Genomic DNA, 141565 nt, shown 5'->3' on the forward strand with positions numbered 1-141565 from the left:
TGCTAAATGTTTCAAGTGGGGGATGAGTAGCTGAGGGTGTGCTTTAGATTTGTGGTGTGGAGCTGTGGACAACAGCCGAGATTTGTGTAGACGCTCTGCCGTCTGACAGGCTTTTCATCAGCAACATCGAAACAGTGGACTAATGCCAGAGTTTCGAGTGTACAGACTCCATCAGTCACAGACGCACACACTCCCATCATCCTGGAGCGATGAGGCGAAGCATTCTGCTCACAGATCATGTACGCCCAAGAGAAGTTTAGGACTGGGGTGAAGGAGATGACATCTGACAGAGGTCCTATTGGCTGAATACATCCACAGCCAAGACACCAGGACATCTATCTCTTGATTCAATCGAGACACAAGGAAATTGCCTTCAAACTCGATGCATGTCAGTGTATCTGTGACAGAAGTGGCATCAATCACACGGCTCGTTTTCCAAGCCATAAATCCAGAACTTCCTCAAAAGTGTCTTCAAGATACTTCACACAAAAAGTTGGATTTTAGAAGTGCTATTTGATGAACTTGATGTCTTCCTGCATCTTCCTGCAATCTTAGCTGGAGTTGTGGATGTACAAGTATCTTGTATGTCATCCACAGACAGTATAAAACACGGACGCAGCTTCCAAATTAGCAAAATGAAGCCGACACAGAAGTGCCGTAAACCTGCATTCTATCTGAAGGCCACCAGATGGCGATAGCTGTGGTTGCAAGAAGACTTCTAGTCCTAAAGAAGTTTGTAAGAAAACAGCTTTCTGTTCTGACCAACACTTTCCTGCTGACTTGGGCTTAAACACACACTTTGGGTCACATTGAATGAAAAATTAAGTCTGTTTTGTAAATCCTGGTCATAACCAATGATGTAACCTCACATGCACCTCTCAAGAAATGTAACTACACGTTGGGTCGACGCAGCCCGCAAGGATTGTGATTACCATGCAGGGTTCAGAGGGGATTTCCAGTTATGTATGTAGGCCCCGCAAAGACCCGACACAGAAGCATAATTCAGGCCTGAGGCATAACCAGACGTGCACCTCCCTAGAACTTTAACTACATGTCATGTTGATGCAGCATGCTACTAATGTGGTTGGCCTGTTCATTACCGTCGAGTCCTCCTGTGGATTTCCAGCTACTTTTTCTGCCAGTTATCATCTCAATTTAAGGAAAAATAAACATTGTATCAATATAAGGACGTGGAAAAACTTGAGGGATAAATATGTTTGCTGATCACAACAAAAAGTGAAGACACAGGAGGGGAAAACGTGCCAGCATTTGATTTGTTTTGGAATATAAATCAATGGGACACGACCACAAAGTAATTATTATATCATGCACCAGCACAAGCAGAAATGCCGGTATCGATGTCGGCCACTTATGTAGGCTCTACAAACATTCACTGTAGAAAACAACCATTCACGCCATGACCAATTTATAGTCACTATTTAACCTGCCTGTTTTTGGACCGTGGAATGAAGCTGGAGTACCCACACAGTCACAAGGGGAACATAGAAACATACACTCCACACATTTCATTTTATGCTCCTGAAAATGGTTAATTTCTTTAAACAAAACATGAAAGTTAGGTTGCACCCAGCCATATTGTAACAAGAAAGACTGGATTTCATTTGTTAGTGAGCTCATTCTGAAGCTTGAAACTATTTATCCTGAGGCAGCAGTGTGAGTGGGAGTCAGTGTAAGTATTTTTTCCCCTCAAGAGAAATCTTTCTCCACACACTGAGACTCTGATATTGTTAGCTCACTGCTAGCGGCTGTTGGTAGCTAGTATATTGAATCAGACAGTTGTGTATTTACTGTAGTCATATATGAACGCCTGAAATCTCTTTAGGTTTAGATTTGGGTGGGAACAACTTTGACAAGAGTGTTAGAGTTCTTAATGTTGCTCTATTATTTCCCCCACCTGCAGACACTGCTAGATGTCTGCATCTACGCAGTAAAAGTTTTATATCATGGCTGCAGTATGCTAATAAAATTAAACAGGTTCTCTGCAATGCAGTCATTTTTGAGCATAAAGCACAAATAAGAGTCAGCATGATTTCTTTTAAATGACATGGTTTGTTTGTGTGTGCAGCCTGAAGCCTGAGGCAGCTGCATGTCTACACAGTCACAAACTGTAATTCTCAATGAACATGCTCCTAAGGAATGTTTTTGTTTGTTTGTTAAATTTTTGTTTGTTTGTTTGTAGAAAATCCATTACAAATAAAATATTACTAAATGCAGTTATTTTTTATGTTTTATAACTGATGTCCTTAGGGGATCTTTAAAAGAAAAAGTGCTTTAAAACGCCTCCATTTGCGGCGAGTCGCCGCCATGTTGAGTAACAGATGGAATGTGACTTAAAGTTCAATGAGCAAATCTTCTTTTGAAGTTCCTTCCAGTTCTGATGAACTTACAACTCTGTCCTAAAGGCCATCGCCACTCGAAAAGGCAAGAAGAAAGAAGCTCGTGCTAAAGAGCAAGGAAGGATCCACAGACTTCATTCTCCCACTAAAAAATTCACTTTCTGTACTGGTCCCCTGCTTCATCAAAGGCTGCTGTCACTTTCATTTCTGTCACCCCCTCATTCCCACATGTCCTTACTTCTTCTTATACCCCAGATAAAACTGCCAAAATAAACTAAAAGTTTAAGTTTGGTGCCTTTTCAGCCCACTTTAGCTTAAAGTTGGCACTATCAAAAAATAATGGCCGCACACTACAAAGTGCCAAAAGTATTTGCTCGTTTGCTTTCACACACAGATAAACTTGAGTGACATCCCATTCTTAATCCGTAGGGTTTAATATAATGTGGGCCCACCCTTTGCAGCTATAACAGAAGCACATTTGTGAGGTCAGACACTGATGCTGGATAAGAAGGCCTCGCTCCCAGTCTCCACTCTAGTTCATCCCAGTGGTGTTCTGTCAGCTTGAGGTCAGGACACTGTGCAAGCCAGTTAAATTCTTCCACACCAAACTCACTCATCCAGGTCTTTATGGACCTTGCTTTGTGCACTGGTGCACAGTCATGTTGGAACAGGAAGGGGCCATCCCCAAACTGTTCACACGAGCATGAAATTGTCCAAAATGTCTTGGTATGCTGAAGCATTAAGAGTTCCTTTCACTGGAACTAAGGGGCTGAGGCCAAGTCTACAAACACTGTCCAACTACTCTCTGAGCTGTAGTGCAACACAAATCAGAAACAGAGACCATTCGCCTTCAAAGTAAAAGTTGCATCTTTTGAAACTTGCTTGCCAAGCTTGCCAGTTGCTGCAGTGCTCTTAGGTTTGAAAGTCACCTCCTTTACTCCTCCAAACATACCTCTTGTCATTTTGGCCAAATAGTTCAATTTTTGTCTCGTCTGAGCATAAAGCTTTTCTTCAGGAGGCATTTGGCTCGTCCATGGGCACCTTTCTTCTTGATCAGCAAACTCTGTCTCACCTTCACTGTGGACAGTGACGCTGGTGTTCCAGTAGTTTCCAGTTCATGGCAGGCTTGAGCCTTAGTGGTTCCTGGGTTGTTCCTGAACATCCTAACCAAATTCCTCTCATCTGAGGGTGATAGCTTGGGTCTTCTTCCGAACCTTGGTTCAGACAACATACAGTTGTCTGAACTGATGATAATGGAATCTGCAGTTGTGTTACTTATTAAAAGAAAGTGAGTGTATGTATATATTCAAGCCTGTATGTATACTTATGATCCTGTGTGGATGAGAGAAAATCCCCCCAAAATTTCAACTTGTGTACCAATTCTTGTTTTTAAAGTCATTAAATATGCATGCTGTACAATCATTCCACCCTTGAAAAAGAACAGTTCAAAGAAATCATTAAAAGCCCCAAAATACCATCACATTCATGCCCACGATGAGTGTATGTAAACTGCTGACCACAACTGTACTTCCCCATTGGCTTCATTTTTCACCCCCCGTGGGCTGCTACTTGGCTGAAACCTATGCTACACGAGCTAGAGAAATCACAAAACACATTCCCAGCAATCAAAAGTTAAACACAACATAACTGCAATAACGTCCACAACACTACAAAATTAACAATTTAAAACATCAACATTAAAATGTGCAGTGACTGCAGTGCACCCAGTAAAATCATGAAAATTACTATGCAGGCAGAAAATACAGAAAAGCGAATAAGCAAGTAAAACTACTTGTACTGTAGATAAATTCATGATTCGGTTTAAGTAAGGACAGTGTTTGCATTCACAGTATATGCCCTAAGACTTAAGTACTGAAAGCAAAGTGAGGCTACTTTTAAAAATAATTAAATTAATAGTTTTATTTACCACAGATTTCTATTTAAGTGCAGAAAAGGGCAAAAAAAAATTAAAAATCAAATTAATATGTAGCGTCCTCACTTGCACATAGTTTTTCATTGTAGTTAGCAGGTAGAAAAAATTTAGGCTGTCTCAGTATTTTCTGTTTTTTTGTGTAATCTCAGTGTTTTTTTTAAGTGTCAAACCATCTGTTCTGGGACTCCTCCTGTTGCTTTTGCCATTGAAGGTTTTAAAAAAAATAAAATATCACTGCTTGTGTGGTGCTGTTTCTGCAGAGTAAATTCAGGGGGTGTCTGACAGGTATTTGATGTTGGATAGGAATCTAAAACACCCAAAGTGCCTACATTTTATTTCTCCACAGTCCTGAATGGGTTGCTTGCTGTGGAAATCCATGTAATAGCTGCGTATGACGGCAGGGTAATCACATCAATTCGCTCTTTCTACATAACCTAGGAGAAACAGCTGGAATCAAATAGTTTTTGGTTTGAAGGTGCATTTTAAATGAATCCATCATCCCTCATTATGTAACAGGGGCTCAATTTAATGCATATCTAGAAATACTGTCTCCCTGGAGAAAAACACTTCAAGTACACCACTTTAGGCAAGCTCCTGCTCTGTAAAAGGGGAACTGTTCTATGAGGGGCAATAAGCAACAGGTAACTTTAAGCTTGAATATTTACCTTCATTCACACTTACTTCCTTCATGCATCACTTCTTCCATCCAGTGCTGCAAATAGAAATTATGCACAATGAGACATTTCTTCCCCCCATTTTCACACACAAACAAATTATGCTCATCAGTAAAGGTCAGATCCTGCATGGCCTTATCATCCTATTCCCTCCTACTAAACCTTTCCTTCAGCTCCTGTGACCTGCTTTAATGAAACACAAAAACTACAGAATCACTGCCCACCCTCCTGGAGCACTCAGTGTTTAGTTAAATAAACATGAAGAGCAGAAACTGTGCATGCAGAAGGTCTGAGCTCTGATCAAATAGATCCCCAGAACAACTGCTACATCAATAATACTGACATGTCATTACTCCAACAAATTTAAGCTGACAAGGAATAAAAAATGTCTTTCACCCTCCTGTTCTAGGTGTATTGTTTGAGGTTTGATTCATATACATGTCATAAAAAAAAAAACACTTTTTAATATTGTCTAAAAATTCCACCCATTTTTCTTACTGTGAATTTCTTTTATGCTGACTCAGAGAAAAAAAAAAAAAAACTGTTCCAGTGAAATATTATTTTGTGTGACCCGGCAAACCTCACCAGTCAATAATGTGATGACTGTATATTCCACACTACCAGTGTGTGTGTGTGTGTGTTTGTGTGTGTGCACGTGCACAGGCAAACTAAAGGATTGACAACCAAATTAAATGTGTATGTTGGGGGAAAACACATTAATTGTTCCATTTATCTTCCTAAATTATTTTATTTTCACTAGATTTGCATTAAATTTGTGTGCTCTATTTCCACCTGCATGCCCCCCCCTGTTGGTCAGGATAATCCAGTAACATGCTGCATGTTTGGTTAATAGGCAATTCTAAATTGGCTGTTAGAAATGGTTGTCTGGGACTCCGTGTTAGTGCTGTGACTGACTGCTAACCTGCTTAGAGTGTAGCATATTTCTCACCCAGTGTCAGCTGGGATCGGCTCCAGTCCACACAGCAAATAATAATTATCACATTTATTTTTCTTCATATACTTATATACTTGTTCTGTTTTTATCTTTTGCTAGTCTGTGGTGTGTTCTGTCCCAATTATGCTTAATTTTAAGATTAGACTGTGTCACTTGAACTTGGACACCCATGCAATTTTTCATGTGGTTGAAACTCCCTTAAATACACCAGGAGTGTGCAACAATATGGATGCTTTTAGCTGCACCGAGTGCTGGTGCTAGGAATGAAAATAGTGTCAAAACAATTCAGGTTCACTAACAAGAAAATACAGATTTTTACAGTGTAAAAATCCCAGTAATGAAGCATGACATGCAGTCAGGCCTGCAAAGTGTTGCTATATCACCCAAATATTATGATGCTGTATGTGTGGTAACAAGCTGGGCATAAACCATTTTCAGACTCGCGCAGGCAGAAAACAGATTTATATAATGCTTCTACAAAAAGAGAATTATTCCACCTTCGTATCACATCCCATTAAACTTATACAAGACATCAGGACAGTCGGTCATGATGTGTCTTAACCAGAAAGTCTGGAGCAATAATGTGTTATGACCTTCTTTTTTATGTTGCAGCCTAACACTTTAACCTATATTTCACATTACGATGTGCAGAGTTGCAGCCCTGATAGAATATTCACCCGGAGCATCCGACAGCAGGGGAAGGTCCCAGTTAATTTAGAACATTGTCACCTGATGATTTATGTGCATTAATGAATCCTGAAATATATATCAGGGAACAGGTAAAATATGTGGCCTCCTGTTCGGTGAGCAGCCCCTTATAACAACACAGGGTGGAGAAGCACGGCTGCTCCTTGCTCCTGGTCAAGGGTTACCATGGGGATGGAGAGGAGTATCGGGAGCGGTGAGGAAGGCGTCTGTTTCGGTTCACGGTGTACTGATTGTTTTTGATTGAGTGAAATGAAAGAAAACCCAGAAGATTAGCTGGCACCATGGTGAGACTGTGTCTGTATCAAAATAAATAAATAAAAGTTCAAAACAACACTGAATTCATCATAATAAATATTCCCTGTATGGCCAAGCTCAAATTTAACCCATAAAGCTCCACTGCTGCTCCACTGCTCCCTAACTGCACTGCATTCAAAAAAAGAGCTCCTCAGTGTAATAATGCCAATAATGTTTATCATAGTAGAGTGTGTAAAGCACACTGCTTTTCCAGCTTCTTTTATTACATATCACATCCTAATGACTCGGGGTCCTGGACTATAGATGGAAGACTGAAGAAGCCACTGTAACATCGCCTGCTGGTTAGTGAGGATCCTTTGTGAAGCTTCAAGCTCAGCGTTTACCAGCTTTTTGAAACCAAACACTGCATGTTCACATCCTAATGACAGTCTCAATCACAACCCCAGCGACACAAACAGGTTGTAACTTACAAAATGAACTTCATTTCATATACGTTACCAAGCGCTAAAATAATGGAAATCTACTCACTAAAAAAAATTGAGCTCAGACTTTTTTTGGATGAGCTGTTAATATATGTGTTGGTGTCATTACAGTGTTACTTAATTACTCCTCGGAGAAGTTACATTACTTTTACGTAACAGGACCTGAAATGCACTGCAGCAGCATTACCAGGTAATAATATAAACTCGAGGCTACAATCCTACACACAGATACAAATCAGTGTCCTAATAAGGATGCACGTATGATCTAGTTAGAATGCAAAACTGAGAAAACAGAGCAAAACTGAAAATCAGCCAATAGAGACTTCAGTGATCACTGCTGTCATTCTACTGTAAATATTATTGCCTCAAAAATTTCAAAACTTTGAGTCATTTCAAAATTACGACTTACTCAAACTTCTGAGAAAATAGCTAGCTGCTTTGATAAGATCAGTCTCTGGCTGCTGGTCTGGGGTCAGCATACACTTACTCCAGCTTCCTTGCTTTGTGTTAGCATGCTGTCTGATGCACACGAACTGAAATCAGCTTATTTCAGCACATGTGCAGCAAGGCCAGCCACCTGTCTCAGGAGCTAGCTGTCAGAGACCTGCCTAATAATGCATAACTTTAAGCTTGAATACAGTTTAAATGAATGTTATTTCAACAATCATTCATCATGAAGGATAAAATTAGATACAGAGGTTAAAACCATTTTTTGTAAAATTATGTCTGCTGTAAAAATGGAGATTTTAACATGAGAGTGGATGGGGAATGACTCACTTTTGAAGCCACCCTCTAGAGGCCATTCAAGCAGCAGTTTTCAACTCTTCTGCACTGGTTTCATTTAACAGCCCCAGAGGCTGTCACTTGATGTCTCTCTCTTGACTTTGAACAATAAGCATTAATCAACAATCAATCAGGAAGAACCTGCTAGATGTGGAATCAGAGAATAGTATTTTTAAGCATGTTCAGAAGAGAAAACAGTGTCTAACACTGTTACCATGCTGACTAAAATAAAGCCTATGGAGCTGTTTACTGTAACTATCTTGCCTGCATTTTCTGTAACAGAAATTCATACCACCCACTGCATCACTGTGGCTCAGTAATATGTTTAAACAGAGATTACTGGAGCTCTTTGGCAAAGATGAGTAAGCTGCATCAGGTTTTGGACAGTCAGACAATACGGGCTTGTTGTTTTAAGTATTAATAATGAAAATAGAGAAAGTCACCAGCCTTGTACTTTAAGAACAAGCTGGAGCTCTGAACAAATCGAGATAACAGGCTCCCGGGCACAGAAATGTAGGCCACCCACCGCTCTTTACACAGAAGCCAAGCAGACTAAAAAAAAAAAATTTTTTTTTTTAAAAAAGTCTTTTTGTAATAATTTTGAATACCCTTATGCCTATTTTGCATCTCTTTGTAGTCATTTTTTGTCTCTTTGTAGCCATGTTGTGCGTGTTTTTTTGTGGACATTTTGCATCTCTTTGAAAGTTGTTTGACTTTCCTACAGGAAATATTCAGAGCTTTTTTTTTTTTTTTTTTTTAAAAACGCTTCATGTTGCTGTTGGGCATGTGCCCAGTAGGCTTGTTCAGCAATCCACTCATGGCTCAGACAAGATTTAAGCTCCCATTTCACTGCGGACACTGGTTTCTATAAGTGAAAAATACAGGCACTGTCTTCCTTCTGAAAAGACTCTAGCAACACAATCCCTCACCAATAAATCCCTCTGCTGGCCATCATTTCTACCACAATAACACCCACTGCACCTCGGCCCACTGGCTTTATGAGACTTTGTCATAAAACCGTGTTGTTTCACAAGAGCAGCTGAGCTCACTTCTTTTTTTTTTCCCCTGTACATTGTGCTACCATGACAGCAGATAACAATCCAGCTGCCGTGTGAAGTGTGAGATAAATGCTCAGCTCACGCTGCAGACTTGTCCAGAAGAGCGGAGAGGAAGAAAGATACTTGTAGTGATCCAGCCTGAATGGTTCTCTCCATCTGTGTAATTGGTTGAAATGAGCTATGAGGACCACCTGCTGACTCTGTCATTCAGAGCTCTTTTACTTGGAAACTGTGGCCAATGTCAGTGAAAGAGGCACACAGTGAATGAGCATAAGCGCTACCATCAGCCCCACTCTGTAAAACTCCTAAGAAGAAATTAACTCTTATGCAGCATGAGATAGATTATATTGTGGTCGCATTATCTTGGCTCTTACTTTATGTAACTAAACATCCACAGAAAAAATGTTTAAACTGCGTTCGACAGCGATAACAGCCATTTAGATAAATGCAAACTTCAAATTAAAGCCATTGTTAAGCAGCTTCTTTGTAGCACTGCCAGTTTAAAGCAGCACCAGTTAACATTTAATATGAGATGCAATAAATCTACAGTGCAAATGAATCAGCAGCCGCATTGTTTTAATATGCAGTCATGTGAAAAACTAAGCACACCCTTACTCCTTCCACAGGAAGTAGCAGCCAAGTGCATAATCATCAGCAAGTGTGAGCACCTCTATAAAAGGAGAGGTTTGGGCAGTTTGCTGGTCTGGAGCATTCAGCTGTGTGTTGGCACTTTGCCACAATATTCCCAGGACTGGACATCCCAGAAAGTTCACCCAAAGGTCAAACTGAGCAATACACAGAAAGATTCAAGAGTTACATCTCAGACTCTGCAGGCCTCAGTTAGCATATTAACTGTTGAAAATCAACAAGTATGGCTTGTTTGGAAAGACTGCCAGGAGAAAGCCTCTTCTCTCTAAAACGAGCATGGCAGCTGGCTTCGATTCACAAAGCTGCATCTGTGCAAACCACAAGACTTCTGGAACAATGTCCTTTGGACAGAGGAGAACAAAGTGGAGATGTTTGGCCATAATACACAAAACTACAGTTGGGAAAAAAAACAAACACATGCCAGCTGTCAAGCTCCATGGTGGAGAGGTGATGATATGGCCTTGTTTTGCAGCCACAGGGCCTGCACACCTTGCAGTCACTGAGGCAACCATGAACTCATCTGTAAACCAAAGTATTCTAGAGTCAAACATGAGGCCATCTGTGTGACAGCTAAAGCTTGGCCCAAACTGGGTCATGTAACAGGACAATGATCCCAAGTCTACAACAGAATGACTGAAAAACAAATGTGCTGCAGTGGTCCAGACCTCAACCTGATTGAACCACTGTGGCGGGACCTTGAAAGAGCTGTGCACAAACAAATGCCTGCAAACCTCCATGAACTGAAGCAATGTTATAAAGAAGAGTGGCCAAAATTCCTCCACAACAATGTGAGAGACTGATAAAGTCATACAGAAAACAATTCCTTGCTGTTAAATTACTGAATCATGGGGTGCACTTAGATTTTCACAGGACTGCACAGAGCCCTGTGAAAACCTTGTTTTTCACATTACTATATTACACATTTCTTATGTGCATTTTGGAGGAGAGTGTGCAGCCTTGTGCAGATCTGTTAATGTAAGTTGTATTCTCCAAATTCACAAACTGTTCCCATTTTTACACCTTCATTTTTTTTCCTTTTAACACATTGGAGCATTAAACCGAGCTGTTATGTTTAAACACATTCTCATCTGCTACGTTCCTATTTATAATCCTATTTACTGTGCCGCATCTTATCATTATTGCAATCACTTATGTTCCACTTTTGGAGGTCACAAGCTTAATAAATAAACCAGTGCAAGAAAATGAATAATCGGCTAGGGTCTAGACTCATTAAAGGAAAATTCACTCAACAATCAACGGTAACAGCTTCAATAGGGCCTAATTAGTGCAATAATGAGATGAAATCTTGGGTCTGTAATTAGTGCATATTTACCAAGGGTAGATTTCTTGTGCAGGAGGAAAAAAAAAGATACAAATTACACAATAAAACTGCTGTTTTGTTAGCTGCCTTCTACGTCTACTAAGATTGTATTAATACAAGATATCTATATCTATACAGCAGTTTTCTAGGGAAATGAGGGCAACAGCCATTTACTTTCTTTCTTATTTTTACCAGCTAACCAGGGGAATTGACTTTGCAACCTTCTCCTCAATAGTTTGTCTGTTGCCATCCCATTAAGCCTCAAAATAAACACAGGCTGAAGGTCACTGCTTGTTTTAGCTTTCACCCATCTTTTCATCTTTTCCAGCCCTTTTTTACGTCTTTGGTCCTTCAGCATTTATGCCCACCAACTGATGACAGCAAATCCTCCAGCCTACATGTTCGTAACGCTGGATGCAGTTAAGGAAACTCGCAATGTAAATAAAATCCTCATTACTGTTATATAAATCTGTCACAGTCTCCTCTCTGTAAGTCTGCTCCCTGTCCCCCACAGACATCTGCATGGTCTGGCAGTCAATTACATCTCCTCACCTTGAAAAAAAAGCCCCCTCCATCATGGCAGGGGAGGAAGCAGAGCCCCATATCTTTATCTGATCTTTATCCTTTCTCAGCGGCACGAAGGAGGGAGCTGTCAGTCTAAAACTCCAGAGCTCACTGGAGTTCTCTTTAATGCACAGCCCATTCTCAACATAGACGCTGGTTAGGCAGTGAAGTTGAAAAATACATGAAGTCAATCTACATACGTGTGAGAGTAGGTATCCAACTGAAACATTATAAATATTCATGAAGCACATAAACAAAAGGCAAATGTTTGATTAGCAATGAGCAGTAAAGTATGAAATGACAAAAACAAAGACTGGAATTGTATTTTACGCATGACCTGTTCACATGTAACAGGAAAAACAGTGGCATTTATTTATGCCCCCCCCCGATACAACTGATCACACTCGTTGGGTCTCCCTCTGCTCTGTGCTGTAATGTCAGTGATTTCAGGAGACATTAGTCATCTGCTGACCTGCAATCAGGCCACATAAAGGTTTCAGTGGTCATCAATAGTCCACCGCCATCCATCCTCGCTCTATGTTTTATGCAGAGTCCTCTAGACCTCTTATCAAGTCCCCCACCCCCCACCCCAGCCAATGAACCCTGAATTGGTCTCCTGGCTGTCCACTCCGATCAATAGATAGGCTTAAGCAAGTGGTCCTCCAGATGTGAAACCGGGACACAAACCCAAGGCACAAACATCAAAAAGTTGCCTGTATGTGCTCCATTCTCCTTTTATCTTCTTCTTGAAAGAGATTGCTCTAGCAACATATGTTGTGTGTCATTCTCAAGGACTCTGCAGCATCACAGTTCATCCTGTGACTGGACTTGGCAGAACAAGATAGTACTTATGACTGCCTCTGGCCATGTCACTCCAGTCAAGAAGAACTCTCTCCCGTAGTCCCTCAGCTCATTCCCTCTCGCATCTATTGGCTTATCCATCTTACTCCTTTCTTTCTGTCTGCCGGCTTCCATCCCCAAGTACTCGTTTCTTGAGGAGATCCAGTTTATCGTTGGCCAAAGCTTCTCTTAAGGCCCCGAAGAAGCCGTAATAGTGGGCTGTGTTGTGGATCATGAGCAGAACCCCAGCCAGCAGCTCATTGGTCACCAACAGGTGGTGCAGGTACGCCCTCTGGTGGTTCTTACAGCAGTAGCAGCCACACCCCTCCACCAGGGGCCTAAAGTCGTCCTGGTACCTTGGCAGAAGTTCAAACAAAGTTTGAGTTTAAGCAGAATTCATGAACAAGCATTGTAAATGTAAATTAGGTCTTCAGCAAACACATGAAAGAAAAGAACTTGCAAACACTGCTGCTTATAAAACCCACTGGGGTCTTACAATAGCTGCCACGAACCTTTTCTCTTTGAGGTTCATCTCAAAGGGTGTCATCTGTGTTTGATCATGACGATTAAGATCGCCATTCTGTTGGGTCTCCCCTCCTGTCTCCTTCTCTTCATTCAACTCCAGCACTGCAAAACATACATGCATCTTATAAATCCCAGCAGAGATCCCTGGGCAGACAGCATGTTCCATTGCAACTGACAGTAATAATCAAACACATACTTCTGGGACACTGAAGAATCAGCTAACACCTCTGCATCCTACTTTCTTCCTGCTATTCTACTAGAACGCCTACAGTGCCAGTTGAAAACATGCCTGCTTGGATGGGGTTTTACTGTATTGAAGTCACTAGTGCAAAAAGGGGAGGGGCTAAATACAAAGCTGATTTAGATGAAATATTTTTACAAGACTGGTCTTGAAAGATGATGGTCTTGAGACGCAATCCAGATGCATAACATGATCTATACTGATGTTATCGACAAGAGCAAAGTGAGCCAGAGAAGCAGAACTCTACTAAACAACAAACACCCAAGAGAAGCCTGAGTAGGCGAGCTAATTACCAATTACAGCATTACAAAAACATCAAGCAAAAACTTTTATCAGTCATTTGCATGATCTACAGTACTGAAAAAGGAGCCAAGGAACTTCTTGTATTTTTTAAGTGGTCTTGAGCAATAATTCTCCAGGCTTTCTGAAGGTTTTTCTTTGGACATTGGAATAAATTGTATTTTTCCACCAACAAAATGATTCTCAATGAGCCATTGGCACACAGCATAGAGCATATCTCATATTATGGTGTAGAGCATGTCCTTACAAAAAAAAAAAGAAAAAAGAAAAAAAACAAGAGGTTGGCGTAAAAAAAAAAAAAAAAAATAGACTGGACTGAAAAATCAATGACAGCAGCAAGTCTTAAGGAGTGATGAATCAAAATTGAAATTTTTGGTTCAAATTATTTTCAGTGTGTATGGAGTTGGTCAGGAGAGAGGTACAACAGTGCGTGTCTACAGCTGTAAAACACAGTGAAGGTTCTTTCGTGGTTTGGGGCTGCATTTTAGCCAGTGATGCTGGGGATCTTGTCAAAACTGATGGAAATATGAACACAGAAAAGTACCAACAGATTTCCATCCACCACACAATAACTTCTGGAAAGTATGGATAGAAAGAAAAAATGGAACACTATCCGTCATGGATTGGCCTCCCCAGAGACCAAACCTCAACATTACTGAAGCAGTGTGGGATCATCTTGATAGAGAATGAAACAAAAAGGCAGAAACATCCAAAGAAGAGCTTTGAATGTCCTTAAAGAAATTACAAGAAAGTTGCCTAAGAGAGTTCAGGCTGTGCTGAAGAATAAAGGTGATCATATCAAATATTAACTTTCAAGCTCATTAGAATTGTACAAACTCTGTTTTTGCCTTATATACTGTATTACTATTTATTTCACATTTTAATAAATCACTGCACCTATTTCACAGTTTCCTAGCAAAATATCACATCGCTAAGAGGGTTGTTGTTTCAAGGACCAAATTTCTGTCCAGTAACAGACAAAAGATATGAGGAAGACTGGAGGCTTTGCCGGAGAAGTAGAAAAAGGAAAAAAGTAATCCGCAGCAATGTCTATTATTAAAGATAGAGATTAAACGGTAAGAGAAGAGCATAATGGGTTTAGAGGAAATCGAAAGAGGTGATGCAGAGAGCAACAAAGTGCATAAACAAAGCATAAAACGGAAATTATCATGGTGTCTGTATGGAGCTTAAAAGGGGAGGTGATAAGCCTCAGAATAAAACTGGGTGGAATGAGGCTTGACCAAAGCTAATATAACATAAAGAAGTGAAAAGTAACTTTCACTGAAGATTAAATTTTGCATTACAAAGGCAAAGAGCAGCAACAACAGAAGCGGGATCTAAGAAGAAAGAGACTGGGGTTTGAAGGCTATCATTGTGACAGGCTATTCAAGAAAACCGTAAGAGAGAAAACTCCAAACTGCAAACTTAATGTTCAGCAATCTAAAGTCTGCATGTAAAACACATCTACAAACAAAATGTGTTCTCATCTATTTGAATTAATGAGCCAGGCCAATAAGTTCATCTTTACAGACATTTAAAATATGATTTGAAGATAGTTTCAGCACCCCAAGTCAGCGGCAGCAGAAACATCATTACCGCCACTCTGATAAGCTACGTTAGTTAGCATTTAGAAGGAACAGCTTAGAGCCAAACCAATTTAGCTGCAATTAGCAGACACTCTGTTTTCTACTTGTTAATGTGCATGCTGTTTTCACTCCAAATTCCACTTTTCTATGGCATAATCATTTTTATATGCTAAAACCCCCTTAGCCTTATGTCAGGTAAGCAGTTACCCTGCTTAATGTGTCAGAAATAGCAGTGAGAGGACAAAAAAAAAAAAGATTGGAGGGAGTTCTAAAAATAGAGAAAGAAACCGTCTGACAGATGAATACTTAAAGAGGGTGAGAAGGGAGGAAAGGGTGAATTAGCATATGCACTGACCTGTCTAAAAGAACCTTAACTGGGAAGTGGGGGTGTTGACATACATCCCACAGGGCTTTTTAATTGGCTGAATGGTGAATATGAATTTCTCTAAGGTTCTGACACCATCACAGTGCTCACCTCCACTGAACTCCATTTTGCTCCATGTGCAGAATCGATTAATGCTGTCTGACATTACACATCACCAGGTACCAAATGTCCCTCTGTGAGACGACATTAATATAACTTCTTAATTAGGTACAAGCAGGCCAAGGCTTCTGCAGCTTTTCACTGGGGATAACAATAAAGATTTCTGTAACTCTGTCATGACTTTGATATTATTTGACCCACACTGAACTGCAATTTCTATTTTTAACTAATCTTGTGCTTGTACAATATAGACCAGCCACTACAAACACAAACAAAAGCACAAGTTACAACCCGTCATATACAGATCAGATGTTAATGATCACCATACCCACACATAACAAGTTATTTTCTATTCGTTATGTGAAAACTGTCCCCAGCAGCTTTCATCCTGAGTTCCCACCAAATTAAAACTAGATCAAGGCAAAACACTCTGCGAGGTCTTTACAATGAAACCATTAAAGTCTGATTAATATTGGTCTGATTCTCTGTGCATCGCTGTGAGATGAAAGCCCTTCTTATACTTGTATAAGAACCAGGAACATTAACTCTGTGCGCAATTTAAACTCATCATCAAAGGCTCCTCCTATGGAAATTAACAAATCTGCTAGGGCAAATTTAATCATCACTTCTGTTTTATCAGTTAACTCAGACTCTGCCATTTAAAACATCAAAGTAGCACCAGTGCCCCTTTCTAAAACATTAACACTGATGCTTCTTCATACATGAAATCTCACTGTATTTATATCTTTTTATCTTTTCACATTGCTCTGGTCATACCTCTTTAATCCACTATTCTGGTTATCATTCACATGTAGTCAGGGTTCATTTTAATTTGAATATCCATAGAAATTACACAGTTACAGGTCAGTTTCCTTGAGGTACACACAGCGCAAGCTCTGAAAGGGAATCTGTGTTTTCCATCTTTTGGGGTAATTTCTTTCATCACACTTTGAGCAGAACAGCTGTACCTGAAAGGTCATTTGCTTTTTACCAGAGCAGATCTGTAAAAAGGAACGCAACCGAATTCAAAAATGTCTCATTTAAAAGCTTTTTCTCCTCATTTCCTTCCTGCCCTTTGAATACGAAACTAAATCTGCTACATGTCTGAAAACAGAATGACTCTTGCGTGTTGCTGCCTAATAAGTACCAGAAAGATGCTTTCTAGGAAATGTGTAGGTGCTGTAGAGTATAAAAAAAAAAGCATTTAAAATAAAGTTTAAAGTCCAGTAATTAGGAATGCTAAAGCAGCAGGAAATTAACAAGCTTCATTGATACTTCCTGACATGTTACAGCATAAAAAGTAACGCTGGAATACAAGTGAACGGGAAAACTGCTGAATTATTACCAATACAATAACAATACAATGTTTTATTCATGGAGTTTGGTGCTGAGGGGCTATATGCATGAGTTATAAACAGATTATAGATTGATATGGGTGCACCAAAACTGCCAGTGAAGTGAAATTTTCTCTCACTTCAGTTTAGTTCTGTTGGCAATAATAATGCTACTTCAGCTGATGACTGCGACGAGGTACAAAAGTGTTAACTGTGCTTTAGCACAGCTCTTCACCACACCTGCAAGGGGCGCTCTACCTGCGCGTTCTGGGTCCGGGGATATGTCAAAGCTGAAGCAGAGAGCACAGCTTCGCTCCGTCACCAGGAAGGGGAAAAAACTCTCAAACAGGTCCACACCGGCCTCGACGCACGCCAGCACCTCATCAGGTCGTCCCACACCCTGCAGGAGTCTGAGAGTCACACACACACACACACAAAAAAAAAAAAAAAAAAAAAAAAAAAAAAATCAATGAATAAATGCTGTATGAATAAAACATTGATGTAACATGTCAACAACATATTGCTGGCAGATAAAAACAGAAACACCAGCAGCATGCCTCTTCTCTACAACAGCATGTACACCCTGGAGTGTTGGTTGGCTGGTTGGTACTCTCCCTTTTCCCGGGCTCCTTCTGACTCTCTGCCTGAAGGCATCAAGGTCAAGGCAAATTTAGCATTCGATAATGACTCCTCTCTACTTTCTGGTAGGAAGCTGCATCCCTAACAGCCAGAACAACCAGCAGGGATGCTGCCCAATGATATTCCAGATGAGCCTGTTAACAAGCTAACTTAGCATAGCTCACAGGAAGCTCCTGATCACAGACCACTCAGTTCTGATTACATTATCACTCCATGCAGATCCACTCTTAAAGCCACCACCAGAGCTCCCCCGTCGTCCAATGAGGTCATATGAGAATCTTGAAAGGAAAAATCCACATCTACATGTGGATTTTTCAACCTAAAATATTATTTAGCACGTTTTTGTCTTTGAATTTGTACATTGCATATTTTTTCTTATAAAAGTGGCAAAATGTAAGTAAAGAAACAGGCTCAGCAAAACATCAGAGAAACGTAATAAAGAGTGGTGCAATGAATGAAAATTAAATGACACCAGTACTTTAAGGTCGAACTGAGATAATGAGTGCTTAAAGATTGTGGAAGGGATGGGGACGAGGGATAGCTGCTGGGTTTTCACTTATAATTAATCACGCAGGACAATTAATTAATTTAGCAGAATACATCAAATGTGCCTGCTCAGAGTCTCTGAATTATGGCATCTTTAAATAATAAATTGCTACATTTATTAGAAATGAATGAGTAATTCATTCATCTGTCAGTTAAATATGACTTAATGTGTTCCACTGTGACAAAAATGTGGTTTGCCTCTTTAAGATGTTCACAAATAATGTAAATAAATAATGGGTCAATTAATTGATGAAATGACTGAGGGGGGAAAAAATGAATGAAAATGAGAAAATGAACAGAAAGTCTAAAAATCTTGTTGCTGTAACATCTAAATTTATCCTCTTGAACTCTAACAGCTGTAAAAAGACACTTAACATTTTTATTTTCTGATGTTTTAACCAAATAATTGAGTAATCTGTGCATTAAACTGTTAGTGGCAGTCTTGAATTAAATACATGGCTATTCAGTAATGTGCATGTTTAAGTCATTAGCAGAATGCATTTTTCAGTGGTAATAAAAACAATTAATGATGCTAAAAATAATGATTAGTTGTTATCCTGCAGTGAGCTTCTGTGTAGACACAGAGCTTCAAAAGCCAAAACTCCAGCTGGCAGATAAATGCACAGCATGACTTAAATTGTCCCGTGGCACAAAATGAAAAACAGCAGCATAGAGGGTATGGTTTGTTTGTCCTGGTTGACTGTGTTCAGTCAATGCTTTTCAATTAAATGCTGGAAAAAATTGTATAAGCAGTAGGAAAAACATTTAAAAAATTCACTTAGGTCACATAGCCATGAGTAGGCAAACCTGGGTTTGTCCTCAGGCAGCTCCTTGATCATAGCAGTGATGAGCTGGGTCCTCAGGGTTTGGTCCATGGAGCCTGTCTGGAGGCCGTCCAGGCAGAATCCTGCCACGGGCCTCTTGGCAGTCTCTCTGGCAGAGCGTACCCTCTCTTCCAGGATGTCTCCTCCCTCCACCACACCAAACACCTCCACTCCCTCCAACTCCTAGAAATGACACCATGGTGATTAAAAAAAATGGTCAAAACACTGCAAAATAATAAAAGAGTAAGCAAGAGGAAAGAAAGAGGATTAACAGATACAAGTCTAGATTTTCATGAGCACACACTGTCCTTGACAAGATTTGCAGCTGCTTAAATAAATAAATTAAAAGGTTTTAATCTTGCCAGAACCTGTCTGTATTTTGAAGATTTAACACATGAATCTGACTCCATGTCACGAGGAAGTAAGATACGGTGGGGACTTGGGGAGTGTGGCAGCAATCAAGCCCATGTCATGAATTACCTGCAGTATGCTGTCAGTTCTCTTTGCTAAACATGACTCCTCACTCTCTGGTTTTGGCCTCAAGGAACATTTGGTTTGCATTCAGGTGAGGAAACAGCTCGTAAATTTACGAGAATTTAGAAAAGACAGAGGCAAGAGCAAACATAAGCTTATAAAACACTGGGATCCACAGTTGGAAACAAACAACAACAACAACAAAAAATGGAATAACCTATTTCCTACAAGGGAAGCTGTAGATGTCCTAAGGCTAAAGCGGTATGGTTTAAAAAAAAAATCTATTATCTACTGAGGCGTAACTGAGCAAAGATGTCATATGCACCAGTCATGACAGTTCCCCCGCACCTCTTCATATTAATCCTTTTTTACTCAGTTCACCCTCTCATCAAATGAGCGACAATTTGACTGCAGTTTTTAAAAAAAAAAAAAACAAAGAAGCAAAACAGAGTATTTCATTAGTCATGCTTGATGTTACACCACCACACACCTGCTGATAATGTATTCAACCTAATCTCAGAGTTCCCAGCTATAGTTCAGATTCACAGCAGCCCCTGTAACACCTACACTAACATCAATCCTTGTTTTGTGTGTTCGTGCTCTGCATGACTCACTTGCAAATGCAAGCGTGTTCAGTGGCTGCTGAACTTTGTGTGTACCTTTGAATTTTGGTGCACCAGCAAACACTCATCCAAATGAGCCAGAGTCCGATCGACCGACTTTCTGACTCTTTTGCGAGAGGTGTTGTTCTGCCAGGTCTCTCCATCTGCCATGCTCTGGTACCAGTCTGGCTGTACGGCCTTCTGAAGAGCCATGAACTTGGCCGCTGTTAGTTCTATCCTCCCACCGCTGCCCCACACTGACAACGTCTAAAAACAACACAAAGCTATGTGAGAAGCTTGTTTCACCTCTGATCACACCCAATCATCATTAACCAGAGGCAGCAGTGAAGTCACCGGGGCCTTTACTTTATTGCATCATGAGTGATCTCACCTTGTTGGTGGTATACCCTGTCGGGCAAGGGGTGGCAGGGTCGTGAAGGGAGCAGTACAACACAGTATCATGAAGACCTAAAACCAAACATAACTGCATCACTCACAAAAAAAACCCAGCAACAATGGGTTAAGGAGGTCGAGCACGAAGCCAGGTGACGGAGCGAGGCGCTTCATCGCTGCATGTTAATGTGGCGACAGAGAGAAATGAGCAGTATCCTTATCAGCAAACCCAGCCGCTGCAGAGGACCAGAAAGTGAGAAAACAAAACTGTCTAATAGCAGCAAAGGCTATTCAATCACTGCTTCTCCCTTCAGGTGCTTCAGAGGCAGCATTGTAGTAATCAGTGCTAGTTTATTCCAAGTGATGATACCCGGGGTTACATTTCTAATTTTCTTAAAAGTGGCTGCCTGAGGCTGGGTATAGCCTAGGCCATGTCCACACAACACGTGTTTGTTTTAAAACACACAGCTTTGGCTACATTTATACCTGGTCGCCATATCCCTGTGACATTTTAGGATCTCTACTAGGTACACCTTGCTAGTGCCTGTTTGGACCCCATTTAGATTTCAGAACTGCCTAAACTCATCATGGTGCAGATTAAACAAGATGCTAAAAACTTTATTTGGAAATTTTGGTCCATGCTGACATGATACCATCACACAGTGTAGATGTAGATTTTTCAGCTGCACATTCATGATGAGAATATCCTTTCCCACAACATCCTAAAGATGCTCTATTGGATTGAGATCTGTGACTGTGGAGGCCATTTAAGTACAGTGAACTCATTGTCATGTTCAAGAAACCAGTTTGAGGTGATATGAGCTTTGTGACATGGAGCATTATCCTGCTGGAAGCACCCAATTAAAGGTGGCTGCACAGCAATCAAAAAGGCATGACCATGGTCAACAACAATACTCAGGCAGTAATTTTATCCCCTTTCACCCAGGAACTCTCTCTAACAGTAGAATCTAGTCATATCTGTTATAAAAATGCAACAGTTGCCATTTTATAAAAGTGAAACACTGCACAGGCTTGTTTTGATTTCTGTTTAATTTGGTGGCGTTGTAGTTATGAACAGATGAGTTCAGAATGCCTTTACCTACAGGTTAGAGCCAAAAATTTAGAAAAGCACAAGAAAATTCTTAGAAATTCTGTATATATTTAAAGAGCAAATGTTTCTTCGAAACATGCCACTTTCATCTGAGAATATTTATTTTAATGTAAATTGACAACTTTAATTGCAGAGGTTTTTCTCTGGATATGACCCTCCACCCTTTGCTGAATACAGATTTTGTTCTTTTTTAACCTATAACAACATAATATGCCATGCCAGGCCTGCTCCGACCATAAACACACTACCCAACACCCACCTGTGGCACAGCAGTCTTGTGTGTCATTGCTTGTGTAACCAATCAGATATCCTAAATTAATTTATCCTTTCAAAAAATAATGATAATGCCAGGGGAGCACAGCAAGAATATGGCTGCCTGTCTCTCCGTGTTAGCCCTGCAACAGACTGGTGGCCTGTCCAGGGTGAACCCTGCCTCTTGCCCCCCCCACCCCGACTCTAAATTGGATAAGCAGAAGAAATTGGATGGATGGATGTATGGATGGATGGATGGATGGATGATAATGCCTGGAAAATAAATGGAAAAATTCTGAGTATTAGCTTGAATAATCAGACTGACTGATAATCAGTCAACCCTTTTGCAACACTTCATGATTACAACTCTGGTGAAAATCTGATGACAGACTAACTATTATTCAATAACAAATACATTTGAATACATTGGATAAGCTCTGGGTGTCGTCATAATTTATGACTAATCAATCCTGTCTTGCTTGAATTCCTTTCCTCCTCTTCTTCTGCTCTCATTACTTTCTGTGAGAATAACGTACTGAAAGGAAAGACAAGAGGGTAGATTTGTACCTGCAAACTTTCTGAACCCATCCTTAAACTCCTCCAGCACCTCCTGGTGCTCAGCTCTAGGAGAATGATGGAGATGTAGGTTAGATTGAAAAAGATAAAATAAAAAAAATCAGTGTGGATGCTGTGAAGTGTGTATGATGGTACAGCTTACATGTGCGACAGCGTGACCTGAGTGACAGAGGGGAGGTTGCTCAGCGTGTGAAGTGTATCCTGGGTGAGGTGGGGGACTGTGCCTAAGCGCGTGTACAGCAGACACCCCGGGACCTCCAGTGAGTGCTGTCCCGTCCTACCCAGTCCCTTCAGGACACCCAGCCGACTTCTCCCCTGAACCACACGGGACAGCTCCAGCTGCATCCTGCTCCCAGCCATAGTAGTAACTCCAGTCGAAGGACTCCCTCCAACATCTAATCCAATACGAGCGTGAATCGCTTTGGTTAGCCACGTAGCTAGCTAGCGAGCCTCCCCACTCACGTGTTATAAATTCAATCAATTTTTCGCTAATTTGAAATGGTTAACGCTCTGAGTGCAACGCTTTGAGAAAATCCACACTGTCACAGCGCTGTTTGTTTACGCGAGAAACACTTAAATTAAAAGCTCTCACCAACAAAACCGCATGCAGTGACAGGAACTACAAGTCGTAGATATATGTCGTCATCAACAGCGACGGCACCGCTTAAAAAGAAAAGTTCCGCAAGCCCCAAGAGTCTCAAAACATACATTTGACATATTATAGCTATATCAAAATTATAAATAAATCAAATTAAACTCAACCACTTAGTTTTAAGAACATTATATTAAATAATACTTTTTTCCTTTTTTAATAGAACGCTTGCTCATTGAAGAAGCGTAACAAAGTTGCTATGGTTACCCAAGACGCCAAACCCCTGTTACAGTCTTGTGGGAAACGTAGTCCTAGAAATTTTCATTCGTGTGAGAGTTAGCCAAAAAAAATTAAGCTAATTTACTCCATTACCCAGAATCCATTATAACCCAACTCGACGATAGTTTTGTGTACGCCTCTTGGGTTTTGAGAGCGCTTTTTGTAGTAACTTCTAAGCGCATTTTGACGAGAGAAATAAAAAAATTATATTGATTATTGTACTTCGCGCACACTTTTAGTAAAGAAGAGATACTAAAGTGATAGTTGGGACTGTATCATAGTAGCGTGCAGTGTTGTATTAACTAGTGATGATGGCATTTCCAGGTCACAACCCTGACCTGTTTAGGTGGAGAAGAGTCGGCTCTGCAAACAAGGTAAGCTTTTTCTTTGAATTCGTGTTAAGCCACAGACTATCTGTGTTAGACTGAGAGCTCTGCTGCATCTGTCACGACTGGTTGGATTACATGACTGAAAAAAGAGGAATAAAACTGTGGCTTCCCTTTTTGCAGAAAATAAATCCAAGGTGCTCATTTCAGCCCTTTCTCTTATCTAAATGGGAAACATAAGGTATTCTTCAGTCTATTTTCACCTTTCAGACCTTTACCCCAGTAATATCAAAAAAACCCTCAGAGAGGGGAAGAATATTTGGCTAAATGCCCTATGAATGAAGAAGAAGAAGCATCACATCTGTGTTATTACTGTGTATAAACTTGTGGCTGATGTCGGGACCATTTAGAAATGTCACCCAGGCATATCTCTGATACTCACATGCCTGCAGCCAACTAGCAAGGCACAGACGTCTGGACGTGTGGGAAATGATTTTGAACTAATCTGCTGATTTGAGGCAGTGGCTAAGCTTTTCTGTGAAATAATCCGCAGACTTTAGGCCCTTGGCTCAGCCTTCAATTTGCAGACTGCCACCGCAGCTCAAGGTGTCTCTGAGCTTGTCTGGGCATTTTTAAGCACTAAAAGGTGGCCATGAAACCAGCGATTTTTGTGTGTGTGTGTGTGTGTGTGTGAGCCCTTTGGTGTTTCTTTCAGGCTGTAGCTTATTTTAATCTTTCTTTCAGATTCACACAAAGAAAGAAGATATTGATAAATGGAAGAAGGTAAGAATTTTTGTGTGTTCAGTTGTCCCCCTCTCTCTATAATTTTTTTATTTTATTTATTATTGAATTGAATGCCTTTGGGGTTTGGGACTTTGAGAGTTTGAGGCAAAATTGTTAAGTTTCAGATCTGCATCTGTGTGTCCTTTCCTTGTCCTCAGCAAGTGGAGATGGCCTCAGAATTTGCTGTGTCTGAAGTCTTCCCCTACAAAAAACCTAAACTGGGAATCAGCAGCTTAGCTGTACCATTGCAAAGCACTGAACAGCTGAGAGATCATGATGAGGCTTACAGTGAAGGCAGGTTCCCCTTTAAAAAAAAAAATAGATTTTTCTCTGTAGAGATGCTGCCTATATAACAACAGAGAGTACAGCAAGAGTGCTGATGATATATGACCTGTTGTTTCTTGCAGCTCAAGACCTTGTAGGTGACTGGCTGAGTAATAAGCTGAGGCTGGAGCTGGAGTTGGAGGATGAAGATGACCTGATGTGCTCTGCTGAGAGGATGGGCACGGCTGCACAAGCTAGTGCTCTGCCTACTGCTCTAGACCACAACACCTTTGATGGTATAAAATACTGCCTGCTGAGATAACCAAAGATTCATTATTTATTAGCAATTAAGACCTTCTCCAATAGTCCTGTGGGACTGATGGAGAAGGCTGTACAGAAGACTTGCACATCATTATGACACCCTCTCTCAAAATTCAATGCAGGTTTTATATTGCTTCACGTGACCTTTGACTGCAAGGCTTTATGAGAGTACTCAAAACAATCAATATACAGTACTGTGCGTCTTGAGCCTCCCCTCATTACTTTGTGTTTTGCTTCCAAGGAAACAGACTTTCTTGTAATTTAAAAAAAAAAAATGACCTTGAGCAGTAGTTCTCTGGGCTTTCTGAAGGTCTTTCAAAGTTTTTCTTTGGACACTGACTCCTTTTTCAGTCACATTTAGTCGAGTCCTTGTATCTGACTATTTTCAGAGGAATGTTTGGTTTGTTAAGCTGCCTAACACTGACCTGATTCAAGCTTCAAAAAGTCATCTAACTCAAGGGACGAACCAGTGCTCTGTCAACACATAACAAACACCTTTCTAAAACAATACTCAACCTCCTGAGACATGAACTCCTGTTTACGATGCATTTGTAATTTCTGCTAGATATTTGTGATTAGATGGACCTGATACTTATATAAACTAAGCTTCCTCTTTGAAAAGGAAGCTGTATTTTGTTACATGGTTGTTACATACTTTTGTGAAAAAAAAAATGTCCTCAGATGTGGACAGTGGGATTATTTTATAGCATAACACAAGAAAAACAACATGACTTAACAAAGTATAAAACACTATTGAGCAGAATGAAGTATAAGGTGCAGCAAAGCCAAAATGTAATGTCCCCATATGTGGACACAGGGTCTCAGGAAGCTAAAGAACCAATTTTAAATTGTTTCTTTAGGCACTTTGTTGCTAGCAGTCTATCACAAAACACGTGTTATATTCCCTTTTCTTGAGCTGATTCTATGAAAAATGCCAAAATATCACAGTTTGACAGGCATAAAATAGTATTTTTACATTAAGGTGATCCTCAAAGAGGAGAAAACTTGGCATATCTCAGCATGGTGTGCAGTATGTCCATAAAAAAAATTGAGGAAACTGAAGAACCCATAATATTGAAAAATGTTCTGCAAAAATGTAGAGTTCTTTACAAATACTTCAGGTGTGATGAGATACTTCTTTTCCAAAAATACTTAGAACTCTATAACTGCCTCGCTGAGGGAGAAGAGCAGTCAGCGGTCAACAGCTTCCTACAAGACCTCATGGAGCAGGAGCTGTTGGACTCTAGGATGATGGAGGAAATGGCGCTTGACGTTCAACAAACAAGGAAAAAGTTTAGAGACCCGATCGTTACCATGGAGGCCCGACACCAACAGGTAGCTGGCGTCAAGAAATGTGAAAGCTGTAGGTTTGGTTGTTGTCACAATGCATGCCGCTGAGCAAATCATATGGAATGATGGGTGTTCGTGCTGTGTTTTCAGTTACATTAATTACTGCTGAATTCCAATGCAGGTGAAAGATAACAGGGCCCGACGGGAGGCTGAAAGACAGAGAGAGCAGAGAGAGAGGGAGGCCCAGCGAGCCGCCAGAGAGGAGGCAAAGAAGAGGGAGCGAGAGGAGGAGATGAGGAAAAGGCAGGAGAAACATAGGCAAGAGGAGATGGTGCAGCAGGAGATGGTGAGGCTGAGACGGCAGATGGAAGAGAGGAGAGGCCTGGAACAGACGGTTCGACGGAGGTAAGAAAAGGTTACAACAATTCGATTTGTCGCCTATCAGATTGCATTGTTTGCAATCTGGTCTGCTCCTGCTGCTGTGTTGTAAATCATGCTCACACTGAGTGTAAGGCCTTCCTTTACCACAGGGGAGTGTGTCATAAGATAACATTCTTTGTGGAAAGCAGTCAGCAGTTGTCACAACATGGAAATAAATAAAAATCTTTAGAGCTTTAACTTTGTCCCCAAATCATATAATACTATTTTTTTTTTTTTTTTGCTTAGCGTTAACAGAAGCTTCTTAGGGAAATAATAAGAGCACTACAGCTTGAAAACTAAGGATTATGGGAGGTGGAGTTTTAGAGAGAGACTACACATTCTTCATAAACTACAAACTGACACAAATATGTGATACTAAGAAAAAGTACCACCAAAGAAAAGAAAGATTCCAGCCCAGTTAGTGTGGGGTCATTCACAGGCAAGACTGACCTTTTAGCTAGAACATCAGTATGTTAAAAAGATGGACATTGCTGGCGTTGCTGACATGCAAATATTTGACAACTAGTACGAAACATGGAGAATGGAAATGGGAATGTCAGTGTTACAGATATTTGTACATAAACCAAAAGTATGTTAGTGGTTAGATGGAGCTTCACTTTGTATTTTTAGAGGTATTGAACGGATTGTTATTGATTCATTTTCAGGATTTGTTTAGTTCAAAATGGGTCTTTGGGACTATGCAGGCATGTGCAGGCAATAAGTCTGCTATCTTCTTAGACCGATCCCAATACAATTTCCAGTTATTTCTGACCATTTCATGAGCTATAATGTGTTATCCATCCATCCATCCATCTTCTTCCACTTATCCAATTCAGAGTCATGGGGGGCTGGAGCCTATCCCGGCTGCCATAGGGTACACTCTGGACAGGTCTCCAGTCTATCACAGGGCTACACTGTATTATGTTTAATTGAAATATAAACAAACACAAAAGTGGGTAAAAAGATTTTATCACAGGGCTTCTCACTTTCCCTTGTCTCTAGATAAAAATTGTTTGGATCAGCATCACAGTGATGTATCTGAGGGCATTAAATTTAATATTACTTGAAAAGTATGCAGATGTTATAGGTAGAAATGCTCATTCCAGAGGGTACATTTTGAGAACATGGTAAATCGCTATTATTTCGAGTATTTAAGTTGTTTTGTGTGCGTTTAATTGTTGACTATTCAGAAAGTGAACTTAGACCTGATACATTTTCAGTGTAAACTTTGGAAACATGTCTAATTGTACTTGTGATTTATACGTTTAATGTACAGGGAAAGGGAAAATCTCATGAAACAGCAGCATGAGGACACTAAGCGACTGTATCAAGAACAGATGATTGAAAGAAAGGTTCACATGAACAACCTCAAGGTTGGTATCTGCAGGGTACAGTTATCAGAAGTTTACATACACTCATCATGTATGAGACGTTTAACCAAATAGTAATGGGGGTGAATGTATATATTTGAGCCTATATTTTGACCCTGTCTGGATTACAGAAAATCCAAAATAAATTCAAGCTTGTGTACCCAATTCTGTTTTTTTTTTAAGTAATTAAAGATGATGAGTGTATGTAAACCTCTGACCACATCTGTAGGTTGGTATTTCATATGTGAATTTATGTTTTGCATGCATTTGTGTTCATGATTTAGTGCCTGCAAAGGCATTTCTCTGGATGGTATTCAGTGGTGCTGGACGTAAGGCTACGTACGGGTAAGGCCATGGCTCTCTGTGACTGGAAGAGAAAGCTAAAAGCATGGCGGGCATGGCGAGCAGTGGTGTGGGCAGAACAAAAGCAGCGCGAAGTGACAAGAACAGAGGAAGCACTGCGACTCGAAAACAGGCAAGAACCAGAAAGAGTAAATGTTACACTATCATTGTATCATTCCTGCCATCTCCTACTACCAATATCTAAAGTCAGACTAGTAATTTAGAGTATCTCAGTAGGCCACTCACTGATTGAGAAATTTATATCCACGGTACAGTGACCAAGCAGTAATTGAGGGTGTGATCACATCTCTTACCTCCTCCAGACAATGCCAGCTGGCTGCTGAAAATGACCGAAGACGGTTGCTACGGCGGTGCCTGAATGAGTGGCAGCTATGGTGTCGGATGAAGAAGGAACAACGTGAGCTTTTGGCCCGGCAGCAGGAAATCAAACAAAAGATGGCTGCCCTAATCAGTGCTGCATCAGCAGGCAAACTCAGGGCCACAGAAAGTCCAGCTTATCAGCCAATAACAGCCCCACCGGAGGCACCGAACCAGACCACAGAGAAGGTGAGACTCGCAAATCCTCATGTCATCAGCAACAGTACGCTCTCTTCATTAATGATTCCCACTGAACACAATCTCACAAATCACATTTTTTCTAATATTACACAGGGAGCAAAATCATGACTAAAACATCAGCTTTGATAGGCGGTGCTGAAAGCCTAATTACAGAGGCAATTACTGTGCTTCGGAGCTTAGCTAAATGAAAAATTTCCTTTTTATCGTTCCTCCTTCCATGAGATAACCTGACCTTTGCTCAGCCCTTCAGCCAAGAAGGTTTTCCTGCTGAAATATTTACAACTCTTTAGAGAGTGGGGATGATGAACAGAAGTGTGCAGATCAGATAGACGAAATGTTGGAGAAAGAAATGAGACATGATGGCCGGTTTAACTCTTACAGCAGTGTTGTTTTCCTGCTCTTTGTCCTCATGTTTACCATCTCTCTCCTACCAATTTTTCAGCATTTTTGCTGAAAAATTGGTGTAGGAGGCACTTGAGAGGCTAAAGAAATGGAGCAGGGGAAGCTGGAGTTAGAGGAGTTCTTGCTGTAAGACCTTTTCTGTTCATGTGTCAGAATTCCAGCAGGAGAAAGTTTAAGTTGCCCTGAGATGCCAAGAGAAACTTTTACTGCATGTGAGTTGTCGCCTTAAGTTCTGTATAAACTTGCTATTTTGATCCTCCTGTGTATAATCCCACATTCTCTTTTCTGTTGTATTCTCCTCAGGAAGATCACCACAGGTCTGACACACCTGATGCCTCTGCACTGCTTCAGGACAAGGCTCCCGTGATTACTGCGGCCCAGCCCTCTCAGCCATGGCAGGTGACCCGGCGGCATGCAGCGCCTACTGCTGCTGAGCTCCGCAAGGCACGGCAGAGAGAAGAGGAGGGTGGCGGCTGCGCCCGTTCGGTATCAGTATCACCAGGCAGCAGGTTTGAAAACAGACATGTTGCCCAGAAGCAGATCATCGCGCAACAGAGGGAGCGGCTGAAAGAGCAGCAAGAGCAAATTGACCGGCTGAAGCAGGAGCAGAAAATGAGGGTCTTGAAGCTGGAAATGGAGAGAGCTGCACAGGTTACCCAGTCAACAATGCTCAGAGGCTTGAGACCAAAGAGTCGCAATATTGACACCAGGGAGCAGAGGTATGTTCACTGCATATCACATAAACCAGAAGCGACCTTCAGTAAGCTCCAAATGAGTGTGGGTCATGTTCTAAGTAATATATATTTAAACTGAGTGATTTTGCACTCCACACAACCAACCCTGTGTCATAAGCAATTTTCATGGTTCCACTTTGCCATCAGGCACCTTTTATGAAGGATTTAAAAGTTGCAATTAATGGCTTTTTCACTGGATAATAAATAACTAATGCTTTGCAGACCACTTGTAAGCCAAAGAGCAACTTTTGGGGCTGCCAGTTTGTGCTGTTAAGTTATCAATAATTAAGTCATTAAAAGAATGCCTTTAGTTTCTCGCTTTTTATTAGTCGGTTAAGTCTCCTGATGTAAAATGTTTACATTTATAAAGAATAGTACAGTATAATTCCTCCAAAATCTAAGGATTATGAGTAAGCTTAGCATCCATCCATCCATTACTTCCTCTCATTAGATGTTCTAGATGTCCTTTTCCCCTGCAGTGATTTCCACTCTTCTTTGTGTAGCCTGAAGCACTCTCAGGCCAGCTAAGAGAGATAATTTCTGCAGTGAGTTTGGTCGTGCCCAGAAATGCTCCAAGAGGAGTTGTGCCAGAGGCAATCCTGATCAGTACCCAAACCTCACTTGCGCCTTTTGACACAAAGGAGTGTTTCTTTGCCTTCGTGATCCAGCACACTGTGTTGTCTAAGGGCTATAACTTCTGATTAGGAGCCCAAGGTAAAGTGGAAAAAACCCCAGATGAGTTGGATGTATATGAGCTGTAGTACCTCACCAAGAAGAGGGAAACCAGTGCTCCCACCTGGAGCCACAATCGGTAAGGGGACTCTCCAGTGAGCATCCTGTGCACGAAGAGCACGAAGTACCAACATGGCTCTGCCACCCTATGGACACCCTACAGGGAAAAGCATTTGTTTCAGGTGGAGTGTAAGCTGGGTGGTGGGCAAAGGCAAGATCTGGGCAATGTGGTCCTCATCATCACAGTCTGCTTCTTATTAATAAACAATTAATTATGAGCAAGTACTAAAATCTGTTAGGTCTACCATTGAAAATGTGATTATGGACTGGTATTTACATAGTATTTTATTGATTGTACTGTATATTATACTACAAACCATGTTTACCTTTTTACATACATTGCTGTGAAAAAGTATGTTTCTGGTCATGAAACTAATTTTAACATAGATAACCTGTGTAAATACAAAAAGCAATTTTTTAAAATGATGAATTATTGAGGGGAAAAACTATCCAAACCTATCAGGCTCTGTGTGAAAAAGTAATGGACCCCCTTGTTAAATCATGAATTAACACTGATTCACCAAATTTTTTTGGAAAGCTGAGTTCAGTTGAATCAAGAAATCACATAAATAGAACAAGTCTGACAAAATGAAGCAGGCTAAAAGATCTCAAAAAGCAACACATCATGCCATGGAGTAAAGAAAGTCAGAAACAGGTGAGAAACATCTTTCAGTCTGGAAAGCGTTACAGAGTCATTTCTACAGCTTTGGGACTTTAGTGAACCACGATGAGAGACATTATCCACAAATGGAGAAAACCTGGAACAGTAGTGAACTTTCCCACTACCAAAATTACTCCAAGAGCACATCAATGACTCATCCAGGAGGTTAGAAAAGAATCCAGAACATCTAAAGAAGTGCAGGCCTGCCCTGCCTCAGTTAAGGTCAGAGTTCTTTTGGAACAATATTCTGTGGACTGACAAGACAAAAGTTGAGAACTCCACACAGAAAGGCCCAAGCTGAGCAGGAAGCTCAAAGCCTGAAACTTCTTGCTGAGGTGGCAGTGCTAACCACTGCACCGAAATGCCCTCCCAGAGCTAGTAAATGTGTGTCCAGATGTACTGCAGCACTTTCCCATGAGGCCAAATGATCCGTACGCTAGGTCTGCATGGTGAAGTAGAACCCACTGAGAGAGAGATTCATCACAACCTGCCAGTACACTTTGGATGAGGCCTGAGGAGGGATGACAAACTTGGAAATGTTCATGTTACAGATGTTGAAATTAAACCATGTAATGGTTTCTCAGACTTAGAGGTTTAGAGCCTGTACTGATTATTGTGTCTACTAAATTCTTGCACATACTATTTTTAACTTGGCCTCACTCTCAGCCTTAAGTAAGACTAACTCCACATGCTATAAATTTGTTAATAGCTTTAAAACCTCTCAAGATGAGTAATCACAGTTCGCTCACTTCTCTTACCTCTGTAGAGACTAATGGCAGAACAAGTGGAAAGGTTTGTGTGTGTGGACACCTCATTAGGTAAATGTGTGTTGAACCAATATTATATGTTTAGTATGGTACAGATACTCACTGTTTTCATAATATAGATGAAGATGAACTGTGATAGAAGCAATTACCCGATAAAGAAGAAAGTTCTTCACACTGAAATTCATTTACAGACAATCTGATACATGTCTGGCAAGTTTGCCTTTGGTCATCACCTTTCTGAGTAAGACTTGCCAGGAACAGAATCAGACAGAGTTCTGACAGGCCTTTGTTTCTGTTGCAGGGCACCGAGAGGAACTGGAGAACCTGACAATCAGAGCACGACCTCGAGGAAAGCTGTCACGCCGCAGACATGCCCCCATCCACTCATCACAGGTCAGTCTGAAAGATGGCTCACTGTGCAAGGGATCATTCACACATGCATACATAAAAGCAAGCACTGAAAGTTCATTTCCATCTCCAAAAGATGTGGTGACGCACTGCTGTAGCGCTTTTATTCAGGAAGTTAAGTGACTCAGAGTCACACATACAGTATGAACAGATTACATTTGTGGGCATAAAGGCCTATGTGTTCGCATTCAGAATAAAAAAGCATAAGACGTGGATAAACATGCACATCCACTCATGGGATTGCTACAGAAGAAACCTTGTCCTCCACTCACTTTCCCTCACTCTTTCTGAAGCCATGGAGGCCCGAGCACATCAGCGCGCAGAGCGAAGGAAGGAAATTGAGGAATTCAAGAGGAAGAAAGAAGAGGAAAAGCTGGTAAGCTATATTTTTGCAGCAGCTGTGGTTCAGGTGGTAGATCCGATTTTTCACAGATTGACAGTTTGATTCCCTGCCCCCTGTTGTGTGGAGTTGTTTATGGACAAGACGTTAAGTCCGTTTGTTTGTGAGAATGGGTGAATGAGAAACACGTGCAGTAGAACCTAGCTAAGGTTAAAATGCACTTCATAAGTGCAGACCTCTTACAATTTTTATTTTGGGACCTCCCAAACAACTGTTAAAAAACACATACAAATTTAATGGAAAACACAACTTTCAGGCTCAGATGAAAGCCGCTGAGGAGCTCAGGCAGAAGGAGGAGGAGGAGGAGAAACGCAAAGCAGCAGAAAGGCGAAGGGAGGAAAAACGGCTGGAAAGAGAGGTGAGGTATATTTCATATTTAATGGATGTTCACACAGAAGCTGAACTACAAGGGTCTGAGTACAAGAAGCAGTTCTTTCATGTGACTCCCTGCAGAATAATAAAAATAATGTCACTTTGTTTCTGCGCAGAGGGAAGAGGAGAAACAGAGACAACTGAAAAGGCAAAAGGAGCTGATGACACTGGCCGGCCAACACTACCGCAGAACGTCATTGCTGCGACGAGGCCTGGCGCCATGGAAACGCCTCATTCAGCTCAGACAAGACAGCGTGGAGGTAAATCACCTGTCCTGTCCATTTCAGCTGTCAGCTTGCAGCGACACAGGGAGCAAGCCAGTGCTATTGAATTTCTGGCTGTGAAGAGTAAACTAAAAACATTATTTGAGGAGAAAACTCTGCAAGGAGCTCCAACCTCTCCATTATCGCAGAATTACAAAGACTAGAAGGGAGACATTTTGACCTTGGAAAGCAAGTGTCGCTCAAAAGCCTCAAGTCCAAGCAAGGATTTGCATAATAAAAGGCCCACCTGGCCGGACACAAACTGAAGAAGAGCGCAAGCAGTATGTGCATCGGCTGTCTAGAAAGCAGTAATGCAAAGGCAACTGCAGTCTGCTGAACCTTTTGAATTTTCTGTGAATGCATTTATGCATTTGCTCTATATTTATTCTCCTTGGTGATTAAATTTTTCTTTGTGCATCGATCCATTTAATAATATATATTTGCACTGGCATTATATTTTCCCTGGCTGTAAAGCACTTTTGAGTTAATCATTAATAATAAATGTGCATCCACAGCCAACCCACTTTAACACCTTTACTGTGTTAAAGTGGCAATTGTGAGCAATGCACACAATAACTGATAATTGTGAGCAATGCACAAACTGTTCTGGGTTATAAAGGAAAAAAAAAAAAATCTCACTCTGCACAAACATGAAAGGCACGAGCCAAAGGCAAAGCTACGACACACTCGGGACGTGATGCCCAGAAACTCTCAGACAGTGCAGAGGGAAAGCATCCAAACAAAAGCGCGTGGCTCAACTTTCTAGCTGCACTCCCTCGACGCTATCATTATTTCATCCTCCAAATGTTTCTGCCTGAGTACAGCTTCGCAAATGAACACAGAAAATCTTTTGTATTCATGTTTCATAGCTTGATATAAAACCTCTCTGTTGGATACGAGTACACGGCTTTTCTACCTGGCACATACGAGTGAGTTTAGATACATTCATGAGTGCACATTGGTGCCTTTTTTCTCTCTCTCTCTCTCTTTTATTCCCTGCCAGCTGGCTGAGCGTCATCACAATTTCGTCCTCCTGAGGCGGTGCACATTAGGCTGGCAGCAATCAGCAAGAGAGTCTCTGTCTAACAAAGAAGCTTGTGCTGACCAACTGCACCAGCACCTTTTGCTTCGGAGGAGCTTAAACTGCTGGAAAAGAGTACGCATACACCTGCACACATGCACACCTCATCAAGGCTGACTTAAAGAAACCTTTTCCTAATCTCCTCTTCTACCTACTCAGTTATATTTTCATTTGTCAAGTCTTTATGAGTGACAAGTTAAGGAAAGAACCTGACCCCGTGGCTCCATTATGCTGTGGGGGGTATTCAATTGGTATTACTTGCATTCTTTTAAGAAGGATCAATGCAAGTCAATACAAAGTTGTTTCCTGTCATGAACCGTTTCTATGCGCCTGTGATTTTTCTCTCCCAGGATGACAATAAATCATCCACAGGGCGATATGGGTCACTGAACAATTTTATGAGTATGAAAATAATGTAAATCATCTGCTGCGCCCTTCTCAGTCACCAGATCCCAGTCATCACTCGCACTATCAGCAAAACAATCAATACCAAGATGTACTGATTTTCCTTTATTTTGTCACATATTTTATATAGTGCTGTGAAATCGTATTTGCCCCCCTTCCTGATCTCTTAGTTTTTTAATCACACGTTTCTGGTCATCAGACTAATTTTAATATTAGACTAAGATAACCTAAGTAAATACAAAAAACAGTTTTTAAATGATAAGTTCGTTTATGGGAAAAAAATCTATCCAAGCCTACCTGGACCTGTGAGAAATAGTAATTGCCCCCCTTATGAAATCATGAATTAAGTGTGACTGACCACATTTTTGGAAAGCCAAGTTCAATTTCACTAGCCACAAACTAATTTCTGATTACTCCCAAACCTGTTCAATCAAGAATTCGCGTAAACAGAACCTGTCTGACAAAGTGAAGCAGGCTAAAAGATCTCAAATCATGCTACAATCAAAAGAAACTCAAGAACAGCTGAGAAGCAAAGTCAATGACATCTCAGTCTGGAAAGGGTTACAAATCCACTTCTAAAGCTTTGGGACTCCAGTGAACCACGGTGAAAGAGATTATCCACAAATGGACTGAACCTGGAGGTGAACCTTCCCAGGAGTGGCCGGCCTACCAAAATTACTCCATGAGCACATTGACAAACTCTTGCAATAACTGCCAAGGGTGGCACAACCAGTTATTAGGTTTAGGGAGCATTTACTTTTTCACACAGGGCCAGGTAGGTTTGGATAACTTTTCCCTCAATAAATGAAATCATCATTTAAAAACTGCATTTTGTATTTACTCAGGTTATCTTTGTCTAAAAAAAACTGGTTTGATTTGAAACATGTCACATATGCAAAAAAAATAAGAAATCAGGGGGGTACTTTTTTCATGGCACTGTACATCTCATATTTTGGATTTTCACAACATTCTTATTTTTAAGCAAGTGTTGTTTATTCCAGCTGAGAGATGTGCAGATAATTCAGGAAGAGCGAGCTGAGCGCTTCTATCGCACACGCACTCTGAGGAGGTTTCTGCTGGCGCTGTTGGACCACGTGACTCAGGCGAGGCTGATGGAGTGGGACCATCAGGAGCTGGCTCAGGAGCATAATAACAGGTCTGCTACCCCCTGACTCTGCCATATGTTCACAGTAATATAACCAACCAAGAGGGTGTTATTGTATTTAACAGCTTGAAAGAATTTTAATTACAAGTTAAAATGCTGAATCAGAACAGTTTCATTCATTTGACCTCTAAGGCATATTCAATAACAGACTCCTAACACCTCCAATAGCCCTGAAAAAATAGATTTACTGGTAAATTGTGCAGATGATGACTCAGTAATACACACTGCAGAAGCCGTTTCTGGATATTTACCAATATGAAATATGAGGTGCATTTTTTTTTTTGCGTTTTCCTCCACAACTTCCTGTGCATTATATGGAAGAATTATACCACCATCTCCTTGACTCCAGTGCACCTCATATCTGCTGTTAGCTGCAACTGTCTTTTCATATGATGATTAATGGAGTCCATTGGGATGTTTTTGTAGCTCACTGTGTAGCGTTTTAAAACAGTCCACGTTTCTGCAATAATAGCTTTTTCAGATATCCAACAGTCAATAAATCTGGGGGATAATTGTGATATACAGGTCGTATATAAAACTGTAATAATACTCTCCCTAAATGCTAAAGTCAGCATGATAACATGCTGCTTTGCTTAGAATATCTGCCATGCCATAAATTTGTTAAAGTAAAAAGTTAGACATGAGACTGTTAAGATTTTTTTTGGTTATTTTAATTATGATTTACTGACTCTAGTAGAGCTCACAGAGCTCTGCTACCAAGCAGAAAGAGACCAGCAGGGTACAAATCTGGGTGGCATCTAGTTGAGGTGACGCAACTAGTAAAGCAACCATAAGCTCCAAGCTAATGTTTCTGATTATAAAAGTGCTCAATGCTGATTTGCTGAGATTTGACCTTAGCTTAGTTTACAGCATGCCCACCAACACTAAGTACAATGTATCCCAGCCAGCCACAGCATTAAAAATGACACTTTTGACTAAATAACATTAATAATTTTGTTACAATACAATGATCTGCAGAGAAATCTGTGTCCAGATATTCATTTAGATATTACATGTATGTGTTCCACCAACCTAAACAGCGTTACAGACCAAGCACACACATACAGACACACGAAAAAGCACTCTCCAACAGCAGTGGTCTCCTCCAGCACTTAATTCCCAGTCCAAATGAGCATCACCAGGATGCTCCAGAACAAACTAATTTTACTGAGACTTGTACCCCACCATCAGTGGATCAGTGGACACCACAAGACATTTGTAGAGGGCCTGTGTCCATGGCCCGGTGCATCTGAGTGTTGTGTCTGATTGGTATATTGCTCAAAATGATAACCGTACCATTCATCTTTAAACTTTTATTATTGAACTGACTTATTTTACTTGTTATCCATCAGATGAAAGTCAGAAGTCATGAAATTAATTTCTCTCAAAACCAAAAATGTAAAGAAAGGGTCAGACGTTTTCCATAGTTCACAAAAATCAACCCTTGGATTACACGAATACCCGTACAAAACTTCCAAAAATTCCAGAAGCTCTAGAGTCAGTCTGATTTTTAAATTACAGCGAAATTAGTCTGCAGTGTTTGTTTTCACATCTATGCCTAAACTAATATTGCAAAGCCTTCCATTTTGATCAAAATATGAGATTTTTTTTTTAAGCAGCACTTGAATGACCTGTCATTGCCACGAGTTGGGAATGTTTATAAATTCCAGCTTGTTAGCTGAAGTCCGTTTAATAGCCACAGGCTGCTAGTGAATTCCCACCAGCTGCCTTGCTGCCATTATCAACAAGCCCCTCAGTTACATGTGAAAACTTATTAGGTGTTGTCAACCTGGAGGTCCCTTTAATCCAGTTTGTTATTGCTCGCTTGCCCTGTTTCCGTCTGTCCCTCCATCTGCCTGCATTTTAGACGAGTGCTGCGGCAATGTTTCCTGGCCTGGAGGCAGCTTCCATGTTTGCTGCGCAAGGAAAGAGAGAGAGATGTACGGAGGGAGAAGCTGTGCCGTAAAGTGACTGAGGTTCTCCCGGATTTCTGCTCCCATCCACTGTAAAGCCTCTGGGAAGACCAACAGTCTAGGCAACATAATGCTTGCTGATACAGTTGGCATGAAAACATTAGAGCATCACTCTGGAAGATGAAAACACTGCACATTTCTCACATTTATATTATAAAAATAAATACAATTATTTTCATAAAAACACAATTGTGCAATTACTAGAGTACCAAAAAAAAAAACAGCTTTAATGCCTGTGAGAACCAAAAGCAGGGAAAAGCACATTTTTCTCACTGAAGCCAACACGTATTGACACATTTGCTTTTTCCATTTATCAGTTTTGAAAATAGATTAAAAGAGTCAAAGTAACCACATGGTAATAACCATGCAATCCACTGCTGTGGAGCTTCAAATTAGCTGGCCTATCTGGCCTGTGCCAAAATGTTTCAATTAGTTGTGATAAATATCCATGAATTCATTTCACAAGGCCAAGTAAGGTCAAGTGCAGTCTGTCTATGAATGATGAAAAGGTTATAGTGAGCCAAAAGAGCCTCTTTGAACATCCTATCTGCACACTCAGAGGCAACATCTTGTGCTGTGCACAGACAAATTGTCCCCACCAGCATCAACAGATTGGTGTTATTGTCTTGCACCAAGGCACTACAAGGGAGGGGAGATAAAGTATAAGGTCAGCCTTCAAGTCCAAGGAAGGCATCCAGCATGAAGGAATAGTAATATTTGTTTGGCAGGGGTGAAGTGAGGCAACAGTGATGAATATGAGCGGCTGCATAGAGGAGATGCCACATGTCCTTCACATTAATGGCAATATGTGCATCTTATGGGGATGAGCAGTTATTATTGCTGAGTGTCAAAGTCAGTGTAACACCACGTTACATATTAAAGCACAGCAGCTCTAGCTCAAAAGGAGCCATGCTGCCCTCCAGTGGACACATACACAGCAGCAGCCACAATTCCCAAACTTTAAACAGGGTCGCTTAACAGCCTCTTACACCAAGTCTGTGAGAGAGGGGGGAATCACTTTGTCTCCCATGTTCATGAACTCAGACCAGTTGCTGCGGAAACCTCGGGAATAGACGCCAGTGTCCACGATGAGTCCCCAGTAGGCACTGCGAGCAGTTTTCTCTCGCAGGGCAATGCGGGCCTCACGCTCAGTCACATTGTAGCTGACGTTGATGATCTGCACCATCAGCAGGTGAAGCAGCCCGCCGGTCACGATACTGCTGTACCACGCACAGGTGAAACAAAGAGCAGTGCTGGAACACAGACAAAAAGAAAGGTAGTAAATTTTACCAGTGGAAGAGTTTTCTCATGCCCAGCTAATACTTCAGTTTAAATAGAAATAGTTTTTTTTGTGTTTTTTGTTTTATAAATATTTGGTGTAACCAGTTAAGAGTGTAAATGGACAGATCACAGTTTAAAGAACCAGTATTTTTACATGTTGATATAAAGATATTCATTCACAGTTCGCCTATTCTAAGTATCTGATTGCAGTAGCAGTGCCAGTACCAATCATTTAAACTACTTCACATCCATGCTCACTGGTCTCGGAAAAAACTGAACTTTCTCCAATAGCTTGATGGGCTCCAAAGTACTCATGAAAGTGATTCAGTACAGCAGATGCTCATGGAAAGACTTCACTTCTGGTAGTTGTGGGAAAAATATTAAATAGCCGCACGTTGGGTCAATGAGGATGTTGACTGCTGCAAAAAAGGCTGCCAACCCCAGTTTCTGTAGACGCAGACTCAGCTGTCAGTGTAATGTGTATGTGTAATGTGTTAAGATTACCATTTGTGGTTTTACAGGTGTTTATGTTGGCCCTGCACCACTCTTATTTTTCCAAAAGATACCTTCATTTTTTTTTTGCATACAGCATTAAAGAACATTTGTAATTTTTGTCCTGCATCAACCATCATATCATTTATTCTTTTTTAACCAAAAAAAAAAAAATCTGTATATTTTCTGAATTTCTGCAACTTAGAGATGCTGAAAATGAACTAAAAGAAAAACAAAGACTAAATCAAGGCTTTCTTATTTATTTATTTTTAAACAGCAATCTGAGATCTTTTAATTAGACTAGAACTTTACTGCAAGACTGAAGATAAAGAAAGAAATATGATGTTAATGTTACACCACAGTGGTGGAGGGATATGGATTTGTGCTTATTTTGCAGCCACAGACCTGAGTATCTTGCAGTCATTGAGTCGACCATGAATTCCTGTGTGTACCAAAGTATCCTAGAGTCAAATTTCTGCCTGACAGCTAAAGATTGGCTCAAACTGGGTCATGCAACAGGACCATGATTTCAAGCACAGCAGCAAATCTACAACAGAATGGCTGAAAAGGAAAAGAGTCAATGTGTTACAATGACGCAAAGTCCAAACCTCACCCCGATTAAAATGCTGTGGTGGGACCCTAAGAAATCTGTGCATAAACTAATGCCTACAAAAATCAATGAACTGAAGCAACACTGTGAGAGACTGAGTTGGCTCTACATGCTACTGAATCATGGTGTATTTAGGTTTTCACAGGACTGTATGTCCGTTTCCAGTACCTGTATTGGTTGTAGACTCCCGGGCAGTAGAGTAAGGCAATGAGGAGATTTTGTCGCGGACACACACTCTGCAGGACCAGGCTGATTCCGTACAGGGACGTCAACAGGAAGAGGACGAGCGTGAGCAGAAAGCTGCGGTGATTGGCCTGCCCCACACAGCTGTTTATCCTGCCTCGACACAGACAGAAGGGGACGCACAAACACACGAGCACACACACACAAGCAGACAAAACATTGTACTGAGACTCCAGGTTTACACTACACTACACACAAACATGCAGGAACACACTGGTGTGAGTGGACGGCAGCAAGGAAATCATGATGTTAACACAACATACAAAAAAATATGGTAAACTGGACAAAAACATTCATTTTGTCTGAGCTCATTACCTGAAACGACAGACAGCAACTTAACTCTTATAAATTAAACTTGTTATTTTAGACTTGTATAGTGTTTGTGTAGAAAAGACAAGCAGGTGACAAACAAGACAACATCAGTGTTTGAATGAGAAGGAAACAGTGATGACAGGCAGGCCGAGCTGAGAGGCATTTTAATGGAACCCACCAGACACAGTGGTGGTCGAGACGCAGCACGCAGACACCACAGATGCGACAGTGTCCCGCCCTGGGGGGCCGCACCAATCTGCACACCTGACACCAGTTCTTTCGTTTACTTTCCTTCAGTTCCTCTTCCACTTGCTCTGACAACCCAGTCCGGTTGGCTATAGTCATCGTCACATCCTGTCTCCCCCCATTGAGGGAAGGGTTTCTGTCTGCCGGGGGGCTGTAATACGTCACCTTGCTGTGAACGGACTCTTCGTTTGGTCGCAGGATGCCAGGATCTCTCTTGGTATGGAAGAGAGCTAGCAGGGTGAGGACGACCCCCACGCTTACCACCGCTAGCTGAAGCTGGCCAACATCCCCACGCGGAAACACCTCTGTGATGAATAAGTAGTACATGTACCCCAAGGAGAAGAGGGCCAGGCTGAGGAAGAAGAGCGTTCGTCCTTTCTTACGGTGGGTGAAATAGTAGTACCACAGCACCAAGCCCGGCAGAGCAGTCAGAACCACCACACCGATCAGGAAGTGGAGAGCAGCGAGGTGCAGCAGGGCAGGAAGGAGAATAAGAGGAGGGATGATGGACAGGTCCACCTTTCGAGCTCCACCCCACAGCCAGGGCACACGAATCCGATCTGCGACGACTGCAGTCACCTGTGACAGGGATTCGGGCTTCTGAGGTTCCCTCTTCAGAAACCTGATGAAGTAAAGGAAAAGGTGTAATATTTTTCCAATTAAAGCCACCATGTGGGCAAACCTTCAACCAGTTAACATGTTTTAAGCACCCATATATAAAGACAGACTTCAAATACAAGTTATTCACTTATATTTATTCATAATAAATAGCAGGTTGCAATTACAGTGTCATTTCTGCATCTTACTGTGAGAAACATGCAATTGATGAAACAAATTAAAAATTTCTGGGTCTGGGGCTGTTGTTGGATAAAATAAGCAATCTACAAATGCCATTTTAGCCACCTCAAAATTAGGATTCAGATTTTCTCCCAACAACACAATGGGTACTTTTGGCCGTTCTGTTATTGCCCAAACAATAGGGGATGAATCCACATTTTGATTTGGCACAGTTTTTACACCAGATGGCCTCTGTGACACAACCCTCCCATTTATCCAGGCTTAGGAATAGGAGTACACTAGTTCGCGACCCCTTGAGACTAGGTTTGGGTATCCTCACGGTCTGGAACCGGAAATTTTTCCACATGTAATTAAAGTGCGTTAACCCCTAAAACATGGAGCCACTGAGCCCAACAATGCCATATTTGAAGCTTATCTCTAAAAATAACAAATCTCTTTGGATTTTGCACTGTTGGTCAGACAAATGCAGGAATTTTAGACAATTTGTGTGGGCTTTTTCTGTTTATTGTCCAGGGTTTCTGCTGGGATGAGAACCCTTTAAATGTAGCTTGTTCTTACACATAGAAGCAAGTTTTTAGTTTAACCACAATCGTAATGGTTGTTGTAGTTATGCAACTGTGTTTCAGAAAAGAATCACCTAAAGCCTGAACCAACAACATTTCAGCTGTGATGTTAAATTGTTACTATATTTGAAAAATTTTAATAAATGTGATCTTTTTTCTTTTTTTTTTTTAAACCCTATTCTCCCAGGTTAAAGTCCTTAACTTAACCCACATCAGCAGTGCTTCTTACACTTGAGATTTTTCACTCTTCTACAAATTTATATTGCCCAGCTGATCTGCTTTGAGAAGACCTGTGATTGGCCAAAGTCTCCAATCACATGCTTTCTAAAGCCCCAAAACAGAGCCCAAGGAATTGCTCCCTTTCAGAGCAATCAAATTACAATCTGCTGAAAGGTTATTGTGTACTTTTGTTCAGTTACACCAAAAACAAGTTGCCTATCCTGGCTTCAAGTGGGGTAAAAAATTCAGTTTGACATTTCCCACCTGTCACAGGCTTCATCCATGTCCTCACAGTCACAGCAGCAGGCTGCTACATGGCTGCGCTGTCCGTGTCTGTTCACGTATTCGCAGCAGCACAAGGTCTCCTCCTCCTCCTCCAGCAACTTCTTGGCTCGCCTCTTCATTGCAGACAGCTCTGCAGCCTGTCAGATGTTTTAAAATAATGACATGGACAGTTCAGGGAAAGAGAAAAGTTGCAAATGAAACACATTAACTGAAAATACCTTTAAAAGCCTACTTTGCTGAAATGACCTCAAACAGAAGCTTACCAGCCATTTGCATGCATTTTAGATAGTGGAGTGCTTCTGAACAGATTTCCACCATGCAGTGCTGCAAAGTAGACCCTATTTATTTGACCCCATCCACTTCACCTCCTGCCCTCACATCTGTCACACATCTGCCACGCTTTAATGATTTACAGCAAGTGATCGGTCTACCCACTACAGCATGCTGGCTCATTTATGTGGCACAGATGGATATGGATTTAGATTGAGGTGGTGTCAGCATTTATAGCAGTGACAGGTCTTCAGTGGCCTCTCAATCACAGCCTGACAAAGTGGGTTTAATCCTTCAGCTGATTTGCCCTGTGGGGCTTGGGTTGGGATATGAATGAGCCTCTGATTAGCAATAAATCAAAGCATGAAATGGTGTGTTATTATTACAAGTCAGCCAGTAATCACACTAACATGTAAAAAAGGACATCAGGGTCAGAAAAGGTCACAGGCATCTAATTGGTGAGTCCTTCCAAACAGCCTTGGATCTGTAAGAGCCTAAAGAGGGAACAGATTGGGTTACATGTGCTGATTAATGGGTGTGTGGTAGCACCAAACGGCACATCTGCTCCATGACAAATAAAGAAAAATACTGCTGCAAGGGCTCACAGTGTGACTGTTGCACTCAGCAGTTTTACAGCTGTGGTGTTTAATACTCTGGACTTGCAATTGCTGCAGGACATTTAAAGCAAAGAACATCATTTTGCACATCAGGATGGCTGTCTTTCTTTGAGCACCAAGTTGATTTAAGGATGGGAGACATTGTTTTTTTTTTATAGCTCTAATGGTTAGTTGAAAGCAAATCAGCAAAATTTTAATAGTTACTACTTCCAGCTTATAAATCTTTAAGATGTCCTGCTTTTCTTTTTTTATTTTGTAATACACACCCTCCTAGATCAAACACTTAATTTGATTAAGAAAATTGTCACCATATAGTTGTGGCAGATGACTGCCCCTCCCTGAGCCTGGTTCTGCTGGAGGTTTCTTCCTGTTAAAAGGAAGTTTTTCCTTCCCACTCTCACCAAGTGCTGCTCATAGGGGGTCATTTTTATTGTTGGGTTTTCTCTGTAATAATTGTATGATCTTTACCTTACAATATAAAACGCCTTGAGGCAACTATTTGTTGTGATTTGGCACTAGATAAATAAAATTGAATAAAAATTTGATTATAATATTTAGTTGTATTCCCATTGGAACGACGAAAACTCCAACAAGGTCTCAAGACACTGGATGGAAATGATGTGGCTGTTGTTGACAAAGAAATAGAGCCAGACCGATATACGATTTCTAAGAACAAAATTTGGCATATTCTGATACATCGGCTGAGTTTTTACTTGTTTACACTCTAGCCAACTCTGCTCAAATCAGTTGGTTTTTATGTTTGTGATATTTTAAACACGTTGCAAGCAGGGAAGCTGCAGAGTGCCCTCTGGTAGACAAACTATGCAACATCAACACTCAAAACACAGTTGAAGGGTGTTTCTCCAGTCCCATTTTTTAAATTTACATTTATCAGTTGTTATAAATGCTGAAACTCATCAGCAAATGGCTAATATTGAATATGTCTATAAGGAAATAGTCGCACCGCATTCTGTACCAAACCAATCGAGACAGTGGCTTCATAGGGTAGTGGTTTATGCATTCGCCTAAAGGGTGATGTTATCCCAGGTTCAAGCGTGGGAGGAGACATAAATCCTTTTGAGGGTGTGTCAGGAAGAGCATCTGGAGTTTACAAAAAATAAATAGATTTGCCAAATAAGGGAGAACCTGAAAGTAGCTTCTTCTACCAAAATTATGGAGACAGACAAGGTAAAGGCATCTCACATAAGCTGTCAAACATGGTGGAGGCAGTGTTATGGCCTGGACATGTATGGATGTTAATGTAACTGCGTCACTTATTTTTTTTTTTTTTTTTTTTATTGGTGATGGGCACCAAAATGAACTCCTATGGTATTGAGCTTCTTTCTGCATAATTTCAGTCAAATGCTAAAAACTGGCTGCAGAACAGTGTACAGATGGATAATGAGCAGAAATATTCTATCAATGCAACGCAAGACCTTTTAAATGCACAGAAATGAACTGCTGAAAATGGCCAAGTCAGTCACGTGACTCATAAAAACGCACCAACAAGCTCCAACTGCACCCTGGTGAGGTACATGGGTATATTAAAGGTCAGAGCTGCACACTAAATTCCAGAAGCCTGTAAAATACGAGTGGTCATGGAAACATCTCCTTTGGAAGTCTGCCTCCTAAATCTGACTACAACCTTTTTTTGGCCATGCCAAACCTCTCAGGCAGAGAATCTAACTGTGACTGGCTGTAGCTTCATACATGCCATGCAGGTAGGATGGATCACCAGGTGTCCCACTTTATTACCACCACCACCCAAATCCTGCATATTGAGGGAATGTCCCACATTTTGATGTCTCACAAGAAACATGTGGCTGTAAAAGAGACACCGAAAAATGATGACCACACATAACAGCAGCTACGAGCATAAAACCATATGCCATTTATACTTATTGTGCATACTTTGCATCCAAATAAATTACAGTATACATTTAGATCAGTGACGTGCGGTGAGGGTCGTGACTGGTGAGGCACTGACGTCATCACATCAGATTTACAAACATATAGCTTATTCACCATTTGATTGGCAACAGTTGTTTTGTTTAACATTAACATAGTCTGAAGCAAACCTTTTAGCTCCGGTGTTGGTCTTCCTTTAATTATTATCTTCTGCTTCGATTGAAAGTCCAGTTTAGAAAATTCTTTCAGTTGAGTTATGTAATCTTCCATGTTGAACATAAGGCCAAGCAACAGGAAAAACTAACTGGCCTTGCTAACTGTTTATGGTAGCTTGCCGCCGAGGAGTCGTAGAGTCCCTGGGATCACCAGCGCCCCCTACCATGAGGCACGAGAACTGCGTGCCTCACCTAGTGTCTCTTCGCAGCAGTTTCATGATCGCTCAACACAAGAATGCATTACACACATACAGTTGTTAATGAAAAAAACAACAAAAAAAACTGTGCATTATATACACCAGCTAAAATATAGAAATTTAGTTCATATAGTAAAAGTGTTAGAACATTTTAATAGCCACATGCAAAGGGAAAGTAATCCGGTCTCACTGCATAGCATGCCAGCACAGTTAGTAGTCATTGGCAATGACTATACTGAGCCGCACCACGGATTGCGCAATCCGTGGTGCGGCTCGCCGGGCTGGTGCCTCACCGTTCGTCTCTTAGTATTTGACCGGCAAATGCAAAAATTCAGCGATTTTGAAAAAACTAATCTAAAAATGGTGTAGTTAAATGGAAAAGAACTTTAAAATACAAATCACTGAATGAATATAACCATTTAATTTATTTTTTAATTTTATATTTCCACGATGACAGGTGAGGCCGTGCCTCACCTGCCTCCCCTGACTGCACGTCACTGATTTAGATACAGTACAAGTGCCCAAACCTTTGACTGGTACTGTATATCAAGATTTCAGAGTAGCTTTCAGTTTTTGTAACTGTTTGTCTTCAAACTCATGACCCTAAATTTATTGTGCTGAGATCTCGTCGGCCTGCATACAGACTAAGTGCTATAAACAAGCAAGTTCCTTAGAAAAATATGATGACAAGTATTAACTGTTCCCAAAACCGTTCTGTTTTAAATTTGCTTTTTTTTTTTTTTTGAAGGTGGGGGACCAAGGTGTTAACAGAATAAATAAGTACACCCACTGTCATTAATTAATTAATTAATTAATTACAACTGTGGCAGCCAAAACGCCTCCCATCAGATATTTCGGTCTGCAGCAATCCTGCTTCAAAATTATAACTTATGTAATAAACTTCTCTCACAGTAACAGGATGCTCTGCAGAATCAACAGGAAAATCAGTTTTTGTTGGAGACGCTGTGACTTTAAACTTGTTTGAACGTACAATATTATGACACAGCCGTGTTTCCTGGCATTTTGGTGTTGCAGCCTGTTTTAATTGCCTACTGCAGGTCGCAGTTAACCCACGTTCACTTATATTACCTGTCAACAACCCGCCGTCTCACCGGAGTGGCACACTGCGTCAAACCCGGTTTAATGACTCCTAAGACGCAACAAATGACGTTAAACATACCTGAACACAAGGCTGCTACGGCATGCCAGTGTTTCCCAGCCACCAGAAATATCGACTGAAACGATTTTCCCCGGACTTCTTAACGGAAGTCTCGGTCCCGGCAGCGGAGGCTGTATCCGGTGTTTCTTGCCGCTACAAGACGCTCGGAAAGCCGCGGAAGTCACCGGAACTGCGGCGGCTGCTGAGGGCGAAAGCGGGGTTCGAGTGTTCGGCTCGGCCGGTGCTTTCAGCTGAACGGGGGTCTCCTGCTTTCCGGTTCAGGTTTCAGTATGGAGGGAAGTCCTGTTCCCGCATCTCCAAACTGACTCAACTGTTTCTCTATTGACGTCAAATGAAGCGGCCTCTCCCCGCCCAGGACTTCTTCAGGCTACTCCCACACGATGCTGTTGCATGTGTAGCTGTGCTCAGGTGAAGTGCGTTCAAATCTGGGAAAAGGTAAACTAGGTAATCTGTACACCAGCATTGAATCAAAAGCAAAAAGTGACCAGGAGCTTCATTCCATTATGAATTAATTATAAGTAGCCTGTCTTACTGCTGCAGATTCAAAGCTCTGCTAATTTTAGATTTGGGACAACTTTTTAAAGATTTTAAACATTAAAAATGTATTAATAGCAAAAGCAACATTTTGGTTATGTAACAGTAATGAAACATGTCAAATTACTTGGCTTTTTATAACTTATACTGGCTACTGAACTTGAACAAATATGACTGGGGAGATGGCAGTTTAGGCTACTTGTCCTAAAAAATAAATAAATAAGAGATTATTGTATAAAAATAAAATAAAAAATCGGATGCATATAACAGTTTTCAAAGGTAGAGGGGGGTTAATGGTGTAAGACAAACTTTTAGAAATAAACAATAACTTATTTTTATACAAAATACACTCAGTTCTGTCATGGGAACTCAAATAGCTCCAAATACAAGGAATGACTCACCTATTTTGGCTGTTAACGGTCCGTGTACTTATAGCACTGCATCGTTTGTTGTCTTTTTGTAAAAGACATCACAATCGCAGACATTAAAAACATTGACAAGAAAGTGCTGCAGTAAAAAATCACCAAAAATCAAACACAACTATGTGCAAGTGACACTCATGTCACATATCACCTGTCACCATGTCACAGAGTTTTGTAAGAAGGTATAAAGGACCTCTGGGTACCAGATGTTTGCAAAGGTGGTACCTGTACCTCTGTCCCAGTAATTTGTAATGTACCTGTAATAACTATGGTTAAAAGTGAGATGTTTATTAAGATATGTCAGGCTGTCCATTGTCTGCTTTCTAAATAGATCACTCATTAAATGAGAAAAATAATTTAACAGGAAGTAATGCTTTAATTTATTTGTTGGATTTTTAGATTCATTTGTGCTTATGGTTTTGGTTTTATGTTATCTTGAAATGGTTTTACTTATTAGACTGGCTTTATGTGGCCCATGAACTACATTCATTTGAGTTTGACACCCCTGCTCTAAAATGTACTAAAATTGTCTCCACAGTGTAGTGCCTTATACCTTCACCTACCAAGGGAAAGCTCCCTGGTTAAGTCTAGGAGGAGACACAAATCCTTTTGGGGTTGTGTCAGGAAGGGCAAAATCTGCCAAATCAAACATGCAGCGCTACCGACTGCGGTGGCCCCTTGTGAATAAGGGAGCACCTAGAATTAGTATGTACACTAAAATGTACAAAGAGTACTATAAACTGAAAATATTCAAGTGGTACCTCCATAACTTCTTCTACCACTTTACCACATAAGAAAAATATTCAAGTTTATATGAGGATAACTGCGTTCCTATCATATGCAGTATAAATAAGTCCTATTGCATTATCACAGTGTACTGTAAGTGAATACTACAGAGGAAATAGAATATTTCCTCTGAGAATGAATTGGGACAGGCATGTGGTCAATAATTAAAGACCGTCTCAATCGTGTTATGTTTCACCCGTGACAAAAGAACAAAGACACATTTGGCTTTAGTCCCATTTAATCGTTCAGCAGAACATCTATGCAGCTCCTTCCAGCACCATCCATTTAAAAAACATTAAAAAAAAAAAAGTAAAGAAAGCTTATGTTAACAGTCCAAAAGGCAAGTCTGTGTTTAGTTAAGTCAGATTCTTCCAGAGACAAATTTCACTTTGTGTCAAGATGGATCAGCTTTACAGTTACCAGGGTTCTAAATCATTGGTGAATCCAGACATTTACAATCATTTAAAAAAAAAAAAAAAAAAGTTTCATATCTCTGACATCAGCCTGTGCAGCTCAAATGGTTTGCTGCACTGGTAAAACAGTTTTACATAGAGGAGAATAAGAAAAGCATGATGCTCGTTAGACAATATTTAGAAAAATAAGAATTGAAAGATGATCATTAAGAGACAAAGTATAAATATAATAAAAAAAATTTATATATTTTTAAAGGTTTGCAGAAAAGGTTAAGACATCTGGCAAAAGTAATATTTATTAAAAATAGTGCATGACAATAGGTACCAAACATAGTCAAGTTCACAAAATTGGTTTTCTATGTTTGGGGAAAATGAGGGAAAGACAGCAAAACAAAATTGTGCATTTTGCCTTCAAGTTCAAGAAAAAAAAAAAAAAAAAATAATATAGGAAAAAATTTGTAAATAGAGAAAAAAAAAAACTTGCCTCCAGTGTTGACAGAGTGAGTTCACAGTACTGAGATAGTCTGCCCCTTTACCTTCACTGAAATATCACCCACAGCAAAAGCATTTTAAAACTATACCATGTTTCTCTGAATTTGGCTCAGTGCAGTTAAAAAAAAAAAAAAAAAAAAAAAAGAAGGGGGGGGGGGGGTACCCACGAACAGGTGAGGATTACTTCTGGCCTCCTTCATTTAAAACTCCACGATGGAACCAGAATCCAATCACTGAAATATCAGTAGCCCAGGTAAACTAAAGTATACACATACAAAGTGATTCATGGCCACAAGAGTACACAAATCTTCAAGTTTGAGTCGCTGATTAGCAAGATTTATTAGAGAAAGAAGAAAAAAAAAAAATCTTAGAACACAGCCTTATTCACAAGACTCGTGCAAAAATGGAAATCTGTGCAAAATGTTTAAATATTGATTTACATCCCAAAAATAAAACAAAACTAAAAATATTTACAGCAGTTCATGTGCCACAAGGCTCATTAAAATAAGAGTGAAACGATGGCAGCTGTGGGAGTTCACAGTAGCACGCTACAGAAATCCCTGCTCCACATGTGACCGACTCTGGTGTAATGTCGTCCTCCCAGCAGTCTGTCTCCAGCTTTTTAAAAAAAAAAAAAAATAAATCCTGGCACCTGATGCTTCACCACAGGCTTTGGGATACAGAACCACTGGCAAAACACTGCATGTATCTGGGGATGTCCACATGGCAACATCTGTTGATAGTGGAGGTTTCCTCAGAGGCAGTACAGTGCTTCAGTCCCATTTAGTCCACAGGGACAGGTGCTCTGTTGTCACCAGGTGTGGTTGAGTCACTGTTGCGCTGCAGTGCGATTGGGCGTTGCAAAGTTCTGTTGCAGCATCACCAGAGAGGTACGAAGCTGCAAGGAGAACAACAACAAAACTCAGCAGCTTAACACCTGCCTTTTAAAAAGTGCAGGTATGCACTTAAATGACAGATTACTGCTGGCTGCAAAGACTAAGAGCTCTGCCTTTTTCCAATCTTACTAAAAGCAGCTACGCTCATATTTCTTACAACTTTAGGTTTATGCACCACTTTCTATAAAGCTGGGATGTTGTGTAAAATGCAAGAAGAATCCAATGATTTTAAGATAATTTAAAGCCTATATTTATTGCAAAACGTACAACTATAGCATTTATTGAGTAATTTATTGGTTGCTACAACATAACCAAGAATTTGGGAGCAGAGGAGACCAGTTACTATTTGCAATTTAAAACACTGAACTCATCAAATCAGAAGCTCATTACACTATATAAATGTCAGCTGTTAAATGTGCAGTTCTGTATCTTGTCAGTTCGGTTTTTGAGTATGTCACTGAGAGACAAACACCCTATAGTCAGCCTGAGTTGGTGTTTTCATTCATTTTGATTCAGTTTTATTTATGTAGTGCCAAATAACAGTTGCCTCCATGTGCTTTAAATCATTTTTGTATTTGTGAAATAAATTGCCAAGGCTCATGTCTGTGACAGCATGATGGGATGTTAGCTAGCTGCACACTTCCTTATGCACACCGATACAGCTAGTAGGTATAGTTTGGAGCTTTCATCATCACGAGGGAAAGGAAGACATTTCTAAAGGCAACATCTACAAAGGAGCACTTAGGGACATACTAAGGGAAAATAAAATCTTATGTTGCATTTTTAGGAAAAAGTCAAAATGTCAAGTGGAAATGAGTAATATTAGTTCCCCTCAGATGACTCGAATTTTGAAACATCAAGTTTATTCAGCATTTGGAGGCAAAGTTAGAGAGGCAAGGCTGAGCTGGACGTGCAGCTGTGGAATAGTCAGGAGGAAAAGAGGAAGAGTGCAGAGAGGACTCATGGATGCAGTGAAGGAGGACATGGAGAGGGTTGGTGTGACTGAAGACGATGCTAGGGATAGAGTGCGATAGGCAGATGATCCACTGGCAACCCCTAAAGGGAGCTGCCAAAAGAAGAATTCTTGACATTTTGAAATTATTCTCAAAATACAAAATGTGGCCTTAGTAATCTGCAAAACCAAGCAACTCAAACCAAAATACAATATATATTGCCAAAAGTAGTCACTCATCTGCCTTCACACACACACACACACACACACACATATATATATATATATGAACTTCAGTGACTTCCTATTCTTAATCTATAAAAATAGAGTTTAAAATGATGTCGGCGCACCTTTTGCAGCTATAACAGCTTCAATTCTTCTAGGAAGAATTTCCACAGGTTTAGGAGTCTTCCAGAAGCACATTTGTGCGGTCAGACACTGATGTTGGATGAGAAGGCCTCGCTCAGTCTATGCCTTAATTCATCTCTTGCTTTCACCAAGCGCAATGCCTGGTGATGTAAGGCTTGGATGCAGCTGCTTGGCCATGGAAACCAATTCCATGACACTCTCTACACACTGTTCTTGAGCTAATCTGAGGGCCACATGAAGTTTGGAGGTCTGTAGCAATTTACTCTGCAGAAAGTTGTTGACCTCTGTGCACTATGCGCCTCAGCTGACCCCACTCTGTGAGCTTACATGGCCTTCCACTTCATGGCTGACTTGTTGTCATTTCCAGTCACTTCCACTTTGTTATAATACCACTAACAGTTGACTGTGGAATATTTTGTAGTGAGGAAATTTCACAACTGGACTTGTTGCACAGGCGGCATCCTATCACTGTACCACGCTGGAATTCACTGAACTCCTGAGAGCGACCCATTCTTTCACAAATGTTTGTAGAAGCAGTCTGCATGCCTAGGTGATTGGTTTCATACACCCGTGGCCATGGATGTGATTGGAATTCCTGAATTCATTGATTTGGATGGGTGAGTGAATACTTTTGGCAATATAGTGCATCTAACAGATGAACTACCAGCCAGAGGAAAAATATGTATTTGATTTTGTGGTGAGCTGGCCTTTTAAACAACCTACCTGTTCTAAAAGGTTAATGGAGTCCTGCAGTACATTTTTTAGTAAGCGCAGCTCCTCTGGGGTCCTGAACACTGGTCCTAGTTTGGGTCCATACTCAGGAGATAAGTTGCTAAATAACAGAGAAACAAGGCAATCAATCCTATGTGCACAATGAGATATTTACTTTTGCTACAGAAGACAGAAACAGAGATGAAAAAGTGAACAAAGTGAAAGAAGGCCACTGATGCAAGATGTCACTTACATAACCATAAATTCACCGAGGCAGATAAGCAGACAGTTTCAACACTGAGTCATTAAGACAAGAGCTCTCTTGTATGTGGGCTGCTTAAACAGCCACAGACAAAATTGTGGAGGAAGATGAACCCCTTCCTCCTGTCCACCCACAACAAGACTTCTGCTTTCTGAGAGCTCATGGCAACTGCTGTTACAATGACTCTCTCTGAACAGTCCTCAGTAATACACAGGTCACAAAAAAAAGCAGTAGGAAGTCAACTGACCTGGCTTCGCTCCTCTCCCTCAGGCGATGCTTTGTAGTCAGATACATGCGCTGGGCCACATCCTCCATGGCCCACAGCTTAAAAAACAAGCCTAAATTCAGCACCGTCAGAATCAGCAAACTGAAAAAGGCAGAAAACATCGAGTAAATTGACCAATGGAGTGAGCAGGCGCAAAGGGAAGTGGCTAAAACTTCTGTAAAGTCAAGGCATTATCTTGAAAATACAAGGAAATGTAAATGACACAAGACAAACCACTATAATTCATGGATGTGTTTCAGGGTTGGCAACTTACATCACACTCATCCCAGCCACTATTGTTGAGACATTCCATCGGTATGGGCCTTCCATGTCTACAGGGCCTGAAATACAGCAGCACACATCAACACGAAATTGCTGATTACTAAACATTTCTTCTCAATGACATGACATGCAGTTTTTTTTTGCAACAGCCTGAGGTATAAATGTTGTAGTTTTCTGGGCATGTCAAAGACATGTAACCCAGTAATACTGTACCATAACACCCCTTAAGATGAAACAGTTATGACAGCTTAGAGAATTTCTACTCCAAGTGTACAATAACCGTAATAAGGACAGGACAAGTTAGTTTATAACCTCTTTTTTAAGCGCCTAAACCAACATGACAGATTACTTGAACCCAACCCAATTTAGGCCATTTGTTTTAGATAATAATAATAATAATAATAATCTCCTGCTTTGCCATAAAAAAATTATAATGTAAATATCAACTTCAAGTGCTCAAGTCTTAAACTTTAAGCTGTTCCTTTAAAGCAATTATTAAAGCCATCAGTACCCATGTTGCCATCTCTGTCTTGCTCAGCGTCTTGCCCATACTGCTTGTTGGGCTTCACATGCTCTGCCAGAGTTCGGCTGTAAGTCCGCCTCCTCCTGCGGAGACCACCCATCTTCCCCACCTCTCCACCTCCTTGGTTCAGCTCTGCTTCCTCCTCCAGCAGTTCTGCTTCTGTGTGGTGTAATTGCAGGGTCAAAAATATAGGGCAGAAACAGAAACAAGTGTGTTAACTCAGCAGAAGAACAATGTTTTGGGTGTTATATTTTTTTAAAAGTCTGCTACAGTAGACCTATAACACTAACTGCAAAACAAACTAAAATTCTGCAATAACCTGGCTGCATAAATATGCACACCCTTAAAGTTTGCTGAAACACCTTTTGATTTCAGTGAGCAGTCAGTCTTTTTGGGTAGGAGCTCATCAGCATTGCACACCTTGACTTGCGAATATCTGCCCACCATTTCTTGCAGCTTCCAAATCTGTCTGTTTGCGATGGACTCTCACATGCACAGCCCTCTTTAAGTCACCGTGGATTTGGGTTTAGGTCTGGGCCACTCCAAAACTAATATTCACTCTTTTCTTCACTGGGACGTGTGGTTGTTTTGCTGAAAAGGTGAAATTCCCCCTCATCTTCAGCTTTGCAGCAGACACCTGAAGGTTTTGTGCCAAAAATCGACTGGCATTTGGGACTGTTCATAATTCCCTCCACCTTGCCTAAAGCCCGAAACATGACGTTGACAGTGTAGTTTAGTAAACATACCTCGTCCCAGACCATAACTTATTCCCACATGATATCAGCCATGCTTGAAATTTGTTTCCTCAGTGAGAAAAGGCTTCCATCTGCCCTACCCTACCCTATAAACCAGATACACTGAAGAATTCAGATTGGTGTCACATGCAATACACAACTAGAACTTTCCAGAAATTTCTGTTACTCCTTTAATTTTGCTGTAGGCTTCTCGGTAGCCTCCCTGTCCAGTTGTCTTTTTTCTTTGGTTTTAGGAGGATCTTCACTGCGTCATCTTCACCATGTTCCATGGTACATGCCTTGGAAATTCTTTTGTACCCTTCTCCTGACTGATACCTTCCAACAATTAGATCTCTTTGATGCTTTGTAAGCTCTTCACAGACCATTGCCTACAAAATAATTCCCATATCCCCAGTTATAAGACACGCACTCTTACAGTGCCCTGAAAAATTGGCCCCTTTTTTGTTGTTGGGGGGGGGGTTAAGAAAGCATACAGTGAAGAGAGACAGGAAAGCGGAGAGAGTGATGGGGAAGACAAACAGCAAAGGGCCACAGGTCAGACGTGAACCCGGGCCAGCTACACCAAAGCCATGCGACATACATGGTGGCCTGCTCACCCACTGAGCCAGTTCGAGCATGAACAGCCCTGCTCAAGGTCATGCCACAACATCTCACTCCAAAACCTTCACTTTGGCTTTAAAAAATAAATAAATAAATAAATAAATAAAACATTCAGAGGTGGACTTGCTGGTGCATTTCAGATCATCGTCCTGTTGCGTAACCCAAGTGTGAACTTGGGTTCTTGAGCTTCAGGGCATGAACTGATGGGCGAACATTCTCCTTCAGGATTTTCTGGTAGAGAACAGAATTCATGGTTCCATCAGTTGCAGCAAGTCATCCAGGTCCTGAAGCAGGAAAGCAGCCCCAGACCATCACACCACCACGTTTGACTGGTTTAATGATGTTCTTTTTATGAAATGCTGTGTTAGTTTTATACCAGATGTAACGGGACTCAAACCTTCTGAAAAGCTCAACTTTTGTCTCATCAGTCCGCAGAATATTTTCCCAAAATTCTTGGGATCCTCAAGATGTTTGACACACATGAGACGAGCCTCTTTTCTTTTTGGTCAGTGGTTTTTACCCAAATCATGAAATCTGACCTTAACTGAGTCAAGTGAGGCCTGCTGCAGTTTTTTTAGATGTTGTTCTGGGTTCTTTTGTGACATCCTGGATGAGTCACTGATGTGCTCTTGGAGTAATTTTGGGAATTCAGCCACTCCTGGAAAGGGTCACCACTGTTCCAAGTTCTCTATTTTGTGGATAATGGCTCTCACCGTGGTTTGCTGGAGTCCCAAAGCTTTAGAAATAGCTTTATAATCCTTTCCAGACTGATAGATGTCAGTGACTTTGTTTCTCAGCTGTTCTTGAGTTTCTTTAGATCGTGGCATGATGTATTGCTTTTACCTTTTCTCACTTTGTCACACAGTTTCTATTTAAGGTCTGGCAGAAATCAGGCCTGGGTATGGCTAGTGAAATTTAACTCAGCTTTCCCAAAAAAAAAAAAAAAAGTTAAATCATGAATTAACCATGATTAACTATTTATTGTACAATAACAAAAAAACCAAACAAAAACACCTTTAAAAATCTTTTGAATGTACACAACAGATGAAGATTTCATGCTCAAGCTGTAATGCACTTAAAACAGCTGATAACAGCAACTTCAGTCTGGCCATATGGTCTTTTGCCCCCCTTATCCTCTTGCAGATGCAGCAGTAATATGATTCACTGCTGCAGAGCCTGGTCTGTGTTGGAGGAGACTGTTCACATCAGATCAGATAAAGATAAAAGAAAATCACAGGCTGAGGAAAGGAGGAAGGAAAGTGCCCTCTTCTGCCTCCACAGCGTGGAGATGAGGCTTTCTACTCACCCAGATGCCGGAAATTCTCTTCTATGGCACTCCAGGAGTTTTTGGTAATAAAGGACTTCACAAGGCCCCATGGCTGCTTCTTGTATTTCACATCGGTATACACCCTGACAAAAAAAATAAATTAATTAAAAAAAAATTTTAAAAAACATAAAATGGTCCGTTAAATTTTATTTTTTTTTTTTGCTACACTACTGAAGATGTAATGAGCTATATTTTGTATAACTACGAGTTATACAAACTAGGAGTAATATGCTTTTCAAAGGGTGTGAGCATTGAAAAGATCTAAATTACAGACCAATTATAAAGTACATATAATGCTCCATTTATACTAAAAAAAATAAAATTACTATAACAGATCATATTGGGCTTTAACATTAAATAGTGAGACAAAACACTGACCTGAGAAGACAATAAATACGTCGCCTGATCCTTTATTTTTCAGATTATCGTGTTATTTTTTGCCTATTAGAATCCTGTGAAGAATCCAATTTGAGTCCTATGTATTTTTGTAGGCTGTACTTCCTTGAGGCTTCAGGTTAAAACATACTAGGATACCATTTGACCCCAATAGACAAGCACTAGGCTGGGGAAGGTACCGGGGAAATAAAAATGGACCTTTACTACCCATCATCAGATGCTCATTACACAAATTTTCTTTAGATAAGAATAGAATGCAATGCCTTTATTGTCATTATACAGGATGTACAATAAGATTGGATTACAGCAGAACACTACTGTAAAACAGTAAAATCCATCTGTTTACCACCAGGTCCCTGTACTATCATGCACTACTTTGATTAATAAATAAATGATTGCATGTGTAAAGTACCATTTATGTGGTTAATATCTGTAGTAACACAGAGTCACCCATAGATAAAAATATTCCTCACTGCATTTGGCCTTCACCCCAGATGTTTAATTAATGGGAAAGTCTCAACAAGACCTGTTGGCACTGGTTCAGTCCAGTTCTTGTGTAATCTGGCATTCCTCAGCCTTTTCTCACAGTTTCCCTTCCTTATGAAGGGCTTCTTCACAGCCACCCTTCCACAGAGCTTTTCTGATGAGCCTTTAGTGAACAATGGCTGGATGAACTTAAATGCCAGTTGCATCTCAGGCCCAGTGTCAGAGCTGACACCCCCCCCCCCTTAAGCACATGACTTTCAGATATTGAAAGTTTATTTTAGGCCTACCACTTATTTTCTCCTTCATTTGTCCAATTTCCTCAAACTTTTTAAGAACACGCTGCACACCATGCTGAGCTGTTTTCAGCCAATAACTTAATGTGTAGACAAAACATTCCTCTAATAAAAAGGTCAAGTACAAGAGCTGGACTGAAAACGAGTGAAAAAGCAGTCAAAAAAAGTTTGAAAGGCCTCCAGAAAGCCTGGAAAACCACTTAATGACAGAAAAGGCTGGCTCCTTGGAAGCAAAAGATGAACAGTACAGTATCTAATTAAGACACAACTGTTTGTTTACCCTGTAATAAATATTAGATACCATTGCTAGTTTTGTCTAATTGAATATAAAGTACAGCTAGCTTTATCTCAGTGTACTGCCAAATAAAGTGCAATCAATAAAAATTACACTTTACCTTAGTCGACATTTCCTTTTAGAGTTCCTCATGATGTAGTAGCGGGTTTGAGTGTAGAAGTAATCATGATAGGGAACGTCGTGGGCGTACACCTCCGAGTTTACGAGGTAATACTGACCATCCCTGGATTCTTTGAACAGCGTCTAACAGATAATAAAAAAGTACAAATAAACAGTCAGCCATAATTCACATCATCAACATATAAATTAATCAATTTAAGTTTGAACACATCCACAGAGATGTAGACACACCTGGTACTCTGTAGTAGTGGAGAACTTCCCAATCAGAGGGTTGTTGATGGTTACTGTGTAGTCCAGACGCCGCTTCATGTTACCAGAAGCATCTTTTTGCCAAGCAGTAGAGGTGATATCTGATAACACAAAAGGCAACCCTGAATACTATGCACACAATAGCTTTCTTTTTTTTTTTTTTTTTTTTAATATATATAAAAAAATAAAGACTTACTGGTTATCTTGCGGGCATCCATAAACCTGCGCATAAAGCTGGAATTAGTGAAGAGCATCTCAAACATATGTTTTGCACTGAAGTGGAAAACCCTGTTCAAATATTGTCGACCGGACACCTGAGACAGACCAACCCGGTCCTCTACTGAGAAGAGGAGCAGAGCAAAAGAAAACTATTAAACCACAAGAACACAAAACACACACATGCCTTAAGCACGCAGTGGGACCTGAGCTGCATCGGTTACCTTCCTCAAAGCTTTCTGAGCCGCTTTGCTCAGACACACCGTTCTCATTGCCATTGAGGTCAAGAGAAAGCGAGGAGCACTTGGAGGCTCGCTCCGGGCCGATGCGGTCCTGTGGAGGAGCAGGACTTCGCCGCTGGGATGGGGTGTTCCGAGGTTCATCCTACAAGAAGAAGATTAAAGAAAAAAAAAATGGATATTGCATTGTATTATTTTTGGAATTGATGAGCTTTGTGTGAGAATTTGAACTTTTTTTTTTTTGGAGGTGTGGTATCATTTGTTGAATTTAAGGTCCAGTTTTTGACTGTTTTGTCATTTTTAAAAAAATAAATAATGAATATAGCCAGTTCCACAATGATAGAAATATGATCATTTTAATACCAAGTTGAGCAAGTTATGTGAGCCTATAGGGGAAGGCAGTTCTTCCCCTTGAGGAGTGGAAGTCTCCAAGGGTCCATTTTCCACCTCGCCAATGCGGAGGAAAGGGGGCCGCTCTGGTCTCACTGGACCGTCATCTCCACCAGGCCTCGCCGTCAGGCTACAGACAAACAAACAGGTGATCTCAAATTCACATCATACCAGGCATGAAGACTGAAGTGCAGGTGTGAGTGAGTTTACCTGGTCTGCATGTTTGATTCCGCTATTATCTGTGAGCTATCCATCTCTTCATAGCTTAAATCAAGACCATAGCCGTAATGCTGTTTAACCATCTGCCATAACTCCTGGCTGGTCAGAGACTGGAAAAGAGGGAAAAGACAAGTCAACTGTGAAGTTTTGCTTGAAATGAGCAATAGTTGAGGACTCCACCTCTGCGTAACAAATAATCAAGCCCCAAAACACACAAACGTACTTAACTCCTAAACTGATGAAGCAAACATGGAAACATTGCAGTAATATCTCCATGGGTGACAAACGTGCCGACCTAATTATTATCTCCCTGACCTGCACAGATACTCATCTTACACTTCTGTGTTAACCCTTGGCGCACAAGTAGGGTTCAAAAGTAGACCAGAGAAACAAGCTTCCAAACAAGGAAATAAGCGGGACCGTCAGTTTTTATACGCAACAGTATTACACAAACAAGATGTTCTCTTCAAAGTGGATGAAAGATAGGACATTATTGCAGGCCTGTTTATCCCAGCAGAAAATTTACGCGTTTTTTGCCGCATGCGAACGAGCTATTGTTTCATGTAAAACCCACAGAAAATTTTACGATCCAGTCACGCAGGCTTTACTTACGTGTCAACAATCCCGCAGCTGTGAGTTTTCACTGGCTGTCACACAGTGATCAGCGACCTGGACGAACCGCGCACTCACATTCAGGAAGTAGACAACTTGAGCGAGTCCAAGACGCACCGCCCAGATTTACTCTAGTAAAAAAAGGTAAATAAAAGCTGCTTCTTTTTTTACCCCCCCCCCCCCCCCCCCCCCTCCCCTCTCTCTCTTTTTTAAAAACAAAAAAAAAAACTCTCGAGCTCACCTGTACGTGAAACAGCCAAAGAAGCTGCTGTATTTTGGAGTAAACGGTGCGACAGTTCCAGGTACTAGACTAGCGGAGCGATAAGTGCGCACTGTGCCTTTAGAGGCCGGTCGTCAATGCAAATCAGCCCTCATGGCCACACCTGCAGAGGTCAATGAACTTTTATATTCAGGTGTTTGTGCTCCAGATCCCAGGAGACCCACACCCATGTGAAGAGGCTGCCATAGTGACCTAATAGACTATAGAGTGAGATCGCATGACAGGATAGAAGTCCAAGGTTCAGCGATTATCAAATTAATCACTGCTGACAGAAAAGGAAAGCACCTCGAATGGTTCTCATCTTAAACCGTATTTAGTGTTTAAAGCTACTGCTTCAACTTCGGTGAAAGTTTCCACTTTCACTTCACACTTCAATTCATTTTAGTACTTTCACGCTAAAAAAAAAAAAAAGTATAATCATAAGTCAGATGGAAAACATTTGGAACTGACTTAAAAATGGTTTTGATAGCACTCAGAATGTGAAAGGTTGTCATCCTTTAGTGAATAATAATAATATAGCACCTCCTTTTACAGTTTAACAGTAATTGACTTGCAAATGCATTTAAGGGGTTACACTTTAGTAAACATTGAGTTTTCATCTCTTGCACAACCCCCCCCCCCCCAAACTGTTAAACCTTTGAAGCAGCTGATATATATACAGTATACACACACACACACACACACACACGCAACATTTTACCCATTTACAAACTTTACCTGTGCAGTTTTACAAGTAAAATCTTACATTTTACTCTGAAAAATTAAGATTTACTTGCTTATTCTTATCTGTTTACTTTTACTACACAGGAAGTAGGTAAAAGGTGAAAGTTGACTTCCAGTGGGTTTATTTTTATTTTAGGTAGATTTTTCCAAATGTAGTAACTTCATATGTTGAACAGTAAACAAACAAAAACCTTGTGTCTGCTAGACTCAAGAGCAAACACTGCTGCTGTGTACAGATCACTAACCTTACATGCAATAACTAAACAGGACTGTCTGTGGCTGGGACTGATTTTATAAATGCTCCATAAAGTCACAGACCCACTGGTGTTTTGGAGGATTTACGCACAGCAGTGCTGATGTGTTGTGAACGTGATAAAAGTGACATTTGAATATAAAATGAGTATAAATGAGTATAAAACATTAACTAAAATTGAACCTATAGTTGGACATGGACATGAACACCATACTGAAAAATGTCTGACACTGGGAAAATGTGCCATTGCAGGTAGCAGCAGGTGGGTGGAGCAGGGCCTTACCTTGTCCAGCAGCGCGTTTTGCCACATGCGAAAAACTTCCCGGTAGCTTTTCTCTCTTGCTGAGAAGGAAGTGAAGAAGAACTGAGAGTGAAAATACAAAGAAATAAACAGAATATAAGTGAACATGTGTTTTATCATATGCTAAGAAAGTTCTGAATGATTGCTGTTGGGAACCTTGTCTGTGTTTGTGCAGATCTGGATGGCATTGGGAATCAGTCGAGCAGTTTTCTCTCTGGTCATAGTTGCGATGCTTTTGAGCGTCAGAGTGATCTATTTAAAAAATAAAATAAAATAAATAAGCATCAATGGTCAGGCAGCTCTCACTGCACAAAGGAGCCTATTGCAATGATACAGTGGAAAGGGAGATGGATGTGCAGCTGACAAATCTTCAGAAACTGTGTGCAGCCATCATGCCAATATGGCCCAAAATCTCAGATACGTTTCCAGCACCTTGTTGAATCTGTGCCAAAAAGAATTAAGACACCCAGTACTAGCACCCAATCAAGTGGCCAGTGAAAGTTAAAAACTCTCACTGGAAGTTGGAAGCAAAAACCCATTCTCAGTGCATTTGCTAGTAGGAAAACTAAGCTGACCCCCCCCCCCCCCCCCAAAATCATATTCAAGGAGAATAATGGATCAGAAAAACTACTGTGAAAATACAATCTTATTTTACTGTGTGTTATGCAGTTACACAGCATGTTCCTACAGTTTACACTCTCCTCCTCCGCTCTCTCCTTCTCTCCACACTTATTACCTTTGTCCCCCAAAACACATTGCTGTAGAAACAGACCCAGTTCTCTGAGAGGTAAAGGCGTCCCTGAAGGAGAATATCTCGCTGGAGGGCACACGGATAATCTGAGGAAAAACACAGAAGGCCACTGAAGCAGACATACCATGCATACAGATGAATGACCCTGAACTGTGTTTGACATTTTTAGGTTTAAACCATATTTGGAATAAAGAGGCAACTTTCTTTTAGGCAGGTGTCTGGAGAACAGAACTTTTTTTTTTTTTTTAAATATTTGACTTTACAAAAAAAAAAAAAAAAGCATGTGTACTGAAACACTGATTTCAAGTCAATATTTATTTGATACAACAATGGTTTTCTCGCTGGTGCAAGAAGCTTTATGCCCGATTTCCATGAAGAAAGGTGAGCAATGATAATGTCTACAGGGTAAAATAAATAAGTAAATAAAAATATTTGAACTCCATATCACAGGGCCACTTCCACCATTTTGTACTACATTTTATTTATTGAACCCATTCAACCTCACAGACTAAGAAGCTTGCAGCTACTACTGAACATAGAGGCACTGGGTAACTAAAAAGGTGCATATTTTATTTTCAAGTGATAACTGCATTTAACTTCAGCCGTGTTACGGTGATTAACAGAGCTACACATCTAAGTCGATTCACATTATATCACCTGTTTCCTATGTAATGCCACGAATTGAAATACTGAGTTAGAGTATATAAGTAGAATATGTTTGATTTGAGGGCCATTTATTCAGTGTTTGGATCGAGGTCCAAGTCTTAAGGAAGATAATCAAGAGATTTGCAGTGTTAATGTGACTGGAGGCTACTGAGCGGTCCTAGCCTGATACAGTGGTACTAAAAGGAAATGAATGATGGGCAAGGTTTATAGAAATGAAATGTTGTTAAGACCCCTGCGGAGAATTGAATGGAGTTGAATAAACGGGAACGATGGAGGCAATTAAATTTAAAAGAATAACAGCTTTTTGCAACTCACCTACTATGAGTCTCTCTGTTTCTGGCAGCTCTTTAAACAACTTTCTAAATTCCTCAAGCCTCTGTTTGTAGGTCGTCACAGGAGCCTGAGGTGCCGCCAGACACTGTGCCTGAACGTCTGAGCTCTGATGGAGGAACAGTGCACATTACTGACAGACACTTTCATGCAGAGCAAGAATTCGTGCAAGAAGCAAAAGCAAAATGATAAACCTCTGTAAAACAAGTTTAAATGAGTGGACAGGCATAAAGTAAAGAACTCCTCCAGATGATGAGCACAGTTATGAGCCTTGAGGGCTTCGCATCAGAGAGGAAAACAGGAATCACACTTGCAGTGGGAGGAAACATGGTTCCCACAAGGGGGCAGTGAAAGATTTTCCTTTTTATAGTTTATGGCACTAACGATGCCAGCAGGAGTAGCTTTATGTTAGTTTTATTTTTTTCTTACATCTTCATCTGAGCTCCATCTCAAATCCAGCAGGGATGTATCATCTGTAATGTCATCGCTAGCCACCCCTGACCGGTTGGATAACTGGTCCATCTGCTCTGCTGGGCTGCTCAGATACAAAAAATATGTTTACATGTGTGCATATATTTGGCTGTGCTGTGATAGTTTCAGCCATGCATGCTTTTGAATAACGTTATCGCTTTAAACGTTGATCCCCGGGTATCAGGAGGGGGTTAAAAAAAAAAAAAAAAAAAAATAAACCCTCTTTAGGGTTGAACTTTAACCTGCAAAATGTCAACAAACACATCCAGGAGCTCCGCAGGGGGAGGTCATTATCGCCGCAACAGAACTGGTTTGACTGGCGGGCCTGGTGAGGATGTGCAGACATGCCAGTGAACAGAAACCTGCACGCTCTCGGAGTAAACTGAAAAGCTCAGGCGTTTCGATAAAAGTCGCAGCAACTTGTGTGACAAGTTAAAAGTTAACGCAGAAAAAGAGCAGGGACTTCAAATCTGCCCCATTTTTCTTCGCTCTAAGAGAGAGATGAGTGATAGGCGCTATCACTGCGCATGCCAAGTCAAACAAAAGTTGATAAAAGACTATCAAAGATCAGATACTCTGTTATCAAACTCATATTTATTTTTTATGCGCGTGTTTAGGCTATCTCCCCGTGCTTTCTAATAGTAGTTCACTTACCTGTCACGTAGTGGACCCAGGATGTCTGCTCTGTGAGACCGAGGTTTTAAAGAAGAAACATAAATAAATAAAAGCCCAGTAGTTTGTCCCGCACGGTTCTGAGGATCTGCTGAGTTAAATGTGCTTTTGGCACGCCTTGTTGCAGGTGCATCTCATCCGGGGAGCATTCCTTAAGGGAGTTGTCATCTCATTGGAGGTGGCGCTCATTGGTCTTCACATAATTACTTAAGGCTTGAAAATGGCCTCTCCCTTCTTTTATTTTTGTAATCCTCTTGGTGAAGAGGTAATTCCAATTATAGCATTTAATTGAGTACATTGTGCTTTGGTAGTTAATGTTCTTTCTTTCTTGTTTTTTGTTACTATTTCCATTTTTTTAGGAAATGGTACACTCACCAGCCACTTCATTCATTCAGTTGCTGCCAGTGTCAGTCACACTGGCAGCAACTCAATACATTTGCACATGTAGACGTGGTTGAGTTGACCTGATGACTGAACATCAGAGCATCAGAATGGGGAATAATTTATTTAAATGACTGTGAACGTGGCATGGTTGCTGGTTCCAGGCTGGTCTGAGTACTTAAGAAACTGTTGATCTACTGGGGTTTTCCCGCACAGCCAGCTTTACAGAGAATAGTCCAAAAGAAGAGAAAATAGTGAGCGGCCATTCTCTGGAAGAAAAATGCCTTATTGAGGTCAGAGGAGAATGGCCAGACTGCTTTGAGCTCATAGGAATGCAACAGCTGTAATGGAAAATTTGTTTTTCAACACAAATAACCTCTGTGTACTTCTTTTGGTATGTAATTGTAATTTTCTAGTACAAAGACCAAGTGTGCAAAGTAGAGAACAAATTTCTTTCTAGGTTGTGTCCAGGGCCATGACGCACTCATTGTCAGGCTGAAGTTACATGGTGGTGGGAAACTAAACTCCCCACAGCTAACAGAACAAGACTGTATCAACACAATGACTATAAAGGAACTGTGGTTATTCTGCTCTTTGGTCAATGCTGGTGCAAAGACTTCGTGCTGTATTGATCCTTTTGCAAAGCTTATATTCTTACTTTCAATAAATCATCATAAAATCAGCTTGGTTTCAGGGCTCAACTTATTTTTCCACAGCACAGTAACTCAAATAACCACTTTTTACAACCAAGGTATGCAGAAGAGCATCTCTGAATGCACAACATGTCAAAACTTAAAGCAGATGAGCTATAGCAGCAGAAGACCACACCGGGTGTCACTGCTGTCAGCTAAGAACAGGAAACTGAGGCTACAATTCACACAGGCTCACAAAGCTGGACAGTAGTAGACTGGAAAAAATGGTCTGATAAGTCTCCATTTCTGCTGGATCATTCAGATGGTTGGGGGTTTGTGTAGCTCAGGAGGTAGAACAGATCATCTACCAATCACAAGGTTGGTGTTTCAATCCTTGGGAAAGATTCTGAAAGTGCTTGAGTGCTCATGTAGAGTAGAAAAGCACTATATAAGAACCAGTCCATGGTAGGGTCAGAATTTGGCATAAACAACATGAAAACTTGGATCCTGCTTTTCATCAAAGGTTCAGGTTGCTGCTGCTGGTAGCATGGGGGATATTTTCTTGGCACACTTTTGGCCCCGTAGTATCAACTGAGCATCATTCAAACACCGCAGCCTACCTGAATATTGTTGCTAACCATATGCACCCCTTTATGATGTTTTATAGAGTAATAATTAAGGTAGTTAAAAGTATATTATGTAATGCATCCTCAGGGCAGAGTGCAGAAGACTGCACACTATGCGTGATATGCAGGGAGACCAGTTGAACAGCTCTGGCAGCATCATCAGAAACAATGAAGGCAAACAGACACAAACACAATGACTTGGGGTTTTTTTTTTCATGTTTTAATTCTTTGGGAGTAACATGATGAAAGCACTGGACAGCAGAGCGTCAGACTCTTACACATTCACACAGCAAAGTACACAGCACTGCACAGCATAAAACACAACCATAAAAACAAAAAAGGAACAAAGCCTTTACGTCAAAATGCTGGCAATAAATAGACTGATCTCATTAAATTTATATTCAATTATCTTCTGTACAGATGGTCTGTGAATTACAATACATCAACTGAACAATCCTCTCCAGAAAGAGCAACACAACACGCAGGATTCATGTAAACAGAGAAAGGAATTATCAAGGTGAAGGGATCCCTGTTTCATACACACATCTAATTCACACACACACACACATACACAGATATGATCAATGACCATGCAGAGGATCCAGAGTGCGCCTATACGAGGCAACGAGTAATAATGAATACAGTACATCTTTCTCTTTTCCCTCCACATGAAACTTCACACACACTCTCACATAGTAACTCACAAAGGAGCACAAAGGAGTACACAGAGTTTGGGAATACATGGAGGTGGAATGTGATTCTGCAGTGGAGGTGACAGAGATGAAAACTGGAAAGATTGTGACTGGTGGGCACCTATTCCTCCAAGGTACGGAAGGCGTTCTGCATATCCTCCAGCAGCTGTGCATACTCGGCCTTGATCTTGGCTTCACCGTCCTTAACCGGGTCCTGCACGGAAACAGAAATAAAAATCTTACAGCTTGAAGTGTAAGGAGATGCACCCTGGTGCTTAAAAACCGTAGTTTATTAGAAAAACTGTCTTTAAAAAAAAAAAAAAAAATCACATATATTAAGGAAGAACAGAAGGAACAAGCTTTTGTGTGTACATCTGAACACACCTTGAATTTCATCGAGCTGATCCTGTAGAGGATTTCTCCCATGTGCTCCCTGATTATGGCCCAGGTGATTTTGTTGTCGCTCTGAGCTGTGGTCTCCACCGCGTGCCGCGCCATGTCATAGAAAGCTATCATGTTGGAGAGAATGCCCACTGTCTTGTAGAAGGGACAGAATCTGAAGAGAGTGACACCAAAGATTAGATTAGATCATAACTCCACACAGAAATTAGTGGTTGCGAAGCTTCACTTTTTCTTCCCTTTTTTTTTTTCTGAACCAGTAAAATCAATTAAGGTACAAGTCACGTAGGCTATAAATGTTACCTGTCATAAGGAGTGTAACCGTTCTGCTGCAAGAAGTCATCTTTGATCAGTTTGGCCACTTCCAGGGTGATTTTATCTGTTTCTGCCAGTGAAGCCTGTCAGAGATAATCACACTGTTCATTTATTCATGTAAAAAGACTTCAGTGAATTCCTGAAATATGCCAAAACAAAACAGGTGAAAGTGATGTTTTAGCAGGATCTGTTTCTGGCTTTGAAGAGGACATCAAACTACATTCACCAACTTTGTGATAAATTACCTTTCCAACAAGCTGCACAATCTCTGCCAGGTCCTCTTCCTCCTGCAGGATCTCCTTCGACTTAGTACGCAAAGGTACAAACTCGGGGAAGTGCTTGTCGTAATATTCATCCAGGGCACGGGTGTATTTGCTGTAGCTGATGAGCCAGTTGACGGAGGGGAAGTGCTTCCTCTGAGCCAGCTTCTTATCCAAACCCCAGAACACCTAAGAGGGGAAGAAACGAGGGGAATAATAAAGCACTTGTAATTTATAAAGCTGATCTACTTACAGTGGGATCAGAAGTTGATCCATTACCTGAACAATACCAAGTGTGGCTGAGGTAACAGGATCAGAGAAGTCACCACCAGGGGGTGATACACTGAGGAAAGTGCAAACATTTTCATTAGACTTCTGTATTCCACTGAGTTAAGCCCAGAAAAGATGTGCAGAGTAATGTCTCCCTCTAGTGAGGCAAAGCTGTACTCACGCGCCTACAATACTGACGCTGCCTTCCCGCTCTGGGTTGCCCAGGCACTTGACTCTCCCAGCACGCTCGTAGAAGGAGGCGAGTCGGGCGCCCAGATATGCAGGATAACCACTGTCTGTGGGCACATGCAGACAATGCTTTTGTCAGGTCAGCTTTTATTTCACTAAAGACGTGAGAGAATTCAACACTGAACACACACCTGTTTTCATACCATCCGTTTTACACTTTTACCTCAAACACACTTTTTCCCAGCAAGTCGAAATTGTTTCATTTAAAGTTACAGGGTGAATATTTGGTGAGCCATTTGGTGATTTGGAAAGTAACTCAGAAGCTTGTACGTTATAACCAAAATACCTCAAATAATTTAACAAGCAAAAGAATTTTAAGCTGACACCGATGTAAGCAGTCAAAGGAAAATAAGAGAGCGGCAGAAAATTGTAAGTCACAGATTTAATCATTTCAGCATGAGCAGATTTCTAATCTTTCTTCCCTCATTTAATGCATTGTGAAGTTTGATGTACGTAATCTAATTCTGCACTGAGAAGACTGGAAATGAATGGACGGACATTTATATAGTTCTTTTCTAGTCTTTCTGGCCCTCAAAGCACAGCATAGATGAATATTTGACTAAGTCCACATTCTCAAGACACTGAGCCCAAACCAGCTAAATCTGTGCTGCAATAATTAGGAGATGCTTGAAATTTTTCTCACCCACGAGACCCTAATTTGGCCCCTAAAACTTTGAGAAGCCCTGCTCCCGGAGATTTCAAACTTACCAGCAGGCATCTCAGCCAAACGACCAGAAATCTCCCTGAGAGCCTCAGCCCAACGGGAGGTGGAGTCGGCCATCATGCTCACGTTGTATCCCATATCTCTGAAGTACTCAGACAGAGTGATTCCTGCCAAAACAAAGTGAGTTTAAGAGCACAACACATGCAAGCTCATTTAAAACAATCACACAAGGACAGGGAGTGAGCCATCCCTTAACAGTGATTGTTTTCATAATGCACCTGTTATAGTTTTTCAGTTGATAAGAGGCTCCCACAGTGAGAACGAGAGATTAAAGAGTAATTTTAGGGTACTATTAACAGTTACCTGTGTAGATTGAGGCTTCTCTGGCAGCTACAGGCATGTTGGAGGTGTTGGCCACCAGCGCTGTCCTCTTCATGATGCTCTCTATCTTACCGTCCACCTCCATTGTTAGCTGTTGACCAAACAACACTGTCAGTTATGTCTGCACACCAGTTTACTTAGAACGGGGTACCAGTACATTGCCACTCACCTCAGGGAAGTCCCTCAATACTTCTGACATCTCGTTTCCACGCTCCCCACAGCCTACGTAGATGATGACATCACTGTTGGAGTATTTGGACAGGGACTGAGAGATGACAGTCTTCCCACAGCCAAAGGCTCCTGGGATAGCTGTGGTTCCTCCTTGTACACATCTTCAAACCACGAGGAGAAGAGTTTAGGAAAACTTTCCCAAAAATATTATCAAAGGTAGGGTCTAAAGGAGAATTTGAAACTCACGGGAAAAGGGCATCCAGCACTCTCTGTCCGGTCAGCAGCGGGTGATTGGCGGGCAGCTTCTCTGTGACGGGCCGCACTTGTCTGACAGGCCACACCTGCACCATGGTGAACTTCTCCTTCACACCCTCAAACTCCAGCTCCATCACCACATCCTGACACAGAGATGCATTTGACATCAGCACAAATCAACACCGCAGCCGCTCGTTAACCACAACTGTAGCTGGAGGCGTGTCAGACTCACGGTAACATCATAGTTTCCAGGCGGAGCCACGTAGGTCACGGTGCCCCTGTTTCTGGGAGGCAGCATGATCTTGTGCCTAATGAGGGAGTTCTCGTACACCATGCCATAGATGTCTCCACCTGTGATGTGACTGCCAGCCTAACAACAAGAGAAGAGACATGGAGTGAATCTAAGTCACCTGACACCTCTGACCTTTCAAGAGGAAGTCTACATGGACTCTTACCCGCAGGCTCTTGCTGGGAGAAAACTCCCACTTGAGGTCTCGGTTGAGGGCTCCGATATTTACGCCTCTGGGGATGTAGATGCTTTGTGTGATGTCATTAATGTCCTTGAGAGGTCGCTGGATACCATCAAAGATTGAGCCCATGATTCCTGGACCCAGCTCGACTGACAGAGGTTTCCCTGTCCGGAGCACAGGATCTCCCACAGACACACCAGCTGAATTCAAGCTCAGAAAAACCCGTCAGTGTTTGGATGAGAGCTGAAGGCTGTTTCTAATATGAACACTAACATGAGATAAAAATACTTTGTACTGCAAGTTAATTAGTGAGGTACAGCACTGTTCAAGTCTTGAGCCACCCTTTATTTCTTTAGGAACATGGGAAATAGGTGCAGCAATTTACTGAAATGTGAAAATATAAGCATAACAAAGCATAACAAATGATACACCCACTTTAGTGACCATACCAGGCTGCCTCTTTAATAAATATACCACAAAGCCAGGAGTCTCCAGGGTGGAAGAAAGACAATGGCTAGTAGGAACTGGAACTGCAACTGCAGCCAAACCCCATATGGTTATTTATATGGACCCCTTACTACTGTTTTAGGACAGACCTTAATAAATTGAAACATCCTGTGATAGCGGCCTTGTAAAATAAGGATACATGTCTCCTCGTAGACCTGGATGGTGGCCATGTCTCCCTCCAGTCTGATAATCTCTCCCACCAGCTCACTGTGGCCAACACGAACCAGCTCATACATGGCTGCTCCTGCCATGGCCGTCGCTGTCACCACTGGAAGCACAGACAAGTAAAAAATCATCAGAGTGAATGCTTTTTTGTTGACTGAAATCAATTTTGTGGTTTGCTGTTTTGAAGAAATGCAAGAGTTTGTGTCATTAAACTCCAGTGCTAATAATGTGTAATATGAAGAGTTTCACAAAGTGTGTGTTGGGACCAACCTGGTCCGGAGACTCCATGAACGTATCCAAACTGGCTCTCTCTCTCCTCATCCCTGATCTTGGGCAGCTTGGACATGTCCATCTTCACAAGTTTATTAGTCAGACTGGAAGAAAATAAAAGAGAGAAACATGAGGGACTGTTAGTGACAAAAACTTCCCTTTTTGTGGCTAATTTTAAATGATAAATGAGTTAACTTGTAGCTATAAAGCCCCTGTGTGTCAGAGAGCACCAGAATTACCATGCTTCCTAAGGATTAAGATAACCCAGGGTTGATTTTTTTTTTTTTTATAAGCAGAACTGTTTCTGCAGCTTCTTCTTCTTCTTCTTTTGCTGTTCCCTTTAGGGGTCATCACAATGGATTATCTGCCTCCATTTCACCTTACCCCTAGCATCCTCCTCTGTCACACCAACCCTCTGGATGTTCCCCTTCATTACATCCACAAACCTCCTCTGAGGTCTTCCTATTTTCCTCCTCAATCTTCAACATCCTTTGTCCAATATATCCATTATCCCCTGACACTTGTCTCCACCCTGCCTAAACTCTCTTCTTCACTTCTCTTGAGTGAACAACCATGTGACGTCCAAAGCATCTGCCCTTCTGTTGAGGAAACATCGAGTAAAGTTGAACTCAGCTGGGATGTACTTTTGTGTAATACCAATTTTGACCACAAGGCGGTGCGGCAAGTCAGTGTAACATTTATTTAAACAAGCAAGAGAGCATATTCAGATTTACAGTGCCAGGCTGGGAAAATTCAAACACTCCTGAGGAAATGGGTGTAGGGCTAAAAAGAAACATTGAAAGTTAAACAACAGCAGCAAACGTCTGAAAACATTTCAACACACCCACTGGTGAAACAGTGGCCCCTGTGGTAATTACAAAAAAATACCTTTAATGTGCCAACTTGAAAACTCACAGCAGCTCTTAAATAAAACATTTAGTTTTCTCTTATAACACAAAGCCATTTAAATGAATGTGACTAGCCCTGTTATGGACTGGGAAATTGTACAGGGTGAGCGGTTAAGGAAATGGATGTATGAATATGGACTTTTGCCCAGACTCGGGAGGGATTTATATTCTTAAACTGAGATTATTTGAATGTAAAAGAGTAAAAAATGAACGCAAATCTATTTTTAAATGAAAGAGAACATTTTCCTGGCATTGTGCTGACTACTCTATATTGGCTCCTCTTGTAATAACCATGGAAACCTTGAAGAAAGCACAGCGTCACTGCTCAGGACTCCTCATCTCTCTGCAGTCTCAGCATCACAGACGGAAGTAGGCCATCCCACCTCACCGGCCTCAACTGCACACCTTAGGTCCAGTGGCCTACTACAGTCAGTCAGTGTGACGTGTCAGGCTAACATTAGAGGGGGATCCTGCAGCGTGCTCATTTTCATATGAAGAATATGGTGCATCTTTCCTGAGTCTATTTCTGTGGTATTTATAGCACACAATTCAGCTATGTGCAGCTGTAACACAAGCACAGGCTGCCATCAGTCGTGACACAGACCCATCCTCACAGAGAGCCGCCTGCAGATGAGCTTCACATATTCAAGATCAGTTATATCTGCTATATATTTCATATATTAACTATAGCTAGATCAAGAAAACATGCTTATACTGTGGATTTCTTTTGCACCCCCTTTTCTTTCCTCTCCCTCTGTCTACATCTATGTCCTTTATTGCCCTTCCCACTGATGCAAAGATCTTCCTGCTCATGCCAGCCTGCTTGGCCATCTGTGCTGGAATAAAGCAGCTCCACCTGCGGGTTAATGCAAGAACTGCAAGAGAGACACCTAAATAAGGTTTCACTGTTTAAAAAACAGACTGAATTACCTGTTTTAATCGGATAATACTGGTGAGCCTATGAGAGCTCACCTGAAAAACCTGCTACTGTACCAGAGGCAACTCTCCACCTACTTGATTATTATTATTACTGTTACTATTCTACAAATAACAACCGAATTACACATTAAAATTAAATATACCTTCTTTTACTGCAACGCTATAATAGTTATTGCAATATTCATCGCAGGTTGTATGCAATAAACCATCAGAATGGCATTTGTTCATAACTTCCAGATAAAAGAGCTATGGAAAAAGTATTTTACATGACAGTAAATCATATGATCCTGGCACATGACCGGTTGCCTTCAGCCTATGAGTCTGAGGAAGTCAGTCTATGAAAACTGGGAAGTCAAAATTATCACTATGTGTGTGGAAACTCTGGAGATTTTCTCTCACCTGACTGCTGCATTTCACATATTAAATACATTTTACTACTGCATTAATACATTAATGTGGTCTAATTAAATAATGGCCAGCAAAAAAAGGGAAAAATAGGAAAAGCCTCCTGTTAGGACAAAATGTTACACTGATAAAACAGCTTATCAGCCAGGCACTGATGAGTCTGTAGTGAGCTTAACCCTATTGCCCCTTTGACCACAGGGTTAAACACTAGGAGATGGAGTCTGGTTAAAAAACAGGCTCAGTAATGTTACATGTATTTGAGATGATCCTGCAACGCATCCAGACGTGCAGATGTTAAATAAAAGCCCCGCTGATGCAGGTAACACTGATGATCGTGAGCTCATAAACACTCACACACATATAGATAGATATAATACTGTTTTAACACGCTAATAGTAAAGATTTTATGACACAAGAATGACCTGGAAGCCTGTTTATGACATATGATGAGCAGGAGTTTGTGCATTTGTACGATATTCGGAACTATAAACTAGCCAGCTGTATAACACAACAGGAAGAGTCTGAAATCCGAATCATAAAGCCGGAAAAAAATCATGTTTGTAAATTCTATTCGGCCCCACTTCGTCCTTACATTAACAACAAGGTTAGCTAGCTGTGTAGATGATTTGGTGTTGTGAAAATGACAGCAAGACTGGTTTGTCGGCCTGGCTATAGAAAAAAAAATGCTGTCTCTACTATTCTGGCGCATAGGGATAGCTAAACAGTTTCACTGTAAACACAGAGTAAAATACAGTTTCTAATACCAAAACGACGTAACACATTCAAAGAAAAACCTGGATATTTACCGTGTGGCTGTGAAGTGTCCGTTTACTGTCTTGCTTCGAGAGAACGCTGGCTGCTGCGGAGCGTGACAGCAAGCAGAGATCAGCTGACTTCATTCACTCTCCGCTCGCTTTTACTGCGGGCCAGCAGCAACTGCCGCCATTTTGGATCCTCCCCGTAACAAGAGCAAAGATCTTTAATCACGGGGTCGTAGCTTTTTATATTCTAGCAGTAATATCCCTTGTGTCAAATTATGTTTTCACCTTGGAATAATGTTTTTATTATAAACTGGTGTTACAGGAACATGGTATTTGAGGGAGAGGGGGACTTAAGAGACTACAGAAAGTTTTAAGCGGACCTTTTGTGAGCGTAAACTAACAGTAATGCAGGTCTATTTGTAAGAGACGATAGATAATATGTGTAGCTGTTACATTAAGACAACAGGTGGGGCCAAAGCAGCTTTATCTCTTGTGTTGTTAGATATCTTTGCAGTGACGGTTGAGCCAAAATGGAGGCGTTTTCGCAGATCGCGGTGTATCTTTCAGGTGTTTTAGGAGAAAAGCGATGAAAATGTGATGTTCCTGTAATACATTTTAAGTATTTAAATGTGTATTCATAACCCGTCTGTGGCCTTTGGCTTTATATGTGGTTGCTAGGTTTCTTTTTTTGGTTTTCATTATTTCAAGAAAATGATCCACTGCTTACCTTTTTGGCGATTTTCAGGGTGGGTGGGGGTTGCATTTATCAAAACTAAAATTTATAAATTTACAAAATCTACAAATTTTCAATGTTGTGTTCTGATTGGCTATTTGTTGCCCTGAGTCAGGACTCATGGGGTTTTTCTTTCACTTTTGGTTGTGTAAATAATCTCAGCTTCGCTCTGACTTACACCAAGTCATACTGTATTACATACATAAACTTATTTTATTACGATTTTTTTTTTTTGCGTAAAACGTAAGTTATGTAATATACATAGAAAGCAAAAAGGGTAGACTCCACTGAGTAGTAGTGATCCTACTGTTCTACAATAATTATGCTGAAATACGTGTTTTGTTTGTTTTCTTAAACATGACGCTTGTTTGTGGAGGTCAGACAGAAGCATCTTACATGCCACAAAATCACAGCAGAAATCACGTCCCATTAAATAATTTCTCAATATAGCACCTTATAATTAAGAGTGAGAAGCAGAATATATTCAACACGCAACAAAAAAATTATAATAAAAATCAACATGGACCGTTATTTAATTAATTCATTTATTTTTTGCTGCGGCTGGAAAACAGCCTGTGAGTCCAAATCCAGGTCGAAAAGTCTCAAAGATGGCGGAGAGGTGTTTGTGCGCATGCGGAGGTCAGGGGTTGACAGTCTCCGTCTCCACACAGTCGTGGAAGGAGTGTGGCGGCTAAGCTAACTGCAACCATCGTAACTAGCTACATGTGGAGGGTAAAACGGGAGGCATCCCCGACCCCAACTCTTTCCAAATTCTCACCTTTTACCCGAAACAACTCCAGAGTTCACCCTCTTCGAAAACAACGGATATCACGTCTCTAAAATGAAAGGGTGAGTGAGAACTTCTGGGTCACGAATACGTAGCTTAGCACAACTAAAGTTTTTCATGTCTTTTTTTTTTCCTCCAGGAGGAGGCGGGGAGGAGACGGCGAGGCTAGCTAGCTTGCGAAAATACTTTTATTTAGGAGCAGGGCAGATATACAAAAGACAGCAAATATACAAGCGGGTCTGTCGCGGGTGTTGTCGTTAACTTGAGTCGCTTGTCGGTTCGTGTAGGTCGCGAACAAGCTAAGCTAACTAGCTTACTGCTAGTGGGGAGCTGAGTCAGTAAAGCCAGTTGAGCTAAGCTAACCTTGGCTGTGGTTATTTTGGTATTTGCCGCGAACTTCAGCTACCTGCAGGGGAGTCACGTCAGTTTTAACGCAAGTCTTAGACGCATTTATCACGCTGTGAGAAAAGTTCTCGTTTTAAAGTCACGCTTGACAGCAACTTTAGTGTTTGTGCCAGCTGACTCAGTGTAACTTGATCTGCCAAAGTAACACACTGGCAGTGATGCTTACAGACATTTTTGACTACATTTTCCGATTACATTAAGGCGATTAATGCTGAATTGTATTAACTGTACATTTTGGATTTCACATCTCACTGTCCATGCTTAGGGACAACACACTTGACCTCCACCATTTCTTGGATGCGTATTCATCCTATAAATACCACAGTGAACCCCTCAATGAGGCGAGTGGACTGCTATGTGTGTCATTTACTGATTACACCAATCCAGCCCTGTCCCCTGGTTATCCTGGAGTTATTTAAAGTAGAATATATATAAGTCTTGATCATAGAAGTTTGCTTTACCCAGTAAAGAGTCTCAAAATCACAGTCAGCAGGTGTTATTTTGTAAAACGTAATTATAAGAGGGATTTGTCCAAAGAAATGCTATCTGGCTGACTATTGTGTATTTGCTGTTACTTAATTATACTTAGGAGAATAACTAGGGCTAGTGATTTTAATTATGGTTTCACTTTTTTAAACTAACTCTTTATGAGTAGTTTGCTAAAGCACAGTTTATGTCAATCAAGAGTCCAAAAGATCTTTGCTTTAAAGTCACATAAAACAAAAGCAGGATATTAAAGACTCAATATTCTTTATTGTTGTCATTTAAACATAACAAAACTATAACTATACTCCCTGACACGGTGCATAAAATGTATATATGCATGCACATACCTACAAAAGCATACATTATATTTAAACATGTTGTTTTGGAGGATGTAAGACATAAGAATGTTGCACATTAGGAGTGAACATGGGTTATTTACAGACTATATATATGTAATGTATATTTCAGATGTAGTTATCGAAACAAATGAAATTGAACACTAGAATAATGCACTTTGCATGAGTTATTTACATATTATGAAATGAGTAGTAAGTAGATTGTAAAAGTATATGCATATATTCATGAGGGGTATGAATATATGGAGCTACTTATGTATAGTACATTAGTTCTATACATAAGTTATTGACAGATTGAGTTCAACAGTATTGCAGCTTTTGGGAAAATTCCCACAGTTGAGAAAAACATAGCCCACATATTAATCAATTATCAAAATTGTTATCACATAATTTGCTGTCAGTGAGCTATCTGAGGAATTGATCTTCTAGCTCTGGTATCAATAGTGTTTGTTCACATATCAAGCCCATAGTTTTTTTTTTGGGGGGGGGGGGGGGGGGGATCAGGACTTGGTAAGATCTTAAGATGTCAGTTAGTTGATTTTCATTGTATTTTGAGTCATATAACATTGAATGTAATCGTGCACCAGTTGTCAGCCATTTGACCGTTTTGCTCTTGTTCCAGTAGCCGGATCGAGCTGGGGGACGTTACGCCCCACAACATTAAGCAGCTGAAACGCCTGAACCAGGTCATCTTCCCCGTCAGCTACAACGACAAGTTTTACAAAGATGTGCTGGAAGTTGGAGAGCTTGCAAAGCTAGGTAAGACATTACAATGCTTACACCCAGGTAATTTTGGTAGGTTTCTTTAAAAGCCGTGGCACTAAATTATGACTTCATATAATGACATTGAAATAAGAGAGAAATGAGGGATTGGGTGGGATTCAATCTGCATACATTTTAATTGCTTGGTTATCAGATGTGGTAGAAGTGTGTATGAATGTAAAATTTGTTTGAGTTCCAACATTATCTCCAACATTTTTTTTTTTCTTCCCCCACCCACAGCGTACTTCAATGACATTGCAGTGGGTGCTGTGTGCTGCAGAGTGGACCACTCTCAGAACCAGAAGAGACTGTACATCATGACACTTGGCTGTCTAGCACCCTACCGTAGACTTGGAATTGGTAAGGAGTAGGACTGGATACTGAAGTTTTTTTGTTTGTTTTTTACATAACATTGATATAATTGATTCTGCAATTAAGCACAGTTCTTGGTTGTTCCCCTTATTGATTCCTGAACAGTTTTATACTGTTTTTGACCATCATTGAAAGTGTTTTATTATGTGTGGGTCACAATAGAGTCAACAGGGTTGGGGAAAAAAAACTGTGTGTGACTCAGATGAGTTTGTGTGATAAAATTAAGTTATCTACTTGGAGGCATGTGATGGCTTGGACAGTTTGGTATTGGTTCTCGATACCTATCTGTAGTGGGGAGCTTAAGAAGATGCTGTTGTGCACTTTGTGATTTTGCACTTTCTTTCTCTGATTTTTGCTTTTACTTTTTCCCCAGGTACAAAGATGCTAAATCATGTGCTAAATATCTGCGAGAAGGATGGCACTTTTGACAATATTTACCTGTGAGTGTTTACAGAATATTTATGAAAGCTTATCTATGTGTCACATTCCAGATGAGCTGCCTACTAATAAATTTGGATTTTCCCACCCTACAGTCATGTGCAGATCAGCAATGAGTCAGCCATTGACTTTTACCAGAAGTTTGGCTTTGAGATTATTGAGACAAAGAAGAATTACTACAAGAGGATAGAGCCTGCAGATGCCCATGTGTTGCAGAAGAGCCTGCGCAGTCCTTGTGCACCACCCAGTGGAGAGCTTCAGAAGTCAGAGTAGGGGCACAACGTTTGGAAAAGGCACTGATGTTGCCATCTCCACATAAACAGAACTGTGACAAATGCCCCAGGATTCAACACTTTCTTTAAAGGACGCTAAAAAGAGAAAACAAAAATTTCAAACATAAAAGTTGCTGCATTTATTTTGCGAGGGGATCCCCTGTTATTTTTGCATATCTTATTGCCCAGTTAATTGACATTGACAAAAAAACTTAGCATCCAATAGTGCTCCTGATGACACAGTTAACAATTTCTGACAGTTGTAGACATGGTGAAGGGGCAAAGGTTTGGTGTTTGCAGATTACATTGTGTTTTATGTGGTTATTAAAGGGGATAGATCTATCATGATGAGCAAAAGAAAACAGTTGGTTTGAAAGGGAAAGGAAAAAGTGTTTGAAAGACCATCACTGACACACACGCAGTTCCAGCTGGTCAGTTTGGAGTGATACTTTGAGTTGTTTTGTGGAACAGACCCAACTCTCTTCCTGCACCACCTGAACCTTGGGACTCATGAGAAATGAGTGACCAGTTTGTTGTATCCAGATGGGAAAAGCAGAAATGTGTCCCCTCAGTACAGGGATAAGGAAAGCTTGACGGTTTTGTGGCAGTGGGAAGATGCATTCACCACTCTTAATTTTTAAATATTTTCCAGCCTGTTATTTAATTCCCCCCTCTCAACTATTCTGTTATTTTTATTTTCTACATTGAGATGGCAAATGGTTCAGAGGTTCTCCTGGGTTTACCATAAAAAGTGAAAATATAAAGGAAAGAGAGAACCAAATCAATATTGTATTGAATGTGTTATGAATAACATCAGAGATTGGATTTGGGCATTATTTTCAGTCGTATAATGAAGGTGGTGAGGATACGTGTCTCTAAATACAAAGTGTTTTGAGACATAATACCTGAAACACCTTTGGCACCTTATGTAGCCATCTTACAACATTGGTCTTCTCAAATGTCCTGCATCAGTGAGCTTCAGTTATTACACACACTTTCAGCTGAAAGTTTTGGAGTTTTGCTATGATCTTACCCAGAGGAAGCTCTGACACCTCTGCATGCAAGGAGAGTTGTGTCCTCTCCGCTGTAGTATACGCATGTTTTCATTTCTTTGGAGAATTTTATCTTTTCTGGAGCTCTATATTGTAAGACTTTTTAACGTCTAAATAAAGAAATTACTATTTGCAGTAAATGTGTTGTCTTATTTTGACATAGTGAATATTGAGCACAGAAATCTGGTTGATTTTTGTATATACATATATATGTACGTACACACACGCCTACTTTAGTCGTGGGTTGATTTTGTACTACACATGTAATACACAAATGCATGCGCCTGTTCCCTGGATGCTGTTACGTGTTGTGGTTGGATGAAAACCCTCCCAATCTAGAACGCTATTGGCTGTCGACACCCCTTCGAACCCTCCCCTTTCAGCACTAAGTTAGGTTATCAAGATTGTTTTGGGAGATGAGTTGAATCTTTGCTAGCTAATAGTTAGCCTCCAGTCTCAAAGTTCTTACAGGAACAGCAGTCTCCAAAATGTCGAGGCTAGAGGTTGGTGAAAACTACTCTCTGTAAGCAACCTTTGTATGAGCACGGCCAAGAATGGACCCGACGTTATTCGGCTTAATGATCATGTCGGTGTCGATAAGCTAACATAGCTGTTAGCCAGCTAGCTATCAGAAAGCTAGCTGACTGGGTAATTGCTCAGGTTTCTTTGCAGGTTTAAATTATATAAACATCGCTTGCTGTCGATACTATAACGCCAGCCCAGAAGAAGCAGCGGTTTAGTCACTTCGTGTAACACTTTGTCATTATGTTTGTAATATGCAGGTAAGTCTTTTTATCTAAGTGAGTAAAGCTAGGGTAATTACACTAGCTTGTTAGCATCTAGTAGTAGTAGTGGGGCTGAGTATAGCTTTACAGATTTAACTGAGTCACATCTGCTGCTGTGTAAAACTATATAGCATAATCATTGCTAGTTAATTGTATCTGTACTGCTGTTCTCTGCTGTTACACAACAGTGTGTTGACAGTGCTCTTATTATAATTAATAGTACTCTGTCCGGATGCTTTATGTTTTCCTTGCAGCAGGACGAGCACGTAATGGATTTAAGGTCCAGCTGTTGATGTGTTGACTGGTACCTTATCATACAGGCAGCTGTGAGGACAGGATGCCAGAGATGACTGAAACTCAGACACCTGGCCGTAAACCTAAGTAAGCATCTTTGAAATACACTCTCTGCTCCTCTTCAATCAGATAATCAGCTCAAGAGCTCTTTTAAAATAGGTACTGTTCTTTTTTCTTTTCTTTTTTTTTTTTTTTTGCAGAAAGAAGAAAAACAAAGAATCTCACAATGCAGGTAAAAAAAAAAAAAACAACCCCAAAAAAAAAAAAACAGATATACATAGATTTGGTGTGTGGGGTTTACTTCAAAAGTACCTGAATACTGAAGACTTTGTGTCTTTTTGTTGTTGTTGTTGTTATTTTAGTTGAGAGACACAGAAAAGAAAAGATTAATGCTGGGATTAACCGCATTGGTAATCTTTTGCCGTGTTCCCAGGCACTTAAACAGGTAAGAGACAATATTGTGTTTTCCCTTTGCCTAAATCTAGTGAAATGCTCTTTGTTTTGAACAGCATGTGTTAATAGAAAACATTTATTATATTATTTATAGAGTAAGAACATGATATTGGACCAGGCCTTTCGCTACATCACTGAACTGAAGAAACAAAATGATACAATGCTTCTGGAAGGAGGAGATAAAGTCCAAGGTAAATTTTAATATTATATGCATCAGTTTTTTTTATTTTATAATTTGTTTATCCTACAAGTTAAGTGTGAATATGAATTATGTGCTCTTGCAGTCCTGAACGTATGATTATATGTGCTCCTATACCTCATTGCAGCGGAGGAGATCCGTCGGCTGCGGCGTCAGTTGGAGGAATTGAGGAGGGAGAGTGCTCACTACATCGAGCTCCTCAAAGCCCATGACATTAACCCTCTAGAGGATCCCACTATCCACTGGAAGGGCAAACAAAGGTGTGCTAAAGTGGCAAAAGTTCCCCCGACTCACCAACTCCCAAAGGGGATCATTGTCTGTTCTAATGGCAATGGAATATCCCTGGCAGGAAAGGAGGCTAGCCCAGGAAAACAGTCATCTGAAACAATGATTATTCAGCCATCATCTGAGACCAGTGCCAGATTAAGGGTTAATGGAGCCCTGCTGCATGTTAACAACTCTTCATCGACCCCTGCACTTCTCCCTGGGTCAGCAGCAGCACCTACTCAATCTAATGCCAGCCTGAGAATGATAGAGCAGTGTGTGGTTGAGGCACCAGCTGTGGTACCCACTCTGCCACCTTCTGTGTCTTACATCACCCTACAGATCCCTGCAGCATCCACATCCCTGCCTCAGCAAGCTCAGCCTGCCATCCCAGCTCAGACCCTCACTTTAGCGGCTACTTCAGCTTCACAGCTCCCAAATGAAAGCCCTGCTCTGCCTGCATCCACTAACCTTACAAAAGCCTCAGAGGCTTGCTCTTGGGTAACACAGGACACTGCCATAAGGACTGCAAGTTACACTGCTATCCCAAACAGCCAAGCCCTTCTCAGGGCTGGGGCAGCAGGCAGCACACAGACTACCTGGACAACACTGCAGATGGCAGGGAACACAGTGCAGCCAGTCTGCCAAAGTCTTTCCACTCCAGAAGTCAGCAACACCACCCAGCCTGTCCAGCAGGTGACTGTATGTCCAATGGTCAGCAAATCATCTGTTCATCCCATTCAAATACAGATGCAACCACAGGTGCCTGTACAGCAGGCCCCTCTTACAGGACACATTCAAGCGCAGCCCTTTCAAAGAGCACCCCAGATACGGCCAGCAGTCCTAAACCAGGCACAGCCTCAGCCTGTCTTAGCACACCAACCTCAGTGCGCTGTTCTTCCTCAATCAGCCATAGTACAGCAGCCATCTGTGGTGGCCCACCCTGCTGTTGTGTCTCAGTCCCAGCCTGCTCTACTTCAGCCAGCGTCATTGGTTCCCCATCCTCCAACAGCCATAATCCCACAGCCTCAACGGCTCCCTCAGCCATCCTTGGTGCCCCAGCCACAGGCCACCGTGCTTCCACTTCTTCAAACCATGCAGGTACTGCAGGTCAACCCAGCTGGAGCAACAGCTTCAAGTGTTACAGTACCACAGAATACAAACAATCCAAGTGTTGTAATCCTGCAGCAGGCCAGCGCCTGCCCTACCCAGCCAGTTGTGAGGGAGGAAATAACAAGTCAGACACCATGTCAGCATTTTGTAATCATCCAGGCACCCAATCAGGCAGCAACGTCTGCTCAGAATCCTCAAGTTGGTATGGTTCCTGCTGCTATCCCCACTGCGTCCACTCAGATACCCACAACCAGCACTTCAGTGTCTGCCCCGTCCTTGCAGAGTGTAGGGGGAAAGCAGCTGGTGCATATTCTTCCTCGCCCTATTCAGCCTCAAGTGAACCATCCTCCACTGGCCACCCAGACATCATCTTCTCCACCAGTTCCTACAACCCCACAGACTATCACTGTGAATGGACAGGTGTTTGCCCTGCAGCCTGTGAAGACCTCTGATAAGGCTGGCTCCCAGGGTGGTCAGAGTACATTGCAGCTGGTCCAGCCCACTACCAGTGAGGAACCAACTACTAATGTGGCCCTCAACAGCTTAGGGGCCCTTAGCAGTCTCAATCAGAGCATCTCTCAGGGCCTTCCTCTTAACATTTCTAGTCAGAACAATGGTCAGCCTCCAGCTGCTCCATTATCAGTATTGCAGCAGCAGCAGCCTCCTGCTCCAGCATCCATCTCTGGAGCCACACTTGCACTACCTGCCCGACAGCTGCAGGTCCCAGTCACATCAGGGCTGGTGGTTAGTGCCTCTAAGCCTTCAGGAAAAAGGCTTTGCACAACCTTGAATACAAAGAGAGCAGCAGCTAAAAGGACTAAATCTGCAAAGAAAAAGGAAATTAGTCCCCCACAAGCTGCTGTTGCGCGTTCTGCCAAGCCAGTAGCTTCTACAGGAGAGAGCCAAATAGTTCAAGTTACAGGATCTCAAGCTTTACAGTCCTCAACTGTTAAAGCCACAGATATTCATCCCACATGTTCCACAGCTGTCACAGTTACAGATAAAGCTATAGGTAGTGTCACTACAGCACAGAACACACAGAAAATGGTTGTATGCAGTTCATCAAGTGAGTCAGCTGTGTTTAGTCAATCCCATCCACAGGATAAAAGCTCTGTCAGTGCATCTCAGAGTGATTCAGTATTCAGTCATTCTAACACTAGCAATATCACAACTGCAGTTACAGCAGTCAATACATTGATCAAGCCATCAGTTAGTGCAGATTTTGACAAGAGTAAAGTATCTTTACTTTCTGGCAACAACTCAGCTGTAACCAAACTCTCAGTTCCTGAGGCTAAACATCCAATCACCAGTACAGAAACTAGCATAACACAGACTAAGTCCACTGCCAGCACTGCTGCTTCTGTACAACACAGACCTGTGGTGACCTCAGCAGTTGCCACTGAAACTCGGTACACTTCTTCCTCTGCTTCTACTGCATGTTTGACTCCAGTCTGCACCAGCAGTATCACAGCAACTGCACCATTATCTTTAAATAAGACTACCCACCAAACATCACCTTGTCATTCCCAGGGATCTGCCACACAAGATTCTCTGCCTTGTAATAAATCGGAATCTCAACCCACTCCTTCATCCTCTGTGTCCACAACCCTGTCATCACCTGCACCTGGGTTTTCTGCTATGCACAGCTCTGTGACAACCCCTACAACAAGTTCAGATATTAGTAAAAGGGACACTAGTCCCAGTGCTCCAACACAGCAGACTGTTTTGAGTACACCCAATCTGTCCTCCTGCCATACTGCTGAGGGGGCACCGCCTCAGGGCCCTAGAACGAACAGTGAGGCTCAGGAGGAGATGCAATCCACACCAGTAGCTAAAGAGAGCTTAGTAGTGGTGACTTCTGATATTCCCTCTAGAAAGGACTTTTCATTATCTCAACAGGTGTACACTAATTTAGATGATCTGGAGCACTCTATGACCGCTAGCAGACAGACTGATTCTCCCATGTCTACTGGAGCTGGGGGTGGTAGAGGGTTTTCTGTGGCATCCATGCTTCCCCAAGGCCACAATATCGGTGCATCATCTGGGTCCTTTGGAACATATACGTTCACGACAGAGCAAGCAGAGATGCTGGCCTTAGCCATGCTGGAGCAGGACAGCCCCGGAAGGAGGAGTGGAGGCTGCTCTGGGGAAAACACTGCATCAGCTAACCCCACCACAGCCACATGGGAGCCCCCCAAAACCCCATCAGTGTCAACCAGTAAAGAACGGGGCTCAGCTGGGCAGCAGGCTAAAGTGGCTAAGCCCATGGACCCAGGAACAGTTAAACCTGCTGTTGAGGTGTCTGTCAGAGGACAAGTTGGGGAAGGGTCTGTGAGTGCACCCAGTGGAAGCAGACATCCACAAAACGTCTCTTACTCCCAGTCTCAGCCTCTTCCCCAGGCCCAGTCTCAGAGCTCATCACAAAGTGGGACAGTGGCAAGCCTCAGTGTCAACAACCTGATTAGGCCCAGCTCTAGTCACCAACCCTATCCTGGCTCACCTAGTCTGGCTGGCCAGCAGCCCTCAGCTCTCTCTCCTGCAGGGACCACTTCTCATATATCCCAAGCCTCAAACAATGCACACTCACCCTGTTCAGGTGCTGCCCAGCCAAATGAGTATGCCCCCTTAAAGACTGCATTAATGAGGGCTCAGGCAGGAGTTGGTGTTGGTGAGCGACAAGTGAAGATAATCTCTAAGCGACAGGCCCAGGAGGAAGTGATGTTAAACACCGGTAAACGACCTAAGCCTTGCCCTCCACCAGGTAACCCTGTCAACCACATGGATGTGAAAGCTGCTGACCACAGCCAGATGATGGTTGGTCAGCTACCATCATCTTCCTCAGCTGTCATGACAAGGATTAATCCAGAAAGTGGAGCCCCTCTCTTCTCTGCAAACACTTTCATGAGCCCGGTAGTTCGGCCTGCAGATGGGCACTGCCCTCCACAAGGACCTCCTGAGCAGAACCAGCCAGGTGTACTTCATCTGCCCCAGGGCCACCAGCAGCATGCTGTAACACAGCCTGGCCAACATCTGGGAGGGAACCTTTACATGAAGCAGCAGCAGCAAGAGCAGCAGAGACACCATCTGTATCATCTGCAGCATCACTTGACACAGACAGACCCAGCACAGCGCCACTCACTACACCAGAGGGCGCTGCAGCAACAAGAGCAGCAGCATGTTCAGAAGAAGCGGGGACTTGTCAGAGGCAGTCAGACTGGCTCACCTGCTGGCCTGCAGCAGAAGCAGCATCACCTGGAAAAGTCTGGAGTGCAGCAGCAGCCACAGCAGCATCCTTCACATCAACAACAGACACAGCATCAACAGCACACACAGCAGCAGTCCCAGCAACATCCACAACAGTCACACCAACAATCACAGCAGCATCAACAGCCAACACAGCACCAATCTCATCCCCAGCAGCATCAACAACAGACACATCAACAGCCTCCCCAGGCGCATCAACAACACCAACAGCAGTTGCAGCAGCAGCAACAGAGCTCTCACTCCAGACACCAGCAGCATCTGCAGCAGCAGATCCAGCAGCAGCACTTTAGGCACCAGGAGAAGAGCTGTGAAGCCCAGGCAGCTGGTTCCAGAGCCCATCACAGTAATCACTTGGCCCAGCAGGACCACCTCAAGGTTGGTGTTACATGATGTATAATGTGACAGTTTGATTTACAGCTTTTCTGAATTGCTAAAACACATTTCTTGAAGCCTCCACCCACTTTCTCACACCCTTTAACAAAAATCTAAAAATTCAGTCCACAAAACCTCAGACTTTTCTTTCAAAATCAGACTATCACCTCCTTCCTGTGTTCACAGCCGAACAGTGTGTTCAGATCGTACACACAGCAAGTAAAAATATATTCTCCACAGAACATTCATTAGACACTGCATGAATTAATTTAAGACACAGCATCCAGGGAATGTACTTGTCAGGATATGTCTATTCTTAGTGTATTTAGAAACAAAAAATTACTGTGGTTAGTGATATGACAGTACAGAGTGTGGATCAAAAAATTTCACATAGTTGGTTGGCATTTTTTTGAAGGACCATGTCAACAATGTGTGCTTCTTGCTGTTGGGAGAAAAGAGCAGTCCTTCCACCCTCATTTGGTCATCTTTCGTTCTAGAAAAGGAAAAATACACTTATAAATGTATACAGACAGTAAAAATAGCATTGTAATGAACATTGCAGTTCTTGCAGTGTAGTATACTGTATGCTGTACAGCAAGAAACAGTTACCTGTTTCTCTTCTCTGAATGTCCTAATAATGCTGGGCACAGAGACTCTGCTCAAATTGATTTGGACTCTTTGTCTTGCTTCCCTAATTGTCATCACATGAACAAGGACGTAGTGTACAATAGTTGCCAGTATTTCATCAGTAACGATTGTTCTGGGTCTTCATCTCCTTCCACCTCGTCCACCACCTCTCACACAAACTCTTCCTCCTCTGCCTCCCTGTATGCGTTTGTGCACGTGCCACCTGCGCATTTTGAACTGACTTTTATCCTGCCCAGTTGGTCTGGTCACGTTATTAGAAACATGTGTCTTCATTTGTGAGTTTGTGTGTGTTTAAACACAGCTGTGTTGGAGTTGTGTTCACATTTTGCTGCCAGTGTTTACAGTTTTGCAACACAGGTGTGAAATGTGTTTAGTGACTGGGAATGTGTTTAAGGTTTAGCAAAAAAGAGTGTTTGATTCAAAGAATACATTTAGGCCACTGAGAATTTGGTTTAGAGAATGGAGTTTAGTGTTTTAGCAGTTCAGAAAACCTATAAGGTGAAACATCATATGGTTACATTTTTCATATGGACTCCTTTAATTAAATTTAAATTGCATTTTTGACATTTATAAAGTGTATGTGGAATCAAGTTTATAATTACCATGTACCATTTACCAAGTATTATCTTCTGTGACCTCTTTTCTGTGCAACAGATTTAAATCGGTTTAAACTAGTGTGACTGTGTGTTTGTGACAGTATCTAAACCTACATGAAACTGTAGCTGTTAAGTGTCCTTTCTACAAAGATATGGCAGCAGCAGTCTGCTGCAGTGGCAGAAAAACACCTTAAACGAAGACAATAAAATCCTCACTGTCCTGAAGCTTTTTAGTTTGTGTGGTATTTCGCAGTGAAATAGCAGCCCTGCCCCCTCAGCCACAGTGTAGACAAAGGACTGTAAATTTAAGGTTGTTTGTAATTGAAATGTAATTCGGTCATTGTGTTTTGTTTTGTGTTTTTTAATTTCTACCATCTATTCATGAACATCTGAGAGCTGTCAGGATAAAAATGTTAACACATGCTTTGTGGTTAGATGACATTTTACATCAGGGGTTCTCAAAGTTTTGATGACAGAGTGCCAGTTTTGGAACCTAGCATATGATTGAGGGCCATGCAAGAAAAAGGTTACATTACAAAGTCAGTTTGTAATGTTTCAGTTCAGAGCATGGTGGTTTATGAAATTCATTAATTTTTTGATAAATCACTGACAGCAGCTGTATTTGTTAATGTTAGGAAGGTTTAGTCTGCTATGATGGGAAGAACAGAGGTTAAAATTGAATAAATTTCTCCCTTGTTCATTTTCTGTCTCGATATACTATAGTATATAACATGTATTGTAGGTGATGAAAATGTACAGTAGTACACAGGCCCAACATTAGACTCTGGGCCATGTTCTGAGAACAGTGGTTTTACACCATGTCTGATTTTTTTGCTGTTAACAATTTAAGGTAGTTAAGATTAACTTTGAGAGTGTTACTGATAATATTTCTGCTTTATTTTCTCCCTCAGCCCGGTCAGGACCATAACGCTATGCAGAGGATGATGAGCTCTAGGAGTCTTGAGCAGCAGCTCATTTCTCCTCCCGCCAATCCGGTGTCCCGGTCGTCTGACCTGGCATGCACGCCATCTCGCCAGGAGCGCCACCGTGTGTCCAGCTACTCTGCAGAGGCACTCATTGGTAAAAGCTCCACTAGTGGTGACCAGCAACAGCGCATTGGTCTCCACCTTCAGCCTGGTCGCAGTGCTGCTCAAGAGCAGCCAGACCTCCGTGGTTACCTGGACACGTCAAGAGGGAAGGCCAACATTGCACACAACCCACAGAGCCGCCTGCCGTCTGACCATCCAGGGTCCACTGATGTTCAGCGTGTCTCAGAGTGTCCACCCTTCAAGGCTATGGGGGGTGCAGGAGGAGCACATCAGCTCAGTGGTTTTGAGGCTCAAGTGTCTCGTGGGAGTGACATGGCATCTAAACCAGTGCCTCCCTCCCAGAGGGGCCCTCAGGGGCAGCAACAGGCAGGTTTCAGGATGGGTCCCCCAGCAGATGGCAGAAATCGAGGTGGATATAGTGGAGCTCATCCTGGCTCACAGGGGGTCCAGGTTGGACCAGCACTGCCTCGGGAACAGGAAGGCTGTCACCAGAGTTTCATGCAAAGCCTCCTTTCCCCCCACCTTCCTGAACAGAGCAACCACCAGCGAGCAGTGCAGTGCTGTCCCCCAGTCAGCATGGAGTACAGCTGTGTGCCTGGAAGCTCTTCAGGAGACATACAGGCCAAGGCCTCCAGTCCCAGTGTTCCCCAAACCCAGAAGGCTCCACCTATGCGACTTACCGAGGGAAACAAGGGCCACATTTCTCAGGTCGGTAGTAATATGCACGCGGGCCCAGGTGTGCGAGCAGGACTCCCCCACCCTCCACCCCCACACAGCAGCGCTGAGCCAGGCCGCTCCTCTGCCCCCTCTCGTCAACCCCCTGCTGTTAGCCAGCACTCTCGCCATATTGCCAGAGATCCTCAGCCCACCAAACTGAGACCTGGTGACCGGTCTCGATCTGGTACTCTCAGACCGAGTAACCCGTTTGAGCCTGAAGGCCATCTGCCTCTGCCCTCTGGAGGAGGGGTGCTGCTGAGCCGACCGCAGTCTGGAGGCGAGGCAAGACGCAGCACCATTGTCCGCTTTATGTCAGACACTGCTCAGGTTCCTAGTGACAACAACCTGGTTCCTGACCAGCACCTAACACAGAACTTTGGTTTCCCTTTTATTCCCGAGGGAGGGATGAATCCGCCACCTCCCATCAATGCAAACTCCACATTCATCCCACCAGTGAGCCAGCCCAATGCCTCCCGTACGCCGTCCCTTCTCCCTGTGGAGCCTCAGAACACTTTACCCTCCTTCTATCCTTCCTATTCCCCGGCTGCTCACCCCAGCCTTCCCAGTGATGTCACCCTCCAATACTTTCCCAACCAAATGTTTACGAGCCCGAGTGCCGACAAAGGCAGCGCTCCTCCACTCAACAACCGCTTCGGCTCAATTCTCTCCCCGCCACGCCCTGTGGGTTTCGGTCAGGCCAGTTTCCCACTACTTCCAGAAATGCCCCCAATGCCTATCGCCAACTCGTCTGGAATCACCCCTCACATTTCCAACTTCAGCTTGACCTCTCTTTTTCCTGAAATTGCCACCGGCATGCCCACTGATGGGTCGGCCATGCCAATGTCTCCCTTGCTGTCTCTCCCTAACACCGCATCTGCCGACTCTGGCAAGCAGCCGACTCGTCCTGCCCACAACATCAGCCACATTCTGGGCCACGACGGCAGCTCAGCTGTGTGAGGAACCTCCTGCTGCAGTTTGAATGTGATAGTGAACTGGTGTTTTAGAGCAAAAATTTTAAATGTTCTGTTTAAAATGTGTTGTTGCTTTTAATGTTCAGCGAGTTGAGAAAGTGGTGATGAAGCAGCTGACGAAATAGTGATTTTTGTTGTTTACGTGTTCAAAACAATTTCAGTCTAAGATATGTTCCCCTTGGCATATGTCATTGTTATCATTTGTAATATTCAACAATCTTATAATTTTATGGGAACATGGAAATGTGTATCTTTAAAGTGCCCCTATTATGCTTATTTACAGGCTCCTAATTTTATTTTGAAAGTCTACTAGAAAAGGTGTGCATGCTTTAATATTTAATATTCTTCTTATACTGCGCATTGCTGCAGCACCTCTTTGTACACACAGTTTTATATTTATTTTTTTGTCTTTTTGAGGCTGCACTCACACAAGCCCGTTCTGGTCTGGATAGTTAGCTCCACCAGTTCCACGTGTAACTGGCGTAGCTCTTCAAAAGCTGTCATCAGCAAACAAAAAGCTGTGGCCACGTTATATAAACATGCATTTTGGTTTTGGCATCATCTTACATTTGAATATGATCAAAATCTTTAGCTTGGTGATTTTTTTGTCATATAATCTTGCTGTTAGTGCAGAGCAGGGGAATGAAAGTGATGGCTGGTTTATATTTGGCTTAATGGGCTGTGGCTGTGGTACCATATCATGCTCGTTTGGTCATTGTTTGATAAGAAGCAGCTTTAAGCCGCTCCCTTATTCATAAGCGGTCGCCACAGCACCACTGCATGTTTTGATTTGGCAGATTTTTACTTTGGATTCCCTTCCTGATGCAACCCCCACAGGGATTTGTCTCCTCCCAGGATTGAGCAAGCCAGCAAAAGCACAATTAGAGCAGCTTTTTTTGGGGGTGATTTAAAATAGTCTACACATGGAGAATATGCCAGCACATAGAAGAGGAGAGGGGCAAACAGGTGGTAGCACACAGTAGTAACACTAAACATACAGATTTTCCTCTTGTGGGAACATTAAAGTAAGTAATCCACTGGCTTATTAGTTCTTGAAGATCTGTTTGTTCTTACAGCCAACATTTGGAGTATTTTGTTGATAAGAGACATTTTAGAGTTATCTGTCTTTAGTTGAGGTAGATGCTTGTTCTTCGAGGGTGAGCAAAGTGATTCCAGTGACATAGATAAGTGTCATAAAAAACAGTAATGAGTTCTGTGAGAGAGAATAAGGCTGGGGTTATGCCTAGTTGACAGCTGCAGACACCACAGTTGAGCAGTTCTTATCATACCTTCTCATAATCTGTATGGAGGTATATGTCATTCATGCCATTTTAGTTTAGTGTCATTGCACTAACAGCAAATTAGCAGGCAGCCCAAGCAAACCTTTGCATGTTGGTGGAAGTGAAAGCACTTTTTAAACTCCCTTTGATGTGGACTTTGCAAACGTCAAACGTAAAACTATAGAACAGCCTGAACAGTAGAGAAAAAACTCAAAAGCATAATAGGGGCACTATAAAGTTCTTTGTGGAAATGTTGGTTAAACCAACAGTTTGGTAGTAAAAATCAGTTTTAGGTTTAGAGCTTGAGTTAAGTATTCTGGGACATTGAGAAACCTTCTGCACAGTTACCTACTAATGTAATTTACTAACTTATCAGGTTGTACTGTACAGAATTGTTTTTCCAAGAGCTATTTTGTAAATACCAATGTTTCATATCAGAATTGATAGATTATGTATGTATTTGTAAATACAAGATTGATTAATAAAGTTTATAAGGAGACATTTGTATTTGCTGCCAACTGGAGAATTGTCTGTGCTTTTTATTATTCTCTTCCTCCATGACACAGCACTTAACATCAATATTTGCTATGACCACCGTTATTCATCCGCACAGCCTGAACTCTCTGAGGAAGATTTCTTGTCATTTCTTTAAAAAGTATTCAGGAATAGTTCTCCAGGCTTCTTGAAGGACATTCAGAGCTCGTCTTCGGATGTTGGCTGCCTTTTGTTTTGTTCTCTAATATGATCCCACACTGCTTCAGTAATGTTGATGTCCAGGCTCTCGGGAGGCCAATACATGACTGGATAGTGTTCCATTGTGTGTTTTCCTATCCAGGTATGCTTTTACTGCCTTGGCAGTGAGTTTGGGACCATTTTCATGCTGAAAAATTAACCTGTTGCCAATCAGATGCTTTCCAGATGTTACTGGATAGTGGATGAAAATCTGATGGTACTTTTCTGCATTCATAATTCCATCAGTTTTGACAAGATCCCCAAACCATGACAGAGCCTCCACCATATTTTACAGATGGCTGTAGATACTGTTGTACCACTCTCCTGACCTCTGTGCATATTGATGGTTTGAACTGAAAATTGATCACTCCATCAGACCTGTTACCACTGACTTGCAGTCCAGTTCTTCTGTAGTTTGGCATATCTCAGCCTTTTCTCCCTATTTCCCTTCCTTAAGAAAGGCTTCTTGACAGCCACCCTTCCACTGAGACCACTTGGGGTGGCTGTGGCTCAGGAGGTAGAGCAGGTCCCCTACTAATCGGAAGGTTGGTGGTTCGATTCCTGGCTACATGTCGATGTATCCTTGGGCAAGATACTAAACCCCCCAAGTTGCTCGCCATTGCAACTGTTGGAGTGTGAATGGTAGACAGTAAGCACTTAGCTACAGATGGAAGTGCTTGTGTCAATGCAAATGTGTTGTGTTTTGAGTGCTCAGAGTAGAAAAGTGCTATATAAGAACTTTTGGCCTTTATTTGACAGTCTCGCAGTGTAGAGAGACAGGAGGAGAAAGTTGGGGGAAGACAGTGAATGGTGACAGGACGGGACTCGAACCAGCACCACCTGCACCGCCACGTGGCATATGTGGTCGCCTGCTCAACCACTGAGCCACCGTGGTGCCCCATTTACCATTGCTGATGAGGCTTCAGTGAACAGTAAGTGTAATCAACTCAAGAGACAGATGCATGTCTCAGGTCCTGTGTTAGATCTTTATTTGTTAGGGACATGAATTTCAGATGCTGGTCATCTGCTGTAGATAGCATTTTTAGGCCTGTCACTTCTTTTGTTGACCACTTGTCCAGTCAGCTAATCACAGGAAATCACCTTGTTGGTGTCCAAATACTATTTTTTCCTCTGTCAAACTGCATTATTCTTGGCATTTTTCATAGATTCATCTAACAAAATGGGACCAAATTATGTTTTTGCAACATTCTTCTAGTAACAAAGTGAGTAAAACGGGTTGTTTGCTAAGTTGTCTGTTATGCGTAAACAACACATCATCCCTCGAGTTAGATGCCTTTTTATGTTTGAATGATTCATGGGTCAGTGTTAAATGGCTTAAACAAAACCACATTCCCTCTAAAAATGGTCAGGTACGAGGACTGGACTAAAAGTGAGTGAAAAAGCAAACAATATCCAAAGAAAAATGTTGAATGGCCTTCAGAAAGCCTGGAAGACTATTGCTCAAGAACACTTTTTAAAAATTCCAGAAAGTCTGGCTCCTTGGAAGCAAAAAATGAAGTGTGGCTCCAGACTTTAGCACACTACTACAAAATGACTTAAAAGATTCACAGACGACTCGACTCAATTACATAAGCATTTATTTACATGCAATAGTGCTCCAGCATGTGCAACCACAGAACAGCTACACTTAAAAGGGAGTGTAGATTCGGGATCTCCTTCATTTTGATTGCAGATGTCTCTGTCAAAGACTAATACTTATGCACCAACCAGTGAGGGGGGGAGGAAATAATACTGACACACCTGTCGCAGCAGCCTCACCTGGCAGTCATTTGGTAACCAGCAAACGAGTAAACACAGAAGTGGTTGCAGTATAAAGTTCAGCTTATCAATGACTGAGTTAAAGACATGTTCCAGAATCTCTCCCATTCAGTGATTTAAAAAAAATATTCAAAAAAAATAAATAAACTATACAATATATAATCTCTTGCACTACTACTGAAACAATGATTTACGTTGCATACACATGTTAATAGTTTGTTAATGACAAGCAATGCATAATACATTTGTGTTACCGCTATACAAAATGACAGAATGTGACATCACAGAGCTAAACAGCACCTTATTACAGCATCAGACTGGTTCCAATTTTGTTTCTGTTGTACATAAAGCTAAGTACCTAAAAAGGTCCAAACATTAAGGATGGAGGACACCTAGGAAGGATATGATTTGTGAGGAGGGTCTAGATGTGAAGTGCTGAACTGAAAAGAAGCCCCCGGAGACGCCGGGCTCTTCTTCACATGAGGGATAAAGTCTCAAACTAAAAAAAAAAAAAAAAAAAAGGACCCTTCCCAGGAAATGCAGATAGACAAGACAAAATACTACTCCCTTTGTCCATGACATAGTGTAAGGATGTAAGGAGATCTATGAATAAAGAGTCTCTTTTTTCCAATATGAAAATAACCTTATATACAGTATAACTGGACACTTATGTACAAAAGCATAAATATATAAATATCTGTGATACAAAAATAAATATTTTCTATCTTTTGTTTATTTAAGAGTCTCTCATGCATCTGTCGCGCTGGCCGTCCCTTCGTCCTCAGGGGACGCTTCGTTTGGAAGGATGTTCACTTCCTTTATAGCTGCATCTTGGGATTGTGGTGTTGTGGCTGCTGAGGAGGATGTGGTGAAAATCCCTTCGTCCTCCAGAGAGAGAAGCGGGAAAGACGACGGCTCTGCGGTTAAAATAAATAAATAAATTTTAAAAAAAGGAGTGATGAGAAAATGAAAGGACAACGCAAAGAAAAAAAAAAAAGTTTATGAACAGATATTAGTGGAAGCATCAGCACATACTGGGAGTGATGCCCTCTGTGTTGTCTCCGCCACAGAAGCTGCCGTCACCTCCCGCTTCCTGTGAATTTGAAAGCTGATGGGGAGAGCTGAGGAGCTGGAGAGTGGAGTCATCTGGAGGATAGCAGGTGCGCTCATGATGATCAGGGCCACTGAAGAACACAGGAAAAACATATTTATTAGAGCTTATTTTCAGTACCAGCCTATAAAATGTCAGAATTGTACACAAACAATATTTGTGAGAGTTTGGGATGTTCTAAATCTGAAACTGAGGACTCCAACGAAACCTCACATTTGGAAAAAAAAAAAAAAAAAAAAAAAAAAAAGGAAGGACCTCTTTGTTTGAAATAATCAAAATAATTGTTGAATATATTTCATTTTCATTCACTAACCAGTTCCTTCGACATTAGAGCTGATGGTTAAGTTTAAATTGTTGAGCAAAATTTTGGTTTTGAAAAATTTTGAAAAAGCTCAAGGCTTTTTAGGTCATCACTAGGTCATACTGGTAGAATTATTCATAGTGGTCCTCCAATAAATAAAGTAAATGTGTTTTATATGAAAGCACACCTGGTGGTGTAGTGGTAAACAGGCAGGTGTCCATTCGGCTGTGGCAGCAGTGTGTCACACTCCATATCACAATCCAAGCCATCCTGCACAAACAGGCAAGCATACAGATCAGATATTCTTATGTAAACACACAACTTGTTAACTACGGTGGCTAGTTTAAAAGCACTTTTTTCTTTACCTGCTGCAGCCCTGGCAGGCAGTGTTTTGGGTGGTGAGGTTTGCCATTTGGGGTGTATTCTCTGTTGGCGGGGTAAACGCCGTGCGGAGAAGTCATGTGGCCATCCAGCGGGCAGTGGCCTACTAATGCAAGTCCCTGAAGGGGAACCATGGTGTACTGACAGGAAGACATGGGGGCGGCCACAGCAGGGAAGCACATGTCAGTAGTTTGCTCTGAAATTAGGACAAAACAAGAATTACACGGATGTAGAGGGAAAGACATTAATCCCTGAAAAGACTCGAGGAAGTGCGAGGAGCACTCACTCTGTTTGGCCCAAGCCCGCCACAGGCAGAAGGGGATGAAGGCTACAATGATGAAGACAAAGGCTCCCAGGACAATTCCAACTATGAGGTAGGGGAGGTCGCCCGGGCGAGGCACACCTCCATCAAGTGGTCTATACCCAGCTTGTGTGGGGGTCTCTGATGGGAGAGGCCGATGGGAGTTAGGTCGAGCTGTGGACAAAAGGAGGGAAGAAAGAATTTAACAAAAACAACTTTTCTAATCTGACTGTGACAGTTTTCCACAACAAATTACCTCACCTTTTGTTTCAAGGATCACCACATTGCCAAATTCGCTCTCTCCCTTCTCATTGAAACTCTGCATCTTGATGTCGTAGGCAGTCTCGGGCTGCAGGTCCGTAATCGAGTGCCAGTATCTGTCTCCTTCCACAACATCCTTCTTATAGTCACTGTCATTATCGCTGTCTGTTGGCCGGTAGTAGATGTAGAAACCGTAGATGGGCGTGTTGTTTACAGGAGCGTACTGTCGAGGGGGAAAATAAATCATATTTTAATCACTGTGAACTTAAAATAAAACCTTTTTTTTTTTTTTATTCTATTTTTGCCCCAATCTTCTTCTGGACACTCACCGTCCATTTGAGAATGATGGTGGTCTCATTGATGGCTTCATTGTACGTGATGTATGGTCCATCGACGGGGCGTTCGTGTGTTCTCCCGCCCACCACTGTGTAGGCCTTCGAAGGGGCACTGGGAGGACTGGAACCAATCACATTCACCGCTACCACACGGAATTTATAGGATGTACCTACAAGGAAGAGGAGTGGGCATCGTTCATCTCTCGGAGTGATGCTTTCCCATTGTGCGCTGATTAATGATGCTTGTTTTCACTTTACTTTCTATTTTCTTTTCCAGAGCAAATGCAATGTTGGATGTGACGTGGCTATGGTTTTGACTGATGGCAACAATTACTGAGATGATTGAAACAACACTCATTATGGTGATAAATTTTACAGACCATGGGAATGTAATTATGTGGACATCATTGTTGTAATGATATGGTATGACATCCTACTACCCCCCCCCCCCCCCGCCCGCCCGCCCGCCCGCCCCCATCAAGCAAGAGTAAACAGCACTGAGCAACAACAACACCGTTTTAAAATGGGTGTGAAGATGGCCAACCTTTTTCCAGGCCCGTGATCTCCACGGAGAGCCGCGATGGGGGGATGTTCTCCACCGCTGTCACCCAGTCCTCTCCTGCCTTCTTCACCTTCTTGTACTCCACCCGAAATGATTGGATGGGGAAGCCGCGGTTACCGCGAGGAATCCAAGTCACGTACGCCGACGTTTCCGTCGCAGTGGAGACTGTGGGCTTGTCGGGGGCTTCGGGAGCTGAAGAAAAGCAGGAAGGGATGTCAAATGGAAGCCAGATATACAGTCAATATACTCAAACTTGTAAGATCAAGTTCAGGAACACTACATTCAGCACTTACTGGGAGCTCATCCTTCAGAGAACAGAAATGCAAGAGAGAGTGAGACTTGTTAGTCAAAGAGAAAGGTAAAACTGTATCTAGCCGTGTTCATAACTATTAAAGTAATAGATTTATTAGTACTGTTATTCAGAAAGGGGTTTGTCTCAGTAATATACAGGGCTGTTAAAGACTTACGGGAGAGGCTGGGTGATGGGACAGAGGGAGTCTTTGGAGGATCATTTGGCAGATTTCTGCGACCTGCAGACCAAAGAGGAACAATAGAATAGTAAGAACAGAAGAAGAGTAAGATCCTATGTTAGGTTAAAGAAATGTCCTTTTTAAAAGGAAAGGCCTGGTGTCATTCTTAAGAATAAACTCATCTTATAATACTTTGAGTTCCCTACTCTTTCCGTGGCCTCAAACCTCCCTCTTCATACAAGAGAAGTCAAAAGTTAAAATGTGTTTAAAGCTGTCAGAATAATGATTACCTTAAGTGGCTTCGTGTTTAGCAAACATTACTCAAACAGAACAAATAAGGGAATTTCTTGGGGACTATTTTCATTGGCAGATTATGCAACAGCATGCTGTTATGAACTGACCACAGTCCCTGACATAAGTAGGCGATGCACAGACTGAAGAAAAAAAAAAATCCTTGTCTCATACCTTTGCCGGTTCTGAAGGTCATCATGGCTGGTTGTCCCAAACCTGCACAGTTTTTGGCAGCCATCTCAACCTCGTACAAGCTGTCTGGCTGCAGCTTGGCTAGAGTCAGCTTATGGAGAGAGCCTGAGATACCAGTGGAGGTCCAGTCTGCAAGAGGGTCTCCCACCTAAGAGAGACACACAGAAGGCTCAGTTACTGACACAAGAACATGTGTAACTCTTTATAGAGTTACACTTTAAAGAAGTTCCTCGCAGTACCTTTCTGTATTTGATCATATACTCCAGTACAGGAGGTCCGTGCTCATGCCGCGGCTTCCAGGTGAGTTCATAGTAGTCAGCTTTGCCTGTGCGTGGCTGACTGAGGATGATGGGGGCTTCTGCAGGCATGTACCCTGGAAGTTCAGAGCAGTCTAGAGGCAACGTGGCACCCGCAGGCCCCGGCCTCACAGGCGGCTGCTCTCTCAGCACCTTGTCTGGGCTGAGTGGAAAAATGGAAGGCAGCCTGCCCCGGGATGAAGTCCCTATACCAAACAGGAATTATGAAATCTAACATCTGTGAAATTAAAGAAAATCTTTGACAAATTACCAGACTAAACCCGCTTACCGGTTGATACCGTGATGAGACGAGCAGAGGCCTGTGAGCTGCCCACCCCGTTCTCAGCCATGCACTGGTAAAGCCCGTCATCCCGAGGTCCCACATTGGAGATGCGCAGCACCCGGGAGGTGAGGCGGTGGCGAGAAGACGGGGCGAGCGGCTGAGCGTTGTGGAGCCACATCACCGAGGGAGCGGGCTTACCGCGGGCCTGGCAGATGAAGCGCACCGTGTCTCCGTACAGGACTTCACGCTGCTGCAGCTCCACCACCACCTGAGGAGGCTCTGCAGGGAGGAAGTGGGATGATGAAGATGAGACTGAGGAGGCTGCCCTGAAACTTCTTGTATATGTATGTAGATTAGGAGTGCAACTGATGATTGTGTTTAGTGAAGTCACACAGAAATTAATACATGCCTATTTTAATACTGGGGAAAGTTACTTATTCCAGTGATAACTTTCGGACTCTGACTTTTATTTTGTTGTTTGTTTTTAAGTCATTCTAGTATCTTTAGTTTTTCAACTGTTGGATGCAGAAAAGCAAATTGAACAGATAACCATGTGCTTTAAGAAATGTTTCACTACTTTCTGGTATTTGTAGACCAAACAAGTAATCGAGTAAATCATTAGCTGAAGCACTTAAGTAATCTGGTGATTGCTTAAAATTCCTTTCCATTTGCATTGTTCAAATATTGTTTTTGTCTTACTAGCCATCCAAACCTCAAAATATTCTAATTACAATAGAAATGCTCACAACTTATAACCTGGAGACAGAGTGTGTTTCGTGTTCTTGCTTGATAAGTAACTTTAATCGATTCTGAAAACACAATCGTATGTGTGTGCACAATATATAACAAGGGGGTGTGTGGAGCCAGGCTGGGCCAGCTAGTTGATGGTTGGCTGCTTGTGAATGGGGGAAAAGACAGAGCTCATTACAGCTACAGCAGCACTCTGGCTTTAATTAGAGCCAGCTGCAGAGAGACGAGCCCACAACACATTCATACACAAACATGCACGCACACACGCATACACACACACACACACAGAAAATCACTGTAAAAACAGTCATCCATAACCTAGACACACTCAATCAAGTCCTGGTGCAGAATGGAGAGCTCTGTCTCCACCAGCTCTGTGTTGCAAAATACCGCCCACACTGCTTCTCTCTCTGTCACTCACACAACACACACAGACACACGCGCGCGCATACAGAACCCGTCTTCTCAGTCCGCCAAACAGGAGTCAGTGTAATTATTAAATCCATGACATAGACAAAACTCTGCTCATAAAAGAAAAAAGAAAAAAGAAAAAAGAAAAAAAAAAAAAAACACCTTGTGGAGTCAAATGAATAAACACTTCATTCTGAAAAGGCTTCAGTATACTCACCGAACACTTGAACGTCATAGAGCACCACGGCAGAGCTGGCGGAGCCGATGCCGTTGTCCGCCCGGCAAAGGTAAGTGCCCGAGTCTCCCTCACCCACCACGTCAATAAGCAGGTTGCTGAGCAGGTAGCGTGTGTTGTTTAGACGCAGGTCCTGCCCGTCCTTTGCCCATGTGACCTGTGGAGTCGGGATGCCACTTGCCACACACTCCAGCACCAGCCGCTGGCCTTTAGTCACCATGATAGAGCGGGGCGCTGGCGGGTAAATGATCCGAGCCGCTTCTGACGTGGAGCCTGTAAGAAACAAGGACAGTCAGGACACTAGGATTAAAAAGATGCAAAAGTGTGCGTTGTGCACGCGAGTGCCCGTGAGTAAAATCAGATGTAAGATCTGATGGTCATACTGAATTGGTACCAAAGTATGTGGTGGTGACTCACGGCGTATACGCAGACGATCAGCAGAACTGGAGGTTTTGACCTCCTGAGTGACGGGGTTGTAGGCAGCACACTTGTAGGGCCCCTCATCATCTCGTGTGGCGTTGGCTATCTGCAGGTTCCCTGATGGCATGATGAGGTAGTTCCCTGCAGGAAAAAAAAAATATAAGTCAGAGTGAGCGGGGTGCTGAATTATAATGCATGCATGAGTCAGGTAAGAACTTTTATCAGGTTTTAAATGTTTGAAGCAGAAAGAGAGGAGAGAAAATAATCAGAAATACCACGAAGACAAAGAGGAACCACAGAAAAACCGAGTCCATGTTGTGAAACAGCGCAGGTAATATGAGCCCTGTGTGCCATTCCAATACATGGCTGCAGTCCTAGCAGAGCCCACAAAGTGGCACTGTTGAGTCTGACCCAAAATAGCGAGTGAATGCTCTTCAATGTGGTCTTCATTTCCTCACAGATAAGGTAGATATCAGTACCTACAGCTCCCAGGCATCATCAGCATACCAGCTACAACCCACTGGAGCTTTTCTTCTCTTCCAGGCAACTTAGAAGTAAATAGTTTGAAAAATAAACAAGTGCATTCCCATGTTTCAACATTCTCCAGATAATGCCCTTATCGGTGCTTTTATGATGGGTCAGATAGTAGGATTATAGCATTCCGGTAAATTATGAAGATAGTACGGGAATTAAGAGGGAATTAGGGAGAGAGAGTGAATACTATAGAAGATCCTGATGGATTAAAGCAGACTGTTACCTTTGGATGTTTCCAGCCATTCCTGTTTGACGCTGTAGCGGACCTGAGCCTTGGGCTGGCTTTCGGGGAGATGACATTCAATAACAGCCGTGTTGCCCTCATCCACTTCGATCTCCTGCTGGTCATCAGGCTCGAAGTCCCGCAGCTCTGAAAAACACACAGGCAAAGGGGAAAAGTCAGCGCCGTCACATAGCTGCAACACATTTCACCCTTCTTTCATCATCTTAATATACAGTGTAAATCACATCTAACTGCACATGTATACAGTCAGTCCTCGGCTTTAGATGTACAAAACCACAATATTCAGAGCAATAATAACTGTGCTGTTCCCATGTTGGGTGTCTCTCATGTCAGTCTGACCCTGCTGTGTTGTAACCACATTCCCACAGCTTCTCTAATGTTCCCTCTTTTTGGAAGAAAAACCTCTTCTACCTCCACTTCTTTTCCCACTGTTTGTCTTACCGTGATCTGCTGAAATTCACAGGAATTTCATAAAAGCACTCTAGCTAATTTTTCTGGTGTCAGTAACATTCGACTAGGCAACATTAATCTTGTCAAACATTATACTGGGACTGGAGCCGGGTCAGATTCTGTGGGAAATGGGGGAGTGGGATTACTGGGGCCATGTGCTGTGACTGTGTCCCGCAGACACACAGTCTGCACAGCATAGACACTTATCTGGCCCCTGACCTCCTAAGCCCCTGCCTGAGCAGCCCTGAGGCCTGGCCATGAGGGTCAAAGGTGAGAAAAATCCATCCTATAGGGTTTCAGGGGAACGATATCCAGTTTGGGTTTGAGAGGACACAGCAAAATTCTGCTCTTAAGGAGGGGAAAATAAGAGATAGTAAGAGCCCATAAAAATCTTAGCCATTTTATACAGCTGAAACAGAGGGAACCTAAAATGAGGCAGAGAGAAGAAAAAGAGGGAAGGGAACAGCACAGGAGGGGAAAGTAACACCCAAAGAAATTTGTCATTAAGGCGTCCAACAGTGAAATGAAAGATAAATAAAACTTCTCCAGGAACGTAATTAAACGTCTACCAGCCTTTGTTGATTTATTCTTAACAAACACAGCCTCTCCATTCTTTCCAGAGCTGCTATAACTGGTGTGTTTTTCTTGGACCAGACATACTCTTTGACAAAAAAGAAAAAAGACAGAGCTGCCCATATACACAGTCAGCTGATGAGTCTTTGTACACCTCTAATTCAATAAGCAAAGTTTAGTTAACAGTATCTATTGATAGGGGCTTTAAAGTGATTTACTTAAAGCACTGAACAAACACATTCACTGCGGGCAGCTGATTTATCCACCATGCACGCTGGATCTGCCCCTCTGCAGGCGCCTGGGGGAGCCTTAACGGTGGAAATGGGGGAGATCAGGGTTTACACACACACACACACATACACACAGAGATAACAAGCACACAACACAACTCTATCACTGTGCCAGCTCTTATTCTCAAAGATGAGAATCCCAGCCAGGACATGTCAAGCTTAGCAGCGTGTGTTGGAGGGGAAAGAACCCTCAAGGATAGGCTGTGTGGCGCTCCATTTGCTAAATCAATCAGGTGCTGTTTTTACAGACACCCCCCTTCCCCCAGCTCATATCTCCCCATTCCACCTTCCTCCTCCTCCTCTTGGCTGTTTCTCCCAAATTCCTTCATATACACCTTTTAACACCCCCCTCTCACAACTGCCCCACATTCTTCACAGGAAAAACCCCTCATGGGTGCCTCTCAGGTGTGCATGCGAGCGTGCACATGTGATGTTTTTTTGTGTGTGCATCCTGCATGGATGGAGGATTGATGGCATTCATAAAGTGAAGCAGACCTCCCGCGCCATGGTTGCTTGGCAGGGCCCACTTAGATATTTCTAGGGAGAGAGAGAGACAGTGCATTCATCATCTTTATGTGTAGCAGCAGGAGGCCCGCGCGCACATCTCTGAATTATAACATGTTAGTGCAACGTGTTGTGCGTTCACGTTGTGCAGATACAAGTTTCTGCACAAAAAAAAAAAAAACAAAAAAAAACAAAAACAGAGGAGGGTGATTGTCTGCACAAGAATTCAAGCGGGGAGCTTTTAACTGATGCCAAAAAAGGCGCTGATTCTTCTTCAGAGTCGGATAGTGTGGAGGGTCTGGAGTCAACGTATCCCGATCACAAAAAACATGTGCGTACTAAACTAGAAGGGCTCACAAGGAAAGGCAAGCACGTACACACTCCCCACGGAGCAATTCCTTAGGCGGTTTGGGGGTGGCCGAGGAGAAGCCGTTATTAAATTAGAGAGGCTTTTTGGGGAGGCGGGGCAAACAGACTGGCTCCACATGTGGTTATCCCAGCACGATTCATCCACTATTGGTGCAATCAATAACTTTTAATGCCTTTGTAGCTACAGGCTCTGGATAAAACAGAAGAAAAATAAGAGCGTGAGAGGTGAAGATGACAAAAGAGGGAGGGAGGGAGGGAGAGAGCAGGAGACAGCGATAATGAAAGGAGGTGAGTGGAGAGAAAGTGACGAGTGAAAAATGTGCGAGGAGAAATGTGTGTGAAGATGGTTATGGAGGGATTTAAGGAGGCAGAGAATGTGACACCCCATCTCATCTCGTGTCAGGATCTTGTCTCGGCTGGCCTAAAACACCTTCCAGTTTCTCCCACTATGGCAGCCTCATACTTCACATCCTTGCATGTAAAACCATACTGGTAACAGCACCCCTTTTCCCCCTAGCTAATGGTGTGTTCTGCTGGGGCATACACCCATATCCTCTGTCCACTCTTATCTCCCCTCAGCCCTCAGCACAATTATGGGGCCATAACTTGTAGTGAGTCCTGCTGTCAGGCCCTGTGGAGAGGAATGTGGTGTTGTGGGGAAAGCAAAGGGCCAGTGAAGGTAGGGGGGGGGGGCCCCCAGGCTAAGTCCTGCTGGTCCCCCCCCCCCCAGCTCTGACTGGCCCCTGGGTCCCCTTCATTCTTCAAGCTCAGGTTTCACAGTTTCAGTCCCCCCCTCTCGGTCCCACAATGGATATCAAATGTAACACCACACACTCAAACCAGCAAAGCACTAAAAATGTCTGCATCGGGAATCATTTATTTTAACTCTATTATATCGACGGCGCGTCATAAAAGCAGCTGTTTTGTCTTACTACACAGAAGATAAACTATCTGACTATGCAGAGTTAATTCACTTACTACTGATGTGCAACAGATTCTCAGTGGAAGCACCAAAACTGCAGTTGGCTTGTATTCCTTCAAAGGATGAGATATAGATGAACCACAAGCAGTGGAAAAGTACAAGGTTTACAGTGATGTACTGGTAAAGATTTTTAAGCAAACAAATACCACCCCTTCAACGTAAAAAAAAACAAAAATCAAAATTACTAAGTCCAAGGTTTCTATGGATACTCTCACAAACTAAAAAGGGGCCCCTTTGTTTGTGTTTATTTGTCACAGCTTTGTGTGGGTGGCTACTCACTGGCAGCAGTGACGTTAGCAGGCACACTGGCTAGGGCTCCGGTGCTGGTCCTGGCCACACACTGGTATCTGCCAAGAGTCTGATTGGAGAGAGCTGGGATGAACAGGCTGCTGGGCCTCAGCACTACACCCAAATCTCCATCTACCAACTCCTGGCCGTTGAGGCGCCAGCTGATGTTGGCGGAGGCCGGACGGGCACTGCAATGCAGGGTGACCGTGCCTCCCAGCTTCTGCACCACGGATGTAGGCTCTTCAGTGAACACTGGCACCTCATCTGAGGAAACAATCAGCAACAAGGATTCAGATGCAAACTAAAAACATTAGAAACTTTTAATTTTTTTTTTTTTTAAAACATACAAGTGTGCATATAGAGCTACTTCTTCCTCATTACATGTCAGTCAACTAACACATATTATTGCTGTCATTTATTTCCTTGATTAACTGGGAGTCAGCATTTCCGGGAGCAAAATCTGACCTGATTAAACCACAAAATTTCCTACATTAGACCAAGAAAAGCAGCAAATTCAAAAACAACTGTTTAGCTTCTTTTGGTTGAAATTTTGTTTGAATCAGTTAGTGAGCTAATCACTGTGGCTCTACATACAATACTTTTATTATTTTCGGTTCAACCAGTTCAGTGTGCATGAGCTGTTCATGCACACTATTCCCATCTTCTTAATTTCAAACAAACTGCTGTACCTGCTGCCAGACACGTAACACCTCACTCCCAGTGCCTCGGCCAGAATATTTTGTCCCTGGCAGGGGCTTACCCTACATCAGGTGTGTAAAGGCACTCACTAACTGAGGGTTGATTATGCTAGAAAAGAAAATGCCTTAACAAACCGTGACAGAAGGCATGAAAACAGATGGATAGATAATGGAAACATTATTGTTAATACAGATATGCAGGTTTTGCATCAAGAAATTGCAATGTCAGACAACAAGACAGAAAAAAAAATGGGCATTAGGATTAGTAGTGAAGTACAGTATTTCACAATCTCATACTGTCTACTCACCAGTGAGTGAAGCGCTGCTCTGCAGGCAGCACAGCAGTACTGCACGCAGAGCGCACAACACTGGAGCTCTTCTTTTTTTCATCCACGGAGTCCAGTCTTGCTTTCCAGACATCTTCCATACACTACCCCCTGAAACACACACCAAGAGAAGGTTAGAGGGTCACGTACAGACTCGGAGCAGAAGCCATGTTATCCTGACTGAAACAAACACAGACAGAACTGCATCGAAAATTCAGCTTGGAAACACGCATCTTCCATCTAAACAGTACACTGCTCCCTCTGATTGAATTTTACTTGTATACGCACGCACACGAACAGGCAGCCATTAACAAAACACAACCCAGGCAAGGCGGTGCACTCAGCAGCAAAACTCCAGACACAAATAAAGCCTTTCTTTTCTGTCAGCCCCCATCTCACCACTGACCCCATCTCCTCCCGCTGCACCCGCACCCATCCAGCCCACGCTCATCAAAGAGGCGCCCTCATTCTGCGTGCCGTAACCCGACCCCTCCACCTTCCTGCTCAGGTGTAACTGATACAGGTAGAGGGGTCTAAAGAGAGGGAAGGAGATAGAGGAAGAGAAGAAAGCACACAGGCTGCATTCAAGAGTTGGGACAAAGAGCAACTAATGAGAGGCACTAGAGGGGAGGGAGGGATGGTGGGGGAAATGTATATATATCCCAGCATTAAGGAGTGTGGCTAAGATGGAGGAGAGGAGCATTCTTTTATACTTCAGAACAGTATGAATTGGGAGGAAAATGGAGAAGCCGCTGGTAATGGTTAGTCTATTAATGGTTAATCTAGAGAGGGGAGCTTTTCTCTCTCCTGTGTTTTTTGCTGCCAAGTTTCCCAAATTCTTTCCTGTCAGGTTAAACTAACAACTTCCCGTCAGGATGAGGAGGGTGGTCCTGCAAAACTAAATCTCTCTCTTTCTCCCACTCCCTCATATACATGCATGTCCTCAAACACGCAACAGTCCCGTGACAAAACTGTAGAAGCAGCGCGCAACTTTAACATGCATATTTGTCCTGAGCTTAATATGGCAAAGGGAATGATTAATGAAGCCTGCCTGCGCACAGCACGCTCACACAGAAGGGTCCCAGGCAGGACAGTAAGAGAATGGAAACTTTTACAGCGCACCTTCATCATCTAATGGCAGCAGTGAAAAATGTTTGGCTGCCTGGCACACGTATTGAAAATGAGCAAAGCAGTAGGTTGACGGAAAAGCAGCTGCAACAGCTCCGCAAGGCCACACATTACTCTCTGCTACATTTTAATTGCATATTATGAATGTGTAAACAATTTCAGATGACTAATTCTCATGTCATTAACAGCAACAAAGCAGCCCTCTGCGTGGAAAAGACAGTGTGGCGCAGTAATGATTAGTCATCCCCTTAATGAATCAAGTTTATTTACACAAGAAACACAGAAACATTAATTTTTTTTAGCTGCTAAATGCTCCAGTGTTTAAGTTTTTTTTTTCTTTTTTCCCCTGCATGCCGCTTGGTGCAGGATGTTGGTTTTTAAGAGTTGCAATGTCATAAAAAAATTAGCTCAAAGATGCTAAAACTCCCCACAAAAGCAGCAGGGAACTGCAGCTGAGTTATAATTCTACATAATGCTACTCTGATGCAAAATTTTTGGTTAATACCCTGTTAAGCAAAAACTCTGATCATTGGATTTCTCAGCTTCACACATGTGTAGACTCGCCACATTGCCACAAGTCCTCAAGAATGAGAATAATCCCTAGCTGCAGCCCTACATACATGTACGGTTTCATTTGCTCGCTCGTCCACATAGAGTGGCTCATCAGTAGCGGGCTCACTCTGTAAACAAACAGCAAGCTTCTGTGGGGACCAGGAGAGAGCAGAGCTGAAGGCCTGTGGCTTCTGTGGCTGGTCACTGTATGGACACAACCCAGTACAGCTGCCCATAAAAGACACCTACATCTCTATGGAGCACCTGTCCCAACTGTGAGAGTCACTAACCATAAACCACACAAATCAGTGTGCCAACTACACGCACAGCGGGACACACTACCTCAGCGTGCAGCCCTCTTACATGCCCAATTTCTCATTCTTTTCAAAATAAAAGCACTAGCAGTCAGACAGGAGGAGAGACAGAAAACAGAGCTTTGTTGTAACAGTGGTATGGGAAGCCACCTCATACATCATCACTCCCTTAAAAAACAGCCCTACTCCTCTGAGTGAGTCTGTTGGTCTGATTCATTAGTGAGCTGGGTCCTGTGTTTGCTTAGCGGATACCCTGCGTCAAGATGAAAAGTTGCCCTGACATCTATGTCCAACTTTTTCCATCCATCCCTTCCCAGAGAAGCCAGAGAGGGAGAGAGGAGCCTCCTACGCATCAGCGACACTGATAAAAAACAGAGCACACACACACAGACAGCTCCTCTAAATTAAAAGCAGTGTGTGTGTGTCTGACTGTGTGCATATGCGCCTGTTTTGTTACAGCCCTACCATGAGGAACGACACTGCATGGCAAACACATTGTGCGAGAAACTTTGCGGTATTAAGAAATACTTTAGTGACAGTGCAAGAGCAAGAACTCCGTGTACTTTTCAAATCTGCCAGTTATAGTGAAGTAGTATGATTAGAGTGGAACTATTTCTGTAGTCATATTAAAGACCTGAAACTCAGCTCCCTTAAGTTATGATATGATCAAGTAAATGAGAAAGCAAACAATGGCAGGAATTTAATTTTTAGTTTTTGGACAGCTGTGTTAATATTCATCTTTTGGGTAATCCAGCTTATAACATCTTGCTCATGTAAGTATTGAAAATAAATCTAAATTTGCTGTAAGTAGTGAAAGATTTTCAACCTGCTCCCGCAACCTGTGGACTTGCAGGCAACATATTAATTTCTTAGATATATGCATTGAATAAAAGGTGTCTTGACTTGTATTTTCCTGTGAATACTTCTGACTTAACTCTGACCTGCCTCAAGGGCTAAGGAGTGATCACCTTAATCCTACAATGAAACATTTCTCTCCTGGCAGGAGTGGTCTCTTCCAGCATGACAATGCCACTATCCATAGGGCATGAGGGGGTCAAAAACTTATGAATCATAAGCTATGACTTCACAGTAACCTGACTGAACACCCACGGGAGATTTTAGGCCAACCTGTTAGGCAGTTCTTTCATCAAATCAAAAATGAGGGAACATGCTTTGGAAGAATGATATTCCATCCCTCCGGTAGAGCTGCAGACTTTTAGAATCAGTGCCAAGGTACCATGTGCTGGGCCAACACCTTAGGTTGGGATTATACTTGTTTGTAGACACAGATGGTTATGGACAGGCAGAGTAGGATTATACTGTTTCCCAGTCTACGTGGAGTCCGCCTTGAAGAGGCATGCATACTTGGTGCCCATGTTGTGCAGCATCTGCAAGGTCACCAAAATTGGCAGGCACGCGGATGTCTGCACAGAGCCATGTGTTCGTCCTCTGATGCTGAAACCAACGTCACTTGAATCAACTCGGAGACTCTACAAATTTGCACATGCTGAAACTATACCACTGAAGTCAAGAAGCTACTTGGTGCTGGTTTTTACGTTGTCACCTGTCTAGAGAGTGTGACGAGAAAGCACAAACAGGCAGTATGAGGTTGTGGCAGTGGTGTGCCGGCATGCATCATGAGCGTAGGTATGCTGGTGTCTTATATCCTGTTATGAGACAGAGTTACTTGACAGAAGTTCATTGTGAGCGTGCTAAGTAAAGGCACCGGGGCCCCTGTTCTCCCGGGCCACTGCCGGTCCCATTGTCCTCCTGCCTCCGTGGATAAATTCATTTTGACAACCCTGCTAATTGGATAAAACCAGACTGGAGCCTCCTCCCCGAGCTCTCACATTCCATCTGCTTTCTGGCACGGAGAAGACACACAGGACAGAGAGGAGGCAGTGGAGGAGTATCAGGGTAGTAACTTCTTGTGAGGAGCTGAGCTGTTGAATATTTATCACCTACCCAAAGTCCCCTCTTGCGCTCCCTCCTCTTCCCTCAGTTTTTACGTCTTTTTACAACCCGTGCCCCCCCCCCCCCCCGTTCTCCAAACACCACAAAGCCCCCCCTTTAGATAAACACATGCGGTGTCAAGTGTGAGGAGTGCTGGGGGTTCAACTGCCCCGCTCAAGCCCGCAGCCCACAATGCCACGCCGCATAGCTGCCATGCGGGAGGCCGGTTGCCCCTGGCGACGCTAACAGGCAGAACGCACCTTAATAGAGTGGAGAGTCATTGTAAAGCAGTGAGCCGGTGCACGGACAAAGACCCCGCAGACCCCTGGAGAAAGGGGAGACGCTACTCTGAAGGGCCCGGGGAAGAGCTGATGGGCCCTGCTCAATGACCAAAGAGAAGGGGGGTGGGGGGGCTCAATGACCAAGAGGTTTCAGAGTGGTGTGTGGAGAGTTTGTGGAGGCAGAGAGGACGAGAGAGGGAGTTCAGTGCCTTTAAGGATTGATGTGAGCTGGGTGAAGGGGGTTTATGGATGCAGGGGTAGGTGGGTGGGTGGAGAGGTTGACTGAGAAAGCTGAACAACGACTCAAATTAATAGAGAGGATGTCAACTGGCAGGCGAGCAGGAGGAGAGAGCAGATCCTCGTCAATGAGAGGCCGTGTTCGAGAGAGCGTGCATGAGAGCGTCGCTGAATGTCCCAACACATTTTCTCCTCATTCTGTCAATCTGTTTGCTGGCCTCTTAGCCTGGCCTGGGGCTTGGTGCTGAGTAAAGGAGGAGGATGTGCAGGGTCCATCACAAACACACCCATTTTACCATCAGACCATCACACAGGAAAAACGACAAAGATGAGTAAGGGATTTTAGGGAAGGGCTTTTTATTTTAAACTCCTACAAATTCTCAGGAAATACAGCGCCGTGTTCTCAGAGCTGCTGGTTAACAACTTTCTTGTTTTGTTAAAACTACTGTCTAAAACCTAAAGATTTTCATTCAAAAGCCATATGGCTAAGTGACTAACCCAATTAATCCACAAAACTTTAGAAAGTCATTTATAGTTTCCTAAAACTCAAGAAGACAGTCTCAAAAGGCTCGTTTTGTCTAGCCAGCAATCTAAGGCCAACTTCATGTCACAGAAGACCAAGAAAGCACGAATATTTTTACTTTACTTTCTACAATACTAAAAGAGAAATAGCACATGCTCACTTTGGAGATGCCAGCTACAAACATGCCATTTTTGCTGATTATTCACCTAATCATTTCAGCACTAACTCAGCACAAAGATTTTTGTGTCATCCAAATGTCAAAACTCAAATATGTGCACATGGTCTAAACAGAACTGGGCCTTTTATCAGAGCACAAATATTTTGTGAACTATTTTGTGTAAGTTTTACCATATTATTTGTGTATTTTTGAATAGAAGAAAAGTATTTCTGCCTCTGGTCGTGGCTGTCATTACTACAATGCAGAATGGAAAATGCAAAAACTGGAACAGACAATCAATAGTTTTCCCTTTTGCAAACATAGCACCAAAACTTGGCAGAGAGCAAATTCTAAAATTAATTCCCATCTATCTTTCCACTAACCCCGGACAAGAGAACATTATGGAGTCTCATTTGGCATAAAAATCCTGCCCAACAGGTGGAGAGGGGGCCAGCCCAAATCCTCCACTCAAAACATCACTCGTTCTCATGCCATAAAATTACACATCAAAAGCATCTAAGCATCCCTAACGAGGTTGAGAATCTACCCCCTCCTCCTTCATAATACGCTCTCTCAAACACACACACACACGCTTCTCAAAGTATTAACGAGCTATATGCCCGTCCAAACCCTCCTTCACCCCCCCCAAATCAACACTAACGAGCTACAGAGCGTCTCAGGGATTAACAAGAGGGATCTGGACAGGCCTGCCATGTAGAGGAGGGGGCGTTCTAATCAATTAGGCACTGCAGCATTTGCATAATTTAGATAACGAAGCCGAATTAACCATGGAGAGCTAATTACAGTGCCATGGTGAGCACATCCACCCACATTCCTCTGCCTAGTGTGAGATGCCAGCATGCCCACCAGGGCCATGGGAACAAGACTGGATCATCGTGGCTTCCTGGGGAGTTAGATAAACCTGGAAAGAAGGGAGCATGGAAGAAAGGAGTGGAAAAGATACAAGGGAAGATAGGAGGATGAATGGATTGATGGACGGATGAATAACGGGGGTAGGTAAGCAAGAATAAAGGACAGAAAGGTGAACAGAAAGAAGGATGAAGGGTGTAAGGATATGGAAAGGTAATAAGATGAAAGCACAGATGGCATAAGGATAGATATAAGGAAGAATATAAGAAAGGATAGAATGATAACTAGAATGTCAGAAGGATAAGAGGAAGGATACAAGGACATAAGAATAGAAGAACGGATAGATAGAAGGACAGAAGTATAGACAGAGGATAAAAGAAAGGACGGCAGGATGGATAGAAGAATAGAAGATATGACAGGCGGCCAAAAGATAAAAGGGCAGAAGGATAAATAGGAGGATAAAAATGAAGGAGCTAGAATGATAGTAAGAAGGATACGAGGATAAAAGTACAGAAGGATAGAAGGATAGAACAACAAGGATAGAATGGATAGAAGGACAGAAGAAAGGATAGAAGGACAGATAGAAGTATAGAAGAAAAAAATATGCTAAAGGGCAGAAGGATAGAAATAAGTGTAGAAGAAAGACTAGGAGGAGAAATTTTGGAAAAGCTTTAACAGAGAGCTTTGCAAGTATCACGGACTCATAATCGTTCCCATACAGTACTGGGAAAACTAACTAATACCCTGAATTTCACAGTACTCATCACACAAACACACACGCGCATGCAGTTACATATTTCATTTACCCACAACCATTCTCTCCTTGCACAGACACACACACACACTTGGTGACACATAAGCAAGCAATCATACAAACTCCTATTACATGGTAAAAGTATACTCACAGAGGCACATAAATATGCAGACCTCAGGAAGTTTTTCCAACACCAAATGTCAACACGCTAAAAAACAGGCTACCACTTATCCCAAGCCCGAGAGATAAAATGCATGCACACCACGGTATTCACGCATGCCAATATGGACTTTCATAGCTGTACGTATATGCAGCCTGCTCTTTGTGTGTTCCTGCAGTGCTGGGAGAGAGGGGAGGGAGAGAGGAGGGATATGGGGTGGGTTAAAGGGGCCCCCCAACTCTTTTGGCAGCTCATGCATCAGAGTGAATGGAACCAATTATAAATCAAGAGCAATTTCTCCCCATTATTCAGCAGGAACCAGGAGGGGAAAAAAGGAGAGTGAGCCTGGCCCTACAACTCTCAGTGGGAGATGAAGGAAGGAAGAGAAAAGCAGAGCGGGTGAAATATTATATGAAAAACAGATACGAGGAGGCATTAGGAAATTGAGATAAGGCAGAAGGGGACAGAAAGAGAGATGAGGGAATGGAGAAAGGCTGTAAAGTTAGAAGAAGCAGGCCAAAGGAGAAAGTTATAGGAAAAAACAGATATGAGGATGTGCTGGGAAATGAATAAGAGGCGGGAAATTGAAGAGAAAGGGACGGGTTCGGGGCGCCAACTGAGTTCGAGATGGTGCAATAACATTTGACAGCCTAGTTCATGGTTATCGAGTGAAAGCTGCTGCGTCTCAAAGAGATTCTTAAGAGGAGAAACAGCTGGAGGAGGCTCATTTCAAAGAGAGCTCTCAGTTTCAGGATTTGTGAGACACAGTAAAGCAGAGCTACCATTTGTCCTGTCACTCAAAGCCACGGATGTGCATTATCCTGCATAAAATAAAACCTCACACAGATACGATTTGGACAGCAGACAGAGCAGCACTGTCGATGGAAAATTCCAGCGCTGATAACCTCAGGGGCCCAATAACTCACTAATCTGGTGCCCAGTGATTTATTCTGTTGAATCATGTCTTCTCCTGCCAGTTTGACATTCTTCAATGATGAGTTTTTTTGCTCTCTGAGACAACACTTTAAATCTGATTATTGGTTGTAGCTCTGGGACACAAACCAGATTCCATCTTTTTGCTGCTTTTTATTGAGTTTTCACACAAGCTGCAGAAAGGAATACAGTGCACTTATTATTCCAGCATGCATGCGTGTGTATGTGCACGACACTTAGTGAGCCTGCGCAGAATAGGTGAAAAACCAACGAAAAATGAGAAAACTTTTCCAACTGTGTGCCTGATGGAGAGAAGAAAGAGTTAGAACATGACTGTGAGGCTTAAACTGAGCAGTTCCAGTCAGAATGCAATCTTGAGCATGTGTGTGAATGATCTATTAGAGCGTCTGAGTTGCTTTTGGCTCGTAATAACACCCCCCTAATCTTTGTCCAAATATCTGCTTTGCACACACAGGACTATTTGTCTACACACACTCACACAAAACTTTCTTACCAGAGTCTGGATTTGATCAATGATCTAACAACACTCACACTGCACTCTCAATGTGCATTTGTGTGTGTGTGTGTGTGTGTGTGTGTGTGTGTGTGTGTGTGTGTGTGTGTGTGTGTGTGTGTGTGTGTGTGTGTGTGTGTGTGTGTATAAGAGAATGAGAGTACGCCCTGGGTGACTTCATTATTCAATCAAGAATTTTACTTTAAGTAGTGGAACAAATCAACTCAACTAGTTTAAAGACTTTAGTTAATCTCTATAAGGCTGCTAAGACACTGGCTGTATTTGATATGCAGATATATATGTGTGTGTGTGTGTGTGTGTGTGTGTGTGTGTGTGTGTGTGTGTGTGTGTGTGTGTGTGTGTGTGTGTGTGTAAATTGAACGCAGGCGTGCAGATATGGTTTTATAAATGTACGTAAAACTGGCCTTCTGCAATGGAAAAAGCTTAACCATCTCTTCGTTTCCCTTTCTTTCATTGCATCTAATTTATCTTCATTCCTGCTTCAATAATCTGCTTGATCACAGCCTAATTAGCATCTCCAACACTGTCAAAACTTTCTCCGTCCACCCCCCCACCACATTCCTCTCTCCCTCTTACTCTGTGGTCCTGGCTGACAGGATCAAGAGAACAGAGGTATGCAGCCCCAGGGGAGGGGCCTGGACCCCGGCCACCTGCCAGTCCAGGTGTCCCTCTTTGGTTATCTGATGTCTGGCTGGACACAGAAACCCTCCCAGGGACACGAGGCCTAGGTCCAAGCTTCCAATCTGTCAGTGCTGGAGGACTAATGCACTGTATGTCAACAGGCCAATAACGTCTAACAGTGGAAAATGAGGCAGCCTTATTTGGCAATGAGTGTGTTCCTTGCTCATTTATGAGAAGTACATTAACCCAGAAAATGTCTTGCTGAAATTATTGCGTAAAGTAGCCTCACTTCCCTCTCCCTCGAGTCTTCAGCCCTTCTTCTAATGCACTAATCTCAAAACAATCGCACAGGTGACAAGTAATACATTCCAGTGCAAAGACATGATCTTGATGGGACAGGAGCTACTGCTCACACACACACACACACACACACACACGCAGCAAAGGCCCACAGATTCTCTCTGCAGGCTGTTATGACTGCATGAGCATACCTGCTGTCAGAGATGAAAGCATGCCCCCAGGATGGATTTTTTTTTTTCACCTTTGTCAATTAACACCAATGTTACACCCACTACAATAACAATGGTGCTTTTCAGAACCAAAGTGAGAAATTTTGGCTCACAAACACGAGACCCAGGCAGCAACAGCGGTCCTTATGGATCTGCTGGCTGTTTATAATCTTGAAATGCATCTTTAAAAGCCATTTACCTCTACAGACTTTGACTTAAATCCAGATGTGAAAACACTCCAGGACTGCATGAGGGGGTTCGTTAAATCCTGTCCTTGCCTTCATATCTTACATCATACCTCAACATGGCAAAGTCAATTTGGAAGCAAAGATATGAGTGAGAAACTATTTCTGTTGGCGGCAGACCTAAATCCACACAGTAACTTCTCCTTACAGGCTATAACGCATATGAAAACTCAACTCCTATAGGATGGATGAAAACTATCCAGCAACTGGCAAAATAGTGGAAAACTGTCTGTTTGGCAGATAACCAAGATCAATGAAATTTAATTTCATGCACAGGCTTCACTGTAAAAAGTTCCTGCCAGTAACAGTCAAGTGAAACTGTAACCAAAAGACAATAAAGTAAGCTTCCTGTCCATACGAGTCCTTTAGAAAAAGAAAATTAAAATCCATTTTATAGGAACTGTTAAAGTAACTTCATATCCTTTTTTAGAGTGTGAAAGCATTTCATTCATCACAATGTCTTGCACACATTACAGTGGCAAAAAGTGTGCCTGTCCTACAGGATGAGGTATTGTGTCTACCTGTTTTTTGTTTAATTTATGAACCATCTACAAATGGAAAAAGGCATCTTTTAATGATAATTTCGGGCTTCAGAAACATCTAAAAACCTTTGAAAAAAAAATAGTTTGCTATGAGATGAGAAAAAAGCAATAAATTGTTACTACTGAGAAGCTAGGACTACAAGGAAAATCTGAAATGTCTGCTCAATAATTTGTTTTGCCAACTTTAACTTGTGGTTCCATATCACGAGTTAATAAAACATGGTATTTTAAAACTGTGTCTGGTATAAAGATATTCATTTCTACTTTAAAAATCAAAGTCTCTGCCCACAGTAGCCGCAGTTCCAATATATTTGCTTAGTATTACGCAAGATTGATTAGTAACTCCCACAAGTGTGTTTTTCCCCATTCCCCACATCTGCAATCAAAGGCGCCAAAGCCGTGTGAGAAACAGGCAGATAATCAGACAGGAATCATTTAGTTCAGCTTTGATCCACCCGCCTGCCAAAGATGATCAACAAAAACAACAAACCCCGCTACCAAACAAGAGGCTCCTTTTTACTGAGACCAATTAATTCGCTCAGAAGCTGTGCGCCTAATTGGACGAGGCCAGGCCATTCGTTTTGACTTTTAATCCAAGTGACATTGATTCAGCGGGAACAATCGGGCCCTCTTGTCTGATGCCATGTCTGTCACTGAATCGCGAAGTTGTCCTCCATGCGAAGCAGCGGAGGCTAAATGCAGACTAATCCAAATAACAAAACGACACCTGGGGTTGGAAACTTGAGCCCCTGCGGCTGTTTCTGCAGGCCTCCATACGCCCTAACCACCCCCTACCTCTTTTCCCTCCACCCCGGGGGACTCACGGTGATACAGACCCTGGCCAGCGCTCAAAACTCTTAGGAGAGACTCTAACTGCGAGGCGGGATGCTGCGTTTTTGTACGGCTGCCCCAGCAGCTTCCAGTCAACTGTAGGCTTTAGTGAGGTTGGTCTGTCCAGGACTTTGATTTGGGAATGTGGGGGAGTGGGACTGCACTCAGGTAGCAGTGTTTGGGTTTCTTGATGACAGCAGAAGCATACAATCAGCTCGGGACTTTTTGTGCATTAGGAGGAGGATGGAAAAAGTACAAGATTGTGGTCTAATGCGTAAACGTAAGCAAAGTGTTATGTTAAGGTCCAACAACTTTGATAGCACTACATAAACTTCGGGGGGGTGGGGGTAAAGATGATTAAACTGCATCATAAAGAACTTTACTTCTTATAAGAACTCTCATAATGGGCTCTCTTTCTACTTCCTTACAACAGGCACTTATCGGACACCAGCTTTTCTATACCTCACTACAACGTCGTCGATGATGATGATGATGATGATGATGATGATATGGGTAAATCTGGCAGTAGCTCACCATGTCTGTCTCCTGTTACCCTATGGGAGCGACTATAGGCTGCGGCCTGCAAAACGTAGACACGTTTTCCCCCAAAAAACGCAAGTATTCCTAAAAACACAGCTATGAATCTCTGCGACGTGTCACAAGAGGCTCATACCTCTCCAGAAACACGTATCGTAGTGAAACAGTCGGCAGAAAAACAGGGAGAAGTTTGGAAAATATGGACGCGAGACTTCATCCAATCAAGCACAGGCTAAGCCCGAAAACAAAGTTAACGCTTCTTAATAAAAGCAGCTCCAAATCCAATACTAACCTCGCGGCACATCCCAATAAAGCACGTCTGTGACACAGAAAGTTTGTAGCAAAGTTTATGTGGATCATTAGGCTGGAAAAAAAAATACAAAACAAAACAAATGTGGCTATCGAAGTAGAGACGCCAGCATTAACTAGTTATCAAACACCAAAAAGTCGCAACTTTCTCTAAAAAGAAATTGACGGAGGTGTCGGTGAAGTGTCCCGATAAAGCTGCAAACACGCATCAAAACTGATACATTAACGTAAAAGTTTGTAACAACAGCGTAAAAACACGGAGCGCACGAAGCGGTGAAACTTACCAAAACTGCTCTGCTCTTGTGCTCACACCTCGTTTTAACCAGGCGATCTTCTCTTCGCCTCTCTCCTGCGTTTAAGTCCCCCCAAAAAACAACAGTTTTCGCTTCTCTTTTTCCCCCTAAAGCCTTTGCTGCTTTAGTAATTTACTGCGATGCCACCGACATTTTCTTCGGCTCCCCCAAGTTCTCACATTGAAAGGCCGTTTTTGGATGACTGAGCTCTCAAACAATTCTCCCTTTTGCGACGCCTTTTCGGGTCCTCCCACTTCCCAAGCAGGAGGAGGGATTTGAACAATAGGGACTGGCTCCCAAAATCCCAGAGCTGGGTAGGTACTGCGCCGCCGTTTTCACCCTCCGAGCGGATTCACAACATATGAGGGCTTTGCAGAGATTGTGCTTAAAAGCAGAATCTGCAGGGGTGTTTTTAAAGTACAGATAGAGATAAATATTAAGAAAAAAATTATTATTTTTTTTAAAGTTTTCTTTAAACTATGGTGTTCTGGAGCAGAAAAGTGCGCCTCCTCCCCCTCCTCTTCCTTGTCCCCCCTGATTTGGTATGCCTTGGTCCCCACAGAGTTTGTATTGACCCCCGTCCATTGAGGCCTGCAGGCCCTCCAGTGCAGCTGTGCAGTGCTGTGCTGTGTTGTGTTCTTGTGGACAGGACAAGCCTAGTCAGGAGGTCTGTGCAGCACTCACACACACACACACACACACACTCTCTCTCATACTACAGTGATCACAGCTCAACCCCCCTGTGCTCACTCTGGAATTCTCTTCTTCACTTCAGTCAGCACACTTTGAAATGAGGGGAGCCATTCCTGTCCAGTTCATTAATAACTGGCTATTCCCAGATCACAGGGTTTGATAGAGGGGTCCGCTGGTGGGAAGCCAGCCACTCCTTGTCTCTCTGAATGCAGGAACTCCCACCATGATGTACCTGAGGGGCTGCTGCATCCCAGCAGGGCTCCGCTGACTGACAAGCTCTGGTATTCTATGACACCTGTTGCTCTTGTTCAGGTGAAAATATGTTTGTGTGTGCACATCCAGTTTGTCTCATTCTGAAATGGTGCATGTTGAACTTTTCTGGACACACACAAAAACAAATTACAAATCCCTGCAAGATGTTTCAGGTCCAAGACGTCTTCAAGGAGTCATTAATCGTGGGTGTTTTCCAGTGTTGTACTGCAGTTTGCCAGCACTTTGCAGGCCCTGCCAATGTTTTGGTGTAGTTGCTACTGAGCAGGGCTCTGTTTGTATGTGGTTCTCTGACACTAGCGCCACCCTGCACTACAAGGCAGAGAAGAGAGAGAGTAGGAAAAAAATGGGGACTCCCAACTCCTCAAAAAAAACCCTCCATGGTACCCTCCCTCCCCCTCCATCTCTACATGCTGGGCAGGATGAATTAGCCCAGGGACAAAAGGCTTTGTGGGCTGGCCATGAAAGGCCTATTAACCATACTGCATCCCCCAGAGGCCCTGCCCGCAGGACACCGCCTCCCAGAATGCCTCTCTCTCAGCAGGCCGCAATCCCAGCATGCACCGCTTCCCTTCAGCACTAACCCCTGTCACCCCTGAGCCTTGCTATAGAGCTCCACACAGATTGTCATGTAGATGATTATAAATGTTGTTATGAAAGTAATGGAGGGTGAGAAGCAGAGAAGGGGGCTGTCAGAGGTGTGTGAGCATGCGGTGTGATTTGTGCAGTTTACCAACAAAGACTCTGAGTTAGATGGAGCGAAAGCACCGGGTGAGTTTTGGGTGTCGACTGTCAGGTGTGAATCCATCCAGTGTCATTGCTAAAAGGTGCATTGTTCATTATCAAGGGGATTTTTTTTTCCCCTCAAGGGTCTCAGCTTTGCGGTGTCTCCTCTTCAACCTCCTCGCCACATTGTTTACCCGGGGACCATGACAACGACCCGCTCTCTCCCTCTGTCTCTGTGTCCTGCTGACCTTAGCAGCTGTGTCACTTCCTCAGTGTGACAAAACCAGAATGAATCGCGCCCACTTGCGCTTTGTGGTGCAAAGGTGTAGTAAATCAGCACACTTAATCTCACATTAATGGGGAAAAAAAAGAAGAGGAATCATGTTTGCGCTCTTTTTTTCACTCTTACTGTGTGGTTATCGTTTACATGTCATCAAGAAAACTTTGTGTTACTGCACAAGTCAAAATAAAGATGATGCTCTTGCCACCTTTGCGCTCTGTTATAAGCCATTAACCTTGTGCTCTGTATCTCCCACTTCCTTTCTGGAGGTGTCTCCTGTTTCCTTTTTGTAGACCTGCATTTTCCTGACCTGTGGTTACTGATTGCTCCACTCCTGCCAAGCATGTTTTGTTGTATTGCAGGTTGTGTTGTTTGTCATCTCTCTATGTCAGTCCTTTCTCTCTACACATTCCCCTTACTCCAACCAGTAAGGCCAATGGCCCGGAAGTTCTTTCTTGTTAAAAAGGAGACGTTTTTAGCTCCACACTGTCTCAAAGTGATGTTTATGTAGGATCATTTGATTGTTAGGTTTCTCTTTATAACAACATAAAGCGCTTTGACATGACTATTGTTGCAAATTGGCACCATATAAATATAAGTGAACTGAATTTTTGATCCCCCATCAATGCCTCCCCATAGTTGAAAGATTTTTTTATACTTTTTTTCTTTTGTTTTTTTTTAAGAAAAGGGAATGACCCTGACTCCAAGTACCATCATCATTCCGTGAGGTTCATCCAGGCATCTCTGCTAAAGATGGCAGACAGGATGTCATAAACCTGCTGTGGCAGGCAGGTTGAGGACCCCAATGCAGGACTCAATAGACAAAGGCTTTAACTCAAAATTTGCAGCTTTATTACTGGAAACATTGAACTAACAGAGCTGGACAAGGCCAGCACAACCGACAACAAACCTCACTCGAACAGGACTATACATGGACAGGAGCGCACACAGCATGAAGGAAGCCAATGACGACTATGTGACACAGAGCAGAGAAAACAGAGACTGTATATACACAGAGGATAATGAGGCAAAAAGGGAACAGGTGGACAGAATGATATTAATGAGACAGGGAAAAAGCAAAACTCAACACAACACACACAGAACAGGAGACTAACAAAATGATGGAGGAACCAAGAGAATGGAGCATGGAAACGATTTGACTAGACATGGGGACCATAGGGAAGGCAGAGTGAACTAAATACAATAAGGGCCAGAAGTAAATACCCATAAACGGAACCCCTAAGGAAGAATACAAAACTCAAAACTGCAAAACACTGAGCCCAGGACCATGACATATGAGGTCTTCACTCTGTAGTTCATTGCCCTCTTTGATCAATTCCTTGAGGGTCAGGGATAACTGACCACCTCCTCACAATACCTTTGCAGTCATCTCATCTTGATGGCCTGCAAGACATAGACATAGCCAGCAAGAGTGAGACAGAGGTTGCAGATGGTGCTCATGATTTTCAGTAGGCCTCTGTGGAGGTGCTTGTTGGTGATGTGTCTCTTCCAGGAAACATTTAGGGTGGCATGAAAGAGGTGAGTGTAGTTTACATCCAGTTTCTTGCTCAGCAATTTGGTCAAGGTCCACGATTCAGGCTCATAGAGCAGAATCGCCTCAACATACAACTTAAACTCTTTAAGTTACGTTAATGTTTGAATCTGAGCCTTCGACACATTGGCAAAGGCATGAGAAGCCAAAGCAAACACTCCAAGGAAATAGACCGAAACAAGAGAAGTCCGAGACTGCATTCCTCCGCTGAGTCCCCTGGATCCAGAGATGCTTCTGGATCTGCTCAATTTTCTCCAAAACATCTTCTTATATCAGTTTGATATCACCTCCAAGAGCTATTAACTTCAAAGTTGGGCAAAGCATCACAGTTCCATCCATAACTTCTGACAAACCAACCAACACACAGACTAACCAAACCAATCACATAATCTCCTTGGCAGATGTAAAAAAGAGACAAAAACAACAACAAAAAAAGCAAGAAAATCAAAACATAAAATGGGGACTATAACAAAATGGGTTCAATAACATGTAATTTGTTAAAGCTTCCCTAAAACCCATCTAAGATCTAATAAAATTTCCGGGACCATTAAGCCCATCATGCCTATCCTCAGCCTGGAGAATTAAAGCAGCCTGCTCCACTGATAGCAAGTCAATAAAATCTTTATGCCAGTTCTCCATGGTGAAATCGTTTGGTTTGCATTGTTTCAGTCTGGTTTGTTGTTTGTTCCGCTTGGCTGACAGTAAGGCCGATGTTATAAATGCAGACCCTGTATTAATTTCAAATGGGCCGTTGCATGAGCACAGCGGAGGTGCTGATGCAGGGGTGAAACAAAACAAATGCAGGATTGTCCGTGCTCCAAACAAACCAATTTGTACGGCACGTTGTCTGACCCCGTCTGGAGGCCAAAGGGTTTCTCTTTGAATTGAAAAGCCGCCCTCATAAGGCAAGTCCTCAAGGAAAATGGGAGAGATGTGATGGGGATAACAGCTCCGGCTTTCAGTCTCCCTGCGAAAACATTCAGCGTCTAGCAGAGAGATGTGCACATTGCATGAAATGGGAAGTAAGGATACTAGCACGTGAAATCTCCCATACAGTACATTCTTTAGTGTACACTATGCTGCTGCTACACTCTGCACATGCAAGTCTGCCCATTAGAATATGAAATGAAAGAGTGCAGAAAACAACAGGACGCAAATGTTGTAATCATCATTCAAATATTGTTAAAAAATAAATAAAATTTCTTACTCACGCCACTGTTGGAACTCTCTTATGTCTCTCAGCCAAAGCTTGTTTTTCATTTTCCTGCAGTGTAAAAACATGACAGCAGAGCAGACATATGATGCGGGTTGATGGCATGTCTCTGCTTGCAAATAACTTTTTGCATCACAGTTTAATCATTCTTCCAGATTCAGCAGGATCACTGTTATTGCACGGTGTAAGGTTCAGAGGGAAATTGCTCCACGGATTCATCACTTCATGCCTGTTAAAGACAGGAGGAATGATAACATGGACTTCAGCTTTGTTATTGTATATGCGGATACTGTATTAAGATATATTTGAAAATAATCTGGTCCTTTTCAGTGAAAACAACAACAAGCCAGAGCTCAGTGGGAGTTTCAGGGCTCATCTATGCATCACAGGACCAATGTGCTGCTGATGTCTGCGTGAGCGCCCTCGGTCATGGTTCATATCATTACAATAACTCGCACATTCAAACAACAGGTGTTTCTACGCAGTCCAGTGTCATCATAAAGGCCTTTCTGTCCATGACACATAATACCATTACAGTATCCAAAATAAAAGATTTGATGAAGCATGATGGGAGGTAAAGTCAACAGTACAGTGGCAGCAGTTGTACTTTTTGGCATTTTCTTAGCATATACGACTAAAAATAAACTCATGCGAGCTGAAAAACTGCAGACTACATGTCAGAGCTGTCTGAGAGGGAGCGAGTCAAAGCAGGGACTGGAGTCATCTGTCTTTTTCCACGACTTCTTCTTCTAACTTTCATTCCTCTGCTCCTAAATTTAAAAAGAAAATCACAGAGGGAGCTCATGGGAACATGTCTTCATGGAGAATGATTGTATTTCATGACCTTTGAACTGCAACTCTATGCATGTGATTTATGTAAAATCCAGAGGAGGACAAAGTACACAACTCCTTTAAGTAAGAAAGAGCCACAAAACCAGACTCGCAGTCCAGATTTTAATAGCTCTCTAACTTTGAGGTACCTTAACTGTATTTCATTACATTTAATCGTTAAAAAAACACAACCATGCTTTTACCCTCAGCTTTGGAACAATCGGCGCGAGAAGATAAGGCTGCAGACATTTTGCATTTTTGACTGATTTGTCTCAGTTGCATTCTTTACTTTTTCTCTAACTTTTTGAGTCACCTGTCTGCTGCTTCAGTCCTTCCTGGTTTGAGCAAATGAGGAGGCTGAATTGAGAGCTGGGTGAAATACAGAAGGCAACCAAATGGCCTGAATAATCTACTGTGACAAAATGGAAGAGAATGGGTTTTCTCTGTATTACATTTAGTTATTGTGCTTTCCCCCCTTTGCATTTAAAATGGCTTAATCCATGACTGTATAGGTCAGTTTATTGAGTTAGCTGCTTGTTTTGTGAGTAGGGTTCTGTTTAGTTGGCCTCTTTGATGGGCCCAGTTATTTCTTAAAATAGCTGATTTTCATTGCTATGTACTTTTGATATAATTTTCCTTTTTCGGGTACAATAAAATATACTTAACTATACTATAACTGCTTGTTCTCTTCCTGCTACATTTCATGTAGCACCATCTCTAAGGCCAATGTTTTATAAGCTAATTATCAACATTATGGTTTCATTCTGATCAGCTTTTGTTTCTCATGGGGCCCTCCTGCGTGTTTTTTGGTCCCCCCACCTATTTAAAACAGAATAAACTTTAGGAATTGCACGTATCAGCATGTAGTTGCTGAATTTTTACTGGAAATAATAAACAGGAGACAGCAGGACTCTCCCAAATAGGGACAAAAATCTGTACAATATGATATTTTTATGGCTTTCTTTGTTTTGCATGAAATTTGATTATGCAAAGCTTACTTTCATCTGTTGGTAACCACAGCTGCCAATTAAATGCAATGAAGCGCAATAAAACTGAAAATATAATAGTACCAGTAGACGAGTGGGGTGAACAGACTTTCCTGTTTCTGAGCTTGCCTCAGCTTTTCAGAAACATGCTGAAGTGTGCCTTTGGCTTCTTCTCCAGACATTCAATCAAACTTCTCATCACAGCTGAGCGAGAGAATAGATTTATGGCCTCTCTTTTTTTTTTCTTTTTCAGATGTCTCCTCCACACAGATGGAGCATCTTATACTTTAACTGTGCATCTTTGCCTCGGGTGTTTTTCATATCCGGAGATTTTACTGTTCTTTTCCATTCTTTTTAATGCAAAGATTGCTCTCTTGGTGTGTGTGTGTGTGTGTGTGTGTGTGTGTGTGTGTGTGTGTGTGTGTGTGCGGGTGGGTGGGTGGGTGGGTGGATGGGGTGGGGGGTGTGTATGGAGGGTAATAGGTTGTTATTGGTTCTCATTCCAGTGCGATTGTGCTGTTGAGACAGAGATCCAGGCTCAGGTGGGGTCGGACCTCAGGCTGAGTGTGTGTGTGTGTGTGTGTGTGTGTGTGTGTGTGTGTGTGTGTGTGTCATGATGTGGAATGCGCTGTGTGACTGCTCTGATTAGATGTTGTTTTTCTTTTCAGAGGTAACTCAGATCTCCACTGAGACTATAATTTTCTGCAACTGTTTCTTTTTTTTTATTGTAACAAGCCAGCGGTGATGACATTTGTTTGCCGAGTTTAATTTGGTTTATTTTATTTACCGTGTTTACTTATTTGTTCCAGAGTTTCAATCCTTTGCTAATCTGTAAGTTGTTTCCACAGTGGAAAAGTTTGTGAAGCAGATTTCTTTCTTGTATTTAAGTCATTTAAAATTTGATTATTGCTTTCTTCCTGCCATTGATTCATAAAAATCTGGGCTCTTCAAATGCAAGAAGGCTTTGCATTACCTCATGCTAAATGGGAACCGTGTCCAAATAGTTTGAAATAACGGGAAGAGTTTGGAGCATATCAGTGGTAAAAGTCAGAAGTTGCTAAGATAAATGAATGCAAAAACCAACCTGAAAGAGTTTTACAGTGCAACCATATCTGCGTTTTGCCCAAGTCCGTACATTTAATAGACATTTGAATCAAAACTCTGAGCTTTGTTTGTGTAGAGATTTTGATCTTGCTATTTTTCCAGTAATTGTTTGCCCTCAACAAACCCTCAAACATAACCAGTGTGTTGCAACATGGAAAAAATCCTCTTACTGACACAATCTGACAGCAGCATGCCGAGCTCTCTCCATCTCACGCTGCCTTCTCCTCTTTCAGGTTTTATCAGCGTGGCCGTGTGATGACTGGTTCAGGGCAGTAAATATTGGCCCCGCTCTTTGTGGTACTAAAGCTTAAGTGGCCTGTAGTCTCAAAGTTGTGACTTTATATCCCTATTGGAGTGAAGTGTGAGTTTTGACTCGAGCACTAACTGTGTCCAGATGCAGCAGACACTCCTAATTGGACCTGGAGCCAGTTAAATCCAAGAGCCTCTCAGCTCTGCTCAGCTCATATAACTGCTTGGCCCAAGGTTGGCCTGAGCTGCCCCTACAGTACTTCGCTTTTTAAACAGCAAACATTAATGTCTGAATATACAGACAGTCTTGCTGCTCCATCTGCCTCTTCTTGTTTCCACTCTAATGGTTTTATCTTAAGGGAGTCAAATGAATAACAGTTGATGAGAGGAACTGGACAGAACAGAAGGTTGAATAGTAAAGTTAAGTTATAGGCACAAGCTGGTGTTGCTGAAAAGGTCAAAAGGTTGAGTGGCAGCCAGGGTCAGGGAGTGTATATTGTATGTAGAGGCTGGGGAGTGAAGAGCAAAGCAAGGGAGGAGAAACCATCCAAAAAAACCTCACGTGGGTGAAATTCTGACATTCCACCTTTTATCAAGCACCTGGTTTTATTATCCAAATCCTCCCTAAATATGCTTTTATTTGGATTTGCCTCTCTATCACTCCCCATCGTTTCTTGGACTTCTCTCATTCCTCCCATCATCTATCTTGGCTTTTGCTTCTCCTCCCTTATTTTGACTCACTCACTCACTCACCCCCACCCTTTGCCTCCTATCATCTATCTACCATACCTCCCTCTTTCCATCTCTCCCTCTCTGACTTCCTGCCTTCCAGTCTACCAGACGGTCATAATTAACGAGGAAAACGATAGTCCCCCCGGCCCTCGGGAGCCCTCTCCACTCACTGCCCTGAGAGAAACGCCTGGTGTGTGTGTGTGTGTGTGTGTGTGTGTGTGTGTGTGTGTGTGTGTGTGTGTGTGTGTGTGTGTGTGTGTGTGTACACACACAGATCCCTGTTTTCCCCGTACCTCCAGACTTGGCCTATAGTCCCTCTCCACTCAATGAGTCTTTATGTTCAGCGTCAGCAGTGAAGCATGATCTCACCCCCTCCAAAAGACACACCAAATGACTTACAGAGACTCCCAAACACAGGCCGCAAACATGGAATGGCCTACTATCCAAGAGCAATAACACACACACACACACACACACACACACACACACACACACACACACATACACGAGCTGTCCACTGGCAGCTGCTCTTATTATGACAAATTCTGACGAGAAAGCAAGAGAAAGTAAAGAAAATGAACTAAGGCTGCCTGGTTCGCTGTGCTTTTTTTTTCAGCATTAAGTGATTTTGTGTGTCTGACTCACACGTTGCAATAAATCAAAAAACAGACTTTTCTTTATAACCCTACCTGACAATACATTTACATTACTGTGTGTGTTTGTGTGTCTTCAGTGCCCTCTTGCCTTGGCATGTCCCCCCTCCCCTCCTTTCTCCTCCCTTCTGTCTTCTCCCTCAGTTCTTGGAGGCAGATCCCAGATCAGAGGACAGGGAGCTGATAAGGAGCAGCACTGATGCTATCTGTCAGTCACCACCGGAGGGCGGGGCTCAGAGCCAGGAGGTCAGGGCTCTCCGTCCCTCGGCTCTCCCCTCCTTTCTTATCTAAACAAACAAGATGCTTTCAGATGCTGGCAGACACTGGGGTTGGACACAATAACAGGAACACCTTGTACATTAGTGCAGTATGACAAGCTGTGTGATGGTAACAAGCCGATGAAGGTCATTATAGTCTTCATTATGCTTTTGTGGTGGTTTGAGGGAGACAGCAATTTACGGGTTTGAATTTCTGACTCACATCTGCTGCAGAGCAGAAACTGGCTGTAAACTTTTATCTCCTTAAACCACAATTCACTCAGCAACTGCACATATTTAAGATTTTGCTTCTGTTTTCCCTCCTCCCTTTCCATCTTTGACACTGGCTTGACCTATGTAACCCCAGATCTGCATTAATTTTAAAGTTAAATTGTACAAAAAAAGTTTAAAAAAAAAAACAGCAATCATAAGCTCTATTGTTTGCACAGCTACGATTATGTTTTCCAAATACTGTTTTCATCCTAGCACCTGTTTCCTCTCTGTGCATGTATATGTACACACATCTCAGTGTTTGTTCAGCCCTCAATGTGTGCAGGTATATGTGCCGGCGAGTGTGAGTGTGTCTTTGTGAATGTGTGCGTGTGTTGGGCCAACAGTGTAAATATTGTGTTGTGCTCTAGTAACAGCTCTTCCCCTGACTCTGCAGTAGCAGCACGCTCTGCTGTTTATTTTCCTTCCTGACGGACGACTTCTTATCAAATAAGCAGACACTGCCTTCTAGCCTGCTGTCCAACCATGCGCTCCCGGAGGATATCCCGCCCCCTTTTTTTTCTTCCAGGCTGTCATACAGTGGAGCCGCTACTCGCTCATAATGACTGACAACCAAACGAACCACTCACAACGCTGTCAAGTGTTCCAGCAGTGACTGCAGGCATGGTGGTGTATAATGAGCAGAGCGACAGCTCATACATCCACTGAGGTTTTATTCAGTGTTTCTCCAGAGACACTCATGTAATCACATCCAGAAGAGATGTGACAAAGTGTTTTCTCTCTGTTCCCATGGCAGCCCCCTCAGTTATGACAGAGAGATAAGGGCCGATGGTGGCTATCACAATGAGGGCTTTTATGAGTCAACATGGGCCTGGAGAGTGGCTGCAGATGCTTGAAGGGGAGCTGCAGAGGGTGTAAATTACTCTTTCACAAGATAACAAATATATAGGGTTGAATTTTGAGGATAATGCATGCAGAGTATTTCCCTTAGATTACAGTCATTAAAAACAAGAGGCTTTTAATATTTCACTGTGTAGAGGTAATGAAGAGATGAAACAAATTTAACAGAATATATAATGTATGATAGACTCCAGACCCCTTGCAAGAATTGGATAAGCGGAAGAAGATGGATGGATGGATAGATGGAATGTATGATGCTGACAATGTGGAATAATATGATTTTAACAACTGTTTTTGCAGGACAATGACATGAGGAGGGCTAACTGTAAGCATGTAAGAAGCTGTAACTGTCTTTTTTAGAGCTGTATAGAAATTTCCTATAGACTGTATATAAAAGATGGATGTAGCAATCATGGCATCACCGAGTGGGTTTGTGGATTACAAATGAACAAGACAGCCTGTGGCTCTGACGGACAACTCGAGTACACTACATGCCATTATAGTAGCTATTTATCAATCACCCTACCCTCATGCATACCCCGCTTTGGTATATTTCACTCTAAATGGGACCGCAGTTTATTAAATTAATATTTTCCATACTAATAAACTTGAAACAAGCAATTTAGGCCATAAAATCATTAGGAAATGTTTTTAACAAAGTCAAAAATAAAGTGAGAAGTAGGGTCATTTCCTCATAGACTTCTATAAAATCTGACTTATTTTCTGCAACCAGAGAAGTCGCCCCCTGCTGGCTATGAGAAAGAATACATTTCTCACTGACCTCCATTTTCAGATCCAGCGATCCCAGGTTTATGAAGGCCATTTGAATGAGTTTGAAAAGATGTAGGAACGTATCAGACACGGGAGATCCAGTGAATGGTTGCACAGGAGAAAGGATATAGGTGTGCTGATTCATGCTGGAGACAAAAAACTCTCAACATATGCTGTTTAGATTTTAAGCTTTTCTTTTAGATCTTTTCCTCCTGTGAGCTTCTCAAGTTTATGTGCAATAAAATCTAAAATCTGGACTCTGAACTTTACTTTTTTAAAAAGTTGCATCATTTTACTGTAACGCATTAGAACCACCCACGTTGAAGTTGTGGAAACCTACATGGCCAAGAAAACTAATTCACTGTCTTTTTCTTTACACTCTCAGGTAGAACACATCCTAACTAAAACCACCTGGCTATTATGAGCCCCCTCTCCTCTGTCAAGCCTCCTCCAACCTACGTGTGCGTGTGCATGTGTGTGTGTGTGTGTGTGTGTGTGTGTGTGTGTGTGTGTGTGTGTGTGTGTGTGTGTGTGTGTGTGTGTCAGGAAAAACAGTGAGTGAGTAACCGCTGGCAGTACTGAACGATGCATGGTTGTGATTACATGTTTATGTCCATATTTGTAAGTCTGCTGGAAGGCGTCTGTGTGTGTGTGTCTGCAGGGCTGACGACAGAGTGTGTGTACATGTGTATGTGTGAGAATGAAAGTGTGTACACTGCGAGTTGTGAGAGTAAATAAACGCAGTGCAGCGGGGACTCACGTGGCGTTATTATCAGAGCTCAGAGAAAAGACAAACTGTTTTTTCACTCCGGTTTAATTCACACCACCTTCTGCTGCCTCCTCCCTTTCCCTGCGACCCACCACAGTATACACATACACACATGCACACACGCAATAGCAGCCCCACCGCCCCAAATTCAACACATGGCTTCAATCAGGGAATTATTTTTAGCACTTCATGTTTTCATGGAGGAGTTCTAATCACTTGTATTGTGATTTTTATTTTTTTTTTCAGTTTGTACACTTGCAGCCTGTGTATATGAATGAAGTTCATAGTCCGAACTCCATAAACTGACCTCCTTATAGTCTTACAGAGGTGAGGCTGGGAGCCAGTTTGGCTTTTTTCTACAAATGCCTCTGCGCTTGATTGCAAGTGTATCCCAGCAGTTTTGTGATCGGGGGAATTTTTCAAAATGGCTCAGAAAAAGCCAGTCTTCTGCGGAATCACTTACTTTGATGATCTCTAAAAAAGATTCCACAAAATAAAGTTTGGCTTGGAAGCCACAGATCAAACACGCACACACACAAGGCCCAGTACAGTATGCAAACTCACACACTCACAATTTGTGGTACACTGAGGCATTCTTTCTCCCTCGTTCTCCCTCACACACATGCATACACACTAACTTAGACTCATTAATCTGGGTAGACTCAGGAAACCACTCCAGCGAGCTGGCTGGAGGCCCTGGGAGGGGTGGAGGGGTGGAAGGGGGGGGATCAAAGTGAGGACGAGAGCAGCAGGCTCGCTGAAAAGAAACAGCAGAAGAGGGAAGAAAGGAGAAAAGAAAGTTTGGAGAGGGAAGAAAAGAGAAAGGAAAATTTCCTTTGCTCTTGAGCTATGAGAATACACGAAGGAGAGAGGATCTGAAACCCCTTGATTGAATGAACTGGGAATGTAGAGTGTGCGTGAGATGCTGTGTATATGTCCATCCATCCCTTGAGGATGTGACTGAGGTGCGCAAGAAAGTATTAAAGTTAAGAATAGGAAAATTTTTCACCATAAAGTGAATTTTGGAACGAAAAAGGAAAAACTGCTAAATGGAAACACATTCAGATACACACACATAAACTGTACACGCGTGCACAGGTTGAGACACGCATATGTGCACACACTTACACACATGCGTGCACACTTCTCCCCCTAAAAGCTCCACAGGGAGGGTCGGCAGTCCTTAAGAAAATATTCCCCAAAGCACTAATTAGAAAAACGATGGTGCTCGTTAATAGCCACCCCCCCCCAATACACCCACCCACACACACACACACACACACACACACACACACACACACACACACACACACATATCCCCCTACATCTAAACGCTATCCTCGCCGCTCCCTTCCCCTCTACACCCTAACTCACCCCCCAAGTCTGGCAGAAGACGAAGAAAAAAAGAAAATACAAAAACAAAACAAAAAAGATTCTGGCAGAGGGAGAAAAGAGCGTTCCACTGGCAGGCCTGGGTCAGAGCCCTATTTACCTACCGCAGCACTGCTCCCTCTCCCTCACAGCACCGAGCACCTCCCCTCAGCACCGAAACCTGACCCTCTGTCTCCTGAATCACACACGAACATATATCCATACACATAAACCAGCCCAGAAGTAAAGTAGCACATGGTCTTCGTTAAAAGGTTCTGGGCTTCCAATGAAACCCAGTCTCATGTCGGAGTTATTCCTCTCGTTTCTTAAACTTGATTTCAGAAAATGTAAAAGAGGAGGAGTTATATTTTCCCCTTTTCTGTCCTCCTCAATCATTCCCTTTTCTCTCCTCTTTTCTCCCCCTTTTTCTTTTATCCTGATTGAGTTGCGGAGTGGAAAAAAAAGACGCTGAGTAAAACAGCCAGAGGATTTCTCGAGCCTTTATTATCCATCACTGGAAATGATTCAGGAAAACTGAGAGTGAGGGAGAGGAACAATAGCTCAGACTTTCTCAGAGAAACCAGAGCAGTTCAATTATATACACATATGAAAGCTTGTAAACACACACACACATGTGATACATGTAAAGTTTCTTCACCCGAGGCCCAATCAAAGCAGGTGAGGTTGCAATTTAAGGGAATCAATTTGTTTTCTCTCCACTCTCTTAGCTCTCTATCTGTTGCTGACATTTCCTCCCTGTACCATAGCAGAGCCCAACCGCCCATTACTACACCACACAGGCCCTTATTAAATGTATATATAGTCACGCTTCAGCCCAGGAGACACTTTCTCACACAAAGACTGAGAAGAGAGAACACAGGGTCACACAACAAACTCCTCTCGTGAAAGAATACAGGCGCAGGCAGGCAGGAAACTGAAGCTTGACCAAGATCCAAAATGGCCTCAGCCTGTGTGGGCGGATGAAGACAGTCAAATCCAACGTGCCTGCGTCTTGTTTCATGGTGCGCTCCCCCAAAAGTCTGTGCCTCTCTGTCACGCTCCTCTCCAGGACTCATTAGAAACATCTCACTTAGGGTAACAGTGTTATTTCAGTGTTTGTAGCTCGTTATGGGAGCATTTTTCCTGCGGCGTGGTCCTTGCCATGAGTGTGTGTGTGTGTATGTGTGATGAGAGAGGGAAAGGGAAGCAAGGAGGGTGAGGTGGTGGTGGTGTGGACTTCTAAAACATGGGGTGAGAGCGTCGGAACGTAGAGTGTGATTCCAGATGTGTTTTTTACTGCTCTGGCTGGGATGACAGGGCTGTAAAGAAACTCTCTTGAGTAGCCGAAGTGGGAGAGAGAAGGGGGAGAAGGAGGAGTTAAATGCTCGGCAGCTTAAGGCCCTCAGGGGCAAAGTCAGGGAAGATTTGGGGAACAGGAGAAAGGTTGAGGAGAGGGTGATGGTGGATGTTGTGGCATTCAGGGTTTTGGGAGAAGTTAAGTGTGGGGCAGTTTTTTAGGGCCTCGGGGACTCAAATGGAAGCGGGTCAAGAGGGGGAGGAAGGGGGCAGGAGAGAGGGCGAGAGCAAAGACAGAATGTAATATGTTTTCCTGGCAAAAACGATATACTTTATTGGCTCAGGTGTGCAGAGCCAAGAGTCTGGAACTGCATGCGGCGACTGGGGAGTAGTGGATGTCATAGTGAGCTCTGTGTGTGTGTTTGTATTCAAATGCAGTGTGTCTATGAGTAAAGAAAATGGATAAGAACCAAGAGAAACAGAGAGAAGGGAAATGGATAGAAGGAAAGAAAGAAGCAGACCTAACTGTGTAAGTAGTGTCTGCTTATATGGAAAATGGACAGAAAAAACAGAAGAATTTCCTGTTCCCTGCAGTAAATGTTTATGATTTCTGAATACTATCATTAGCAGAATTAAGGATGAATCAACTAAACATCATGCATATAACATGCAAAGATGGATAGATACACTCGTGTGAAAAAGAAAGTTTTCACAGGACTCTGTAACCCTGTAAAAAAACGAAGTACGCCCTTACTGCTTCCACAGGAATTAAGAGAGTAAGTAGCAGCAGGGTGTTGCTAATCAAATGGACTTGATTGATTGATCATTAATAAGTGTGACCACCTTAAAATAAAATAAAAGCAGATTGCTGGTCTGGAGCAGTAGTTGTCCCACTAATGGATGTCTCAGCAAATTCACCCCGAGGTCAGATAGTGCAATACTCAGAGAACCTGCAAAAAAACCTAAGAGCTACATCTCAGACTCTACAGGCCTCAGTTAGCATGTCAACTGTTAAAGTTAATGACAGTGCAAATAGAAGAAGACTGAACAAGTATGGCTTGTTTAGAAGGGTTGCCAGGAGAAAGCCTTTTCTCTCTAAAAAGAACATGGCAGCATGTACAAAGTTGTATCTAAACAAACCACTTCTGGAACAATGTCCTTTAGACGGACGACACCAAAGGGGAGATGTTTGGTCATAATGCACAGCATAAGTTTGGAGAAAACCAGACGCAGCATATCAGCACTAACACCTCATACCAACTGTCAGCACGGTGGTGGAGGGGTGATGATTTGGGCTTGTTTTGCAGCCACGGGAACATGAACACCTTGCAGTCATTGAATCACCCATGAACTCCTCTGTATACCAAAGTATTCCAGAGCCAAATGTGAGGTCAACTGTCCAACAGCTAAAGCTTAGCTGACACTGGGTCGTGCAGCAGGACAATGGTCCCAAGCACAGCAGCAAATCTGCAACAGAATGACTGTAAAAGAAAAGAATCAAGGTGCTGCAATGGCCCAGACAAAGTCCAGACCTCAGCCTGACTGAAATGCTGCTGTGCATAAACAAATGCCTGCAAACCTCAATGAACTGAAGCAACACTATAAAAAAAAGAGTGGGCCAAATGTCCTCCACAATGATGTGAGACTGATAAAGTCATACAGAAAACAAATACTTCAAGTTGTTAGTGCTAGAGGTGGTTATAAAAGCTACTGAATCATGGGGCATATTTAGTTTTTTTAATAGAGTCCTGTGAAAGTTTTCTTTTTCACATGACTGGATCATCCTAGATGATTATAGAACATCCTTCTCTCAAGAACAACCTGTAGGAGTTCCAGAGTAGTCCCTAGAGCCATCATAAGACACACAATACATGTAACATAACATATAACACAAACATATTTACCCGTATCTTAGCTTTCCATATAGCTGTATATGAAGCCACAGCCAGCAGCCACTTAGCTTTAGTTGGACAAGAAAACTGCGTGAAGAGGAAAGAACAAGCCAAAGGTCACAAAATCTTCCATCAGCACCCTGAGAGCTTTTTTCTGAACATAATATCTCTAATTTAAGCAATATTTTTGAGCAGTAAGTTAGATTTTAAAGCACCACACCTCTCTCATGTTAGAAAATCAGAGTGGTGTAAAGCTTTAATAAAGCTTTAGGTCTAACTGTTAGCAAAAGTGGAACGGGGGGGAGACAGGTTAGCGAGGGCTGTAATAAAAATAAAAATGTAACCCCACTGGCAGAGAAAAAAGTTTAGCACATAAACCCGCTGCAGCACAACACATCACTTTTCATTGTTTTATATCATATATCAAGCAAATTAGAGATGCCGTGTTAATGAGCCGTGGAAGTGCGGGGGCTTTATGACCTCTGGACAGAGCCAGGCTGTTTCCTCGTTACACTTTTCTCAGCTAACAATTAAAGACGTCTGATTACTGTACTAACATTAAAGTGATATACAGCTCTACCATCTAACTCAATGTCCAAAATGTCTAAATATTGCTTTAAGTCGCAGCACTGAGGAGGACTTTAATCTAGACTATATAACTTCAGCTGAACAGAAGCCAGTGTGGCCTCAAGTGACAATTATGGGATAAGAGTAAATGCAAAAACATGTTGCAACAGTAGCAAAGAAGAAAAGAGACATAAAGACATAGCAGTAGCCTGCTATCTGAAAGGGGGGGTGATTAACTGAGTCAGCAGCAACAGTATTTAACATTAGCCACCATAAAATACTGCCCATGCCAAACTGAGTGAGGATAGAAACCCTGAGAGTACTTCAAGGAGTTTTCATTTTTAGGCCTCAGCTTTTCAGTTGTTAGAGGAAGACTGTGGAAGAGTGTCTTCTTTTAAAAGTAGTTAAAAAGACTAACATTAAGGTAAAAACATTTAGCATTCAAATGTAAAACTGCACTCACTTAACTAACTGTTATAATCTGGGAAAAAGGTTAAAATTATGATCCAACCTGCCTGCTGTCTGGTAACCATTTATAGGCATCCTGTTTCATCACTCACCTATTGTGCTTACCGTTCAATCATGATGATCATCAACATTTTCTGTAAGCTCACTTTCAGTTTCAAATGAAGCGGTTTAGATGATTTGCCTTGTTTATAACCGGAGTGATCGTCTGACCAATCATCTTCCTTGCAAACTGTTGTTGACTCAGTGCTCACAAATCTCAGTAATTACTTCGGTGAGTCACCTAAAATCTTTTCACAACTGAGAGAAACTATGGCCACAACTGCAAAAATAAGGCCCAGGTTGAATTATCCTCTGACACAACTTTGAAAGAAAGAGAAAAAAAAAAAATCAAATGATTTAAAAACAGGTCTGTTTTATTTCAAGCATGAAATCCGTGTGGAAAAAGAAAAAAGCTGTGACTGAGTAACAAAAAGGGAAGACTTGAAAGGGAGGAAAACTATATCATGAAGGAGAAATGTGTGTGTGTGTGTGCATGTGCGTGTGTGTGTGTGTGTGCATATAGTGTGATCCAATGCAGCTATTCCTGCAGCTTGTTAGTCATGGTCATTAATACGCGCCTGTTTTATGGGATCTGTTCAAAGGCTGATGTGGTGTTTCATCTCAACCTTACCTTCTCCACGCAGACGAGGACAGAGGGGGGCGAGGAGGAGAGGTGGAAGGGCCCGGGAATAACGAAAGAGGACATTTTCACAAGTTGTGGTTTAAAAAAAAATACAGAATTATTTTACTGAAGTGAATTTCAAATCAGCAGGCAGTAGAGACTGAAGCATTAAAATCCACAGAGGAGAAAAAGAAAAAGGTTTCATCAATTTAAACAAAAGACTACCAAGGCTAAGCAAACTCACCAGCCACTTTATTAGGTAAACCAGTTCAGCAGTTCAGCTGCTTGTTAATGCAAATCTCTGATCAGCCAGTCACATGAGAGCATCTCAGTGCATTTAGGCACAGAGAAGAAGACGACCTGCTGAAGTTTAAAGCAAAGAAAGGTGATATAAGTGACTCTGAACGTGGCATGGCTGTCGATGCCAGATGGGCTGTTCTGAATATTTCAGAAACTGCTGATCTACTGGGATTTTCCCACACAACCATCACAAGGGTTTGGAGAGAATGGTTTGAAAAAGAGAAAACATCCAGTGAGCGGGCAGTTCTCTGGAAGAAAAGTTCATGTTGATGCCAGAGATCAGAGGAGAATGGCCAGACTTGTTACAACAAAGTATACAGAAGAACATCTCTCAAAGCACAAATGCTGATCCTTGAGGCTGATGGGCTATGGCAGCAGAAGATTTTTGGTCCTTTAATACCAACTGAGCATTGTTTAAATGCCACAGCCTACCTGATTATTGCTGCTGACCATGTCCATTCCTTTATGACCACAGCGTACCCATCCTCTGAGAGCTGCTTCCAGCAGGATAACGCACCATGTCACAAAGCTCAGATCATCTCAGAATGTTTTTTTGAATATAACAATGAGTTCACTGAATTCAAATGGCTTCCACAGCCATTTGGTTTATATATCATATCATATCAAGGTTTAAACTTACATTAACAGCATTTGGTTGTACTAAAAAAGAGCTGCATGCTACAAAATGTAAAGACAGGCTCCTGTCATACACACAGTAAAAAGAAATCATGATCAGACTAGTAGTGCAACAATAAAAACAGAATTTAAACCTTATTCAGTGTCATCCTCAGAACTGGGTAAGAAGTTTGATATGACCCTCATCCTTGCAGCCCAAATGACAAACATTTGTTTCATCCATACTAATATGCAGGCCCTTACTGTCAGCTTCAAGATGCCTGATGAGCACCAGAAAATTTAGGAACTTCTTGCTCGCAGCTATGAGAAAGTATCACAAATAACCCATATAAAAACAGAAGGTATAGCTTAGTAACACTTTAGTTTTAGTACAAAAAAACACAAACAAGATTTGACATTTGAATTCAAGAGCTTTATAGATAAAGGAGCGAGAGTGCAATTTTTCTGCTCCAGCTGTAGCTTTATACTTAAAAAAAGACATGTGTCATGGCCGGGGAGGAAATGGACGAGGAATGGCTGACACGAAGGACTCCAGAAGTCAGCGTAACATAAAAGGGATTTATTTCAACGGGGGAAACACAAATACAAAAACCTTGGAAGGGAGGCACAGGGAGACGAAGGGCAGGCACAGGGAACACAGGAACATGCGGGCACAAAACATCAACGACGCGACAAGGAACACATGGAAACTGAGGGCTTAAATACACACTGGGTAATCAGGGCAAGAGGAAACAGCAGGGAACAACAGGTGAGGCAAATGAAACTAATTACACAGGGGAAGCAAAGCTGAACACAAAGCACAGGAAAACCAGACTGTCAAAATAAACAGGAAGTGACAAACCAAGGAACATACTGACTAAACACGGGGAACAGGCACAGACTCAGGACAGAGACGCAGACATATCACAACACTAGGAAATAAACTAACACAAAACGCTGGGCCAACGGCCCAGGACATGACAGTACCCCCCCCTCAAAGGCCGGCTCCCGACGGCCAAAACCAGAAAACAAAACCAGACAAGGGCGGGAGGCGGGGGACCAGGAGGGAGGGCCCGAAACAAAAACAAAGACAGGGAGCAAAACAGAAATCACAGGGCGTGAACAAAACAAATCAAACCCGTACCGGAAGAAAACAAAAACACAGGACCAGAACAAAAGGCGACGGCACAAGGCCGGAGACAGTCCAAAACAGGGGGTCGAAACAAGGAACAGTCCAGGAGCTATGAAAAAACAAAAAACAGCAGGGGAAAAAACAGTCCACAGTTCAGGGGAGTCAGTGGGAAATCCAAAAACAAAAAACACACAGTTCAGGAGGCCGCAGAGGCCAAGGGGCCACAAAGCAAAATCCCAACGAGGGAGGCCAACCGCGCTCCCAGCGGCGGCGGCGACGAGGACGAGAAGGAATCACTGGAGGCCGACCGCGCTCCCAGCGGCGGCGGCGACGACGAGGGGGAGTCACTGGAGGCCGACCGCGCTCCCAGCGGCGGCGGCGACGATGAGGGGGAGTCACTGGAGGCCGACCGCGCTCCCAGCGGCGGCGGCGACGACGAGGGGGAGTCACTGGAGGCCGACCGCGCTCCCAGCGGCGGCGGCGACGACGAGGAGGAGTCACTGGAGGCCGACCGCGCACCCAGCGGCGGCGGCGACGACGAGGAGGAGTCACTGGAGGCCGACCACGCGGCATGCGGCGGCGACGAGGAGGGGTCACTGGAGGCCGACCGCGAGGCGTGCGGCGGCGGCGACGGGGAGCAGACACTGGAGGCCGACCGCGGGGCATGCGGCGGCGGAGACGGGCGACCCCGGGCTCTGGTGGGGAACCCTCGGGTGACGTGGAGCGCTCGGACTGAGCAGAGACCCCCACCGGCTCGGACTGAGCGGGACCCCCTGGCTCGGAGCGCTCGGACTGAGCGGAGACCCCCATCGGCTCGGACTGAGCGGAGACCCCCATCGGCTCGGACTGAGCGGGACCCTCTGGCGCGGAGCGCTCGGACTGAGCGGAGACCCCCATCGGCTCGGACTGAGCGGGACCCTCTGGCGCGGAGCGCTCGGACTGAGCGGAGACCCCCATCGGCTCGGACTGAGCGGGACCCTCTGGCGCGGAGCGCTCGGACTGAGCGGGACCCCCTGGCTCGGACTGAGCGGAGACCCCCATCGGCTCGGACTGAGCGGAGACCCCCATCGGCTCGGACTGAGCGGAGACCCCCATCGGCTCGGACTGAGCGGGACCCTCTGGCGCGGAGCGCTCGGACTGAGCGGAGACCCCCATCGGCTCGGACTGAGCGGGACCCCCTGGCTCGGACTGAGCGGAGACCCCCATCGGCTCGGACTGAGCGGGACCCCCTGGCTCGGACTGAGCGGAGACCCCCATCGGCTCGGACTGAGCGGGGCCCTCTGGCACGGAGCGCTCGGACTGAGCGGAGACCCCCATCGGCTCGGACTGAGCGGAGACCCCCATCGGCTCGGACTGAGCGGAGACCCCCAACGGCTCGGACTGAGCGGGACCCTCAGGCTCGGAGCGCTCGGACTGAGCGGAGACCCCCAACGGCTCGGACTGAGCGGGACCCTCAGGCTCGGAGCGCTCGGACTGAGCGGAACCCCCTGGCGGCTCGGACTGAGCTGAGCCCTTGGGCTGAACGGGGCCTACATGGTGAGGCTCCGGATGCGCAGGCTGGGAC

The 141565-nt window shown here is 42.6% G+C and overlaps 8 protein-coding genes across 13 annotated transcripts; 3 read left to right on the top strand and 5 right to left on the bottom strand.

Annotated features, from left to right (window-relative positions):
• Positions 1-12352: 12352 nt before the first annotated feature.
• On the bottom strand, positions 12353-23116 carry qtrt2 (queuine tRNA-ribosyltransferase accessory subunit 2). 2 transcript variants are annotated; one of them, XM_030756815.1, is made up of 8 exons: positions 22608-23116; positions 22457-22512; positions 20525-20601; positions 20191-20400; positions 19041-19240; positions 17307-17458; positions 13091-13205; positions 12353-12934 (listed from the first exon to the last, which is right to left on the bottom strand). In XM_030756815.1, exons 1-8 carry the CDS (start codon positions 22823-22825, stop codon positions 12682-12684), a joined length of 1281 nt encoding a protein of 426 aa, XP_030612675.1. In that variant the 5' UTR covers positions 22826-23116; the 3' UTR covers positions 12353-12681. The 2 variants fall into 2 exon arrangements, with proteins under 2 accessions (XP_030612675.1, XP_030612674.1); XM_030756814.1 differs by having other exon boundaries at positions 17289-17458.
• Positions 23117-23362: 246 nt separating this feature from the next.
• ccdc191 (coiled-coil domain containing 191) lies at positions 23363-38592 on the top strand. Its single transcript, XM_030757304.1, has 17 exons — positions 23363-23710; positions 24407-24445; positions 24604-24739; positions 24853-25005; positions 26187-26365; positions 26502-26725; positions 28017-28113; positions 28395-28585; positions 28776-29019; positions 29737-30152; positions 32689-32780; positions 33089-33171; positions 33452-33553; positions 33684-33827; positions 34834-34986; positions 36318-36472; positions 38349-38592. The coding sequence occupies exons 1-17, from the start codon at positions 23645-23647 to the stop codon at positions 38488-38490; spliced, it is 2616 nt and encodes an 871-aa protein (XP_030613164.1). The 5' UTR covers positions 23363-23644; the 3' UTR covers positions 38491-38592.
• Positions 37131-48366, bottom strand: zdhhc23b (zDHHC palmitoyltransferase 23b). The gene is made up of 5 exons (XM_030757305.1): positions 47891-48366; positions 43483-43640; positions 41571-42260; positions 41006-41173; positions 37131-39707 (listed from the first exon to the last, which is right to left on the bottom strand). Exons 2-5 carry the CDS (start codon positions 43620-43622, stop codon positions 39440-39442), a joined length of 1266 nt encoding a protein of 421 aa, XP_030613165.1. The 5' UTR covers positions 43623-43640; positions 47891-48366; the 3' UTR covers positions 37131-39439.
• A 2168-nt stretch (positions 48367-50534) lies between these two features.
• On the bottom strand, positions 50535-65521 carry gramd1c (GRAM domain containing 1c). Its single transcript, XM_030756877.1, has 18 exons — positions 65424-65521; positions 64728-64833; positions 64284-64407; positions 63288-63388; positions 62708-62803; positions 62534-62614; positions 60374-60492; positions 60137-60293; positions 59759-59918; positions 59515-59658; positions 59301-59419; positions 59050-59192; positions 57459-57562; positions 54786-54956; positions 54267-54333; positions 53975-54094; positions 53478-53586; positions 50535-51435 (listed from the first exon to the last, which is right to left on the bottom strand). The coding sequence occupies exons 2-18, from the start codon at positions 64818-64820 to the stop codon at positions 51367-51369; spliced, it is 1977 nt and encodes a 658-aa protein (XP_030612737.1). The 5' UTR covers positions 64821-64833; positions 65424-65521; the 3' UTR covers positions 50535-51366.
• A 1768-nt stretch (positions 65522-67289) lies between these two features.
• atp6v1ab (ATPase H+ transporting V1 subunit Ab) lies at positions 67290-75345 on the bottom strand. Of its 2 annotated transcripts, XM_030756241.1 has the most exons (16): positions 75207-75345; positions 72149-72252; positions 71853-71981; positions 71192-71406; positions 70969-71106; positions 70728-70879; positions 70480-70642; positions 70293-70401; positions 69974-70096; positions 69198-69312; positions 69026-69089; positions 68732-68935; positions 68475-68569; positions 68271-68328; positions 68157-68198; positions 67290-67986 (listed from the first exon to the last, which is right to left on the bottom strand). In XM_030756241.1, exons 2-16 carry the CDS (start codon positions 72228-72230, stop codon positions 67894-67896), a joined length of 1782 nt encoding a protein of 593 aa, XP_030612101.1. In that variant the 5' UTR covers positions 72231-72252; positions 75207-75345; the 3' UTR covers positions 67290-67893. The 2 variants fall into 2 exon arrangements, with proteins under 2 accessions (XP_030612101.1, XP_030612100.1); XM_030756240.1 differs by having other exon boundaries at positions 68157-68328.
• Positions 75346-76533: 1188 nt separating this feature from the next.
• naa50 (N-alpha-acetyltransferase 50, NatE catalytic subunit) lies at positions 76534-80964 on the top strand. Of its 2 annotated transcripts, none has more exons than XM_030756324.1 (5): positions 76534-76743; positions 78551-78687; positions 78931-79050; positions 79436-79502; positions 79596-80964. In XM_030756324.1, the coding sequence occupies exons 1-5, from the start codon at positions 76736-76738 to the stop codon at positions 79771-79773; spliced, it is 510 nt and encodes a 169-aa protein (XP_030612184.1). In that variant the 5' UTR covers positions 76534-76735; the 3' UTR covers positions 79774-80964. The 2 variants fall into 2 exon arrangements, with proteins under 2 accessions (XP_030612184.1, XP_030612185.1); XM_030756325.1 differs by having other exon boundaries at positions 78554-78687.
• Positions 80965-81189: 225 nt separating this feature from the next.
• usf3 (upstream transcription factor family member 3) lies at positions 81190-93321 on the top strand. Of its 3 annotated transcripts, none has more exons than XM_030756880.1 (7): positions 81190-81347; positions 81864-81990; positions 82104-82135; positions 82266-82348; positions 82451-82547; positions 82683-87571; positions 89724-93321. In XM_030756880.1, the coding sequence occupies exons 2-7, from the start codon at positions 81947-81949 to the stop codon at positions 91533-91535; spliced, it is 6957 nt and encodes a 2318-aa protein (XP_030612740.1). In that variant the 5' UTR covers positions 81190-81347; positions 81864-81946; the 3' UTR covers positions 91536-93321. The 3 variants fall into 3 exon arrangements, with proteins under 3 accessions (XP_030612740.1, XP_030612739.1, XP_030612738.1); XM_030756879.1 differs by having other exon boundaries at positions 81198-81327; positions 81867-81990; XM_030756878.1 differs by having other exon boundaries at positions 81224-81327.
• A 1821-nt stretch (positions 93322-95142) lies between these two features.
• On the bottom strand, positions 95143-119705 carry boc (BOC cell adhesion associated, oncogene regulated). Its single transcript, XM_030755946.1, has 18 exons — positions 119474-119705; positions 107181-107309; positions 106166-106438; positions 102698-102844; positions 101938-102081; positions 101503-101793; positions 100131-100403; positions 99785-100047; positions 99528-99693; positions 99060-99122; positions 98575-98784; positions 98025-98200; positions 97696-97918; positions 97420-97608; positions 97118-97329; positions 96940-97022; positions 96376-96524; positions 95143-96257 (listed from the first exon to the last, which is right to left on the bottom strand). Exons 2-18 carry the CDS (start codon positions 107290-107292, stop codon positions 96088-96090), a joined length of 3144 nt encoding a protein of 1047 aa, XP_030611806.1. The 5' UTR covers positions 107293-107309; positions 119474-119705; the 3' UTR covers positions 95143-96087.
• Between the last annotated feature and the right edge of the window lie 21860 nt (positions 119706-141565).

The sequence above is a fragment of the Archocentrus centrarchus genome, chromosome 20 (assembly GCF_007364275.1).
Source record: "Archocentrus centrarchus isolate MPI-CPG fArcCen1 chromosome 20, fArcCen1, whole genome shotgun sequence".
NCBI classification, from domain to species: domain Eukaryota; kingdom Metazoa; phylum Chordata; class Actinopteri; order Cichliformes; family Cichlidae; genus Archocentrus; species Archocentrus centrarchus.

Excerpts from the sequence above, each read along its gene's own strand:
- qtrt2 (XM_030756814.1), bottom strand. The coding sequence starts at position 22,825 with ATGGCTGGGAGCAGGATGCAGCTGGAGCTGTCCCGTGTGGTTCAGGGG. Across the intron at positions 20,401-20,524 it reads CAGGGTATACCACCAACAAG|ACGTTGTCAGTGTGGGGCAG; the intron begins GTGAGATCACTC and ends TGTTGTTTTTAG. Across the intron at positions 17,459-19,040 it reads CTGCCTGAGGACAAACCCAG|ACTCCTGCAGGGTGTGGGAC; the intron begins GTTTGCCTACTC and ends TGTGACTCTCAG.
- ccdc191 (XM_030757304.1), top strand. The coding sequence starts at position 23,645 with ATGATGGCATTTCCAGGTCACAACCCTGACCTGTTTAGGTGGAGAAGA. Across the intron at positions 30,153-32,688 it reads ATTGACACCAGGGAGCAGAG|GGCACCGAGAGGAACTGGAG; the intron begins GTATGTTCACTG and ends TTTCTGTTGCAG. Across the intron at positions 32,781-33,088 it reads CCCCCATCCACTCATCACAG|CCATGGAGGCCCGAGCACAT; the intron begins GTCAGTCTGAAA and ends CTCTTTCTGAAG.
- zdhhc23b (XM_030757305.1), bottom strand. The coding sequence starts at position 43,622 with ATGAAGAGGCGAGCCAAGAAGTTGCTGGAGGAGGAGGAGGAGACCTTG. Across the intron at positions 41,174-41,570 it reads CTCGACCACCACTGTGTCTG|GATAAACAGCTGTGTGGGGC; the intron begins GTGGGTTCCATT and ends GTGTCGAGGCAG. Across the intron at positions 39,708-41,005 it reads GGAGTCTACAACCAATACAG|CACTGCTCTTTGTTTCACCT; the intron begins GTACTGGAAACG and ends TCTGTGTTCCAG.
- gramd1c (XM_030756877.1), bottom strand. The coding sequence starts at position 64,820 with ATGGACCAGTTATCCAACCGGTCAGGGGTGGCTAGCGATGACATTACA. Across the intron at positions 60,294-60,373 it reads GAATCAAACATGCAGACCAG|CCTGACGGCGAGGCCTGGTG; the intron begins GTAAACTCACTC and ends GTTTGTCTGTAG. Across the intron at positions 54,957-57,458 it reads AGAGAATTTCCGGCATCTGG|AAGCAGAACTGCTGGAGGAG; the intron begins GTGAGTAGAAAG and ends TACACCACACAG.
- atp6v1ab (XM_030756240.1), bottom strand. The coding sequence starts at position 72,230 with ATGGACATGTCCAAGCTGCCCAAGATCAGGGATGAGGAGAGAGAGAGC. Across the intron at positions 70,402-70,479 it reads TATTGAGGGACTTCCCTGAG|CTAACAATGGAGGTGGACGG; the intron begins GTGAGTGGCAAT and ends TTTGGTCAACAG. Across the intron at positions 67,987-68,156 it reads TCAGCTCGATGAAATTCAAG|GACCCGGTTAAGGACGGTGA; the intron begins GTGTGTTCAGAT and ends GTTTCCGTGCAG.
- naa50 (XM_030756324.1), top strand. Across the intron at positions 79,051-79,435 it reads CTACCGTAGACTTGGAATTG|GTACAAAGATGCTAAATCAT; the intron begins GTAAGGAGTAGG and ends CTTTTTCCCCAG. Across the intron at positions 79,503-79,595 it reads ACTTTTGACAATATTTACCT|TCATGTGCAGATCAGCAATG; the intron begins GTGAGTGTTTAC and ends CCCACCCTACAG.
- usf3 (XM_030756880.1), top strand. The coding sequence starts at position 81,947 with ATGCCAGAGATGACTGAAACTCAGACACCTGGCCGTAAACCTAA. Across the intron at positions 81,991-82,103 it reads ACACCTGGCCGTAAACCTAA|AAAGAAGAAAAACAAAGAAT; the intron begins GTAAGCATCTTT and ends TTTTTTTTGCAG. Across the intron at positions 87,572-89,723 it reads CCCAGCAGGACCACCTCAAG|CCCGGTCAGGACCATAACGC; the intron begins GTTGGTGTTACA and ends TTTCTCCCTCAG.
- boc (XM_030755946.1), bottom strand. The coding sequence starts at position 107,292 with ATGTCTGGAAAGCAAGACTGGACTCCGTGGATGAAAAAAAGAAGAGCT. Across the intron at positions 99,123-99,527 it reads GACCTTCAGAACCGGCAAAG|GTCGCAGAAATCTGCCAAAT; the intron begins GTATGAGACAAG and ends TTTGGTCTGCAG. Across the intron at positions 96,258-96,375 it reads CACAGAGGGCATCACTCCCA|AGCCGTCGTCTTTCCCGCTT; the intron begins GTATGTGCTGAT and ends TTTTAACCGCAG.